Genomic DNA, 121,659 nt, shown 5'->3' on the forward strand with positions numbered 1-121,659 from the left:
GGAGGTGCAGGCACGCATGCGTGTAAGGAAACGGCTATTGGTTGTGATGGCCAAAGGGGGGGAGGGCCATTCTCCCCCTCTCATCCCCTCTAGCCAGCTTTTTTTTTTTTTTTTTTTTTTTGAGGCATCTGGGTGGCTTCTGTTGAAAACAGGATGGTGGAGAGCACAGATTGTGTCTTGGTTTTGCAAGAGATCTTTATGGTTGAACAGTGCAGAATTTGGCAAGAAGATTGATGGAGAGACTACATCTTACTGGGGGTGGGGGAAAATATTCTAATCAAGTGGACTTTATTTTTTTAAAAAGTCACTATTTTCTAAGGATATTTTTGGATGTGTGGACGTTTAGTTTTAGGCTTTGTACCCCGTTTCCCCGAAAATAAGACCCAACCAGAAAATAAGTCCTAGCATGGTTTTTCAGGATGCTCGTAATATAAGCCCTACCACAAAAATAAGCCCCAGTTAAGATCATCAGCAGACAGAGGCGTTTAGTACTGTATTTCCCCCAAAATAAGGTCCAACCAGAAAATAAGTCCTAGCATGGTTTTTCAGGATGCTTGTAATATAAGCCGCACTCCAAAAATAATCCCCACTTAAGATTGTCAGCCAGATGGTGCATTTTGTACCGTATTTTCCCCCAAAATAAGACCTAACCAGAAAATAAGCCCTAATGCGTCTTTTGGAGCAAAAATTAATATAAGACCTGATCTTATTTTCGGGAAAACATGGTATATATCTCGATGAGTGGCCTGAACATTCAGTCAAATGGTGGGTTTTTAATTGTTTGTGCCTGGAGTTTGTGAGCTGCATACCTCATTGTGCTGAGAGGCACTCTTTTTCTGCATGATTAATTTGGGTTGTTACTTTATACAGGTAGTCCTCGACTTGTGACCATAATTGAGCCCAAAAATTATGTTGCTAAGTGAGACAAATGAGTTTTGCCCCATTTTACGACCTTTCTTGCCACAGTTGTTAAGCGAGTCATTTCAGTTGTTAAGTTAGGAACATGGTTGTTAAGTGAATCTGGCTTCACCGTTGACTTTGCTTGTCAAAAGGTCACAAAAGGGGATCACATGGCCCCGGGACACTGCAACCATCATAAATATGAATCATATGCCAAGTACAGGTAGTCCTCAACTTATGACCACAATTGAGCCAAAAGATTTATGTTGTTAAGTGTGAAATTTGTTAAGTGAGTTTTGCCCCATTTTACGACTTTCCTCGCCACATTTGTTAAGTGAATCACTGCAGTCGTTAAATCAGCAACACGGTTGTTAAGTGAATCTGGATCCTCCCATTGACTTTGCTTGTCAGAAGGTCGTAAAAGAGGATCACGTGACCCAGGGACACTGCAACCGTCATAAATGTGAGTCATCAAGCATCTGAATGTAAATCACGTGGCCCTGGGGATGCTGCAATGGTCATAAGTATGAAAAATGGTTATAAGTCGCTCTTTTTCAAAGCCTTTGTAACTTTGAACCAGGGTTGAAATCCAGCAGGTTCTGACAGGTTCTGGAGAACCGGTAGCGGAAATTTTGAGTAGTTCGGAGAACCGGCAAATACCACCTCTGGCTGTCCCCAGAGTGGGGTGGGAATGGAGATTTTGCAATATCCTTCCCCCAGGAGTGGGGTGGGGATGGAGATTTTGCAGTATCCTTCCCCTGCCACGCCCACCAAGCCACACCAAGCCACCATGCCACACCACGCCCACCAAGCCACGTCCACAGAACCGGTAGTAAAAAAATTTGGATTTTACCCCTGCTTTGAACCGTCAGTAAACGGTCAGTAAACTGTTGTAAGGCGAAGACTACCTGGTATCTAAAAAGATGCTGCCTTTTGGGGGAGTGATTCGATCACAACCAAGGTGCTTAGTCAGTGGTTCAGTCCTGCGAATCCATGCAATGAGTTTTATCCGATTTAATCTTTCGATTCTTAACCAGGGATTTATAAAAAAGCATCTCGGGCGAACATAATTTGGCAGAGGCGAAAAGACAAAAGCTGCAAATTATGTCTTGCTCAGCTGAAAATAAAACGGCTAAATTCAGTTTGAGTCTTTGCCGCCGGCCGGCCGTTAAGCCGGTGAACGTGTGAAAGTGGTGGAATCGTAAGTAGCGACGCTAAGATAATTGGGTGAAATGATGGCTTAAACTCTCCCCGGGAAAGTAGAAATTGAAAAGCTGCATAGGGGATTACGATGTTTCCCCCTCTGATCCTTGAAAGTAATATGCTTTATTGCAGTGCTGGGAATTATTCGTGACAAATGTAAGAGCCCCCTTTTCCGACTCCGCCCACCGAAGCCCCCCCCCCAATACACACACACACATATACACACATACACACTGAACAGCGGAGAATTAAAAGGTTTTTCCTGGGAAACACGGAACAGAAAAGCTGGGTTGTTTTACAGCTGTTGGTTTGTTTATTTTTTGCTCTGCCAATCGTTGCCACTCTCCAGCTTCTAAATATGTCACCAATAAAGGTTTACGGCAACAGTAGAGCCCCAAATTTTTGTCCCACATCTGCCTATCCCAGATTTTTGGGGAAACAAGTGGACAAAAATGCCCAAATCCAGTCTAAAACACCTGGGCTGACTGTATGCTGAACCATTAAAAAAAAAAAAAAAGTAAGGAGTGCCATCTGTCAGAAATGGTATAGGGCCGTGATGGCAAACCTATGGCACGCGTGCCACAGGTGGCACGCAGCCCCCTGTATGGGGCACGCCAGCCATCGCCCCAGCCCAGCTCCACGCACATGCGCATACGCCTCCCACAAGCGAACTGGTCTTCGGGTCCCTGCCGCGCATGCACGGGGGGGGCACATGTGCGCGATGTGTATATGCATGCGCAGGAGGGTTGGGGCACATGCATGGGGGTGCAGGAGGCTTTCCAGGCCCAAAATGGGGCGCGGGGGGCCTCACATGGCACCCCCGTGCCCCGTTTTGCCTTTCAGGTTGGTGCAGGAGGCTTTCCAGTCCCAGCTTATTGTCCCCACAATCCGGCTCCTCATTTTACCTACCTCGGAAGGATGGAAGGCTGAGTCAACCTTGAGCCTGGTGAGATTTGAACTCGCAGTAATTGCAGGCAGCTGGTGTTACTTAACAGCACTTTAGTCTGCTGCGCCACCAAGGCAGTTACGACTTTTGCAGCCGTTTCCCCACCATCACGTGATCAAGATTCGGATGCTTGGCAACTGGCTCACGCTTATGACGTTGGCAGTGTCCCGGGTCATGTGATTCCCTTTTGCGACCTTCTGACCAGCAAACTCAACGGGGGGGGGAGCCAGATTCACTTAACAACTGGGTTAGTAACTTATCAACTGTGGTCGTAAAATGGAACACTTAACAGATGTCTCACTTGACAACCGACATTTTGGGATCAATGACGGTCGTAAGTCGAGGACTCCCTGTCATTCCTTCTCCTCCTCCTCCTCCTCCTGTTCTCCTTTGTTATTCAGCCAATGGCATCCGAGGAATGGCGATCAATATATCCAATACGCAGAGCTTAATTTTATAGACGTGAAGCTATTCTCGGGGGATTAAGAGCATCGGAGGAGCAAATGACCAGTTTGCCAGCTAGAACGGGCAGGATGCGGGTTTGAAAAGTTGTCCACTCTTCCACTCTTCTGATCATACAATAGTTGTGTTTGGCGAGCTATTTTTGTAAGTTTTCAGGAAAAAACAAAAAACTCCAACAGGTTCGCTACAATCTTATCTGTAATCACAGCAACAGCTAAGAGAAAAAGGACCAGCGAGGAAGATAGAAAAGAAGGGATTGATTCAGAGAGGCAGAGAAAAGAAAAATACAGTGACCTTATTAAGTGCAGATCAAAAGCCTCCTGGGAAATAAATAATTAAAAGGGGCCGGGTAGGTGATTTCAGCAAAATTAAATTCCTGAAGCTTGTACTTTTTTCCAACAAAGGTAGAAGGAGCATTTATGCTGGGTCCTGGTGAGGTATAAAGCGCTGCTAATAATTAGGCAATTCTGATGGGCCTGTCACGATGTCAGGGGAGATAATAGCATGCAATTAAGATGATTGAGTGGGACGCGGTGGGCCGGTGGCTCAGTGGCTAAGACGCTGAGCTTGTCGATCGAAAGGTCGGCAGTTCAGCGGTTCGAATCCCTAGTGCCGCGTAACGGGGTGAGCTCCCGTTCCTTGTCCCAGCTTCTGCCAACCTAGCAGTTTGAAAGCATGTGAAAAAAATGCAAGTAGAAAAATAGGGACCGCCTTTGGTGGGAAGGGAACAACGTTCCGTGCACCTTTGGCTTTTAGTCATGCCGGCCACATGACCACGGAGACGTCTTCGGACAGCGCTGGCTCTTTGGCTTTGAAACAGAGATGAGCCCCGCCCCCTAGAGTCGGGAACGACCAGCACATAGGCACGAGGGGAACTTTTACCTTTATCTAAATTGATTGAAATAATGTTGATTTCCCCCCCTTTCTCTCTCCCCCCCCTCTCTCTCCCTGACAAACTCTAATACCAGCTAGAACTGGTTTTAGAAAGAATAACAACAGAATAATAGAGTTGGAAGGGACCTTGGAGGTCTTCTAGTCCAACCCCCTGCTCCAGCAGGAGACCCTATACCACGGGTGTCAAACTCAAGGCCCTGGGGCCATATCTGGCTCATGGGGTGTTTAGATCTGGCCCACAGGGCTGCCCTGGAAACAGCGAAGGACCGGCCCACGGTCAACTTTGCCAACAAAAATGGAGCTCAGAAGGGTTGCGGGCTTGGGCCACCACAGGGCCCCCGACACGAGTGATCTTGAGTTAGCCACGCCCACATTGGCCATGGCCACCCCAGCCGCCTGAGGTCATACACAACCCTGATGCAGCCCTCAATAAAATCGAGTATAGGTGTCATAAATTGAGGCCAGGCCACTGAAATTAAGTGGGGCAATGGGAAGGATGCACTGCTCCAAGGAAGCATTTTGTAGGGGCTCTCCTCACCCACCTCTGCCCCAAATCTACTCATAATGCAAATTTCCATCTCAGTCTCTGATAAGTTTTCTCGGCAAACCTTACCTGCAGGTAGCTCTTGTCTTACGACCACAATTGAGCCCAAAATTTCTGTTACTAAGCGTGACAGTTAGTAAGGGAGTTTTTTTTCCCCATTTCACAACTTTTCTTGCCACCCTTGTTTTAAGGGAATCATTGCAATTGTTAAATGAATCTATGGCTTCCCCATGGACTTTGCGAGTTGTAAGGTCGCAAAAGGGGATCGCATGACCGAGGGACACTGCAACCGTCATAAATACGAGTCCTTTGCCAGTGTCTGAATTTTGATCACGTGAATAGAGGGATGCTGAAATGGCTGTGTGAAAAACAGTCAAAAGTCACTTTTTTCAATGCTATTATAACTTTGAACCAGAGGTGGGCTTCAGCAGGTTTTCACCAGTTCTGGAGAACCGGTAGTGGAAATTTTGAGTAGTTCGGAGAACCGGTAAATACCACCTCTGACTGGCCCTGCCCCCATCTATTCTCTGCCTCCCGAGTCCCAGTTGATTGGGAGGAAATGGGGATTTTGCAGTAACCTTCCCCTGGAGTGGGGAGGGAATGGAGATTTTACAGTATCCTTCCCCTGCCACACCCACCAAGCCATGCCATGCCACGCCCACCAAGCCATGTCACACCCACCAAGCCATGCCATGCCATGCCCACCAAGCCATGTCACACCCACCATGCCATGCCACGCCCACCAAGCCATGCCACGCCCACCAAGCCATGCCACGCCCACTAAGCCATGCCATGCCACGCCCACCAAGCCATGCCACGCCCACCAAGCCATGCCACACCCACCAAACCATGCCATGCCACACCCACCAAGCCACGCCCACAGAACCGGTAGTAAATTTTTTAAAATCCCACAACTGCTTTGAAGCAGTGGTGGGTTGCTATGGGTTCACCCCAGGTCAGGCAAACTGGTGGCGGCGGGACACTCCGCCCATGCGCAGAAGCAGTGCACGCATGCCCACAAGCAAACCAGTAGCGACGGATTTTGAAACCTGCCCCTGCTTTGAACAGTCATTAAACAAATGGTTATATGTTGAGTGCTACTTGTATAATTTTTTTTAAGGACAAGACTTTATTTTTGTTTTGGATTTTGTCCTCTGTTCCAGCATTGGGTTTCAGGCAAGTGCTTTCCCCACCCTGACGTAGTTCCAGCCTTGGAATTAAATGGTGTCATTTATATTTAAGTAGGGCCTCACTTTTTAAATTATTCAAAGGTTTTAGCTTTCATTAATTCCTCTGTCTATATAGGCTGAGTTTTGTTTTTTGATGTTGAACGGGATTGCTTTCCTTTAAACTGATGTAATAAGCCATTTTATCCTGCTCGGTTCTTCGTTTTCTTGCTTAAAATACAAGCTGGGTATCGTTTCGCCGATAAAAAAATATATATGTTGACACGATATATGAAATTCAAAACCTGGCTTTCTGCGCAGATTTTAAAAGGGCCAAGATTGGATCCGCTCTCATTTCTAATCTAAACAGCTGAGCAAAGAAGGAGATGGGTTTACTAGGGTGCAAGCAGCTCTTGAGTGAATGCTGAGGAGAAGGTGTCAAGAGTTCAGCCAGTTCTCCAGGATTTTGACCGATTATTTCCACATTCAAGCCCTGGCAGCCTTTGCAGATTCTCCCAGCCCGCCCAGGACTACTGTCTCTGCAGTGAGTTTCTGCAGCCTGCTGCCCTTCAGATAAATAGATAGATGGATGAATGGATGGGTGGATGGATGGATGGATGGATGGATGGATGGATGGATGGACGGACGGACGGATGGATGGATGGACAGATAGATGATAGACAGATGGACCGGACAGACAGACAGACTAGTTGGATAGAGATGGATGGATGGATGGATAGAGAGATAGATAGATTAGATAGATAGATGATAGATAGATAGATAGATAGATAGATAGATAGATAGATAGATGATAGACAGACAGACAGACAGACGGATGATAGATTGGATGGATGGAAGGACGGACAGACAGATAGATAGATGATAGAGAGACGATAGATTTGATGGATGGATGGATAGATAGATAGATAGATAGATAGATAGATAGATAGATGATAGATAGATAGATAGATAGATAGATAGATAGATAGATGATAGATAGACAGATAGATACCATAGATAGATAGATAGATAGATAGATAGATAGATGATAGATAGATAGATAGATAGATAGATAGATAGATAGATAGATAGATAGATAGATGATAGATAGACAGATAGATACGATAGATAGATAGATAGATAGATAGATAGATAGATAGATAGATAGATAGATAGAAAAATAGGATTAGATTTTTCCCCCAACTCTGACCTTTCTATTTGCAAAGGCTTGACCTGAGATTCCAGAAATGGTACAGAAGGAGGTTTTATCATAAGAAAGCTATTTACTGCTACTGTAAAGAGACTGGGATTCCCCTTATCTGACCTATCTACAGTGTGACTTGGGATCTTAAGAGAGCTGAATTTGTATTTTTTAGGCTTTGGCTCAATCTTTCTTATCTTGGCACCATCTGGAGGAGATCCAGCCCAGCTCCCCATCCCTGCCAACCGGGGTCACCGTAAATAACCCAACCTGATGGCTTCTTAAGAGAATTAGCTGACAAGTTAGGGTTGCTTCAGGGTGAACATGAGGACTTGGAGATTCTGCACTTCTGTGCCAGGGCTGGTGGCAGATGTCCAGGTCATAGATAAATCAGCTTGCTTTCTGACTTGCAAGAGTTTAACCAAGAAGAGAGTGAGAAGGATAATTCTTCTCCGAATTATTCTGGTAATTGAAGGAAGAACCTACACAAGGGAGTACAGGTAGTCCTCAGATTTCAACACAATTGAGCCCAAAATAGTTTCTCTCTCTCTCTCTCTCTCTCTCTCCCCACCCCTCTCTTGTATCTATCTATCTATCTGTAGAATACAATAGAGTAGAATAGAATAGAATAGAATAGAGTAGAGTAGAGTAGAGTGGAATGGAATGGAATGGAATGGAATGGAATGGAATGGAGAGGAGAGGAGAGGAGAGGAGAGGAGAGGAGAGGAGAGGAGGAGTGGAGTGGAGTGGAGTGGAGTGGAGTGGAGTGGAATGGAATGGAATGGAATGGAATGGAATGGAATGGAATGGAATGGAATGGAATGGATGGAATGGAATAGAGTAGAGCTAATGCTCCAAAGAATCCATCTTGCTCTTTCTTTCGTGACTTGACCTACTTTAAAGGGCTTACAGATGTTCCAATTTCCCATTTAATTTTATCATTTTATTTATGGCTATGAATGGAGCTGCAGTGCTTTCCGGTTTCCACGCCCTCCTCCTAAGTATCTTAAATATTAAGTGTGTCTCTGTGGTTAGGCTGCAGTATTGCAGGCAAACTCTGCCCCCTGCCAGCAGTTCGATCCTAACCAGCTCAAGGTTGACTCAGCCTTCCAGCCTTCTGAGGTTGGTATTAACATGAGGACCCAGATCGTTGGGGACAAGATGCAAATAATGCTGATGTTGTAAACCACCAAGGGGTCGCAAGGAAGGTAATAAATTGCGGCCAAAAAAAATAATAATCATTAATTACTGTCCTGCTTAGCAATAGGAATTTGGGGCTCAATTGTGGTTGTAAGTGGAGGATTATCTGTACAACAATTCTCTTAACGAAGACCAGTTGGTGATGAGAAAACTTGCACATAACTGGTGGGTGAAGAAATGCCCAAATATTTAAGAAATACTAAGGGCTGCAAGCCTGGCTGAATAATGAACTTGTTTCTGAATAAAATGTGTGTCGACACAACATGTCATCCTTTCAATGTTGCAATGTGTTTTGATTTGAAAGGTACCATCTTTGCCAATCCGAGATGTTTCCCCCACCCCAGGCGGTGGCTTAAGTAATATACAGCCAATAAGTGACTTATTAGGAAAATGAGTGGTGATTCTCAATTAATCATTTCATTGAATTGTTTCCATTTGCTAGAAGAGGAAGTGGAGCCAACTCAATTTCATTTCCTTCCTTCCTTCCTCCCTCCCTCCCTCCCTCCCTCCTTTCTTTCTTTCTTTCTTTCTTTCTTTCTTTCTTTCTTTCTTTCTTTCTTTCTTTCTTTCTTTCTTTCTATTCTAGTGGTTTGACCCGGAGCTGTTTTTCGGTTCTTTGGAGAGAATTTCAAGTCTTTTTTTTTTTTTTTTTAAAGTCAAACAGGGAAAGAATCCGTGTTTCTCATTCTAGCTTGTCTCTTTGTGATGTTTCAGGCTTATTCCGCTGGGTCTGAGTCGGCCTCTAATGCAAACATTCTTCTGACTTTCAAAAGTGGTTTTCCCACCCCACCGGAGGTGAGGTCAAAGGCCAAAGGTCTGCAGGGTTGCCTGCCCAGGAATGCTGTCTCTAACATTCCTCTTCCTATAATTTGGAGTGTCAAACAACCTGAATTGTTAAAGATCTGGAATCCGATAAGGCAGGATAATTGAGCCCAGAGCCATTCTCTTGATGGGTCGGGAGACCCCTTTCTTTTGACTTGCTGCTTAATTTGTTTGTTGGATTGACTTGTTGAATTTCTGGCCCACCCCACAATCAAGAGTTCAGAGGAGTCTTCTTAGCATGTCTTTCTCCAGTTTGTCGTCCTTTTTCCCCAAACAATCCCATGAGGTAGGCTGGATTGAGAGACAGTCACTGGCTCCAAGTCACCAGTTGAATTGTCATTCTGGTGGACTTGAACCTGGATCAGCCTTAGTTGAACACCATCATCGTTCCACCATCTACCTCTCACCGATGTAAGTTACAAAAGTAGGTTCTAGACTGGGGGTTCACAGGGGTTTGTTGTGGCTCCGTTGCCTGAGCCTGGGCTATCGATAGATGCAGACTCTGGAGAGTGAGGGAGAGGAGTTGGCAAGGCCTCCCTCTCCAGGACCCTCCTCTCTGGCAATGCCTCCGGAGGACACCGAAGGCCAAACGATAGGCTCAGAGCCAAGCACGTCCCCGCAGCCACAAGTGGACAGTGACGATGAAGATAAGTGCTGGCTGGACCCTCGGCAGAGGCGCAGGGAGAAGCGTGCGCAGCAGAGGGGAAGGCATGCCAGAGATTAGCTGAGCCACACACTGGACCACACCCCACAGGGTATAAATGTGGGTGTGGTGGCCGGTTCAGTTTGTGACGAGCAAAAACTGGAAATAATCCATGATCTCTGCGTTACTGGACTTTGCCTGCTTTATCGGTCTGCATTTGGATTAATCCTTGTATTGTTGACACTCTGCCTGTTTTATCGGAATGCTTGCAGTCTAATCTTTGTTTTGTGTGAGTAAAGTCTGAATTGGCAGCTAGCCACTGGGTTGCTGCCAGCTTTATCTTCAAAGAGTTTTGTCGTGTGGCTTATTAACTCTGGGCCGTCTGTGGGGGTGCGTGTGTGGTACGGGGACAGAACAGGGTTCTCCTGGTTCCTGTAGTCTGCAATTCTTTTTCCTCTGGAAATCCATTCCTCCTCCCACACCATTCCAAGGGTGTTCACCCCAAATTGTATAGCTAAAATCTGTAGAGATTCTCAGTCATCCAGGTCACGGTTGTCCCAAAGGAGCTTTTTCAGGAGGCAACTGGACTTTCTTGTTTTTTCTTTTGAAGACGTTTTGCCTCTCATCCAAGAAGCTTCTTCAGCTCTGACTGGATGGTGAGGAATGGAAGGATTTACAGTATATTTCTTGCAGACAGCTGGTCATTTGCATCCTTTTCGAGAGTTGTTGAAGCACTTGGGGGTTTATCTGTGTCCTCAGGGTCACCTGAGTGGTGCTCCCGGTTCCTGTAGTCTGCAATTTTTTTCTCTCTCCATGTTTAGTAACACGATTATTAAGTGAATCTGGCTTCCCCGTTGACTTTGCTTATCAGGTGGTCTCCAAAGGGGATCATGTGACCCCAGGACACTGCAACAGTCATGAATACATGCGCCTAACATTTGATCACATGACCAGAGGGATGCCACAATGGTCATACGTGTGAAAAACAATCCTAAACCACATTTTCAATGCTGCTGTCACTTTGAATGGTCACTAAATGAACTGTCGTAACTCGAGGACCACCTGTGTCCTCTTTTCCACACTGGGAAGCCCAGCCAGAGATGGCACTAAATGCTACCAGGCAATGCATATGAACCTCGGGAATCATCTTCGTCCATCACTTTTTAACAAGGAATTCCATCTCATCCTGGGCACCCTTTTTTTGAACTATTACCATCTGGCAGACGGTACAGGATAATAAAAACGAGGACAAATAGGCTGAAAAACAGCTTCTATCCCAGGGCAGTAACTATATTGAATTCTACTGTATAGGTAAGGTAAAGGTTCCCCTCGCACATAAGTGCTAGTCGTTCTCGACTCTAGGGGGCGGTGCTCATCTCCGTTTCAAAGCTGAAGAGCCAGCACTGTCCGAAGACGTCTCCGTGGTCATGTGGCCAGCATGACTCAACGCCAAAGGCGCATGGAACGCTGTTCCCTTCCCACCAAAGGTGGTCCCTGTTTTTCTACCTGCATTTTTTACCTGCTTTCGAACTGCTAGGTTGGTAGAAGCTGGGACAAATAATGGGAGCTCACCCCGTTACACGGCACTTTATCCTTACTGTATAGTGCAATACTAATGCAATATCGGGTTTTCAATTCAATTGTGTAGAATGTGAAAGATGTTTGTTTTCGTTTTATTTTTATAGTTAGATGGCATTTAATTTCATTGTACAAGGTGCAATGACAATAAAGTAAACCAAACCAAACCAAACCAAAATAAAGTAAACTAAACTAAACTCCTTGTTAAAGGAGGGGTCAACTTATTTTTCAAAGTACCTGAAGGCCAGATAAGGAATAATGGATGGGAACAGTGGTGGGTTTCAAATTTTTTTTACTACCGGTTCTGTGGGCATGGCTTGGTGGGCGTGGCAGGGGAAGGTTACTGCAAAATCCCCATTTCCTCCCGATCAGCTGGGACTTGGGAGGCAGAGAATAGATGGGGGCGGGGCCAGTCATAATTTTTACTACCGGTTCTCCGAACTACTCAAAATTTCCGCTACTGGTGCTCCAGAACTGGTCAGAACCTGCTGAAAACCACCTCTGGATGGGAAGTGATCAAAGAGAGATTCAACTTAGAAACAAGGAGGAATTTTCTGACAGTGAGAGCAATCAACCCATGGAAGAGAAGTTGCCTTCGGAAGTTGTGGGAGTTTCATCCCTGGAGGCTTTTAAGAAGAGATTGGACTGCCACCTGTCAGAAATGGTGTGGGGTCTCCTGCTTGGGAGGGGGATTGGACTAGATTATTAAGCTGTTTAAGACCAGCTGCCTGCAATTACTGCAGGGTTCAAATCTTGCCAAGGCTCAAGGTTGACTCAGCCTTCCATCCTTTCTAAGGTAGGTGAAATGAGGACCCAGTTTGTGGGGGCAATAAGCTGACTTTGTATAAATATACAAAAGGATGAAGGCTATTGCTGAGCACATTGTAAGCCGCCCTGAGTCTTCGGAGAAGGGCGGCATATAAATCAAATTTAAAAAAAAAAAAAAAAAGATGACCTACAAGGTCCCTTCCAACTCTGTTGATCTGTAATCCGGGGGGGGGGGGGGGAGAAAGATCCTGATCTTTTGGGCCACGGATCAGCAGGCAGAGCAAATTCGGGTGTTTTCCAGATTCCTCCTCCTCCTCCTTTAGGTGATAACCTAAAGGTTGGATTAGGAGGGGATCAATTTGGAGTGTAACTTGAGATGAGGCAGATGGAGAAACCGAGCAGGAAGGTAGGGATGCTGAGCTGTGGGTCAAAAGTAAAGGCAAAACTTTTCCAAACTCGGAGACTCAGTTTACCTTTCGCAGTCGAGCTGAGAATAAACACACGTCTGCTGCTTTTATTAGCCCATTAATAAGCATTTTGAAACATCGCCTTCCCCCAGCTACGGCAAAGCTCCTGGCCTCTCTTTTTTTTAAAGAGCGAAAGCACTACGAGTAGTTCTTGACTTATGACCACAGCTGAGCTCAACATTTGTGTTGTTAAGTGAGATGGTTGTTAAGTGAATCTTGACCCCGTTTTACAAGCTTTCTTGCCACGGTTGTTAAGGGAATCACTGTGGCAGTTACGTTAGCAACAGGGTTGTTAAGTGAATCTGGCCTCCCCATTGTCTTTGCTTGTCAGATGGTTGTAAAAGGGGATCACATGACCCTGGGACGCTGCAACCGTCATAAATGTGAAACAGTAGTCAAGCATCTGAATGTAAATCATGTGGCCATGGGGATGCTGCGACGGTCGTAAGTGTGAAAAAAATCATCGTGAAGCCAATTTTTTTTCAGTGCCGCTGTAACTTCAAACAGTCACTAAATGAACTGGATTTGTCAAAACTTGTTGCAGGAGGCCATCGCGGCCAAAAACAGAGCTCACAAGCCCTTTCTGCTGGCAGAGCGCTCGGCCACCACAGGTGCCCCAACATGAGTGACGTTGAGGTGGCCATGCCCACTCCAGGGGGCAGAAACAACCCTGGTGTGGCCCTCAATGAAATCGAGTTTGACACCCCTAGATTAGATACTGTAGATATGGTGTTACACAAGTGGCTAGTTTAAACTACTACGTAAAACTAAAAAGTTGTGGATTAATGTGATCACCCTATTCTAGGACACTGAGCTTGTCAATCGAAAGGGTGGCAGTTCAGCGGTTCGAATCCCTAGTGCCGCGTAACGGGGTGAGCTCCCGTTAACTTGTCCCAGCTTCTGCCAACCTAGCAGTTTGAAAGCAGGTAAAAAATGCAAGTAGAAAAAATAGGGACCACCTTTGGTGGGAAGGTCACAGCATTCTGTACGCCTTTGGCGTTGAGTCATGCCGGCCACATGACCATGGAGATGTCTTTGGACAGCGCTGGCTCTTCAGCTTTGAAACGGAGGTGAGCACCGCCCCCTAGAGTCGGGAACGACTAGCACATAAGTGCGAGGGAAACCTTTACCTTTACTGCACCAAAGGGAGTCGGAAATCAATGCCTTTTCTTTCTCTTTTACCCACTTCTCTTCCACACTTTTCTCTTCCCCTTTTCCTTTCCTATCTTGTATTTGGTATTTTTTTTGTGTGTGTATCATCAATTAATAAAATTGTTATAATGCATAAAAGGACTTCTTCTCTTCTCTTTTATTCCAGATTTCAGCTTCTCCACTGAGCTGGCGTTCACCGTAGAGCCCAGCGACCAGATTGCTGTGCAGGAACAGCCGCTGGTCTTGGATTGCCAAGTGGAAGGGCTTCCACCCATTAGCATCACGTGGCGGAAGAACGGGATGTTGGTGGAGGAGGGCGAGGAGCCCTTGACCCTGGTCAACGGCTCCCTCTACTTCTCCCACTTCCGGAAGCTGAAAGAGGACGGCACTTCCGACGAAGGGGAATACGGTTGCATGGCTCAGAACCGCTTCGGTTTGTTGGTGAGCAGAAAAGCCCGGATTCAGGCAGCAAGTAAGTGATCCTTCCTTCTCAACCCGAGGGACATGTCTGTGGAGATTCTCAGTCATCCAGGTTTTCATGGTTGTCCCAAAGGTGCTTTTTTTTCAGGTGCTTTGTTTTTTTTTCTTGAAGACGTTTCGCTTCTCATTTAAGAAGTTTCTTCAGCTTTGATGTGGATGGTGGGGAATGGAAGGATTTATACTTCTTGCAGACAGCTGGTCATGTGCATCCTTTTAGAGGGTTGTTGAGGCCACCTGGAGGTTTATCTGTGTCCTCAGGGTCACCTGAGCGGTGCTCCTGGTTCCTCTAGTCTGCAGTTTTTCCTCTGGAAATCCATTCCTACTCCTACACCATTCCAAGGGAGTTCATCCCAAATTGTATAGCTAAAAATGTGTAGAGATTCTCAGTCATTCAGGTCATGGTTGTCCCACTTGTCAGAAGTGGACATCAGGATACATCCACTGTCCCTTGGGTTGTCCCAGAGGTGCTTTTTCAGGAGGCAACTGAACTTTCTTCTTTCTTCTTCTGAAGACATTTTGCTTCTCATCCAAGAAGCTTCTTCAGCTCTGACTGGATGGTGGGGAATGGAAGGATTTATACTCCTTGCAGACAGCTGGTGATTGAAGGAGGGGTCGAAGTGGCCATCTATGTTGAAATTGAACAGCCCTCTTTCAACAGAGGGTAAAGGATACGACACCATCTATCTCCAGTCTAGAACATGGTCCTTTCATCAGTTCCAAGAAGGCTCCACACCCAAGTGGCCTCAACGACTCTCTAAAAAGGAATGCAAACGACCAGCTGTCCGCAAGGAGTATAAATCCTTCCATTCCCCACCATACACTCAGAGCTGAAGAAGCTTCTTGGATGAGAGGCAAAATGTCTTCAAAGAAAAACCAGAAAGTCCAGTTGCCTCTTGAAAAAGCACCTCTGGGATAACCCAAGGGACAGTGGATGTATCCTGATGTCCACTTCTGACTGACAAGGTTTCCAGGGTTTCCAGACCATATACGATTCTAGACAACTGGCTGTCCAGTCTCTTCTTAAAAGCCTCCAGTGATGTAAGACATTCTACTGGTTAATTGTTCTCTCTGTTAGGAAATTTCTCCTTAGTTCTAAGTTGCTCCTCTCCTTGATTAGTTTCCATCCATTGCTTCTTGTCCTGCCTTCTGGTGCTTTGGAGAATAGCTTGACTCCCTCTTCTTTGGGGCAGCCTCTGAGATATTGGAAGACTGCTCTCATGTCTCCCCTAGTCCTTCTTTTCATTAAACTAGACATATCCAGTTCCTGCAACCGTTCTTCATATGTTTTAGCTTCCAGTCCCCTAATCATCTTTGTTGCTCTTCTCCGTACTCTTTCCAGAGTCCCAATATCTTTTTTTATATCTGAGTCAAACGGTCTGAATTGGGGGGGGAGGGGGGTGTCTTTCTTGCAATCTGAAGGAGATGCAGAAAAATGACCAGCTGCGGAACTCAGTTTTTCTTCTAAATCTATCAACCGGCAAGAATGTACCCTGATTCTGTAATGTAAGAACACCTCGGCTTTTATCAGGATAGCAAAACAAGTGTCTGATCTTTGGAGAGCTGTGTGAACAAGGTCTCTAGCAATCCCAAAACTTGTGTTAGTGTTAAAAGAAGCTTAGCATTTGAAGATAAACGCTGCAATTTCTCAGGTACCTTCTCATGCATGATAAAATAGGCAGAAAGGAAGAGAAATTAGAAAACCCAGAAATGTAACTAGGTCATAGGCTCTGGAGAGAATAAGTATAGCTGTGAATTTATATATATAAATAGGCATGCTTTACTAACATTTCTTTTAATCCATTACCACTCTTACTTCTCTGGAAAGCTTAGAATGACTGAATTAGCTATCAGTCAACTTCCAATCTAATTATGAGTCCGTTGTTAAGTCTGTTCTCTTGTCATTTCTGCATGAATCTGCATTTTTAAAAAAAATCTGCATCAAACGTGCCTCTTAATACACAATATTCTGTCTCTTTTAAATCTCCATTTATAATGTATGGAATATCCATACATTAATGCTGGAATATCCTACCGGAGAAATTTAGTAAAGAAAATATATATCTGATTATTCATATAATAACTGCAGTGAGGATAGTATTTGCACAAAGATGAAAAGCAGAGAAAATTCCTACAGAGGGTGAAGTAATTATGAAAATATTGGATTGTGCAGAAATTTATTTATTTATTTATTTATTTATTTTATTTTATTTTATTATTTTATTATTATTTTATTTATTTTATTTTATTTTATTATTTTATTTTATTATTTTATTTTATTTTATTATTTTATTTTATTTTATTTTATTTTATTTTATTTTATTTTATTATTTTATTTTATTTTATTTTATTTTATTTTATTTTATTTTATTATTTTATTTATTTTATTTATTTTATTTTATTTTATTTATTTTATTTTATTTTATTTTATTATTTTATTTTATTTTATTTTATTTTATTTTATTTTATTATTTTATTTTATTTTATTTTATTTTATTTTATTTTATTTTATTTTATTTTATTATTTTATTTTATTTTATTTTATTTTATTTTATTTTATTATTTTATTTTATTTTATTTTATTTTATTTTATTTTATTTTATTATTTTATTTTATTTTATTTTATTTTATTGAATTTCTATACCGCCCTTCTCCCGAAGGACTCAGGGCGGTGTACAGCCAAAAGTAAAACCATGACAATATAAAAATTAAAAGCAATTTAAAACAATTAAATAAATTGGCCAAAAACTCTAATAAAACAACCCATTAAAATAGTAAAATGTTATTATTATTTAGGCCAGCCCTGCTTGTTGGAATAATAATGTTTTTAGGGCGCAACGAAAGGTACGAAGATCGTGAATCCTACGAATCTCCGGGGACAGCTCATTCCAGAGGGTAGGGGCCCCCACAGAGAATGCTCTCCCCCTGGGGGTCATCAGCTGACATTGCCTAGCCGACGGCACCCGGAGGAGCCCCTCTCTGTGGGAGTGTACCAGTTGATGGGAGGCTATCGGTGGCAGAAGGCGGTCTCGTAAATACCCAGGTCCCAAACCATGAAGCACTTTAAAATTTAAATGAATAGATTGACTTTGACAATCAAAGAGAGGAATCTGAATATTATAAGTTATGGAGACAATTTTACCATTGGTTAGAGAAGAAATATATAGATAGGGTAATGTTGTAATGAAACATGGGAAGAAGAAAGAGGAGAGAGAAGATAAAGTAAGTATAAGCAACCTTGAGCAAAGGCTCAAGGTTGACTCAGCCTTCCATCCTTTCTAAGGTAGGTAAATTGAGGACCCAATTGTGGGGGCAATAAGCTGACTTTGTATAAATATATAAAAGGATGAAGGCTATTGCTGAGCACATTGTAAGCCACCCTGAGTCTCCGGAGAAGAGTGGCATATAAATCAAATTAAAAAACAAAAAAAAGTAAGACATGTGGGAGAAATATTACAATAAATGAAATGATGATATCATGAAATGATTAACATTAGAGAACAAGAAGAAGACACAAAAGATGTACTCAGATGCAGCACTGCACGATTGATTATGTATTGTATGTTTGTTTATAAAATAAAAAAAATTCAAAAAAATATATAATGTATATGCTGACTGGGATTGAGGATGGGGTTGGAACATGGAGAGCGAGTATAAAACCAGGGGCCAACAATATTATAGGGAGATGCCAATTTGCTTGCAATTTGGGGGTCAGACCCACAGGTATTCAATTTGACAGCCTCCGAAATCCGATCCATTGAAGGGTGTCTCTCACCCATCTATTCCCTGCTCCATCTTTGGACAAATGCACCAAAGGTGAGAATCTAGTATGTCAGACCCAGTGAATTGCAAGGAAATCTTCATAGAACAGGATAGAATAGAATTCTTTATTGGCCAAGTGTGATTGGACACACAAGGAATTTGTCCTTGGTGCATAAACTCTCAGTGTACATAAAAGAAAAGATACATTCATCAAGAATCATAAGGTACAACAGTTAATGATAGTCATAGTATACAAATAAGCAATCAAATCGTAATAGGAAACAGTCAATATAAATCGTAAGGATACCAGCAACAAGGTTACAGTTGTAGAGTCATAAGTGGAAGGAGATGGGTGATGGGAACGATGAGAAGATTAATAGTAGTGCAGACTTAGTAAATAGTTTGACAGTGTTGAGGGAATTATTTGTTTAGCAGAGGGATGGCGTTCGGGAAAAAACTGTCCTGGTGTCTAGTTGTTCTGGTGTGCAGTGCTCTATAGCATCATTTTGAGGGTAGGAGTTGAAACAGTTTATGTCCAGGATGCGAGGGGTCTGTAGATACTTTCACAGCCCTCTTTTTGACTCGTGCAGTATACAGGTCCTCAATGGAAGGCAGGTTGGTAGCCATTGTTTTTTCTGCAGTTTTAATTCTCCTCTGAAGTCTGTGTCTGTCTTGTTGGGTTGCAGAACCAAACCAGACAGTTATGGAGGTGCAGATGACAGACTCAATAATTCCTCTGTAGAACTGGATCAGCATGTGGACTCTGTGGTGGTCTCTGGGCTTGTTTGTTTGCAATATTGGTAGGGCAGGGCAAACAACTATTATATATATAAACGAAGAATAAACCCCATGCTTACTATCACCGATGGCATCATTGTTATGCTTTAGTGTTTGGTGAGAACATGTCAGAGGAGAAGTAAACATATATACACAGTCCACGTAATTATAATTTACTCTGCAGAACACTTAATTCCCACAACACTGTTTTAGGCCAAAGAAAATTACCTCATGTTTCTCATCTTCTCATCTTTCCTACTATCTTCGCCTATTGGTATCTTACAATTGATCACTTGTTGTTTATGATTAATGATTGTAACTGTGATTTATGATCTATCATTTTGTTGCTGTATGTCTGTACACTGATGAGTTTATGTACCAAAGACAAATTCCTTGTGTGTCCAATCACGCCTGGCCAATAAAGAATTAATTCTATTCTATTCTATTCTATTCTATTCTATTCTATTCTATTCTATTCTATTCTATTCTATTCTATTCTATTCTATTCTATTCTATTCTTTCCATTCCATTCCATTCGGCGTTCTGTTCTGTTCTGTTCTATTCTGTTCTATTCCATTTTCTATTTCTATTTCTATTTCTATTCTGCATTCTACTCTACTCTACCCTTCCCTACCCTACTCAACTCAACTATTCCACTCCATTCCATTCCATTCGGCATTCTATTCTATTCTATTCTATTCTATTCTATTCTATTCTATTCTATTCTATTCTATTCTATTCTATTCTATTCTATTCTATTCTACTCTACTCTACTCTACTCTACTCTACTCTACTCTATTCTTTCTATTTATATTCTGCACTCTACTCTACTCCACTCCACTCCATTTCATTCCATTCCATTCGGTGTTCTGTGCTGTGCTATTCTGTTCTGTTCTGTTCTATTCTATTCTATTCCATTTTCTATTTCTATTTCTATTATTTCTATTTCTATTTCTATTCTACTCTATTCTACTCTACTCTATTCTTTCTATATCTATTTATATTCTGCATTCTACTCTACTCCACTCCACTCCACTCCACTCCATTACACTCCACTCCACTCCATTCCATTCAATTCCATGAAGACCCAAATTGTTGGGTGCAGTATGCTGACTCTGTAACCACTGTACAGAGGGCTGTAAAGCACTATGAAGCGGTATATAAGTCTAAGTGCTATTAATATTCCATTCCATTCCATAAGTAAAACTTCTATGGGAGTATGACAGTGGCTTCATAACCAGTTGTTCAATTCAGCTATCCAGGCGATCACCTCTGGCGTTGCTTCATTCAGATCTCCTAGGGGTCCAGACAATGCACTGATTATGAACAATTAATCAGTGGGACAACTTGCCTCCAGAAGTTATGAATGCTCCAACACTGGAAGTTTTAAAAAGAGGTTGGACAACCATTTGTCTGAAGTGGTGTAGGGTTTCCTATCTAAGCAGGGGGTTGGACTAGAAGACCTCCAAGGTCCCTTCCAACTCTGTTATTCTATGTCTATCTCTAGTCAAGGAATTCAAGAGGGGTACTTGTGGGTATGTGATGATTCTAGGCTGATGACTCGCTTCACTCCGCCCTTCCAGCTCTGCTTCCTCTTCTCTTACTACATCTATCTATCTATCTATCTATCTATCTATCTATCTATCTATCTATCTATCTATCTATCTTACAGCATCTATCTATCTATCTACTATCTACCTATCTATCTATCTATCTATCTATCTATCTATCTATCTATCTATCTATCTATCCCTCCCTTCCTCCCTCCCTCTCTCTCTCTCTGGAGAACTTAATCAAAATCGCTTCTTTTTGGAAATCAGTTTCCAAGGCAAGCTCTCTTTCACCCAGCCAATTAAAAAGAAGGTTGGGGGGAAAAATGCCAGATAACGTTTTTTTTCGCAGGGCGCGCTCGGATGCCTGTTAGCAGGCTGGGGGACAGGTTCTCTTCCTTTCCATGGCCTGTTTGTCAAAAGAGAGGCAAGTGCTTGAAACTTAATTTTTTAACAGTTGGGTCGCTGTTGCCTGGGAAGGGGAGGGTGTCAGAATCCCTTGCTTAAATAGCCCCGATGAAGCCTGAACTTGGGATCTTCCCTTCGGTTCCTCCCCCCCCCCCCCGCCCCTCTCCCCTGTCTTGGCAGGAGCAGATGGCCTCTTGAATGCAGCTCGGAGACGGGCGCAGTTTCCCCTGTTCCTTTGTTTCCCCCCCATTCTTTGGGGCTGAATAGAGAAAGCTCTGCCAGAGGAAAGGCAGATTCTGCTCGCTGAGCCCCAGCCTGGGAGAGGACAACGCACCAAAGGATGCGGAGGGCTCTCGAGAGGGTTGAGAAAGGGGGCCTCCTTACTCTACAGGGCTCCCATCCTTAAGAGGAGAGGGCAAAATTCCCCAGAACACACACACACACACACACACACACACACACACACACACACACACACACACAACTAGTATGTCCTTTCATTCATTTGTCCCCCTTACCCCCCACCCCACCTCTCTGCCCTTCCTTTTCATTTTTCCTGCTTAGAAAAGGTGTATAGGGCGGGATGGTCTCTCCACTTGCTCTTTCCCATGGCATTGATTGCTTATGTAGCTCAGGGGAGGGGACGGGAATGGGGGGAGGACACAGGAAGGTTGCAATGTAAACCAGATGTAGGTAGTTTTTCTCTCCCATCCTTCTGCTTCTCCCATCACGAGAAGGCGCAAACTGTAGGTTTATTTGTTTATTGTTTCAGGCGATGCCGCCGCCCCCCCCCCCCCCGCCACCAGCTCCCATCAGGCTGCTCCATAAGGGGGACCTGAGTGAACAATAAAAAAATCAGGATAGAAAATGGAAGGGAGGGGAGGAACGGTGGACATCTAGGAATGTTGTTGATTTAGTTCAGAACCCAAGGTGCCTTTCCCCCCCAAAAGACTTTCTTTCTTTCTTTCTTTCTTTCTTTCTTTCTTTCTTTCTTTCTTTCTTTCTTTCTTTCTTTCTTTCTTTCTCTTTCTTTCTTTCTTTCTTTCTTTCTTTCTTTCTTTCTTTCTTTCTCTCTCTCTCTCTCCCTCCCTCCCTCCCTTCCTTCCTTCCTTCCTTCCTTCTCTCTCTCTCCCTACCTCCCTCCCTTCCTTCTTTCTCTCTTTCTCTTTCTCTTTCTTTCTCTCTCTCTCTCTCTCTTTCTCTCTTTCTTTCTGTTTATCGCTGGAAATGTCTCGCTTCTCATCCAAGAAGCTTCTTCAGGACTGAAGATGCTTCTTGGATGAGAAGTGAAAGATTTTCAAAGGGAAAAAAAAACCCCAAGAAAGTACAGTTGCCTTTTTTGGGAGGTTGGGGCGTGGGAAAGCACCTTTGGGACAACCGTGACCTGGATGGTAGAGAATCTCGGTAGAGGTTTAGTTCAGAAAACTGGCTAAAAAGGAAGATCTCAGTCCAGTTCCTGATTGCGGAAAGAGAAAGGGGTACCGTACTTTTTGGAGTAGAAGACACACTTCCCCCCCCCCAAAAAAAGAGGGTGGAAATGTTGGTGTGTCTTATACACGGCATACAGCCAATTTTGGCCTCCCGAAGCCCCACCCTACGCGTCCCGTTTTTGCAAAAAAGGGGCCTGTTTTTCGCAAAAAAGAGGCGCGTGGAGGGTTTGGGAGGCCTGCAGAGTGCTCCTGGGAGCTGGGGAGGGCAATTTTTTTTTTCTTGCTTACCTCTTCGAAATCTTGATGCATCTTATACACCGGTGCATCTTATAGTCCGAAAAATACAATAAATGTCATAATTTGAAAGCAGCGCGGAGAAAAAAAATGTTCTCCAGATCAACCTGAGACAGTAGCAGGGGATTTGTAAAGAATTTCTTCCACTGAATGTAGTGCTTGAAAAGTTTTTTAGGGAGACTTCAGTGCGAATTTTGTGCTGCTGGGAAGTAGAAGTATGCCCATCGATTTCCTGATCCAAAGTCCCTCCGCTGCATTGTTCAGTTCCATTCCGTTGTGTTGTGTTGAATTAAAATAATGAAATAAGATGCTGGGCCAGCAAAGGACCAATCTCTAGCAGGCATGGATTATATAGTAGACCAGGTTGTGTTCAACCAAGTCAAGAAGCTGATCAGACACAAAGATAAAACAGGCAAAACTTCATTAGACTTTTATGGTTGCCCTCCTGATTTATATGCCCAGACTCCAAAGACACCCCTGTGGCAGCTACAGTACTAATGCGAGCCTAATCCCTTCAGTATTCAGTACTTACCAACAGGAAGAACCCATGAAATTTATCATAAAGTCAGAAGTTCCTGGTGAACCATGGTTGAGCGTGGCATTTTGCAGCCACATTTTGGGAGTTAAGGATCCTAACCGTAACTTGAGTGTTTTTGGCAAGACCAGCTAATTTTCCAGCGCTTAAGCCAGATGAGAAAAAGAGCAGTTAAGCAGGGAAAGGACAGCAAATTCGATGTAGTGGTTTAAGCACCAGATTAGAAAGGGGGCCACCCATGAATTCTAGTTGCATCTTAGATCCGAAGTGACTTTCGACCAGTCCATCTCTCTAAGCCCTAGGCAGAAGCAGGGGTGGGCAAATCACTTCCAGAAAAATCTAGTCAAGAAGATTGTATGGATTAGTACAGACAATCACCGGGAAGCAAGATCAAAAATGAAAGGAGGGAGGGAGGGAGGGAGGGAGGGAGGGAGGGAGGGAAGGAAGGAAGGAAGGAAGGAAGGAAGGAAGGAAGGAAGGAAGGAAGGAAGGAAGGAAGGAAGGAGACAGAGTGGAAGGGAGGGAGGGAGGGAGGGAGGGAAGGAAGGAAGGAAGGAAGGAAGGAAGGAAGGAAGGAAGGAAGGAAGGAAGGAGACAGAGTGGAAGGGAGGGAAGGAAGGAAGGAAGGAAGGAAGGAAGGAAGGAAGGAAGGAAGGAGAAGTGTGGAAGAGAGGGAAAGAGGGAGGGAGGAAGGAGGGAGGGAAGGAAGAAAAGAGACAGGTGTGGAAGGGAGGGAGGGAGAAAGGAAGGAGGGAGGGAGGAGGGAGGAACGAAGGAAGGAGACAGGTGTAGGAGGGAGGGAAAGAGGAAGGGAGGGAGGGAGGGAGGAAGGAAGAAAGGGAGACAGTTGTGGAAGGGAAGGAGGGAGGAAGAAACGAGGGAGGGAGGGAAGGAAGGAGACAGATGTGGAAGGGAGGGAGGAAAAAAGGAGGGAGGGAGGGATGGAAGGAAGGAAGGAGACAGGTGAGGGAGGGAGGGAGGGAGGGAGGGAGGAAGGAAGGAAGGAAGGAAGGAAGGAAGGAAGGAAGGAAGGAAGGAAGGAAGGAAGGAAGGAAGGAGACAGGTATGGAAGAGAGGGAGAGAGAGAGAGTGGGAGGGCTAGTTGGGAGTTTTAATTTCTAGAGGTTCTAGTTTCTTTTACTTTTATGTCACCCAGAGTCACTTTCTAGGGGAGAGGGTCAGCATAGTAATTTAATAAATAAAATTAAAAGGTACATCTGACCTAGAATTCACTTCATCTTGAATTCCATTCCTATTTTAAAACTCAAGTCATGCCACATCCCAAATTTGGTCTTCCCTATGTAGAAAGCTTAATATTACTGGGCATTTAAGACAAAACAGCTTCTTAGTAATACGTCTCACCGGGGCTGTCGTGATTGTTTAAGACATCTGGAGGGCATCCGTTTTGTGAGACCCGGCCACGTAGGCCACCGAGAAAACTTTTTCATGGTCCTTCAACCTGAACTGGGAGCTTCCTTTATCTGTTCCTCTGGACCCAGAAGTATGTTAAGACGCCGAAAGGTACACGGCAAATTTAAAAGGGGCAACCGTCAACCTTCAACGGCACATAATTTAAACCAAATCTGGCTTTTCGCCAGCGACAATAAATCCCTTAGTGTTGGAATAACAGACAAAGCACAATTTCCGATGCTCCTTGGCATAATTACCGGAGGCTCTTTTATGGCAGCCCTTTTCTCTTGCAAATGCCACCCCACTTGCCAAAGTCAATCTCTCCCCCCCCCTCGCCCCAACATAATAATTGTGAGGGAGGGGGGAGGGACAGATAAATCGCCTGCGTTTCTTTACAGAAAAACATGAGTGACGTTTTGACAAGCTGATGGGATGGCAGGTACTTTCCTAAAAATGTAAAATCCTTCATTTGAATCCCATTTAGACCAACGGCAGGCTTTTTCAATGGGCCCTAAATAGAGGACCCCCCTTTTTAAGAGTGACTTTTAAAACGGGATTTATCCACCCACCCACTCCCGCAAATGTCCCAGCTATTGAGCAAGGGAGGGGCTTTCGCAGAATAATTCTCAGCCTCCCTCCCGATTCCCAGGACTCTTCCCTCCTCACTGCATCTGGGAATCTCTGAATGCTCCATTGAAAAGCTGCAAGTTTTCGGACTGTTGTGTCTAAAAAAAAGGCAGTTGACGAGATTCCTTGTTAATCCCCGAAGCTTAATTTTAAAAAAGAAAGAAAGAAAAAAAGAAAGTCATCTGAAGTGCCTCCTTCGTTTGGGTCTGAAAGTTACACTGCCTTTCAAAATAAAACATTTTGCAAGATTGCAACGATGGTCTTGTTCCTCATCGCGGCTGCGGTCACGGTTATCATTTTTGCATTTTGCAAAATTCGGCTCAGTTGTACTTTGAGTCCTTTAGGAAATGATCTCTCCATCTTCTTGTCTGTAGGTCATGGTTGTCTCAAAGGTGCCTCTCTTTTTTCCCAGAAGGCAACTGGACTTTCTGGTTTTTTCTTTTGAAGACATTTCACTTCTCATCCAAGAAGCTTCTTCAGCTCTGACTGCCGCCATCCTGTCAGAGCTGAAGAAGCTTCTTGGATGAGAAGCGAAAGGTCTTCAAAAAGGAAAAACAAGGAAGTCCAGTTTGCCATCTTCTTTTATGCAAATGTTTGTTTAGTTATTTATTTATCAAATTTAGATACAGGCAGTCCTGGTCTTACGACCGCAACTGAGCCCACAATTCCTGAAGCTAAGCAAGACATTTGTTAAGTCAATTTTGCTCCATTTTATGACCTTTCTCCCCACAGGTGTTAAGTGAATCACTGCAGTTGTTAAGTTAGTAGCACGGATGTTAAGTGAATTTGGTTTTGCTTGTCAGAAGGTCGCAAAAGGGGGTCACGTGACACTGGGACCCTTGCAACCATCATAAATATGAGTCAGTTGATAGAAAAAACATTTAATCTCTCCCCTGGTATAACCAACAAAGCGAGGAGAACCCATGGCTTAGAGGTTAATACATCTACCTAATATGCAATCAGCCCGGGTTCAAATCCCAGAAGGGTATGTCTAGCTGATGAGAGCTAAATAGCTTGAAATAGATCTATACTAAAGGTAAAGGTTCCCCTCGCACATATGTCCTAGTTGTTCCCAACTCTAGGGGGCGGTGCTCATCTCTGTTTCAAAGCCGAAGAGCCAGCGCTGTCTGACATGACTAAACGCCAAAGTTGCATAGAATGCTGTTATCTTCCCACCAAAGGTGATCCCTATTTTTCTACTTGCATTTTTTATGTGCTTTCAAACTGCTAGGTTGGCAGAAGCTGGGACTAGTAACGGGAGCTCACCCTGGGAGCTCACTAGGGATTTAAACCACTGAACTGTCAATCTTTTGATTGACAAGCTCAGCATCTTAGCCACTGAGCCACCGCACCCCCTACAGATTACTAGTTTAGATTACTTACCAGTCTCCCTTTATTTACGGGACCGCCTACTACCACCAATAGCCTCCCACTGACCAGTACGCTCCCATAAAGAGGGGCTCCTCCGGGTGCTGTCGGCCAAACAATGTCGACTGGCGGCCCCCAGGAGGAGAGCCTTCTCTGTGGGGGCACCTACTATCTGGAACGAGCTCCCCCCGGAGATACGGAGGATCCCGGATCTGTGTACCTTCCGTCGCACGCTCAAGACTTTCTTATTTCATCAAGCTGGCCTGACCTAAGTCTTTCCCCTTTTTAAATGGAAATTTTTAAATTTGGTTTTAAATTATTGGGGTTTTAAATTTGTTCAGCCAAATTATTTAATTTGTTTTAGTTTATTTTAAATTTTGTATCTATATGTTTTATTCTATGGCTGTTCACCGCCCTGAGTCCTTTGGGAGTAGGGTGGTATACAAATTCAATTAAATAAATAAATAAATAAATAAATAAATAAATAAATAAATAAATAAATAAATAAATAAATAAATAAATAAATATTTCTTTGTAGGTAAATATAAATTCAACACAAGAGTTTAGTACATTCCAAGAATTCTTTGACTGTCTGCCTAACTAATTTTTTTTAATTTTGACTGATGAAGTTACTTGGATAAGTAATGAAAGGTTTCAGATTAACAAACTTTGGTCCAGTTGCCATGAGTTCACCCAACAACAAAGCTTCCAGCTTTGATTTTACTTTCCTTTTTTAGGCGGCCAAGCTTGTGTGAACTCGCCTCTCGAGTTGGTTTATGGTTGATAGTAAATAGTCGGTGTCTCTGGAAAAGGAGGTGATTCACTTAACTGAGAAGTGGGTTGTGTGAACTTAGGCAGTGTGTCCGTCTATCCTTCTTGCCAATTATCCTTGTTTCGTCCATCTTCACATATGGCTTCACGCATCTCCTTTTGTTCTTGAAACTTCTCTCCTCTCGCTCTTGCAAGGGTCTCCTCAACCATGATGAAAACCAGCCAACCGTGTCTAAAAAGAGCATCTCCTTTTCTAACCCCCCCCCCTACAAATCCCCTTCTCCTCCTCCTCCTCCTCCTCCCAAAAACCGGTACCCCTGGAAACCTGCTGAAGAGGAGAACTCTTTCAGTTTTATAATGTAGATGAGCCTCATTTTTTAACCCCCCCCCCCCCTTTAAAATCCAAGGCTGGGAAAAGGAAAGCAGCAGATTCACAAAGCTTTGGAGAGCTTTTGGACAAGAGGGGGATTTGCAATTTTAAACCAGGAAAGGCTCAAGACGATCACCGTAATTTTAGGAATGAGGAAAGGAGGGGTGGGGGGGAAAGGGTCCTTTCCTCCCAAATGAGCTGCTTTTGGGGGTGGGGGGTTGGCAAAGGGGGGGGGTCCGGATGTTTCAGACCACCCTGCCCTGTGCAAATAAATGAGCTGGTCCATAAATGGTCCATAATTACAAGGCTGCCTTTTAAGGATTCCTCTAGAGAGTTTCTGAGTAATGGGGTCACGCAAGGTCAGCAGAGAGCACCGGAGAATAAATCTGAAAGCTCTGAGTCTCCCCCTCCCCTTTTAGAGTTCGGCATAAAAGGTTTATTTGTAGAAGGGCAGCTTGGGAATGGCACCTCCGCCGCCACTCCACCCCCTGACACGCAAGTCGGAGAGAATAAATAGCTGGAGATCAGCCATGCATCTTGTTGGAAACTGTCGTCTGAGGATGAGGAGAAAGGACATGGTACAGGGAATCCTCATCTTAGAGCCCAAACTTTCTTTTACTAAGTGAGACATTTGAGACAGTGATGAAATGTAAAATTTGTTACTACCGGTTCTGTGGGCGTGGCTTGGTGGGGGGGCGTAATATGACTGAGTGGGCGTGGCCAACTTTTTTTTTTTTTACTTTTAAAACCATTTTTTCTACAACCTCTTCGGCTGAAGAGGTTGTAGAAAAAATGCTTTTAAAACCTCTGACGATCCCAGCTGACTTGCCTGATCGGCAGAGGCTTTTTTTCCTTTTAAAAACATTTTTTCTATAACCTCTTTGGCTGAAGAGGTTGTAGAAAAAATGCTTTTAAAAGTCTCTGATGATCCCAGCTGAGCCGCGCGATCATCAGAGGCTTTTTTTTTTTTTTAAACTTTTAAAAGCATTTTTTCGGCCAAAGAGGTTGTAGAAAAAATGCTTTTAAAAATAAAAAAAAAAGCCTCTGATGATTGCGTGGCTCAACTGGGCAATGGGGGGAGGGCAGGGATTTTTGCTACCGGTTCTCCAAACCACCCGCCACCCTCGCTAGCGGATCGTATGATCCGGTCTGAACCGGGAGCATTTCACCCCTGATTTGAGAAATGAAACTTTGTCCCGTTTTAGGAGTTTTTTCGTAGTGCGGGTTGTTAAGTCAGCAACGCCATTATGAATGCCTCTCCCATTCATTTGGCTTCTTAGAAGGTCGCAGGAGGGCATCGCCTGAACACTGCAACTGTCATCAATACGAGTCGGTGGCCAAGCGTGTGGCTTTTGGTCACGTGACCCTGGGGAGGCTACAACGGGTTGTACGAAGTGTGAACGACGGTCTTAAGTCACTATTTCCCCAGTGCTGTTGTAATTTTGAACAGTCACTAAACGAACTGTTGAAAGTCAAGGCCTATCTATACATGAAGAATAGGTCTCCCAGCTCAGGAAGAGGCTAGAGAAAGCCTTAGTAAGGCCACACCTAGAGTCCTGCATCCAGTTTTGGTCACCTCAGTATAAAAAAGATGTTGAGACTCTAGAAAGAGTGCAGAGAAGAGCAACCAAGATGATTAAGGGACTGGAAGCTAAAACATAGAAAGAACGGTTGCAGGAACTGGGCATGACTAGTCTAGTGAAGAGAAGGTCCAGGGGAGACAGGATAGCAGTCTTCCAATATTTGAGGGGCTGCCACAAAGAAGAGGGGGTCAAGTTGTTTTCCGAGGCACCCGAAGGCCAGACAAGGAATAATGGGTGGAAACTGATCAAGGAGAGATTCAACCTACAAATAAGGAGAAATTTTCCGACAGTGAGAACAATCAACCCATGGAACAGAAGTTGCCTTCAGAAGTTGTGGGAGCTTCATCACTGGAAGCTTTCAAGAAGAGACCGGACTGCCATCTGTCAGAAATGGTGTAGTCGAGAAGTTGAAGCTGAGTTGTAATTTTTAATGTTAGGATTGATAGTTCATTCAGGGAATATTTCTTTGTATTTATTTTATTTAAGTGCAAAAACGATATAGGGTTTCCTGCTTGAGCAGGGGATTGGATTAGAAGACCTCCAATGTCCCTTCAGGCTCTGTTATTCTATAAATCAGCTTTGTTTTGTCATAATAGAATAGAATGAGCTGGAAGGGGCCTTGGAGGTCTTCTAGTCCAGCCCCCTGCTCACACAGGAGAACCTATACCATTTCAGATAAGTGACTTTCTAGACTCTTCTTAAAAACATCCATGTTGGAGCGCTCACAACTTCTGAAGGCAACTTCTGTTCCACCGGTTAATTGTCCTCGCTGTTAGGAAGTTTCTCCTTAATTCCAGGTTGGTTCTCTCTTTGATTAGTTTCCATCCACTGTTTCTTGTCCTGCCCGCTGGTGCTTTGGAGAATAATATGACCCCCTCTTCTTTGTGGTAGCCCCTCAAATCAGGGTGGATAAAAATCAATGATTTTTTTTAAAAAAATCAAAAAAAATCAGATTTTTTTGATTTAAATCGGATTTTTTTGATTTTTATTGAATTTATTTTAATAAAAACTTTTGGGGTAAAAATCTATCGTAAGATAGTTTTCTATTCAAGATACATAAATAATTTAGTTCATTCAGCATGAAATGGAGCTTAGTTATGTAGCATGAGGCTGTATATTCTGCAACACTGGGACTATCGGTGAGTCAACAGCGGGTCAAAGGAGTAGCAGAGATGACAGTTGCTCTTTAAAAATTATGATTTAAATCGAGTTGATTTAAATCAAGCCTTTTTACTAGTGATTTAAATCATGATTTAAATTGTGATTTAGATCAACTCGATTTAAATCAAATCCACCCTGCCTCAAATACTGGAATACTGCTATTATGTCCCCCCCAACTCTTCTTTTCTTTAGACTAGCCAAGCCCAAATCCTGCAGCCGTTCTTCACAAGTTTTTGTCTCCAGTCCCCTGATCATCCTGGTTGCTCTTCTCTGCACTCTTTCTAGAGTCTCAACATCTTTTTTATAGTGTGGTGACCAAAACTGGGTGCACGGCCCCCGGGCCCCGAGTTTGACACCCCTGGTATAGGATTTCCTGCATGAATAGTGGGTTGGAATAGATGACCTCCAAGGTCCCTCCCAACTCCGTTATTCTGTTAATTTTACAGCAGCATTGGGACAGTCATAAGCCATTACGAAGCTCAGCCAGCCAAACTTCCCACCTCGACAGCGCTCCGGCACCTTCTCTCCCTCTTACATTTGTGGGCTGACAGACGGCTTGTGATTTTTGTCTTTCTCTCCTTTTCCCTTGATATCTGAGGAGGCGAAGCACATCTCCGTTATTGTGGCTTGAACAATACCCCTCGGCAACGAGGCGCCAAGTGAGGCTGTCTAAAAAGGCCCAGGCTGTGAGGTGGGAACAAGATGGCCTGAGAACGGGCCTGCCTTTTGCATTGAGCGAATGGGAGATGGTCAGCTGGAAGGGAAGGAGGACCTTTGCATGCAAGGCAGGGACCTGCCATATTAAGGAGTGAAGAAGAAGCTGTTGAGGAATTTGCAGAGCAACCCTAGAGTAGCAAGAGTGTGCATATGAAAGCGACTGAGAGCAGTTGCAAATAATCACAGCCAACACAGAGATACACTGAGTTGTGTTTACTTTCGGAAATAGTAATAAGGCACAGTCCAATAAACAGTCCAGGTCATATACAGATAAAGCAGTAGATAGTTAAACAATAGTCCAGGGATATTCCAAGAACAAAGTCTTCTTACCAGTCGTTGTAGTCATACACAATAAACAGTTGCAAACAGTAGCAAACACAGCAAAATAGCAGTAATGATCAGCAAAGAGCAGCAAAGAGCAGCAGAGAGAAATAAACCATGTTTCAAGCTCCCTCTTAAGGACATTGGCTACAGAGCTAACCAATCAGGACACAGAGTATGATGCAATACAGCAATACAGTCTTAAAGCCATATTGAGGTTTTATATATTGCCAACACAACAAGTTAGGTAACTATCATTTCCTAACAGAAGCTGCCTCCCCTAATGAAACAGAGAAGGGAAACCAAGCAACTTGGTTTCTTCATTAGGATGAATGGATTAGTAATACATTAAAGATCAGTCATTTTTCATCCTTCCACGTTGCTGTGGGGAAGACTAAAAAAACAGCTGTATTTTGTTTTCCATTCCCAATAAAGAACCCACCACTTCCCCAGTTCATGGAGAGCTAATTAGAAGTCTCCATGGACTTTAGAGTAGAGGGAATCCTCAACTTACAGCAGATTGTTTAGTGACCATTCAAAGTTATAGTACATTATGACCATTTTTCACTCTTACGACCGTTGCAACATCCCCGTGGTCACGTGATCAAAATTCAGAATGCTTGGCAGCCGACTCATAGTTATGACCATGGCAGTGTCTTGGAGTTGTGTGATGCCCTTTGGCGACCTTCTGAGAAGCAAAGTCAATGGAGAAGCCAGTCTTACTAACTTAGCAATTGCCGTGATTCACTTAACAACAAGGCTGTAAAATGGGGCAAACCTCAGTTAACCACTGTATCGCTTAGCAACAGAAATTTTGAGCTCAGTCATGGTCATAGGTCGAGGACCACCTGAGTGTTGATTCCATATAAGAAAGAGTTCGATGGCCGAACCCTCTTCCCTTTTCATATCCACAAATCTTGCTAAAGAAAACTCTGCAAGAATCAGGCTTGGAGAAGAGTTGTGTTTGGTTTAGAGCAGGGGGTGTCAAACCCAAGGCCCAGGGACTGGATCCAGCCCACGGGGGGCTTAGATCTGGTCCACAGGGCTGCCCTGGAAACAGCAAAGGACCGGCTCTCAGTGTCTCTGCCAATGGAAACGGAGCTCGGGAGGGCTGCATGCAGCTCTCTTGAGCTCCATTTTCACTGTCAGAGGGTTGCAGGAGGCTGTCGCAGCCGAAACGGAGCTTGGGAGCCCATTTTCACTGACAGAGCACTCAGGCCAGCGGTGAAATCCAGATCTATCCCGCTCGCGCGAACCGGTAGAACCGGCGGTGGGAGGCTCCGCCCACCCACTGGGACATCATTGTGTCCTGTTTTTGACCCTCTGGGCATGCGCAGAAGGCTCTGGGCATGTGCAGAAGAGGCGCGCGCGCTCACACTCCCGAACTGGTAGCGAAGGTAAGTGCATTTCATCATTGGCTCGGGCCACCACAGTTGCCCCCCGACGTCAAGCTAGCCACGCCCACCCGGCCTCCCAAGGTCAAACACAATCCTGATGCGGCCCTCAATGAAATTGAGTTTGATCCTCCTGGGTCAGAGAGATGCTGCAAAGCCTGATAGGAAATATTTTCTCTCTGGAATCACTGCTAAGCAAGGCCAGGGAGCAAGATCCAGGAATTTTCTATCTTATTTCAGAACCTCTGGAATGGGTAAGTTTTGACTCTTGACCTCTGTCTGCTCCCTCTGGGCTGGAGAGAAAGAAGAGGCTGTCAGGGTAATAAAGGAAAGTCAGAAAAGGAGGGAAGGAGAGAGGGAGGAAGGAAGAGAGGGGGAGAAAGAGAGGGATGGTATTTTTACCAAGTTGAGGCTCTGCTCCCCTATATAACTGCTTTAGCCCAGGGCTTCATGTAACTCATAGCAGATGTCCACTAAAGGAATGCAGCCCTCAATCAGAAAGGTAGTTTATCCCACCCTGAACTAATCAGCACTGAGTTAATTGACCATGACTTCACTTGATATGGGCCCATTTCCTGGATCGGATAGATAGAAAACTCCCAATTCTATTCCAGGTACGCCAACGTGGCAGGGGTGAAATCCAGCAGGTTCTGACAGATCCTGGAGAACCGGTAGTGGAAATTTTGAGTAGTTTGCTGAACCGGCAAATACTACCTCTGGCTAGCCCCAGAGTGGGGAGGGAATGGAGATTTTGCAGTATCCTTCCCCTGGAGTGGGGAGGGAATGGAGATTTTGCAATATCCTTCCCCTGGAGTGGGGTGGGAATGGAGATTTTGCAGTATCCTTCCCCTGGAGCGGGGTGGGAATGGAGATTTTGCAGTATCCTTCCCCTGCCACACCCACCAAGCCAAACCCACCAACCCACACCACGCCCACCAAGGCACGCGTTTTGTGGCTGCTCAAGAAATAGGCATGGGAAGGGTTTTGTGGCTCCCGGTGTTTTCTTTTCTGTGGGAAACAGGGTCCAAATGGCTCTTCGAATGTTTAAGGTTGCAGACCTGTGGTATAGGGTCTCCTGTTTGAGCAAGGGGTTGGACTAGATGACTTTCAAGGTCCCTTCTGGCTCTATTCTGATTGAAATTGATTGGACTTGTGGAGTTTCCTGAGCAGGGGGTTGAACTAGAAGTCCACGAAGATCCCTTCCATCTCTTTGTTATTCTGAAGAAGAAGAAAGGATAGGCGGCAAGTAAATTTATTCCTAACCTTCAGTTGCATCGGGTTGCAATTCCAGCTTCCCAAATTAGGTGTGTGTCTGTTTGCATGCATGTGTGTGTGTGTGTGTGGGGGGGTAATGTTGTACTACTAACTAGAGCATACAAAACCTTTGCTAGACCAATTCTTGAATACAGCTCATCTGTCTGGAACCCGCACTGCATATCGGACATAAATACAATCGAGAGAGTCCAGAGATATTTTACGAGAAGAGTCCTCCATTCCTCTACCCGCAATAAAATACCTTATGCCACCAGAGCCCAAATTTTGGGCTTAGACAATTTAGAACTACGCCGACTTCAGTCTGACCTAAGCATAGTACATAAAATTATCTGCCACAGTGTCCTTCCTGTCAATGACTACTTCGGCTTCAACCGAAACAATACAAGAGCACACAGTAGATACAAACTCAAGGTAAACCGTTCCAAACTCGATTGCAGAAAATATGACTTCAGCAACAGAGTGGTCAATGCCTGGAATGCACTACCTGACTCTATAGTTTCTTCCCCAAACCCCCAAAACTTTAACCTTAAACTGTCTACTGTGGACCTCACCCCATTCCTAAGAGGTCTGTAAGGGGTGTGCATAAGTGCACCAGCATGCCTACCGTCCCTGTCCTAATATTCCTTTTTACTTACTCTTTTCATGTATTCAAATTATCTTTATAATTTTACCTGTTATCTTATATATGCTTGACAAATAAACTTATGATGATGATTATGGGGAACAGACTCGTTGTGGTAGGAGAGAGTTGTGGACTTGGAAAACATGCACTCGGAGACCAGCTAGGCAAGCCAGTAGCCGGAGTGGAATTCTATGAAACAAACACAATCGCAGTCCCGAAGAGAAGGAAGGGCCTCTCTCTGTGCTTTTCAGGGTGCACCACACACATGACTGTTTTCACTTAGCCCTCTCTGGCTGGCCTGTCTCTCCACATCAGGGCTCAGCTTTCATCATGCAACTGTCCCGTCCCTCCCCCTCCCGCCCTCCCCTCTCTTTAGAGGCCCTCGAAGCTAAAGGCTGATGGGCTGTGTGACGGGAGCAGTGACCTCTGCATAAGTAGTCGAGCAGATGGCCACTCCTCCTTCCCCCAGGGCCCCTGGGGGCACCAGCCCCTGACCTCTGCCTTGGCAGAAAGCAACTCGGATATGCACAGGAACCGCTCCGTTTCATGAAAGGCCCCGGCCAGCCAGCGCTGGCTCCTTTCATGCTGAGGGGGTGGGAATTTGTCACAGTGAATCTTCAGGGTGGGGGGCGGGTGGGGGGCACCAGGAACTTGGAAAAACCTTCTGGCACTTAGGAATTCAGTAGGTCCATGCCAGGTCCATGGGCATGGCAGTATTCCAGATGTTGGTTTACTTGTTTTTGAAAAAGCTGTCAACTGTTTTCCCTAAATTTCCATAAATCAAGTACAGACTAAGAATAGCAAAATAACAAGAGTTGGAAGGGACCTTGGAGGTCTTCTAGTCCAACCCCCTAATTAGGCAAGAAACCCTACACCACTTCAGACAAATGGTTATCCAACATCGTCTTAAAAACTTCCAGTTTTGGAGCATTTTCAACTTCTGGAGGCAAGTGGTTCCACTGATTAATTGTTCTAACTGCCAGGAAATTCTAGGTTGCTTCTCTTCTTAGTTTCCCTCCATTGCTTCTTGTTCTACCTTCAGGTGCTTTGGAGAATAGGTTGACCCCCTCTTCTTTGTGACATCCCCTCAAATATTGAGACACTGCTATCTTGTCTCCCCTGGTCCTTCTTTTCATTAGACTTAAGGTAAAGATAAAGGTTCCCCTCGCACATATGTGCTAGTCGTTCCTGACTCTAGGGGTCAGTGCTCATCTCCGTTTCAAAGCCAAAGAGCCAGCGCTGTCCAAAGATGTTTCTGTGGTCATGTGGCTGGCATGACTCAACGCCAAAGGCGCACGGAACGCTGTTCCCTTCCCACCAAAGGTGGTCCCTGTTTTTCTACTTGCATTTTTTACGTGCTTTCGACCTGCTAGGTTGGCAGAAGCTGGGATAAGTAATGGGAGCTCCCCCCATTATTAGACTAGATTAGACCCGTTCATTAGACTAGACATACCCAATTCCTGCCACTCTTCTTAGCAGCCTAATATGCAATTCTCACAACTGTTCTAACCGTTTCTAAGACCACTTTCGCAGATCCCATTTTACTTGGCTACTCATGTAAACCTATTTTCTGGGTTCACCATCTACATTGAGCTAACTCAGTGGGGTTCCCATGATCTGCAAACTCTAAACAGCTCTGCATTTGTTATGGGTTGTGACATCTGCAAGCCAGGGTTTTTATTTGTTTGTTTGTTTTGCTAAGCCTCCTGTCTAAAGAGTAATCAGAAAGGGGCAGATAGAATCCACATTTGCTCATTGTATGATGGGGTTGGTGGGGGGCTCAATTAAAATTTGAGATAATTGGAGTCATCAGGACTCTTAGGTGTATGCCCAAAGGCAAAAATTTTTTTTGGAATTTAATAAAGAGTTGGCTTGAAGAAATTTTATTAATAAATACAGAAGTCAAGCCAGAATTTTTCCTTTTGGGAATGACAGAGGGTAAATATAAGAAAGATATAAACTATCTATTATTGCATATACTCACAGCGGCACAGATAGCCTTCGCTCAAAAGTGAAAAGAGAAAGACACCCCAACTGAAGAGGAAATATTATTAAAAATACTTAACTGTGCAGAAATGGACAGACTTACCTTAGAGCTCAAGGATAAATGTGAAACACAGTACTATATAATCTGGAATTTTTTTTATGAATGGCTAGATAAAAGGAGGATAGCCGAGACAAGGGTGTAGTGTTGGATGAGAAATATATACGTTATGATGGATAAATATGTATGTAAATTGCATAAATAGGTACAGGTATAGATTAATAGACAAGTATGTATAATTGTGTAGAAATATGATATTGTTAGTATGATGTTATGTATAAATAACGTATAAGGTTTAATATAATATAAGAATTATATTATAATTATAATTATATATTATATAATTATATAATATAATTATATTATAATATTAACTTTAACATAATTTGTATTAGTTTGAAGTGTTGGAAGATATTTAGGACCAGTGATGTCATATCTATGTCCGATGTTTTTTAATTTTGAATGATTAATAAAAAACTTTTTAAATTTTTTTTAAAAAGGACTCTAAGGTGTATATGGTTTTTTAGAAGGAAGTGTATGCATACAGTATCTGTGTTATTAGCACAGGTTGTAAAATAGGTTGTGCTTTGAAATACACTCTTAGGAAGATCTTGCCTCAACCGATTGTGTATTTTATAGGAATAGCCATCTGGTTCCTATTAAGGTGTAAAATGTACTCAGCTTGTACTTCCTGAACCTAAAAGTGAGTGGAATGCAATTGTCCTTTGCAATGTGTAGTTCACAACTCTGGGAGGAAAAAAAAAATGCATACAGAAGTATGTTGGTGGAGGCTTGGGCCCCAAATCTGTCTATTTTAGAAATGCATTCTAAAATGTATGCAAATGGTATTGCAGACAGTTTCAACGAACTGGCAAAGATGTGGCAAGGGGATCAGTCAGATTTAAGGCAGGAAAAAAATAACTGAAACTGAACTTGAAATAATTCAGTTTCATAGTTGTGACTGCTAAAATAAATTTAACAGAACATGGATCGGAGAACATATGGGGGAATAGAATATGCAATTAATAGAGATCTATGGAATAGTGTCAGGGTGGATAAAAATCAATGATTTTTTTTAAAAAATCAAAAAAATCAGATTTTTTGATTTAAATCGGATTTTTTTTTATTTAAATCGGATTTTTTTGATTTTTATCGAATTTATTTTAATAAAAAACTTTTGGGGTAAAAATCTATCATAAGATAGTTTTCTATTTAAGATATATAAATAATTTAGTTTATTCAGCATGAAATGGAGCTTAGTTATGTAGCAGGAGGCTGTATATTCTGCAACACTGGGACTATCGGTGAGTCAACAGTGGGCCAAAGGAGTAGCAGACATGACAGTTGCCCTTTAAAAATTATGATTTAAATCGAGTTGATTTAAATCAAGCCTTTTTACTAGTGACTTAAATCATGATTTAAATTGTGATTTAAATCAACTCGATTTAAATCAAATCCACCCTGAATAGTGTACAAAAATGATGTTGAGTATACAACATCTTTGTTTTCAATGTTTTTGTTGAATATACGAAAAAGATGTTGAGATTTTGGGAAAAGTGCAGAGAAGAGCAACTAAGATGATTGAAGGCTTGAAGACTAAAATATATGAAGAATGGTTGCAGGAATTGGGTATGGCTAGTCTAGAGAAAAGAAGGACTGGGGTCCTTCCAGTATTTGAGGGGCTGCCACAAAGATGAGGGGGTCAACTTATTTTCCAAAGCACCTGTCCAAGGCAGGACAAGAAGCAATGAATGGAAACTTATCAAGGAGAGGAGCAATCTAGAAACAAGGAGGAGTTTCCTGATAGTGAGAACAATTAACCAGTGAAACAGCTTCCCTCCAGAAGTTGTGGGTGCTTCATCACTGGAGTTTTTTAAGAAGAGACTGGACAGTCTCAAATTGTAAAGGGTCTTCTGCTTGAGCAGGGGATTGGATTAGAAGACCTCCAAGATCCCTTCCAACTCTGTTGTTCTGTATTTTTTTTTAATTTGATTTATATGCCGCCCTTCTCCGGAGACTCAAGGCGGCTTACAATGCATTAAGCAATAGCCTTCATACTTTTGTGTATTTTATACAAAGTCAGCTTATTGCCCCCACAATCCGTGTCCCCATTTTACCTACCTTAGAAAGGATGGAAGGCTGAGTCAACCTTGAGCCTGGTGAGATTTGAACTTGCAGTAATTGCAGGCAGCTGATGTTAATAATAGTGCTTTAGTCTGCTGCGCCACCAGGGCTTTTCTTTTTCTTTCTTTTTCTTTCTTTCTTTCTTTTTTTTTTTTTGCTTTAATTTTTATGCTGCCCTTCTCCGGAAACTCAGGGCGGCCCACAATGCGTTAAGCAATAGCCTTCATACTTTTGTATATTTATACAAAGTCAGCTTATTGCCCCCACAATCTGGGTCCTCAATTTACCTACCTTTGAAAGGATGGAAGGCTGAGTCAACCTTGAGCCTGGTGGGATTTGAACTTGCAGTAATTGCAAGCAGCAGATGTTAATAACAGTGCATTAGTCCACTGTGCCACCAAGGCTCTTTTGTTACCTTTGCAACTATCCTGGAGCTTCCTTTGGCCTATCTCAGCTTTTCCTTGCAAGATGGCTGGAAGAGAGATTCCTCCGACATAAATACATCCTTTGATGCCCTTAATTATGCAACGCCCTGTTTCCTTCCGCATTTGAAAAAAGGGAGAATTTATAAACCAAGTGGCCCATCAGTTGGTTAATAAGGCCTCCTTATCAAGTCTGTTTATTGGTGTTAGTTATGCCCTATAAAACTCGTGGTGAGCCTCGTGGGAGAAATCATTTAAATTGGAGATCAGAGGGGGGGTGAAGAGCCATGCAGCGTACACATACCCCCGTTTTGTGACACTGCAGGACCTGTGTGTCAGCCAGCGGTTTAAAGAAAATTAAAGAAGAAACGAAGGCTGCAAATCAGATTTGTCTTATGGTAGTTTAACCATTCTGAATTCGGCTTTTCTGGTACTTCTTAGTCATCTCCACTGACCAGTAGACAGTAGTAGACCAAGTCAAAAGTAGACCAAAAAAGGACAAAATGTGCTCATGATAGGCATGGTGGTGTCTGCATATCATTAATGAATCTTTCTGCAATTCTAGAATAGAATAGAATAGAATAGAATAGAATAGAATAGAATAGAATAATGGAATGAAGAATAGAATAGAATAGAATAGAATAGAATAGAATAGAATAGAATAGAATAATGGAATGAAGAATAGAATAGAATAGAATAGAATAGAATAGAATAGAATAGAATAGAATAGAATAGAATAATGGAATGAAGAATAGAATAGAATAGAATGGAATGGAATAGAATAGAATAGAATAGAATAGAATAGAATAGAATAGAATAGAATAGAATAGAATAGAATAGAATAGAATAGAATAATGGAATGAAGAATAGAATAGAATAGAATAGAATAGAATAGAATAGAATAGAATAGAATAGAATAGAATAGAATAGAATAATGGAATGAAGAATAGAATAGAATAGAATAGAATAGAATAGAATAGAATAGAATAGAATAGAATAATGGAATGAAGAATAGAATAGAATAGAATAGAATGGAATGGAATAGAATAGAATAGAATAGAATAGAATAGAATAGAATAGAATAGAATAGAATAGAATAGAATAGAATAGAATAATGGAATGAAGAATAGAATAGAATAGAATAGAATAGAATAGAATAGAATAGAATAGAATAGAATAGAATAGAATAATGGAATGAAGAATAGAATAGAATGGAATGGAATAGAATAGAATAGAATAGAATAGAATAGAATAGAATAGAATAGAATAGAATAGAATAGAATAGAATAATGGAATGAAGAATAGAATAGAATAGAATGGAATGGAATGGAATGGAATAGAATAGAATAGAATAGAATAGAATCGAATAGAATAGAATAGAATAGAATAGAAATAGAAATAGAAATAGAAATAGAAATAGAAATAGAAATAGAAATAGAAATAGAAATAGAAAAATGTATAGTGGGCTCAATACTGCAGTTCAATAGAGGTAGTCGTCAATTTACAACAGTTCGTTTAGTGACCATTCAAAGTTACAACGGGAATGAAAAATGTGACTTATGACCATTTTTCACACTTACAAAGCATTCCCCCCCCCCGATCACATGATCAAAATTCAGATGTTTAGCAACTCATTCCTATTTATGAGGGTTGCAGTGTCCCGGGGGTCATGTGATCCCCTTTTTGTGACCTTTTTGACATGCAAAGTCAACAGGGAAGCCAGATTCACCAAACAAACCTCTTTACTCACTTAGCAACACCAGTGATTCACTTAACAGCTGCGGCAAGAAAGACTGTGAAATAATAAGCCACAGAAATTTTGGTCGCAAAGCGAGTGCTACCTGTCACGGCTGGAGGAAGGTGCTTTTCATTATGTGCACAGAAGCCACCAAGCCACAAAATGTAGCATGCTGCATCCTTAAGCCGACGGGGCTGTTTTTTTCCACCAATTTCTTTTTGTCTTCAGCCTGTGCATTCTCTCTATAGGGGGCTGCATTTGCTTATTAAAAGCCTCTCATCACATAGAATAGAATAGAATTCTTTATTGGCCAAGCGTGATTGGACACACAAGGAATTTGTCTTTGGTGCATACGCTCACAGTACATAAGGAGAATAAAAATACATTCATCAAGAATAAAAAGATACAACACTTAGTGATAGTCAAGGTTACTAATACGCTATCAAATCGTACTAGGAAACAAGTAAAAACAATATAATTGAAAGATACAAGCAAGATGATTATAGTCATAAGTGGAAAGAGATAGAAACTAGTAAGAAAGAGAAGAATAATAGTAATATGGTTTTAGTAAATTATTTGACAATGTTGTGGGAATTAGTTGTTAAGCAGAGTGATGGCATTCGGGAAAAAACTGTCCTTGTGTCTAGTTGTTCTGATGTGCAGTGCCCTATAGCGTCTTTTTGAGGGTAGAAGTTGAAACAATTTATGTCCAGGATGTGAGGGGTCTGTCGATATTATTTTATTATTAAAATAATTTTAATAATACATAATTATATTTAATAATTATATTTAATTATATATATATATATATATATATATAATTAAATTTATATATATTCAATATATTGAATATATATATTCAATTATATATAGTGAATTGTGATTTCACTGAACTAGGGCTGCATAATATCTTGGTTTACACAGGTAGAACCTGGCTAAAGAGACATACACATAAAACCTACGAAAAAGAAAGAAAAACATATATATATGTGTGTGTGTGTGTGTGTGTGTGTGTGTGTGTGTGTGTCTTTGGTTATTCGGGTTTTCTCCCGCGTAAAATTGGAAGTGTCTTGGCAACGTTTCGACGAAGTCTCATTCGTCATCTTCAGGCTGGTGTTTTCGGCTTCGTGCTTCTAGGAGCAATGTGAGATCACAGCTGCACGAAGCACGAAGCCGAAAACACCAGCCTGAAGATGACGAATGAGACTTCATCAAAACGTCGCCAAGACACTTCCAATGTCCTCAGGCTGTGGCTTTCATGACAAACTATTTTGTATCAAATTTATTTCTTTATCAGCAAATATAAATATAATTTATATTTAATAATAAATAATAAAAATTTTAATAGTTTATTAAAAATAAACATTGTATTAGTTTTAATACGGGAAAGATAACATTTGCCTTTGGCTGAGAATGCAAGAATCAGCCCAGGTGGAAGAATTATTCCCTGCACGCGGTCGCCTGTTGAGAGCTTAAAGACGGAGCTAAGCAGCAGCAGTTCCTTAAAGTGAAAAGGGGGTGCCATTTTTAGCCGGCAGGAGGAGGGGAAAAGGGAGGACAAGATGTCATTTTGTCATTAGCTCAGCTTCAAAAGAGGACAGGCACTAGGATGAAGTGGGGGGCAGGATGGAGGGCTGGGAAGCAATCGGAGCCCATCCCCAATGGTAGAGACTCTCTGATTTCTTTCACCTGGTACACAGCTGTTGGGGGTGGGGTGGGGGGGAGGCTGAGAGGAAGCTACCATGAAAAGAGCCTTGGTAGTACAGTGGTCTAAGGCACCCTGTTATTAAGCTGGTTATTAAGACCAGATGCCTGCAATTACTGCAGGTTCGAATCTCGCCAAGGCTCAAGGGTGACTCAGCCTTCCATCCTTTCTAAGGTAGGTAAATTGAGGACCCAGTTTGTGGGGGCAATAAGCTGACTTTGTATAAATATACAAAAGGATGAAGGCTATTGCTTAGCACATTGTAAGCCGCCCTGAGTCTCCGGAGAAGGGCGGCATATAAATCAAATTTAAAAAAAAAAGAGGGCACAAAAAGGGAAAACAATGCCCCCTTTGGGTGAGGGAATCCAGACCTCCATTCCTGGTGTTGTCACTGGTGTGATTAAAAAGCAATCATTGTCCCAGGTCTTCTCATGCGGCAGCACCTGAGACTTCCAACAGAAAAATGTGGGTTTTAATTGCTGTATAAAAGATGAACCTATTGGGGAGGGAAATACTGTGCATATCCTTTCAAAAGACATGATTTCTGATAACTGGATTCTGGTGAGCATCGGGTGGAAGGTCCAGGTACGGTGGTACCTCGGTACTCAACATGAATTGGTTCGGGGAGGCACAATGAGTCTCAAAAACGATGAGCATCAAACACATTTGTCCCATAAAGAGTAATGTAGTGAGTCACAAGGCAGCTGACACTTGACGAGTTCTAGGTTGTGCGTTGAGTACCGAGGCAAACATACTGGGACAAGATTTTCGCATCAAAGTGCATTGAGTATCAAATTCGATGAGTTTCAAAGGACCTCATTAAAAGGCTGATATGAATGTGTGTGGTCGCCGAGGGTGGTGGTGGGTACCAATGTAGCAGTATATACTCCTTGTGACAAATTCCTTGTGTGTCCAATCACACTTGGTTCTGTTCTACTCTACTCTACTCTACTCTACTCTACTCTACTCTACTCTACTTTACTCTACTCTACTCTACTTCCATTCCTATCCTATCCTATCCTATCCTATCCTATCCTATCCTATCCTATCCTATCCTATCCTATCCTATCCTATCCTATTCTTACCCTATCCTATCCTATCCTATCCTATCCTATCCTATCCTATTATTCCATTCCTATCCTATCCTATCATATCCTATCCTATCCTATCCTATCCTCTATCCTATCTTATCCTATCCTATCCTCTATCCTATCCTATCCTATCCTATCCTATCCTATCCTATCCTATCCTATCCTATCCTATCCTATCCTCTATCCTATCCTATCCTATCCTATCCTATCCTATCCTATCCTATCCTATTATTCCATTCCTATCTTATCCTATCCTATCCTATCCTATCCTATCCTATCCTATCCTATCCTATCCTATCCCCTATCCTATCCTATCCTATCCTATCCTATCCTAACCTATTGTATTATTCTATTCCATTCCATTCCATACCATACCATTCCTCTCCTCTCCTCTATGCTATGCTATGCTATCCTATGCTATCCTATCCTATCCTATCCTATCCTATCCTATCCTATTATTCCATTCCATTCCTATCCTGTCCTATCCTATCCTATCCTATTATTCCATTTCATTCCTATCCTATCCTATCCTATCCTATCCTATCCTATCCTATCCTATCCTATCCTATTCTATCCTACTATTCCATTCCATTCCATACCATACCATACCATATACCATATCATTCTACTCTACTCTACTCTACTCTACTCCTACTCCTACTCCTTATTCTCTTCTCTTCTCTATTCGGATTTATGGTCAAAGCTGAAAGATAGGTAAGTTTCAGGTGCATGTGCAAAAAAGGTAAGTTGGAATGGGGTGGGAAAAAAAAAAGGTAAAGATTTCCCCTGTCTGATCGTATATCCGACTCCATGGGGCAGTGCTCATCTCCATTTGCTAGATACGGTTGTTAAGCGAATCTGGCCGCTCCATTGACTTTGCTTGTCAGAAGTTTGCAAAAGGGGATCACATGACCCCAGGACACTGCAACTCTCATAAATACGAGCCAATTGCCAAGCGTCTGAATTTTGATCACGTGACCCTGGGGATGCTGCAAAGGTCATAAGTGCGAAAAACGGCCACAAGTCATTTTTCTCAGTACCACTGTAACTTTAAATGGTCACTAAGTGAACTGTTGTAAGTCAAAGACTACCTGTCAAAGGGAGGTGGGTTGCATGTGGATTTCTCCCCATTTTTTGCAATTTCTCAAGCACTCCCAAGCAGTGGTGAAATGTAAAATTTGTTACTACTACCGGTTCTGTGGGCATGGCTTGGTGGGTGTGTGTGTAATATGACTGAGTGGGCATGGCCAACTTTTTTACTTTTAAAACCATTTTTTCTACAACCTCTTCCGCTGAAGAGGTTGTAAAAAAAATGCTTTTAAAGCCTCTGACGATCCCAGCTGACTTGCCTGATCGGCAGAGGCTTTTTTTCCCCTTTAAAAACATTTTTTCTATAACCTCTTCGGCCGAAGAGGTTGTAGAAAAAATGCTTTTAAAAGCCTCTGATGATCCCAGCTAAGCCGCACGATCATCAGAGGCTTTTTTTTTTTTACTTTTAAGAGCATTTTTTCAGCCAAAGAGGTTGTAGAAAAAATGCTTTTAAAAATTAAAAAAAAAGCCCCTGATGATTGCGCAGCTCAGCTGCGCAATGGGGGGCAGGCAGGGATTTTTGCTACCAGTTCTCCGAATCACCCGCCTCCATCGCTACCGGATCGGGTGATCCGGTCCGAACCGGGAGAATTTCACCCTTGCTCCCAAGATGCCAGAATATACTGGATCTGTTTTTGACCCTACAATTTTCCCTGCTTTTTACTCTTTACCAAAATAGGGAGCATTAAAGTCAGGGTGGATAAAAATCAATGATTTTTTTAAAAAAAATAAAAAAAATCAGATTTTTTTGATTTAAATCGAATTTTTTTGATTTAAATCGGATTTTTTTGATTTTTATCGAATTTATTTTAATAAAAAACTTTTGGAGTAAAAATCTATCGTAAGATAGTTTTCTATTTAAGATACATAAATAATTTAGTTTATTCAGCATGAAATGGAGCTTAGTTATGTAGCATGAGGCTGTATATTCTGCAACACTGGGACTATCGGTGAGTCAACAGTGGGTCAAAGGAGTAGGAGAGATGACACTTGCTCTTTAAAAATTATGATTTAAAGCCTTTTTACTAGTGATTTAAATCATGATTTAAATTGTGATTTAAATCAACTCGATTTAAATCAAATCCACCCTGGTTAAAGTGAATTAAATTCACTTTGGGAGAATGGATATTGTCATTTTTTTACCCTTTTTAGGGGCCCCCATGCTCACAAAAATCCTCATTAGTGGCATCTTCACAGCCCATAAAGAATGAGGAAGGGAGGAAAGGGTGTTTTCACGCATTGCGTGGCCATTAGCATGAAAAAGATGGTGGTTTGTGATAAAAGGAATTTAATGGGGAGAGAGAGCACCGTGATAGGATAGAGGGGGGAAAACTGGTACGGGAGATTTTAGGAAGTTGGGCAGCCTGGCTTTTTCCAGATATAGTGACACTATAATTCCCCGTGTTCCCAGCTAAGAATGATAGGAATGGTGGTCCGAACACATCTGGAGCACAGCTGGTAGGGCTAATCCCTCACCAACAGCTTTTCCTTTTGGGTGAAGAGCCTCGTATGCGTCTGGCTTTTCAAAGCAGCCACCGCTTTTCTTTACAAAACTAAAATGCGTTTGAAAAAGCTGTTGGGGTGGGAGAACCATACATCCTTGGCAGCATGAGTTTAACAATCCCTCTGAGTATTGCTTCAAATACATATAATAAATCCGGGCTAATTCACAAGGATTTTACAAGCCTCTTAGAGATTTTTATAGGACAAAGGAATCTCGCCTGTTGAATTCTTCCTCCACACTGAGCGTATTAAACAGGAGGCTTTCGAAGGAGCTGGCTTGGGCACAGCAAAGTTCCTCCTTCCCAGGGCTGAGAGAAATTGACTGGCTCCAGATCACCCAGCTGACTTCGTAGCTAAGGCGTGTTGGAAGAAATGTCCATCTGGGTTCAGTTCCAAGTTGAGAGAAAGACACTGGAAACATGGAGGCTGCTTGGAAAGATGGTTTTTAATGGTGGACAGGATCACATGCCTTGAAGATCTTGGGGGAAGAAAAAAAAGGGGCAGAGATGCTGAGAGTGCCTGGGTTTTACGCCCTCTCTGGGCATTTGAATTTGAGCTTGTATTCTGATTGGTTGTCAAGACTCCCATGGGGCCATGCAGGGGTGACTTTGTAGGTTGTCTGTGTCCCAGGCTTGGTTGACTCTTGCTGGGTGATGATGTAATGAAAGGGCTTTGGGATTCCTATTATGGCTCTGCCTGAAGGAGGTAGATCTTTGTTATGTTGAATAGACTGGCACAGGCCTTTTTTTTTTTTTTTTAATTTGATTTATATGCCACCCTTCTCCGGAGACTCAGGGCGGCTTACAATGAGTTAAGCAATAGCCTTCATACTTTTGTATATTTATACAAAGTCAGCTTATTGCCCCCACAAACTGGGTCCTCATTTTACCTACCTTAGAAAGGATGGAAGGCTGAGTCAACCTTGAGCCTTGGCGAGATTCGAACCTGCAGTAATTGCAGGCAGCTGGTCTTAATAACCAGCTTAATAACAGGGTGCCTTAGACCACTGTACTACCAAGGCTCTTTTGGCCAATTGACAAAGGTGGGGGGTGGGGCTGAGTTTCTGCCTCCCTTTTAGGGGAAATATTCTGCCCTTTTAATATCTCCTAAAATATTTCATTTTTCTAGGAGAGGGGTGGGTGCTAACTTCCTACAGGCTGGACTAGAACTCACGGTCCCCCAGTTTCTGGCTTGAGGCCTTAATCACAGAATAACAAGAGTTCGAATGGGTCCTTGGAGGTCTTCTAGATTCAACCTGGAAATGAGGAGGAATTTTCTGACAGCGAGAGCATTCAACCCATGGAACAAAAATTGCCTTCAGAAGTTGTGGGGGCTTCATCTCTGGAAACTTTCAAGAAGAGCCATCTGTCAGAAATGGTTTAGGGCAGTGATGGCTAACCTTTTTGCTGTCGCGTGCCAAAAGTGGGGGAAGTGCGGGGGGTCACGCATGTGTGCCCACACCCATAATTCAATTCCCTCTGTGACCCCCCCCCACATCATGTATGACGCACATCCCCTTCGCGATCCCTCCACTTTTGGCACGCGATGGCAAAAAGGTTACTGGTGGGCCCGGTAGACCTGTTTTTCACCCTCCCCAGGCTCCAGAGGCTTTCTTGGAGCCTGGGGAGGGTGAAAACGGCCTTCCCCACCTCCCTGGAGATCCTCTGGAGGCTGGAAACGGCCCGTTTCCTGAGTTCCGGTGGGCCCGGAAGGCCCGAAAATCAGTTGGCCGGCACGCTGGAGCTGAGCTAGGGCAATACTTGTGTGCCCACAGATATGGCTCCGAGTGCCACCTGTGGCACGCGTGCCATAGGTTCGCCATCACGGGTCTAGGGTCTCCTGCTTGGGGAGGTTGGACTAGATGACCTACAAGGTCCCTTCCAACTCTGTTAATCTGTTAACCTCCTGCTCAAGCAGGAGACCTTATAGCATTTCAGACAAATAGCTCCCTAGTCTCTTCTAAAGCACCCACAACTTCTGGAGGTGAGCCTTCCACTGATTAATTGTTCAGTCAGGAAATTTCTTCTTAGTTCTAAGGTGCTTCTCCCCTTGATTTCCATCCGTTGCTTCTTGTCCTGCCCTCAGGGGCTTTGGAGAATAGCTTGACTCCCTCTTCTTTGGGGCAGCCCTTCAAATATTGGAATACTGCTATCATGTCACCCCTAATCCAGTGGTGGTTTCAAAAAATTTTTTACTACCGGTTCTGTGGCCGTGGCATGGCTTGGTGGGCGTGGCATGGGAAGGTTACTGCAAAATAATCTTGGTAGAGCCTTGGTAGTACAGTGGTCTAAAGCACCCTGTTATTAAGACCAGCTGCCTGCAATTACTGCAGGTTCGAATCTCACCAGGCTCAAGGTTGACTCAGCCTTCCATCCTTTCTAAGGTAGGTAAATTGAGGACCCAGTTGTGGGGGCAATAAGCTGACTTTGTAGAAATATACAAAAAGGATGAAGGCTATTGCTTAGCACATTGTAAGCCGCCCTGAGTCTCCGGAGAAGTGCGGCATATAAAATCAAATTAAAAAAAAAAATCCCCACTTCCTCCCGATCAGCTAGGACTTGGGAGGCAGAGAATAGATGGGGGCGGGGCCAGTCAGAGTTTTTACTACTGGTTCTCCGAACTACTCAAAATTTCCACTACCGGTTCTCCAGAACTGGTCAGAACCTGCTGAAACCCACCTCTGCCCTACTCCTTCTTTTCATTAAATTTGACATACCCAATTCCTGCAACGGCTCTTCATATGTTTTAGCCTCCAGTCCCCCAATCATCCTTGTTGCTATTGCTGGCTGGGGAATTCTGGGAGCTGAAGTCTACAAGTCTTTAAAGTTGCCAAGTTTGGAAGTGCCTGCACTGGACCAAAATGTCTCTCATGGTTTTAAATTAAATTAGGATGCTACATGTCAGGGAACTGCAGCTGACATAGTTTGGCAGTATGCTGTCTATCATCCATGGATTAGCCCTGGCTGAGATTTATTGGATTCTTGGAGTAGCTTGTTGTTCAAATCTCAGCTTCAGTTCTGTTTGCTGAAGATGTCAGCACGGAGATGTGAAGAAGGCTCCATTTAGTCTTCTTTTAGCCATCATCAGCAAAGCGTGAAATTGCCCTGGAACCGCTAAATCGTTTTCCCAAACAACAGAACCTCTGTGTTGGCAAAACAGTAATTTGTGGGCTAATTAGGGAGTTAATTGTTCTAGATGTGAGTGAAGTCAAGGATTGCTTTGGACACAAGTGTTTGAGTGATATTTCTGGAGTGGGCAGTTGGAAGATTCACCAAACTTCACCGTTGCTTTCCGTTCCCTGAATTTGACGGTGTCCAACGTCTGAACCAAAAGAAATTTGGTTGACAGATGTGCCTGGAAAAGAACATGTGTTTCTAAATGCTGCATGCAAAAAGCAGGGGGTTTTGGTTTTTTTTTTTTTAATAAACAGAGCATATGCCAGGAAAAAAAGTTGTTTAAAATCTTGCATTAAAATACATACTTAACTAAAGGCAGCGTTGAGAAAATGGGCATTAAAAATGTGTAATGAGGGATTTTATGCTGACAGCTGTATGCATTAGTGAATGTTGGATGCAGAATGAAAACTCCCAAATATTAAGTGTGGATTTTTAATCTTTTAAAACAATCTGTAAAAAAAGACCAACAGCCTGCTATATTTTCTGTTAAATTGCACTACATACCTTGTTTTCCCCAAAATAAGACATCCCCTAATAATAAGCCCAATCGGGCTTTTGAGCGCATGGCAATAAGGCCAAGCGCTTATTTCAGGGCTCAAAAAAATATAAGACAGGGTCTTATTTTGGGGGAAGCACAGTATTATATTCACCCACTCTCTGAAAACCAAGGTCAAACATCTCTCTAATGGGCTTATGCAATACTTACAGATCTAGAAAGTGAAGTCACACAATATATCTTAATCTTTGCTTTGTTTTTACTCCTCTTCTTGAAGCAAAAAGTTATTATTTTCCAAGCACAATCTTGCAAACTGTTTTACTGAGGATCAATAAACAGGATAAACAAACAAGCAAATGTATTGACAATAAATAAGCAGGATTAATTTACAAGACATCTAGCAACTGGACTCGTCCATTTTGAAACAATTTATTCCCATGTCAGTTAGAGCATTGACTTTCTTCTTCTCTTTCTAACCTTTCTAACCTGCAAACTAGGGCATACAAAACTTTTGCTAGACCAATTCTCGAATACAGCTCATCTATCTGGAACCCGCACTGCATATCGGACATTAATACAATCAAACGAGTCCAGAGATATTTCACAAGAAGAGTCCTCCACTCCTCTGCTCGCAACAAAATACCTTATGCCACCAGACTCAAAATTTTGCACTTAGTCAACTTAGAACTTCGCCGTCTTCGGTCTGACCTAAGCATAGTATATAAAATCATCTGCTACAATGTCCTACCTGTCAATGACTACTTCAGCTTCAACCAAAACAATACAAGAGCACACAATAGATACAAACTCATGGTAAACCAATACAAACTAGACTGCAGAAAATACGACTTCAGTAAAAGAGTGGTCAATGCCTGGAATGCACTACCTAACTCTGTGGTTTCTTCCCCAAATCTTTTTTTTTTTTTTTAATTTGATTTATATGCCGCTCTTCTCCGGAGACTCAGGGCGGCTTACAGTGCGTTAAGCAATAGCCTTCATCCTTTTGTATATTTATACAAAGTCAGCTTATTGCCCCCACAAACTGGGTCCTCATTTAACCTACCTTAGAAAGGATGGAAGGCTGAGTCAACCTTGAGCCTTGGAGAGATTCGAACCAGCAGTAAATTGCAGGCAGCTGTGTTAATAACAGGGTGCTTTAAACCACTGTAGTACCAAGGCTCTAAATCTTTAACTTTAGAATACCACTGGCATTGACAAATTCGTCATCAGTCAATTGCAGAAGGCGGCTTTACTTGGAAAAGCTTCCATCCTGCGAGATGATATCTGGAACACCATTAAACATCCAAATCTGCCTATCCCAGGTCCTTGATCCCAGCTGCTTCGTTTACCCCATGGATCTGAATGTCTGAATGCAGAACATAGGTTCACCTTGGATGATGCTTTGAATGTCTGTGCTTTGTTTTCTCATTGACAAAGAGGGAGGAAATGTGTTTTACAATCCCAGCTCCCTTACAGCTAGAGAACTATGTTGATTTAGGACAGATTTACGCTCCCAACGTGTAAGGAATGACCCTCAGTGCCTCTGAAAGCCTGGGAGAGAGAAGGCTGCAGCTTTGTTGACCTTAGCTTGGCTTCTCTGAAGGATGTTGCCAGGGGCCAGCTGGAGGGTAGTTAGACGAGTGTCAAAAGGGCAATAGCTGTGGTCACGAGCATGCTGGAGGTCAGGCAGATGGGATCACAACACCAGACACAAAACAGAAGCGTGAATTCCAGAGCGGCGAAAAAAGAGGAGTCATCTATGAGGCCATGGGTGGAGCAGATGCAGAAATTCTGGGAGTCTCTGCCACGTTTGATAAATTGGGTTGACCGCAAGAATTTACGGAGAAATTTCTTGAGTGAGAATAATAAACCAGTGGAACGCTTTCCTTCAGAAGTTGTAGGTGCTCCATTACTGGAGGGTTTAAGAAGAGATTGGACATCCATTTGTCCGAAACAGTACAGAGCAGGGCGGAGGTGGGTTTCAGCAGGATCTGACCAGTTCTGGAGAACCGGTAGCGGACATTTTGAGTAATTCGGAGAACCGGTAAATACCACCTCTGACTGGCCCCGCCCCCATCTATTCTTGCAGTAACCTTCCCAGGGAGTGAGGAATGTAGGATATGAGAAAATTCAAAAATAAAATAGTATGTAGATATATAGGTTAGAAATGCATATAAGTGAAGATTCAATTTTGCTCAGGCAGAGAGTTGGACTGGATGACCTGCAAGGTCTCTTCCAGCTCTACTACTCTGTTAAATTTGTTAGACATTATTCTGCTTTAAGATAGTTGGAGAAAAGGCATGCTGAAAGCATACCAATATGTAACAATGTTGTGTTAGAATAGATCTTCTTTTGTTTGAGGCCCGTTAGAAAGAGGCCCACTCTTGAATGCCAAGGCAACAGAGATAAGGAAGAGCCATGCTTGCAAAATATTTTATGGGTAGTTATAGGGAGGTGTTGATAAACATGTAATTAGAGGAAGAGATGATGTTCTCTCTAAAAGGCGCTTGGGATTAGCTGTGATCCGTCACTGGATGCGATGTAGGAGGAGCATGGCGGAGGGGCGGAGGGATAGGGAACTATAAAATGTAATTCTTTTGAAATTTTAGGTGTGGCTTCCTGGCTCAAACTCCATGTTGAGATCTGCCGGGATGCCACCCTATTTTGCAAAATTGTTTTTATTATTTTCTTTTAATAAAGTCTCTTTGTTTTCATCGACCCATGCTTGTTGGTTGAATTCATTTCCAACAGGAGAGAATGGAGATTTTACAGTATCCTTCCCCTGCCATGCCCACCAAGCCACACCCACCAAGTCATGCTATACCATGCCCACCAAGCCACGCCCACAGAACTGGTAGTAAAAAAAATTTGAATCCCACCACTGGAGTAGGAGTGTCAAACTCAAGGTCCATGGACCAGATCTGGCCCGTAGAGCTGCCATGGCGAAGGACCGGCTCCGTTTTTGCTGGCAGAGAGTTGCAGGAAGCCATCGTGGGCGAGAACAGAACCTCGATGAGTGACGTTGAGCCGGCCACGCCCCTTGACCTCCCCAAGGTCAAACAAAACCCCGATGCGGCCCTCAATGAAATCGAATTTGACACCCCTGGTGTAGAGCAGGGGTGGGTTCTACTTACCTTTACTACCGGTTTGCAGTGGAATCGCTCATGCTTCGCTCGCCCACGCGCCTTGCTTCTGCGCATGTGCAGATTGCTTCTGATGACGTCAGGGTCAGTGGGTGGAGCCTCCCACCGGTTTTACTACCAGTTCTATAGAACCGGTCCGAACCGGGGGCAACCCACCACTGGTGTAGAGTCTCCTGCTTAAACAGGGGGTTGGACTGTAATATTTCTCAGCTGCTATGTGTATTTAATTTTTCTCCATGTATTGTTTTTTTTCCCCATTCATTTTATGATTGACCGCCTTCCCCCCCACCCCATCCCCAGTGGAAATGATTGGCTTTGCTGTGTAAAGCTACTTCACCTTGCTAGGATTATGCAAAGCCTCAATGTTGCCCAGAGCTTTGGTTTTAGCTAGATTTTATTTCTCTTGGGGCATTGTGGTGCTGGAGGTGACTACAGGTAGTTCTTGATTTACAACTAGAGATGAGAAGGAAAAAAACTAGAAAAAATTGAATTAAAAAAGCCAGGAGTTTTTTCTGGGTTTTTTTCCCCCTGGTTTTCTGCCTCAGAAAAGGTGTGGTCCAAGTTTTAATTGTTCTGTATCTTTTGCCAGAAGGCAACCGTCCAAAAAGATTGTAAGCAGGATGGGAAGAGTCTGTTATGCAACTTTCTCAAACAGCCAGATTCGAAGATGTCGTCCAGGGCTGGTAGCTGGAGTCCGATGATATTCTGGGCAGTTTTAATGATTCACTGTAGAGCATTTTTGTCCGCTACAGAGCTGCTCCCATACCATGCAAGAATGCGGTATGTCAGGACACTCTCAATGGTGCTGCGATAGTAGGGCAGAAGTAGATGCTGAGATAGATTATCAAAAGCACCTTTGGGACAACCATGAGCCTGGATGACTGAGAATCTCCATAGATACTTTGGTTGTTGTAAGTTGCGAAGTTGTGTTCGACCCCATGGACCATGTTCCTCCAGGCCTTCCTGTTCTCTACCATCCTCTGGAATGCATTTAAGCTCACACCGACTGCTTCGGTGACTCGGTCCAGCAACCTCATTCTCTGTCGTCCCCTTCTTCTTTTGCCCTCAATCATTCCCAGCATTAGGCTCTTCTCCAGTGAGTCCTTCCTTCTCATTAGATGGCCAAAGTATTTGAGTTTCATCCTCAGGATCTGGCCTTCTAAAGAGCAGTCAGGGTTGATCTCCTCTAGGACTGACCGGTTTGATGGCCTCGCAGTCCAAGGGACACGCAGGAGTCTTCTCCAGCACCAGAGTTCAAAGGCCTCCATTCTTTGGCGCTCAGCCTTCCTTACAGTCCAACTTTCACAGCCATCCATTGCAACTGGGAAAATCCCGTAGACATTTAGCTTTCACCAAAGAGCTTTGCAGCCCTGGCAGAAAACCAGGCGGGTTGAGTTCAAAAGGCCTATTTTACAGGAGCCAAGAGAGTAGCAAAAACCTCCAAAGCGGAGGCTGAAACAGCCCAGCGTGACTGAGCGATGAATTCCCGCATCTTGGCAGCCCTGGCTTGGCTAGCTGCCAACAGAAGCATAAGGCTGTAGGGAAGCTATTTTCAGTCAACAGGGCTTTCCCAGCACATAAATAGAATGGGGGGAGGAGACACCCACCCACCCATGTGCACAGTCAAGTGACGCCTCACCATATATTCCAAGAGGGAGCTGACTCAACATGCTTTTCCTCACGTCACTCTGAGGCTTTGCCAGCAAAATGCAGAAACTGTTGTAGGTGCCGTAGGGACGACTGAGCGGTTTAGGAAGACATTCGACGTACAAGGTAGCCTTTGACTTATGACCACTTATGAGCCCAGAATTTCTTTTTTTGTTAAGCGAGATGGTTGTTAAGTGAGTTTTGCCCCGTTTTTATTATCTTTGTTTGCCACAGTGGTGAACAGAAGAGAAGAGAAGAGAAGAGAAGAGAAGAGAAGAGAAGAGAAGAGAACAGAACAGAACAGAACAGAACAGAACAGAACAGAACAGAACAGAATAGAATAAATATTGGAATGGAGAAGAGAAGAGAAGAGAAGAGAAGGGAAGGGAAGGGAAGGGAAGGGAAGGGAAGGGAAGGGAAGGGAAGGGAAGGGAAGGGAAGGGAAGGGAAGAAGAGAAGAGAATAAATATTGGAATGAAGAATAGAACAGAACAGAATAGAATAGAATAGAATAGAACAGAATAGAATACATATTGGAATGAAGGACAGGACAGGACAGGACAGGACAGGACAGGACAGGACAGGACAGAACAGAACAGAACAGAACAGAACAGAACAGAATAAATATTGGAATGAAGAATAGAGTAGAGTAGAGTAGAGTAGAGTAGAGGAGAGGAGAGGAGAGGAGAGGAGAGGAGAGGAGAGGAGAGGAGAGGAGAGTAGAGGAGAGGAGTGGAATGGAATGGAATGGAATGGAATGGAATGGAATGGAATGGAATGGAATGGAATAGAATAGAATAGAATAGAATAGAATAGAATAGAATAGAATAGAATAGAATAGAATAGAATAGAATAGAATAGAATAGAATTCTTTATTGGCCAAGTGTGATTGGACACACAAGGAATTTGTCTTGGTGCATAGGCTCTCAGTGTACATAAAAGAAAAGAAACATTCGCCAAGAATCATAAGGTACAACACTTAATGATATCATAGGGTACAAATAAGCAATCAAATCATATTAGGAAGCAGTCAATATAAATCATAAGGATACCAGCAACAAGGTTACAGTCATACAGTCATAAGTGGAAGGAGTTGGGTGGTGGGAACGATGAGAAAATTAATAGTAGTGCAGACTTAGTGAATAGTTTGACAGTGTTGAGGGAATTATTTGTTTAGCAGGGGGATGGCGTTGGGGAAAAAACTGTTCTTGTGTCTTGTTGTTCTGGGGTGCAGTGCTCTATAGCGTCGTTTTGAGGGTAGGAACTGAATTAACGTCGTCGTTAAGCAAGTCTGGCTCCCCCTTGACTTTGTTTGTCACAAGGTCACAAAAGATGAACATATGACATCAGGACGCTGCAACCGTCATAAATATGAGTCAGTTGCCAAGCTCCTGAATGTAAATCACACGACCATGGGGATGCTACACTGGTCATAAGTGTGAAAAATAGTCAGAAGTCCACTTTTTCAGTGCCACTGTAAGGTTGAATGGTCACTAAATGAAATGTTGTAAATCGAGGACTACTGTACTGCAAAAGGACCTGGGCCATCCCTTAACTTGCAGCACAGAATATTTATTGAAAGCTATACACAAGAATCTAATCACTTAAAAGTTCAACACTAAATCAGTGCCAGATCAGCAACAGCAGAATTGAGGAGGGGTTGGATTTGTTAACGTTTGTGGGAACGTAACAACTCTAAGCTAATGATGCACTTAACTCCTTCCCCAGCTCTGCCTGCTCTTTTCCTACAACTACGGGGGGGGGGGAGTGCAAAAATGCATTATTGGGGGGGCATAGACTTATGTGACACTCTCTTTCTCCCATTTTGGTTTGATGAGTTCTGCACAAAAGGCACAACCCTGGAGAATTCCAGATCTTACCCCCCCCTCCCTCCCTCCCTCCACCCACTCTCTGTCTCTCTCCTTCTCTCTCTCCCTCCCCCTCCCCTCTCTCTCTTTCCCTCCCTCTCCTTCTCTCCCTCCCTCCTTCTCTCTCTTTCCTTCCCTCCCTCCCTCCTTCTCTCTCTCTTTCCCTCCCACTCCTTCCTTCCCTCTCCCTCCCTCCCCCTCTTCTCTCTCTCTTTCCCTCCATCTACTTCCCTCCCTCCCCGTCTCCTTCCCTCCTTCTCTCTCTCCCTCCCTCTCTCCCTCCCTCCCTCCTCTCTCTCTCTCCTTCCCTCCTTCCGTCCCTCCCTCTCCCTCTCTCCCTCCCTCCTTCTCTCACTCTCTCTCTCTCCCTCCCTCCCTCTCCTCCCTCTCTCCCTCCTATCTCCCTCTCTCTCCCTCCCTCTCTCCCTCCTTCTATCTCTCTCTCTCTCTCCCTCCCTCCCTCTCTCTCTCTCTCTCTCTCTCTCTCTCACACACACACACACACACACACACACACACACACACACACACCCTGGAGAGGGGTCAGTCACGTGCCCCATCCCATAATTGAGAGCATGCATCTCCTGGGATAGATAGCCAAACTAAGCCTCGGCCTTTACCGGAGGCTGAACAGTTCAAAGATGGCATTTTTTGATTGTCAGGAAAGAAGGAGGTAATTATCTATAGCGGAGCCATTGGCTGCTCCTTTAATGAAAACGACACCTTGGCCGGGCGTTCTATAAATCACAGCTTTCTAGTTGGAAAGAGGCTTTCCGCAGTAATTAATGAAGCACTATAAAGACATTAAAAGCAGAGTGTGCATTGATAGACTGCCCCGGTGTCATTCATCTACCGTGTCATCTTCCGCTTAGGTGGATACCTGCTCCAACAAAGGGGGGAGGAATTTCTTGTAGCTCAGAGCTGGCTGTTTCTCTCTTGAGAGAGGGGTGTGTGTTTCTGAGTGTGAAGTAACACTAGAAAAAGAACTGACAAGACATTCAACCATTTTGGTGGAGAGAATGCTGGCCAACATACATTCTCAGACTTTTGCTTGCATCTATTGCATCCACACTATAAAAAAGATGTGGAGACTCTGGAAAGAGTGGAAAGAAGAGCAACCAGGATGATTAGGGGACTGGAGATAAAACATATGAAGAACGGTTGCAGGAACTGGGCACGGCTAGTCTAGTGAAGAGAAGGACCAGAAGAGACAGGATAGCAGTCTTCCAATATTTGAGGGGCTGCCACAGAGAGGAGGGGGTCAAGCTATTCTCCAAAGCACCTGAAGGCCAGACAAGGAATAATGGATGGAAACTGATCAAGGAGAGATTCAATCCAGAAATAAGGAGAAGTTTTCTGACAGTGGGAACAATCAACCCATGGAACGGAAGTTGCCTTCGGAAGTTGTGGGAGCTTCATCACATTGGATGGCAGATTGGACTGCCATCTGTCAGAAATGGTGTAGGATCTCCTGCTTGGGTGGGGGTTGGACTAGATGACCTACAAGCTCCCTTTCAACTTCCAGCGTTCATCTAATCTATTGGAAAATAAAGTTTTACGAGATGCATAGATGCCTGTGAATAGATCGTTTTTTTTTTTAAACGGCTTTTATTTTACATTGATTTGAGAATCAAGGAGGGGCTGATGGGGTGCTAATAAGCCAGCCCTGGTGAAATCTTACACTGCTTCTGGATGATTCAAATTTTTTGCCATCTGTCTCATGGTGAAATCTTTGGAACCGGAGCTTGTCCAGAGGGACACAGTTGGCAGATTATCTTACTACCCCCATGTAGGTAGTGAGGTTTAATGATTGCTGTCTTTGTTATTTAATTTTACATTTCACTTTTTTGTCGTTTCGATTTTCGACAGTGTTCAAGGGCTGCAATAAATGGTTTTCATGTTGCATGTTTGTGTGGATGGCAGGCAGCCCTGCCTAGTATTTTACCCTGTGATTTTGTGGTTCTCTTTCATTAGCTGTGGTTTGTTTTGGTATGAATCTGAGTTATGCGAGGGCATAATTGTAACCTAGTCACAGTTGGTTGTGATTGGAGCAGCCCTGTAAGCTTTACTAATAAACAAACCAATCATGGATGCTAGCTATATAAACTTTGTGTAAGAACTTGTTCTCACTCTCGTCATCTTTGCTCTCTCGTATTTTTACATTTCCAGTGGAACTTAAATCGGATGAAAATCCAGTGCTGCTTTTGATCTTCTTTCCTTCCAGCGTATTTCTACAAAAGCTTTGAAACCAGGTTCATGCACAGGGGGCAGAATCAAAATTTGCAAAATGTGTGCCGACATCGTCCTCTTTAAGTGCACATGCGTGAACCTTGTTCTGTCCCCGTACCACACACGCACCCCCACGGACGGCCCGGAGTTAATAAGCCACACGGCAAAATTCTTTGAAGATAAAGCTGGCAGCAACCCGGTGGCTAGCTGCCAATTCAGACTTTACTCACACAAAACAAAGATTAGACTGCAAGCATTCCGATGAAGCAGGCAGAGTTTCAACAATACAAGGATTAATCCAAATGCAGTCCAATAAAGCAGGCAAAGTCCAGTAACGCAGAGATCATGGATTATTTCTAGTTTTTGCTCATCACAAACTGAACTGGTCACCACACCCACATTTATACCCTGTGGGGTGTGGTCCAGTGACTCAGCTAATCTCTGGCACGCCTTCCCCTCTGATGTGCACGCTTCTCCCTGTGCCTCTGCCGTGGGTCCAGCCAGCACTTATCTCCTTCGTCGCTGTCCACCTGTGGCTGCGGGGACGTGCTTGGCTCTGAGCCTAACTTTTGGTCTTCTGTGTCCTCCGGAGGCATTACCAGAGAGGAGGGTCCTGGAGAGAGAGGCCTTGCCAACTCCTCTCCCTCACTCTCAGAGTCTGCGTCTGTCGATAGCCCAGGCTCAGGCAACGGAGCCACAACAAACGTGAAGAACGGTTGCAGGAATTGGCTGTGTCTAGTTGAGTGAAAGGAAGGACTGGGGATGATGTGATAGCAGTGTTCCAACATTTGAGGGGCTGCCACAAAGAAGAGGGGGTCAACCTATTTTCCAAAGCAGCATAAGGCAGGACAAGAAACAATGGATGGAATCTAATCAAGGCGAGAAGCAATCTAGAACTAAGGAGAGAAATTTCCTGGCATTGAGAACAATTAAACAGTGGAACAACTTGCCTCCAGAAATTGTGGGTGCTCCATCACTGGAGGCTTTTAAGAAGAGACTGGACAGCCACTTGTCTGGAATGGTATAGGGCCATTATGGCGAACCTATGGCACACGTGCCACAGGTGACATGTGTAGCCATATCGGTGGGCACGCAAGCCCAGCTCCGGTACGCGCAACTGATTTTAGGGCCTTCTGGGCCCACCAGAAGTAGGAAAACAAGTTGTTTCCTGTCTTCGGAGGACTGGTGGGGATGGCCCATTTTTTTCTCTCCCCAGCCTCCAGAGCCTTTCTAGAAGGAACAGAAATGGTGGGACCGGAAGTTGGCAAACGGGCCATTTTTGGCCTCCGGAGGGCCTCCGGGGTGTGTGAGGAAGGTTGTTTTTGCCCTCCCCAGACTCCTAGAAATGCTCTGGAGGCTGGGGAGAGCACAAAAAGGGCCTACTGTGTCATTGCGTGCCAGGAGCATGGGGAGCGTGAAAGGGGGGGGTCGCATGTGCAGCGGCAGGGCGCATAAACTTATAGGTGTGGGCACCTGTGCGTGCAAACCCCTCCCCCCCCCCGCTCCTGGCACGCGATGGCAAAAAGGTTAGCCATCACTGCTTGACCAAGGGGTTGGACTAGAAGAACTCCAAGGTCTCTTCCAACTCTATTATTCTGTTATTCCAAACAAAAATGATGGACTTTGGAATGTGACATCTTGCCTGCCATTACATATACATTTATATGCATGCGATAGATGCCTCTTGATGGCTACATTTGGTAGCCATAGCAGAGCCTCAGAACACCTCGGAAACGAGGTGAGAAGAATTTAGCTTTCCTTCCTTTTTGCTTCTCCATCACTTGGTCAAAGGGATGCTCAAGTCGTTTTTTTCTTTCTCACTCTTCCTCTGCATCCTTTTGCTGATGGGAGTAAACCTGAAGATCAGGTGGTCTGTTTATTATTTCAAAAGTCCCTGCTCAGTTTTGAAAGGAGTCTAGATCTTTCAGTCTAGATCAGTGTTGGCGAACCTTTTTGGCACCAGAGTTTCAAAACGGGAGCGCATGCGTGCTCGGGGGAGCACCGGAAACCGGAAGAGCAGCTCGCCGGGAAGCTGAACTTCTGGTGTCCATGCGCACCAGCCACCTGGACTTCCGGTTTCTGGAACGCATGCATGCACAAAGACCAGCTGGCCGGCGCACATGTGCACACCGGAAACCGGAAGCTCAGCTGCTCTTCCGGTTTCCGGTGCTCCCATGCACACGAAGACCAGCATATGCACGGGAACCCTGAAGATCAACGGGCGACAGCTGGCGTGCCCGGAGAGATGGGTCTGCATGCCACTTTTGACATGCCTGCCATATATTCAACGTCCTGGGTCCAGATTGATCCACTGTCCTCAAGCCTTCACAAGGTTGTACAGTGAGATGCCCAGTGTCATTCTTTTCTTAAAAAAAAGCCAAAAGCAAGAGATAGTGGTGAGGATGAAGACAAGACGTCTGTCTGAGAGACTTTGAGATCTTTTGTTCAGATCTGGGGCTTGGAGAAAGAAAAGTTGACTTCCTGACCCACCACTTGGAAGAGAGAGAGAAAAAGGACCTTTTAGTCTCTTTCACATTTTTCCTGCACTTTTTGTTATTTTTGGTCTGCTATCTCCTCCTCATCCCGGGAAGATTCACGAGGCCCTGTGCCTTCCCTTCCTCCCCCATCTTATTTCCCCCGATGCTCCTGGAGAATCTGGAGGGCAGGGCTGCTGTTCACACTTGGCTACTCACAAAGAAGCCTCCATTCAAAGCGAGGCCTCCAGGGCCTGTCCGTAGCAGCTTTGGACAATAGCGACATTAGACACGGTGTCCGAAGCTCCAGTTTATGGCGAGGTGGCCTGAATAACCAGTGGTCTTCTTCTGAGCGGCCTTTGCTGGGGGAGGGGAGAAAGGCCTTGTTCAAAGGAAGTCACAGTGTCAAGATTTCAAAAGCCTTATAAAACCCTTAGGATATCTAAAAGCGAAGAGGGTTGGACGGGATGGGAAAGGAAGGAAGGAAGGATGGGCGCCTAAGGGCGCCTAAGACCCTCCCATCCAACTTTCTGCCCCTTTCATTTCACCTCCTTTTGTACCCTCTGCCTCGCCCCTCCCAAAGGGGCCCTTTCTCCAGTTGAGAAATCTCTGCAGATGTGTTGATTGGCAGCAGCCGTGTGAAGATTACTTATCAATAAAACATAAACGAAAGTGTGAGTCGCCACGGAAATGAGATGTTGGAGAAAACAATCGGAAGAGATGAAATCCGAAATGAGATCATAAGACAAAGAACTGGCATAGGACCAGTGATGGGATTCAAATTTTTTTACTACCGGTTCTGTGGGCGTGGCTTGGTGGGCATGGCACGGCTTGGTGGGCGTGACAAGGAAAGGATACTGTAAAATCTCCATTCCCTCCCCACTCCAGGGGAAGGTTACTGCAAAATCCCCATTTCCTCCCAATCAGCTGGGACTCGGGAGGCAGAGAATAGAGGGGGGCAAGATCAGTCAGAGGTGGTATTTACTCAGGATATCACAACACTAGAACTCAGGATGTTAACACACAGCCCATTACCCGGATCGTTAAAACACAAAAGACTAATGGGCACACATCAAGGACCTCACCCACACAGGATGCTACGAAACAGCTGACTAATCTGCAAACATTAACTCCATCAACTAATCAAGATGTAACAACACAGGCAACCAACCCGCTCACAGCAAAAAAGCCAGCACCCCACACTTCCCCACCAGTATTTATAGAGAGATGGCAGCTCCGATCACGCTTTCCTCGCACAAGCACGAAGCCGAAGACACCAGCCTGAAGATGACGAGTGGGACCTCGTCGAAACGTCACCAAGATACTCTCAATCTGAGTCAATCAATCAAGATAATAATTTTAATTAGCAATTTTATGATGTTTGTGTATTTATATTTTTCTTGACTGTACACCGCCTTGAGTCCTACGGGAGAAAGGCGGTATAGAAATAAAATAAATAAATAAATAAATAAATAAATAAATAAATAAATAAATAAATAAGATACTCTCAATCTGAGTCAAGTTTGACTCAGCCTTCCATCCTTTCTAAGGTAGGTGAAATGAGGACCCAGTTTGGGGGGGGCATAAGCTGACTTTGTATAAATATACAAAAGTATGAAGGCTATTGCTTAATACATTGTAAGCCGCCCTGAGTCTCCGGAGAAGGGCGGCATATAAATCAAATCAAAAAAAAAAAAAAACTCTTACACGGGAAAACAAAGTATTTAATATGGCTATTTCATTCATTCAGATCTCGGATGTCTTCTGCTTGTGTTCCCTTTATTTTTTTGAGCAGTGTACATACATACATACATACATACATACATACATACATACACACACACACATGGGTGTGGGTGTGTATAGTGTGTGTGGGGGTGTGTGGAGATTGAGAAATAGAGAGATAGATAGGTAGATAGATATAGTAGGTAGATAGAAAAGATGATGGATGGATGGATGGATGGATGGATGGATGGATGGATGGATGGATGGATGGATATAAATATTCTGATATTCTGACCAAATTCTGATGGTGTGACTGTGGGAATGATGAAACAGCCATAACTGCGAGGACTGGTTGTAAATCATTCTCTTTTTAGCTGTGTTGTAATGGTATTAAGTCAAGGACTATTTACATAGATCCAGCTGATTTCTTGCATTTTCTGGTTGACGTTTGGCACTGCAAATTCATCGTTTTGTTGTGGCTGCAGTTGTCAAACCACTGGATGACTGTTGGACGCTCTCTCTCCCCCCCCCGATAAACATTTGCAGCTGGACCACAGCTGGCTCGTTTGCACTCAAATCACTTGGAACTGCTGGCACTGCAGCAGTAAATAAAACGTATGCAGCGTCTGTCTCTCTCTCTCTCTATATATATATATATATATATATCAGTATTTTATAACACAAGACATGAATGTTTAATGCTTTGCCAACAGAGGTGGTTTTTCCCAGGCGCTGTTCAGAAGGGTGCAGAGAGGCATACTTAACATCCTCATCGCTGAATTATTTATGCTCTGCCTTGTTTTATTCATGATAAATATTAATACCGGTGTCTTTAAGAGGTGTGAGTCTTGCAAGCGTTTTTACCTGGGAGAATGAGAATATTGAAATGAAGCCACGGGCTATTTATTTATTTATTTATTTATTTATTTATTTATTTATTTATTTTTATATATGCCACCCTTCTCCGGAGACTCAGGGCGGCTTACAATGCATTAAGCAATAGCCTTCATATTTTTGTATATTTATACAAAGTCAGCTTATTGCCCCTACAAACTGGGTCCTCATTTCACCTACCTTAGAAAGGATGGAAGGCTGAGTCAACCTTGAGCCTTGGAGAGATTCGAACCAGCAGTAAATTGCAGGCAGCTGTGTTAATAACAGGGTGCTTAGACCACTGTACTATCAAGGCTATTTATTTATTTATTTATTTATTTATTTATTTATTTATTTATTTATTTATTTATTTATTTATTTATTTATTAGTTCGATTTATATGCCGCCCTTTCTCCGGAGACTCAGGGCGGCTTACAATGCGTTAAGCAATAGCCTTCACACTTTTGTATATACCTGCTTAGTAGGGCTTTCGCCCCCCCCTAAACGGTGTTCTTTTTTATACAAAGTCAGCTTATTGCCCCCACAATCCAGGTCCTTATTTTACCTACCTCGAAAGGATGGAAGGTTGACTCAACCTTGAGCCTGGTGAGATTTGAACTTGCAGTAATTGCAGGCAGCTGGCAGCTAAGTACTACTTTGTGTAGTTAGTACTACTAAGTACTATGTTGTGTTGTTTGTTACTTGTGATGTCGCTGGTTGTGGCCAAATAAAAGCTCCACTCCAGGAGTTCTCAGGAAACGGCGGTATATTCTCCTCTCCACAATCTTTTCTAGCAAACTTGCTAGAATCTAGCAGATTTGGGACAATTTATGTTCATGGATGCCAGAAAAAAACCAGAAAGTCCAGAAAAAGCACCTTTGGGACAACCATGACCTGGATGACTGAGAATCTCTACAGACCTTTTACCTGTTGAAGAGGAAAAGGGACCGGAAGTGCTTAGCCCCAAAATCCTGTCAAAGGCAGCGCTGAACATACGTTCAAAGCAGGGGTGGGTTCTAAATTTTTTTACTACCGGTTCTGTGGGCGTGGCTTATTTTGTGGGCGTGGCTTGATAGTCATGTGACAAACAATTCTTTAGGATTTAGCAGAGGTACTGGTCTACCAGGCTTTTAACTGCTTGCAAAGCCGTACCAGTCTACCCATTTGTTTTTCGAGTGCACTGGTCTACCACCACACTGCCTTTTACTGCTGATCAGCTGTAGGGCGGCCCTTAAGCAAGAGTTTAAACAGGTTTTTTCCTTCTAGCCGATCAGCTGGGAGGCAGCGAATAGATTGGGGGCGGGGCCAGGCAGAGGTGGTATTACCGGTTCTCCGAACTACTCAAAATTTCCACTACCGGTTCGCAAGAACCGGGGAGAACTGGTAGCAACCCACCACTGGTTCAAAGGTGCCAGAAGGAAATTAGAATAGAATAGAATAGAATAGAATAGAATAGAATAGAATAGAATAGAATAGAATAGAATAGAACAGAACAGAACAGAACAGAACAGAACAGAACAGAACAGAACAGAACAGAATTCTTTATTGGCCAAGTGTGATTGGACACACGAATTTGTCTTGGTGCATACGCTCTCAGTGTACATATAAAGACAAGATACATTTGTTAAGAATCATAAGGTACAACACTTAATGATAGCCATTGGTTACAAATAAGCAATCAGGAAACAATATCAATATAAATCGTAAGGATACCAGCAACAAGGTTACAGTCATACAGTCATAAGTGGGAGGAGATGGGTGATGGGAACGATGAGAAGATTAATAGTAATGCAGACTTAGTAACTAGTTTGACAGCGTTGAGGGAATTATTTGTTTAGCAGAGTGATTTTGAATTTTGATCACGTGACCCCAGGAATGTTGCAGCGGTGGTAAGTGTGAAAAAAAAACGGTTCATCAGTCGCTATTTTTAGTGCGGTTGTAACTCTGAACAGTCACTGAATGAACTGTTGTAAGACAAGGACTACCTGTAGCACAATTAACCACAACACTTATAGGTGTGGTGGTTATTATTGTTGTTATGTCACACTTTTTCCAGAGAATTCAGATTGGTGTGTATGGAGTTCTCTACTCTTTTTAATGGGCCATGTTGGCACTATATGGGTAGTCCTTGACTTACAACACTTCGTTTAGTGACCATTCAAAGTTAAAACGACATTGAAAAAAGTGACAGGACTGTTTTTCACCCTTACAGCCTCTGCAGCATTCTCCGTGGTCATGCGAGTCTCTCTTCTTCAGACTCTTGGCAACTGTCTCATATTTATGATGTTGACCGTGTCTTGCTATCCCATAATCCCCTTTTGCAACGGTCAGACAAGCAAGGTCAATGGGGAAGCCAGATTCGCTTAACAACCATGCTACTAACTTCACTGCAGTGACTCACTTAACAACCATAGCAAGAATAGTCATAAAGGTAAAGGTTCCCCTCGCACATACGTGCTAGTCGTTCCTGACTCTAGGGGATGGTGCTCATCTCCTTTTCAAAGCCGAAGAGCCAGTGCTGTCCAAAGACGTCTCCATGGTTATGTGGCCACCATGACTCAACGCCAAAGGCACACAGAATGCTGTTCCCTTCCCACCAAAGGTGGTCCCTATTTTTCTACTTGCGTTTTTTACGTGCTTTCGAACTGCTAGGTTGGCAGAAGCTGGGACAAGTAACGGGAGCTCACCCTGTTACGTGGCATTAGGGGTTCGAACCACTGAACTGCCGACCTTTCGACCGACAAGCTCAGCGTCTTAGCCACCGAGCCACCGCGTCCCAAGTTTGAATAGTCATAAAGTGGGTTCAAACTTCACTTAACAAATGTTTCGCTTAGCGAAACATTTGGGGCTCCACTGTGGCCCTAAGCAGAGGACTACCTGTAGTCCCAAGTCGGATCTGGTTCCCCCAATCCAACATGTTAATGTTTGCAGTCGACAATCCTTAAAATCTTAGCATGTTGAACCTCACAAGAGCACAGCAAGGGACGGGGATGTGTGTGTGGCATAAAATCACGCGACAATAATTCTATTGTGCTTCCACCTCCGTCGGTTGATGCTCGGCGCTCTTTTCTTAACGCAATAAAATGCCATTAGTGTTGAAGGGGCTTCTCTAATTTAATAAACCGTTTCCCCAAATTGCATTAAAACCGGGTTTGGGTTGGGTTTTCCTTCGGGATGAGAAAGGAGGCAAGAGAAAAGAGCTAAGGCTGAATCAGCATGCAGGAAGGGCTTCTCCTGAAAACGCAGAAGGGATCTGGCACTCAGAGCTAGGGAGGTGGCGGGGGTGGGTAAGTGGGTGGGGGCAGCCCATCTTTAATGTATGAACCTGACACGAGAAGCCTCCCATCTGTTGGAGCCCAATGGGACTCTGAAGATGAGTGATGAATCTTGTCTGACATCTTGGTCCGCTCCCTTTCAAGAGACAGGCACTCGTGTTTTCTTTGATGTACGTTGAGGAGGAAAAGATGGAGGTGCCCACGTGTTAACTCTGCTGCCTGGAGGCATCTTGCAGGGGACAATGGAGGGGAGGCAGAACCAAAAGACATCCTTTTGTCGGGAGTGAGGTGGAGGGGGTGGAGGGTGGGGGGTGGACAGCCGGCAGCCAGGAGTAAGGGATTTTTTTCCCTCCCCCAACCCAAGGTTGGGTTGAAACTCGGGGAAGAGTTGAATGAGAAGAAGCTCTTCCTTCCTTCCTTCCAGGCTTCTGCTTCATTTCATTTGTAAAGGAATTTAGAGATGACCTTGAGAAAGGTGTGAAAAAGGGAAGGAAGGGAGGGAAGGAGGGAGGAAAGGAAGGATGGAAGGAGGTGTAGAAGGGAAGAGCAAGAGAGGAAAGGAAGGAAGGAAGGAAGGAAGGAAGGAAGGGAAGAGAAGAGTTGTAGAAGGGAAGAGAGAGGGAGAAAAGGAAGGAAGGAAGGAAGGAACAGAAGAGATGTAGAAGGGAAGAGCAAGAGAGAGGGAAGGGAGGGAGGGAGGGAGGGAAGGAAGAGGTGTAGAAGGGAACAGGAAAGAAGGAAGGAAGGAGCTGTTAAGAGGGGACTTGGGGAAGAGATTCCATAGTCCTAGATTAATGTCAGCCTTTTGAGGTAGGCCAGGTCAACAGAAAGGACAGAGCTCCCATAAATGTTCCTTATGGTCATAAGTAGAATAACAGAACCTTGAATGCCTGCCCAAGTTCCCCTCTGATCCATCACATCCTAAACATAATCTCTCCTCTCCCCTCTCACTTCACAGCACAGTGTCTTGGAAGTAAAATATATATTTATATATATATATATCTGGTTTTAAAATGTATTATAATTTTTCTTTGCTTTTTATACTTTTAATTCCAGCATCCTATGTGCGTTTTTTCCCCAAGAAATCAGTAATCTGTTTCATTGCTTCCTAAAACAACAGGTTCTGGCAAGATGCTAAAGCACAACAACTTTTTTAAAATCACCCTCTAGTATGTTGCATGGACCTACCTGGTATTTCCAGTTTGTTTATTGATTATTTATTTATTTATTTATAAAATTAAGACAGCTGTCCTCGTCAAATACATAACTCTGGGCCACTAACAATGGATAAAAGCAACGGTTCCACCATATCAGGGGATCCCTTTTCAAACAGATCCTTAATCCCTAACATGTTGAGACTCTAGAAAAAGTGCAGAGAAGAGCCACAAAGATGATTAGGGGACTGGAGCCTAAAACAGATGAAGAACGGTTGCAGGAACTGGACATGTCTAGTCTGATGAAAGGAAGGACGAGGGGAGACATGATAGCAGTCTTCCAATATCTCAGGGGTTGCCACAAAGAAGAGGGAGTCAAGCAGGGGTGAAATGCTCCCGGATTGGACAGGATTGCCCGGTCTGGTAGCAATCTTGGCCGGTGGTTCGGCGATCCGGTAGCAATGACGGAACGAAGTTCCACCCACCTGTCCGGGTGTCATTACTTTCTGGTTTTAACCAGGAAGTAATGTGTTTTTTACCTTCTGCGCATGCACAGAAGGTTTTGCGCATATGCAGAAGGTCTGCACACACACGTGGCGTGCAGCGCGTGCGCTTCCAAACCGGTAAGGAAGGTAAGTAGATTTCACCACTGGAGTCAAGCTATTCTCCAAAGCACCTGAGGGCAGAACAAGAAGCAATGGATGGAAACTAATCAAGGAGAGAAGCAACTTAGAACTAAGGAGAAATTTCCTGACAGTGAGAACAATTAATCCGTGGAACAACTTGCCTCCAGAAGTTGTGAATGCTCCAACACTGGAAGTTTTAAAGAAGAGGTTGGATACCCATTTGTTTGAAGTGGTGTAAGGTTTCCTGCCTAAGCAGGGGGTTGGACTAGGAGACCTCCAAGGTCCCTTCCAACTCTGTTGTTCTATTCTAACCTGTCTTGTGTCTCTTCTCTTTTAGCGATGTCTGACTTCCATGTACACCCCCAGAGTGCAGTGGTGGAAGAAGGAGGCGTTGCCCGCTTTCAGTGCCAGATCCATGGCTTGCCAGAGCCCATGATTATGTGGCAGAAGAATCATCTCCCTATCAACACAGATAATGACAGGTAACCATGCCCGAATAACCAGAACTGGGTTGGAGAGTAAGGTATGTTCCCTTCCCAGAAATCTGCTGATTCTGGGAAGGGAAAGTCTGTAAAAGTAAAGGTAAATGTTCCCCTCGCATATATGTGCTAGTTGTTCCCGACTCTAGGGGGCGAGGCTCATCTCCGTTTCAAAGCCGAAGAGCCAGCACTGTCCGAAGACGTCTCTGTGGTCATGTGGCCGGCATGACTCAACGCCAAAGGCGCACATAATGCTGTCACCTTCCCACCAAAGGTGGTCCCTATTTTTCTACTTGCATTTTTTTTACGTGCTTTTGAACTATTAGGTTGGCAGAAGCTGGGACAAGTCACGGGAGCTCACCCCGTTATGCGGCACGGGGGATTTGAAACGCTGAACAGCCGACCTTTTGATCAACAAGCTCAGCGTCTTAGCCACTGAGCCACCACGTCCCTTATTTTGTTCATGTTTGTACGGTGGACTAAATGCCTGCCAATCATTTTATCTCTTAAAATCTCAAAATGTCACCCTGGCATCTTGTAGCCACATTGCAACCTGATTGAAGCGGGGAAGCCGACATCCTTCCTGCTCTTCCTCTTCCTGCAAATGTTGTCTCTGTCATTCAAAAAGGGAGGAAGGACAAACCTAGATCTGTCAATTTGACCTCTATACAGGTAGTCCTCGACATACAACTACCACGAAGCCCAAAATTTCTGTGGCTAAGCGAAACATCGGTTAAGTGAGTTTTGCCCCATTTTATGACCCTTTCTTGCCACAGTTGTTAAGTGAATCGCTGCAGCTGTTAAGTTAGTAAACCCAGTTGTTAAGCGAATCCGGCTTCCCCGTTGACTTTGCTTGTCAGAAGGTCGCAAAACGGGGATCGCGTGACCACAGGGACACTGCAAACGTCCTGAATATGAAGCTGTGGAATTGGGATCGTAGAAACACCCAGGAGCATAGAAGAGTTCAGAGGCAGATGCATAAATAAATGTCTTAAACGTATTTATTCATATGATAAATCATATTAACTATCTACAACAGAGATCAAGTCTCATGAGGAGCAAACATGAAAAGAGAGAGATGGAGAGAGCGATGGAGAGAGCGAGGTGGAAAAGGTTGGAGGGGGTTTTATGCTCAGGGCAAGCCCCTCCTTTCCACACACTCTCTGCCTCCACTGGTGTCTATATGACACATGTGCCAATGGCTTGCAAATACTTGACAGAAGCATTTGCCAAGTGTCTGAATTTTGACCACTTTTGACCATGGGGATGGTGCAATGGTCATAAGTCTGAAAAAGAGTCGTAAGTCACATTTTTCAGTGCTGAAGTCTCTTCGAACGGTCACTAAAGAAACTGTTGTAAATGGAGTTCCAAGCATCTATCCAAAATAAGTATGTTTTTTTGAATCCTTCAGGTATACACTGCTTCCCAAGGGGGTTTTGCAAATAACAGGACTCCGAGCCGAAGATGCTGGGATCTTCCACTGCGTTGCCAGCAACATTGCGAATGTGAAATTTAGCAGAGGAGCCAGGCTCACTGTATCAGGTTGGTTGGAGAGAGGAGGGTGAGATGCGAAGTTGGATGGGACGGAGGTAGAGATTAAAGGTAGTCCTCGAATTACGACCACAATTGAGCCCAAAATTTACGTTGCTAAGCGAGACATTTGTTAAGGAAGCTTTGCCCCATTTTACGACCTTTTTTGTCGTAAGTTGTTAAGTGAATCTGTCTTCCCCATCGGACTTTGCTTGTCAGAAGGTCGCAAAAGCGGATCACATGACCCCGGGACACTGCAACCGTCATAAATATGAGTCAGTTGCCAAGCGCCTCGATTTTGATCACATGAGCATGGGGATGCTAGAATGGTCGTAAATGTGCCGTTCATTCATTGCAACTTTGAATGGTTACTAAATGAACTGTTGTATGTCAAGGACTATCACTAAGGTGCTTCATCTGTCTAGGGTTTTGCTTTGGTATCTGCTTAGCATATTTTTTTATTATTATTTATATTTCACATTTCTGAACCGCCCGTCTCCCTCCAGGAGGGACTCTGGTTGGTGTACAATAAAACATCAAAATAAAAAAGCAGTATAAAAAAAAGACTTAGAGTTAAAATTTTAGAATTATTTTTTTTTTAATTATAAAAAATGATCTAAGGAGGCAAGAATTTAATAATCTTAATTATTTTTAAATTTTGTCTGTCTTTGTGCTTTTAATCAGGCTGTACACCGCGCTGAGTCCTTCGGGAGAAGGGCGGTATAGAAATAAAATAAAATAATAAAATAAAATAAAATAAAATAAAATAAAATTTAATTTAATTTAATTTAATTTAATTTAATTTCCAATTTATATACCGCCCTTCTCCCTGAGGACTCAGGGCGGTGTACAGCCAAGATAAGAAACATAGAATACAAATATTAAAACATTTAAAAATATATATAAATTTTGGCCCGAAAGTTAAGAATCACAGACTAATTAAAAGAATTTTAAAATTTTAAAAATTTCTTCTTAAGCCAACCCGGCTTGCTGAAAAAGATAGGTTTTCAGGGAACGACGGAAGGCATTGAGGTCCTGGATTCTCCTTATCTCTGGAGGCAACTGATTCCAGAGGGTGGGAGCCCCCACAGAGAAGGCCCTCCCCCTGGGGGCCACCAGCCTACATTGTTTGGCTGATGGCACCCTGAGGAGGCCCTCTCTGTGGGAGCACACGGGTCGATGGGAGGTCATCGGTGGCAGCAGGCGGTCTCGGAGATAAAAAATAAAATAAAATAAAATAAAATAAAATAAAATAAAATAAAATAAAATAAAATAAAATAATAAAATAAAATAAAATAAAATAAAATAAAATAAAATAAAATAAAATAAAATAAAATAAAATAAATAAAATAAATAAGAATAATTAAACCCTGTTTAAAAATCAGTTGATAAAGGTGAAGGGATAGCTTTCTTGGCACCAACCAGCCCCATAACGGTGTTTTCCTTTGGCCTCCCCAGGCAATGTCACAAAACCATATGAAACAGGGATGAAATGCTCCCGGTTCGGACCGGATTGCCCGATCGGGTAGTGATGGCGGCGGGTGGTTCGGAGAACCGGTAGCAAAAATCCCCAACCACCCCCCCCCCAATGCCCAGCTGAGCCGCACAATCATTAGAGGCTTTTTTTTTTTTTTTACTTTTAAAAGCATTTTTTCTTCAGCCGAAAAAATGTTTTTAAAAGTAAAAAAAAAAAAAAAACAACCTCTGATGATGGCGCGGCTCAGCTGGGATCGTCAGAGCCTTTTAAAAGCATTTTTTTTTTTACAACCTCTTCGGCCGAAGAGGTTGTAGAAAAAATGCTTTTAGAAGTTTTTTTTTTTTTTTTAAAAGGTTGGCCACGCCCACCCAGTCACATTACCCACCACCACCAAGCCACGCCCACAGAACCGGTAGTAACAAATTTTACATTTCACCACTGATATGAACCCCTTTTTTTGGAATGACAGTTTACACTTGCTGATTGGTGTCATCATTTATAATCTAGATGTCAGTCTCTTTCATGGGACGATACCCAATCTTCATCAGAATAACAGAGTTGGAAGGGACCTTGGAAGTCTTCTTGTCCACCCCTCTGGTCAAGTAGGAGACCCACTTACATTCTGGACAAATGGTTGTTCCAGTCTGTTCACCAACACCTCCAGTGATGAAGCACCCACAACATCTGGAGTCAAGCCATTCCACTAATTAATTGTTCGCTCTATCCGGAATTTTTTCCTTATTTCTAGATTGGTTCTGTCGTTCATTAGTTTCCATCCATTGCTTCTCGTTCTGCTTTCAGGTGCTTTGGAGAAGACCTCCTCTTCTTTGTGGCAGCCCCTCAAATATTGGAACACTGCTATCGTGTTGCCCCTAGTTGGGGGTGGGATTCAGCCGGTTCGGACCAGTTCGGATGAACTTGATGCTAATTTTACATCTGGTTCGTCGAATCGGTAGTTGCAAGGACTGGCTGGCCGCACCCATCCCACTCCACCCACCCCTCCCAGGAGTCTCCATGAGGCTCGTTTTGGATGCAAGTGCAGGGGCCACATGGAGGCTCTGGGAGGGTGAAAAATGGGCCTTCCGGTGCCTGGGGGAAGGCTGTTTTCACCCTCCCGGAGGCTCGAGGAAAGCCTCCGGAGCCTGGGGAGGGCGAAAACACCCCCACCCCCACTGTGGTGCAGGAGGCCGAGTAGGCCATGCCCCATGGCCACGCCCAGCCAGCAACCGGGCAGAGAACCGGTTGCTAAAAATTTTCAAACCCACTCCTACCCCTAGTCCTTTTCATTAGACATTTCGCTTACTGAAAATCTCTCCTGACTGATAGGATAAAGGTCAGTGGTGAAATGTAAAATTTGTTACTACCAGTTCTGTGGGCATGGCTTGGGGGGGGGTAATGTGACTGAGTGGATGTGGCCAACTTTGTTTTTTTAACTTTTAAAACCATTTTTTCTACAACCTCTTCGGCCGAAAAATGCTTTTAAAAGCCTCTGATGATCGTGCGGCTCAGCTGGGCATGGGGGGCGGGACGCAGGTATTTTTGTTACCAGTTCTCTGAACCACCCACCGCCATCGCTACCAGATCAGGCGATCCGGTCCGAATTGGGAGCATTTCACCCCTGATAAAGGTGTATGATTTTTCTGGTCTTGGTACGAAAGTTACTTCTTGTCCCTTCTGTTCTTGGTCTGTTATGGTCAACAGAGCAGAACGTTTCCAATCGATCAGCTTTTTTACAATCACAAACCAGGTCAAAGCTTCAGTGCATGGCTTCAGATAGTAATTAAAAGCAAAAGATACGAGCTACAATAATATTCAGTAAAATCGATATAACGTACAGTAATATATCATCAGAAAGAAGGTGGACACAGATGCCTATCTTCCTACGTTCCAAAATCCCCTTTGTTACGTACAGTTTATTAAGAATGTTTACGTGGGTAAAGATAAATACAAAGAAAAAGAGAGAAAGCAATGGGGAAAGCCCGAAATAAGCACTTGGCCTTATTTTTAGGGAGGTCTTATTATTTTGGAGTGCGTGGAGGAAACCAGAGGAAATGGCGGGGACCAGCTACGCATGTGTTTAAATATTTTCAGGGAGGGCTTATTTTCAGGGGAACTTATTTTAGTTCATGCGCTCAAAGGCCCAATTGGGCTTATTATCAGGGGATGTCTTATTTTAGGGGAAACCGGGTAGCCTGCTATGTTTCCACCTGGAAGTCCCCCTGCATCTTGAAATTCCTTTCCTTAGAACCTCGGCTCCTGTACATTTCTAATATAAAATACTTGCAGAAAGGAAATACGAAAGGTTTTGGTGTCTGCTCTTTACTGCACAGGTTCTCCTTCTGCTGTTTACAAAGACCCTATGATCCTTGTGGGACCTGAGAACTTGACTCTGACGGTGCACCAGACGGCCATCTTGGAATGCATCGCAACTGGGAATCCCAGGCCTATCGTCTCCTGGAGTCGACTTGGTAAGGTATCCAAACTTTCTAGCCTGTTCTCTTGGCAGGAGAGCTTGGTTGTCACTTTGGTTCGAGTAGAGGATCTCCTGGCATCTTATTCTTTCATTGGGCAAAGAGTTTGCCTCGTGTTCATACTTGCAATATTGAAAGCAGCTGCGTGTAAACATCTGGATTTAAGATGCATAGGGAATGTTTTGTAATTATTGTTAGATTCATATCTCATCTTTACAATGCATCCTCCTCTTGTTTCTTCCACTGCAATAACTCTGTGAAATTGGTTGAGCTAGGAAAGAGGGAATATAAAGTTACCAAATCAGCTTTCATACCCGAGAGAGAACTCATGGTATTAATCCAGTGTCTTAACCATTACAGCAGTGGTGGGTTGCTCCCGGTTCTGTCCGGTTCTATAGAACCGGTAGTAAAATCGGCGGGAGGCTCCGCCCCCCCCCAATCCGGACATCATAAATGATGAACTATGCGTGCGCAGAAGCATGCGTGCATGCGCACTCCCCATTGCAAATCAATAGTAAAGATAAGTAGAACCCATCCTGCACTACATCAAACCGGATCTCTGTATTTATGTTAGAATTGCTTTATTTTCTGTGTATTAAACTTGCTTGAAAGTGTTTTGAGGCCAAATAATGAAGCTGTTCATCAGCTTCTAGTTTATTTCTCCAGCATGTCTTTTCAATGTGGTTGGTCTCTTTTTTTTCTTCTATGTCTTATGGGAATGACCCATCACCTTGTAGGGTGATGTATATGGATAATGAAGGTGGTTCAAAACTGCCTCCACATCCCTGACCAGGGGTGAAATCCAGCAGGTTCTGACAGGTTCTGGAGAACCGGTAGTGGAAATTTTGAGTAGTTCGGAGAACCGGCAAATACCACCTCTGGCTGGTCCCAGAGTGGGGTGGGAATGGAGATTTTGCAATATCCTTCCCCCAGGAGTAGGGTGAAAATGGAGATTTTGCAGTATCCTTCCCCTGCCACACCCACCAGAACCGATAGTAAAAAAATTTGAATTTCACCACTGCAACATGGGTGCATGGGGAAAATGGTAGCTGCAGCCACACCACACACATGGAAAGGGACGGGGCTTGGATTGCACAGTCTACTCCTCATCCTGCCTTTATTTACCCCTCCCCATAGTGGTCCCACATCCCAGGTTGCCCCCCCAGAAAGCTACCTCTTCTTCAGGGGTGTCAAACTCAAGGCCTGGGGGCTGGATCCGGGTCGCTGGGTGCTTAGATCTGCCCCGCGGGGCCACCCTGGAAACTGTGAAGGACTGGCCCGCAGTGTCTCTGCCAGTGAAAATGGAGTTCAGGAGGGCCACGCACAGCCCTCCCAAGCTCCGTTTTTGCTGGCAGAGGGTTGCAGGTGGCCGTCGCAGTCGAAAAAGGAGCTCGGGAGCCCATTTTTGCTGGGAGACAGCTTGAGCTACCACAGATGCCCCCCAACACGAGTGATGTCATGCTAGCCACGCCCACCCTGGCCACTCCCACCCCCGAGGTCAAACACAACCCTGATGTGGTCCTCAATGAAATCGAGTTTGACACCCCTGTTGTAGTGCATCGGATCTGGATTAGGATGGGAGAAACTGTCCTAGAAGATCAATGAGCATTAAGACCCTTGCTATAAATGATGTTATTTGTGTAGATTACCTTCCAAAGCATAAGAATTTCCAGGTGCCAGAGTTCAGATGCCAGAATTCCGCAACCAGCATGGCTATACTGTAGATGAGAATTCTTGGACTTGAGGTCTATATACCTACCTGGATAATACCAAGGATGGCAATCTAGATTTAATACAAAATGCAAAGAAGAGCCAAGCATTGTGTCCAAAGCCTTCAAGGCCCATAAGGTAAAGGTAAAGGTTCCCCTCGCACATACGTGCTAGTCGTTCCCGACTCTAGGGGGCGGTGCTCATCTCCGTTTCTAAGCCGAAGAGCCAGCGCCGTTCAAAGACGTCTCTGTGGTCATATGGCTGGCATGACTAAATACCGAAGGCGCACGGAACGCTGTTACCTTCCCCTATTTTTCTACTTGCATTTTTTATGTGCTTTCAAACTCCTAGGTTGGCAGAAGCTGGGACAAGTAATGGGAGCTCACCCCGTTACGCTGCACTAGGGATTCGAACCGCTGAACTGCCGACCTTTCTGATCGGCAAGCTCAGCATCTTAGCCACTGAGCCACCATGTCTCATAGCCTATAGAGACCTCAAAAAAGTACCCTTAGAAAATGAAATGGAAGAGGAGCTTGCTTTGCCTCTTGGAACACAAGTATCTTGCAAGTATCACATCTACTACGGCAGCCATTTTGTGAAAGTGCCCATAACATGGTCTCAAAATGATCTCTGGTTCCCAAAAGCTGAAGTATCCTGTCCTAGATGAATTTCAGAAGAAAATGGATTTGATTTATATAAGAGGTTGAGCAACATAGAAACTTGTTCAGTTGCTAAGTTTTAGTTGATATTTTTTAAATCATTGTAGGAGGAAAGCCAAGTTAATTTTGTCATGGTAAAAATACAGAAGGATTAGGTTAATCTTTTCCAACTAATAAACCTCGCTAAAAGATCTAGCTAGTTGCTCATGAAAATTTATGCCTTTTAAGAAAAAAAAATGCTTAGTTAGAAAAGGCGCTATCGAATTCTTCTGATTTAATACTTTTGAACTGAACAAAGTCTTCCTTAACAATTTACTCAGAGGGCAAAAACAAAAGCAAACGTACAATTACAAAGGGAAGGGGGTTTTTTTTTGTTCCAGAGAGGAATGGTGAGTTCAGTTTGTCCCCGAAAAAGCTCTTTGCTACTCATGTTCAAATTGCATATTCATCGTTCTAACACCTTCTTCCCTTCAACAGATGTACACACACCCAGGTGCCTCTCTCAAAATGCACGGCAATTATTTGCGCTTCTTTTCTTTGAAAAGCTTTGCAGATAAACGTTTCTCTTACAGGTTTCTTGGGGGTTTGACATCCGTGAAAGGATCACAGACTTAACAAGTCTGGTTTTTTTAGACCATTGGAAATGCTAGCAAAAAGAGAAAAAAAAAGACTCAGATTATTGGAACACTGTCAGACTGGGGGATATAGTGAGAAGTAAATAACTAAGCATTACCCTCTTCTTCTGACCCCCCTCCATATGACAGCAGCAGAGCCCAATTAATTGGATAATATATTGGCACAGGACTCTGCCATTTTCCCCTCCTTCTGGCTGACAATGCTCTCAGTTCCCCCTGAATATTTTAGAAACAACAGCATCCATTTCAGCTTTGCTTTCCTCCAGCATTTCAACCCTTTTAATCACCTCCACGGGCAAAGAGAGAGGAGAGTTTAGGTGTGGAGTGTAAATAATTTGTCCAAGGTTTTCCGTTGAAAGGTGCGATTGAGCTGAATCTGAATTTTAAGGCAGACCTTTTCGTCAGATGCGCCGGCAAACCGATTCCGCTTCTTAAACCTTGGGTGGATTTTGCTTTGTTAACTTTTCTTTTTACTACGAGGGGCAGTCAGCCAACGGTTTAAATGGCAGAAATTCTTGGACCATGCTTGTCCCGCCTTTCGCAGCAGCTAGAAAACTTAAAGGGCCTTCCCCAGTTTTGCTGAATCCACTTACCCACCCACCCACCGCCAAAATAGCTTTGAAATGGAAATCGTTTGAGGTGGGAGCAGGGGTAAAATGCACTTACCTTTGCTACCGGATCGGAAATGTGAGCGTGCGTGCCTCTTCTGCGCGGATGTGCAGAGGGTCAAAAACAGGACGTGATGACGTCTCGATGGGTGGGCGGAACCTCCCACTGCCGGCCATACCGGATCGTGCGAGCCGGATAGATCCAGCTGGATTCCACCGCTGGGTGGGAGATGGGTTCGGGTTTGCCCTACCATTAAACCGAGCTGACAGATGTTTGATTCCTGAATTAATAAATGTTTTCTGAAATTTGCCGAAAACACTGAAATGTGAAGTAACTCAATAATTTTAGGTTTGTGTAGTCTTTGGAGGGACATACGTGTGTGTATGTGGGGGGCTTTCAGCTGATTTCCACTAAGAAGACATTCCATTTATGGGTAGTTCTTGAGTTATGACCATAATGAAGCCTGCTCCTCCTGGTCATAACTTGTGAGGTTCGTAAATCAAGTCACCCAAGAGACCAACCTGATTTTACAACCTTTTTTGTAGGGGATCATCATGAAAATTAAAACCAGCTAAGGGCTGGTTTTGCCAAAATGTGCATTTTTGGCAAAACCCTTGTAAAATTCAATCGCATGACCACAGGATGCTACAATGGGCTGTAAATGGGACCCAGTTGCTGAGCCCTTGGAGTGCAGTCATGTGACTAGTGCGGCAATGATTGGAACAGCAAATTTGGGTCATAAGTACCCTGTTTCCCCCAAAATAAGACATCCCCTGATAATAAATCCAATCGGGCTTTTGAGCGTATGGCAATAAGGCCAAGCGCTTATTTCAGTGTTCAAAAAATATAAGACAGAGTCTTATTTTCGGGGAAACACAGTATCTATCTATCTATCTATCTATCTATCTATCTATCTATCTATCTTCTACCCTGTTTCCCCCAAAATAAGACATCTCCTGATAATAAGCCCAATTGGGCTTTTTGAGCGCATGGCAATAAGGCCAAGCGCTTATTTCAGTGTTCAAAAAAATATAAGACAGGGTCTTATTTTCGGGGAAACATGGTACCCCCCTGGTCATAACTTCAAACGGTCACTAAGCAACTGGTCATAAGCCAAGGACTACCTGTATAATGCTCATTATGTACCTATTTTCTACCAGTGATTGTTTCCTAACCAGTAGGAACTCATATTTGCTGGAGCAAAAGAGAATGGGTTCATGAACCATAAAAATATAGCATCAATTTAATCTAGAGGTTAAGGTACCGATCTAGAAAATGGGAGGCTGGGAGTTCTAGTCCTGCTTGAGCCATGAAAGTTGGCTCGGTGACCCTGGACCAGTCCCTCTCTCAGCCCAAGTCACCTCCAAGGGTTATTGTTGTGGGATAAAGTAGGTGGAGAAAGGAGAATTAGACAGGTTCACCTCCTTGAGTTATTGAAAAAAATAATAAAAGTGGGATAAAAAAATCTTTTAAAAAATGGGTCAGGAGTACCCCCATTTTCTGGTCGAAGAAAATTAAGTCTGGTTGCTAACATAGTGCAATCAGAACTTGAATTCCACTGTTGCAGCCGCCATCTTGACTTGTTTGACAGAGTTGCATGGGAAACGCATGTTTCACAATTCTACTGTCAAGCCTGGAAGCCATCTTTTTCATTGGATCTTCAGGCCTGCCACATTTACTACTGTAGGAAACTGGGAGATGGGAATTGTGTGGAGCCAGGGTGATATACTGTATAGTCAAAATAACATTCCTTTCTCAGAGAGTCAAGGACATCTTGCCCTGCACTTAGAAGGCTGGAACCGGGAGGCATCTCCAGTTGGGACGGTGCTTTGATTGGACCATGTGATGGACTTGTGGGTGTTGGGCAGGGACTTGAATTTTCCTTTGGCTGGGGAAAACCTGGAAGCTTTCAGATTTGGATTTCCCCAGATGTGCCAATATGACATCTCTAATAAAATGGAACTTTGAAGAACTTCAAGCCTTGGAGTGTTATTTCGTTGGAGGTGTTACTTGGAACTCTGACATCAGGAATGTAGGCTTGGTCAGTCTATAAGTAGGACAGAGGAAATAATCTTACTTCATCCTTTTCCTATTCCAGATGGACGCCCAATTGGTGTAGAAGGAATTCAGGTTCTTGGAACCGGCAATCTGATGATTTCGGATCTCACCGTCCAGCACTCTGGAATATACGTGTGTGCAGCCAATAAGCCCGGCACAAGGGTGAGGAGGACAGCCCAAGGAAGACTCGTGGTACAAGGTAAGAACTTTCCCACTGCATCATTCCTTATCGGAAAAATTTGTCTGGTACTCATCATTTTTAGTACTTATTGTGCCTCCCAGAACCAATTAACGATGAGTACCAAGGTACTCAGGGGTGGGTTCTACTTACCTTTACTACTGGTTCACAATGGGATCGTGTGCACACCCTCACTTCGCTCTCATGCACACCTTGATTCTGTGCATGCGCAGATCACTGATGATGACATCTGGGGCGGTGGGCCGGGACCTCCCGCCGGTTTTACTACGCGTTCTTGCGAACCGGTCTGAACCAGGGGCAACCCACCACTGAAGGTACTGCTGTAAACGGTTGACCCAGTCAAATGCCAATTCTTTTCTTCCTATTTATGTAGCAATAGCAATAGCACTTAGACTTATATACCACTTCACAGTGCTTTACAACCCCTCTCTAAGCGGTTTACAGAATCAGCCTCTTGCCCCCAACAATCTGGGTCCTAATATAATTACATTTTGGCCTCAATAGACGTAAGTTTCATTCTATGGAATAAGACCCTGTAGGAGAAGAGCTATGTTCTTCTGTAGTAGCAAACATTTTAAAAAATGTGATAATATTTTTTGTCAACTGCCAAAAAAATCCAACACAGTTCTAGGCTGCAATAAACAGAGGGATAGAATCGAGATCACATGAAGTGTTAATACTACTTTATAAGCCTTGGTAAGGCCACACTTGGAATTCTGCATCCAGTTTGGTTGCCACGATGTAAAAAAGATGTTGAGGCTCTAGAAAGAGTGCAGAGAGAAGCAACCAAGATGATTAGGGGACTGGAGGCTAAAACATATATGAAGAACGGTTGCAGGAACTGGGTATGTCTAGTTTAATGAAAAGAAGGACTAGGGGAGACATGATAGCAGTCTTCCAATATCTCAGAGGCTGCCACAAAGAAGGAATCAAGCTGTTCTCCAAAGCACCTGAAGGCAGGACAAGAAGCAATGGATGGAAACTAATCAAGGAGAGAAGTTTTATTAAATTTAATAAAATAAATAAAATAAAAAATAAATAAAAAGCAACTTAGAACTAAGGAAAAATTTCCTGGCAGAACAATTAATCTGTGGGACAACTTCCCTCCAGAAGTTGTGAATGCTCCAACACTGGAAGTCTTTAAGAAGATGTTGGATAACCATTTGCCTGAAGTGGTGTAGGGTTTCCTGCCTAAGCAGGGGGTTGGATTAGAAGACCTCCAAGGTCCCTTCCAACTCTGTTACTCTAATTCTAATTCTGACATGTTTGATTCAAAGCTTTCCAGAGCATGAGACGTAGAGCCAGCCCCTCAATGCATCCGATGAAGTGAGCTTCACTCACCAAAGTTAATGCTCTTTTCATAAAATCCGTCCACAGAATTTTTCGAGTTGTGCTGAGAGCAACCAGGCGAAATACTGCCTGTGCAGGCGTATTTCTTAACCACTATTAAAGGTACTAAAGAACAGTTGGTTGGTTGGTTTATTCTTCTGGTTGTGTTCCGAAAAGAAGGAGAAGGAGAAGGAGAAGGAGAAGGACAAGGACAAGGACAAGGACAAGGACAAGGACAAGGACAAGGACAAGGACAAGGACAAGAAGAAGAAGAAGAAGAAGAAGAAGAAGAAGAAGAAGAAGAAGAAGAAGAAGAAGAAGAAGAAGAAGAAGAAGAAGAAGAAGAAGAAGAAGAAGAAGAAGAAGAGGAGGAGGAGGAGGAGGAGGAGGAGGAGGAGGAGGAGGAGGAGGAGGAGGAGGAGGAGGAGGAGGAGGAGGAGGAGGAGGAGGAGGAGGAGGAGGAGAGGTGATTCCTGCGCTGCCTCTCCCCCTTTTTCACTGCATGATTGGGGCTCTACCCCTAATCTGGGAGTCGGTGGAAATCTTTTGAAATCATGTGTGTGTTGTTGTGCACAGGAAAATCTGCCCCCCTCCCCGCCACTGCCAGCTCCTAACGACGATTCCGAAAAGCCACTTTTAATGACCATGGCCAGCAAAGGGGGTTTCTTGAATGTTTGCTGAGTCTTCAGTCTCCATGGTGAAGTTTTTTTTGCAGAGAACGCCTTTTTACAAAAAAAAGCGGGGGGAATAGAGGAGGTAGATAAAACAACCCAGCTGGCAACCCAGCCGTTGAATGGTGCCTTAATCCTTTCCTGATTACGAGCCCTCATTTTGTCTTTGAAGTCGGCCGCTTCCCCCCTTTCTCATCAGCTTTTCTTGGGAACCGTTTGAGCTTGACGAGTTTCGGATTGTAAAATTATATATATTTTCCCACCCGAGCTCCCTAATTGGACATTTTCACAAGAGTTGGAAAAAAATGCAAAGATTCAATATTGCCCTAGGCCTGGAAGTTGCTTCTTTCTGTCAGGTGGGCTCAAAATGATTTCCCCTTCTCGGAAACCGCAAGATTTTGGCAGGATTTAATCTGGCTCGGTCACCGGGACCAGTGGTGGGTTGCCCCCGGTTTACACCGGTTCTATAGAAATGGTAGTAAAACCGGCCGGAGGCTCCACCCACCGACCCCAACATCATCAGAACGCTTCTGCGCATGTGCAGAAGAGTGCGCAGCCCCACTGGGAACTGGTAGTAAAGGTAAGTAGAACCCATCCGTTACCGGGACCCAGAGGTTTAGTCTTCCGAGCTCTCGGACTCGTGATGGGGCCGATCTTTGGGGAAACTTCTCTCTAGTGCAGGGGTGTTAAACTCAAGGCCCGGGGAGCAGATCCGGCCTGTGGGGTGCTTAGATCTGGCCCACAGGGCTGCCCTGGAAATCACGAAGGACTGGCCCACAATGCCCCTGCCAATGAAAGCAGAGCTCGTGAGGGCCACGTGCGGCCCTCCCGAGCTCCGTTTTCACTGGAAGAGGTTTACAGGAGGCCATCCCAGCCAAGGGGGGCCTTGGGGGCCAGGGTGGGGTGTGGCCAACATGCCGTCACTTGAGTTGGGGGGTTGCCTGTGGTGGCCCAAGCGCTCTACCAGTGAAAATGGGCTCCTGAACTCTGTTTTCGCTGGCAGAGGACATCCCAGCTGAAAACAGAGCCCGGGAGCCTGTTTTTGCTGGCAGAGTGCTTGAGCCGCCACAGGCACCAACTAACACAAGTGATGTCATGTTGGCCACACCCACCCCAGCCACGCCCACTCCGGCCCCCTGAGATCAAACACAACCCTAATATGGCCCTCAATGAAATCGAGTTTGACACCCCTGCTCTAGTGGATCCAACATTCAGACGTCCCGCTCCATTCTTCTTCTTCCCCAAACCCTCGAAATAATTTATCCTTTTAGCCATGTGCTGATGTCCAGCCATCAGCGGTAGCATTGAGGAATGGCTCTTCTCAGCTCGCAAGCTGTCAGGTGGCTGCAGATGGCATCTCGGAAAGGTGTTGGGTGAAGCATTGCCTACTACATCATTTCAAAAGCAGGCAGCTGGAAGGGGCGTAGCAGTAAGTCACAGGAAGGGATTGGAATGGACTGTTTGGAAAACAGGCAAGGAAAACCTGGTGGAGCCACCAACAGGTTCTTCTTTTCCTCTTTTAATTACAGTCAAACAGGCCTCCTTTGAGGGATGCGGGGGCTCAGTGGCTAAGAAGCTGAGCTTGTCAATCGAAAGGTCGGCAGTTCAGTGGTTCGAATCCCTAGTGCCGCGTAACGGGGTGAGCTCCCGTTACTTGTCCCAGCTTCTGCCAATTTAGCAGTTTGAAAGCATGTAAAAAATGCAAGTAGAAAAATAGGGACCCACCTTTGGTGGGAAGGTAACAGCATTCCGGATTTTGGGGTTGAGTCATGCCGGCCACATGACCACGGAGACGTCTTCGGACTGCACTGGCTTTTCAGCTTTGAAACAAAAGTCGTTCCTAGAGTCAGGAACGACTAGCACATATGTGAGGGGAACCTTTACCTATGCCTCCTTTGCCTCATTTAAATTTGTATGTTGCTAAATTTTCTAGGCTGGCCTTCCATCTTCTTTCCCTCTTTCCTTCCTTCTTTCTTTCTTTCTTTCTTTCTTTCTTTCTTTCTTTCTTTCTTTCTTTTCTTTCTTTCTGTCTTTCTTTCTTTCTTTCTTTCTTTCTTTCTTTCTTTCTTTCTTTCTTTCTTTCTTTCTAGCAGATAGAAAAAGTAAAGAAAAATAAACAATATATAAAGAAGCGGCTTACAGTCTTTCTTTTTTACTGCAGTTCCAAATAAATATATTATCTAGCCCCCCTCTTTAAACTTCCATTGTAATTCCCTCCTCTCCGTGTTTCACTCTTTCTAATTATCAAATCCATTCATCATCCATTCATTATTTTTCTGTTTCTGCAAGGAGCCATACAGCTTCAGCGTAAACAGTTTCCAGTCACCGACAAATGTACTTTGTTTTTCTTTTCCTTAATCAAACAAGTCAGTTTTGCCTCTTTATTTCTGAGCCTCACTTGATGGCGAATTCCATCCATCTGTTCCCTCCTATGGAAAATCAAATTGTGGCTTGTTTCATTCAACTTGTGTCTCCAACCTTTTCCTGAACTTCAGTTCTCTTTTCTTCCCCGGAAAAGCACATGTTGCTTTCTCTGCTGTAAACACAATGATCTTCCTACTCCATATTAAAAAGTCCACCCGATTAGTTAACCCTCAGAGCAGGGGTGGGATTAAAATTTTTTAGCAACCAGTTCTCTGCCTGGTTGCTGGGTGGGCGTGGCCTACTCGGCTTCCTACACCACAGCAGGGGGCGTGTTTTTGCCCTCCCCAAGCTCTGGAGGCTTTTCTCGAGCCTCCGGGAGGGCGAAAATGGCCTTCCCCGGGCTCTGGAGGCCCTCTGGAGGCTGGAAACGGGTCCGTTTCCAGACTTCCAGAAATTCTAGGAGGCCGGTTTTTCGCCCAGATTTTCACCCTCTTTGTGGGAAGAAAAAGGTGCATCTTATACTCCGAAAAATAGGGTAGTGTTGAGACCCAAAGGGGAAAAGGGGGGGCCATCAGAACTTCAAATCTGAGCCATAAGTTGCTTTGGGGGTGTGTGTGTCTTTGAATGGTTGCTAAGCAGCTATTTGCAAGTTGAGGACTTCTATGCAGAAGGCAGCAAAGAAGACCAGATCCAATAGTTCAATGCAAGGCAATCTATTTGCCTCCTTCTCTCTTCCCCGCTGGCTGTCAAAAGCCTTGGAACCATGATGGATGAACTGATTTCAAATGCCTCTGAAGAAACGTTCCTGCCCTTCAGTGTTGAATAGGCTGCTCTTCGCAGTCCTTCACTCTGTTGTCTTCTTCAGCATAAAAGACCTCCCTGCCCCAGCGAGTATTAGAAGCTCCTCGGCTGTCCCAGAGTTGCCTGGGAGCTGCTGGGCTCTGAAGGCCCTTCTGTTTACCTTCCTTCCATTGTTTGCCCATCTTTGCTTTTCCATATGGAGCTCCGTGCCACGGTATCAGGGCGCTGTGGTTGCATTTACAGTGGCCTCATACACACACAACAAAAAATGATAACCGGACTGGGAAAAAACCCAAGCCACTGAAAGTGCACAATTTGCTGACCTTGGTCAGGGTCAACCATGGCTGGATTTTTGTGGGTTTGGCCATTGCACAAACAGAGTCTCTTTGGTTAGTTTATGGTTCAGTTTATTATATAAATCCTGGATCTAAGATTTTTTTTTTTAGCAGGCCAATTAAAAAGCGTAAGCAACGTGTGATGGTTAACTGAGTTGAGCTATTCTCCAAAGCACCTGAGGGCAGGACAAGAAGCAATGGGTGGAAACTAATCGAGGAGAGAAGCAACCTAGAACTAAGGAGAAATTTCCTGACAGTCAGAACAATTAAACAGTGGAACAACTTGTCTGCAGAAGTTGTGAATGCTCCAGCACTGGAAGTTTTTAAGAAGATGTTGGATAACCATTTGTTTGAAGTGGTGTAGCGTTTCCTGCCTAAGCAAGGGGTTGGACTAGGAGACCTCCAAGTTCCCTTCCAATTCTGTTATTCTATTCTGTTCTGTCCTGTCCTGTCCTGTCCTGTCCTGTCCTGTCCTGCTCTGCTCTACTCTACTCTACTCTACTCTTCTATCCTATATTCTATTCTATTCCATTCCATTCCATTCCATTCCATTCCATTCCATTCCATTCCATTCCATTCCATTCCACTCCACTCCACTCCACTCCACTCCACTCCACTCTACTCTACTCTACTCTACTCTACTCTACTCTACTCCATTCCACTCCACTCCACTCCACTCCACTCCACTCCACTCCACTCTACTCTACTCTACTCTACTCTACTCTACTCTACTCCATTCCATTCCATTCCACTCCACTCCACTCCACTCCACTCCACTCCACTCCACTCCACTCCACTCCACTCCACTCCACTCCACTCAATTCTATTCTATTCTATTCTATTCTATTCTATTCTATTCTATTCTATTCTATTCTATTCTATTCTATTCTATTCATTTAGATAAAAAATCCTCTTTTGAAGATGGAATATGATTTGTAGGGAGTCACTTTATTCACACCGTAGATGTTTTGCAAATCCAGTGGCTGCAGGCACACATGCTAAGCCTGGTTACGGTTCATCTAGCTTGGCTTTATGGACTTAGCACATTGGCCCCCAACCTTTATGGCTTGGCGACCTGCTGATGGAGAGAGAGGGGACCTGGCTCGTGCGCATAGTGGGCCAGTGTGTGGGCATGCACTGGCCACGGCTCACACTAGTCAAGCAGCATGTATGTGCCAGCCAGCCATTCACACAGCCCACTCCTGAACCAGCCACGGCCTGGGGATTGGGGACCCCTGGCTTAGAATATAGTGTGAATCTGAGCTACTTGGGTTCTTTATAGCTGAACGTGATATCAAGAGCCTTGGTAGTACAAGGGTTTGAGGCACCCTGTTATTAAGCTGCTTAAGACCAGCTGCCTGCAATTACTGCAGGGTTCGAATCTCGCCAAGGCTCAAGGTTGACTCAGCCTTCCATCCTTTCTAAGGTAGGTGAAATGAGGACCCAGTTTGTGGGGGCAATAAGCTGACTTTGTATTAATATACAAAAGGATGAAGGCTATTGCTTAGCGCATTGTAAGCCGCCCTGAGTCTCCGGAGAAGGGTGGCATATAAATCAAAATTAAAAAAAAAAAAAAAACGTATTGTGCACAAATTAACTAAATAGGTTTACCCAGCCTCTGGAGGATGTAACTCCCTAAGTAGGAATAACAGTGTTGGAAGGGATCTTGAAGGTCTTCTTATCCACCCCCCTGCTCAAGTAGGAAACCCAACACCATTTCAGACAAGTGGCTCTCCAGTCTCCTCTTAAAAACCTCCAGTGTTGGAGCACCCAAAACTTCTGAAGACAAGCTGTTCCACTGATTAATTGTTCTCCCTGTTAGGAAATTTCTCCTTAGTTCGTTCTCTCCTTGATGAATTTCCACCCATTGCTTCTCGTCCTGCCTTCAGGTGCTTTGGAGAACAGCTTGACTCCCTCTTCTTTGTGGCAGCCCCTGAGATATTGGAAGACTGCTATCATGTCTCCCCTGGTCTTTCTTTTCACTAGACTAGATATACCAAATTCCTGCAACCGTTCTTCCTATGTTTTAGCCTCCAGTCTCCTAACCAGCTCAGTTGCTCTTCTCTGCACTCTTTCCAGAGTCTAAATATCTTTTTTATAATAGTTAGCAAAGTATCTCCAGCAGTAGTGAAATCCTCCATGGGTTGCCACCGGTTAACTGCCCACGCACATGCAGTGTGTGCCAGACACACACTATGCGTGCATGCTCAGTGCGCATCAAACACACACTTTGTGTGGAAAAAGGAGCCGTTTGAAGGTAAGTAGAACAGCGGGAGCAGGGAATAACTGTGCCACACAATTTAGATTTGCTAGAAAGCAGGATTCTAGCGAATATAAATTGCGCAGCACAGCTGATCATCGGAAATATCGGTTCAGATGAACCTGTAGCTTTTTTTTTACTACCGATTCGCCCAAACCGGTGCGAACCGGTAGCATTTCAACCCTGATCTCCAGAGAGTTTACCAATGGTGTTTTTCTTGTGGTAGGAAGTTCCACAGTTTAAGCAAACCTTGGAGAAGACTCTTGTCTTGTCCCTTGTCTTGTTTCTTGACCTTATTGTGACCAGAAGAAAACATCCATTTGAGTATTTATTTTAGTGAGCCTAGACTAGAAGCTCTTATTCATTTATTCCCTGTGTAGGAAAACCTGGATTACATTTCTTTCAATTTCCAAAGTCAAGCAAGCAAGGTGCCTTTCACTTTTCTTTTCCAGCTCCTGCAGAATTTGTCCAACATCCTCAGTCAATTGCCAGACCTGTGGGGACCACCGCCATTTTTACCTGCTTGGCCCAAGGAGAGCCTTCCCCACAGATCACATGGTTGAAGAATGGGCAGATTTTGGAGCCAAGCGAGCACATTAAACTGAAGAACAACAATAGGTAAGATTCGAGTTCAGCAGAGTTCAGTAGGCATAATGGGTATTTGAGCCTGGATCTACCAGATGTCAAGGTAAAGTCAGGGTCAGGTCCTACAAACTTCTTGGGCACATCTTATGGCTCAAATGTTGGACCAAAGGACTCTTAATGAACGGTGGAATAATGAAAAAAAAAAGAAAAGAAAATATATATTAGTATTTATTTGTTAGAGTTGAAACCCAACTCTTTGTTCAGGGGCTGAAGACTTGTATCTAGTGTTCCCTCTTTCCATTTTTCCCCTGGGAACAACCTTGTGAGATAGATGGGGCTAAGTAAGGCTGACCCACAGAGAATCCATGAAGCTTCTGGTCCTGATGGAGGAGTTGGTGTATGGGGCGCCCCGAGTGGTGGGATTCAGCCAGTTCGCACCTATTCGGGAGAACCGGTTGTTAACCTTCTAAGCAGTTCAGGGAACCGGTTGTTGGAAGAAATCTTATTTTGTTTTATTCTACTTTACAGGGCTAATCCTGTAAGGAAGGCAGGAAGGAAACATTCTGGTGGTGTTTCTAGCCTAATCTTTATTGCCCTGTTTACAGAAACTGCCTCTCTGGTTAATCCTTATTTCATTGTAACAGCTAAGGTGAAGCGCCCATCAACATGAGTGATGTTGAGTTGGCCACACCCACACGGTCACATGACCATCAAGCCATGCTTACCCAGCTGGTCGTTAGGGCTGAGAACCAGTTGAGAACCGCCCCACTCCCACCCCACCACCTTCATCACGGCACTATACTGGGTCTCATGCTAGTTGATGAAATAAGATGAATCTTGGTTTAAATTGCTTGTGTAGTGATGTGTCTGAGCTGTAAATGTGACTTGATACGTGAAGTGCGGTCTTCTTCTCAACGATGGAGTTAGATTCTGTTTGCCTCCAGAAACTAAAGACTTCTTCCTACCCCCTCCCCTCAAAAAAACCACCTGGGAGAAAGGTTACATTGAGGGAGAGGGAGAGGTCTGAATTCCCTCCATTGTTTTCCAAGTTCTGTGTCTTCATCCAAGTCACTAACAAATATATCATACAGGCCAGGGGTGAAATCTACTTACCTTCCTTACCGGTTCGGAAGTGCACGTGCTGCTTAAAACCAGGAAGTAATGACATCCGGGCGGCAATCGCTACCGGATCGCCAAACCACAGGGAAAAATCGTTACTGGATCGGCTGATCCGGTCCAATCTGGGAGCCTTTCACCCCTGATACAGGCCCTAGAACAGTGATGGCTAACCTCCCTGCAGCCTTCTGCCCCCTCTCCCCACACATATGCGCGTGTGTCTCCCGCTTGTGCCCTGTGCATCCCAAAACTCAGCTGGGCTGGCGGGAGGCGTGCAATACGCAGTGGAGCTGAGCTGGGCGATGCCTCACATGCCCGCAGAGAGGGCTCTGTGTGCCAGCTGTGGCACGCGTGCCATAAGTTCACCATCACGGCCCTAGAACGACTTCCTAGTGATATTCAGGAATTCTGTAGATCACATTGAAGGAATGTCTCCCTATTTATCATCTAAATAAACATAATCCTGAGTCTCAAAGCAACATCCAAAGCTGAAGCATTGAATTCCTCATCACAGAAGTTGAAAATAAAGATTTCCCAAAATTAGAAAGTTTGAACAGCAGGATGCCCTGGTATCTTAAAACTTGCTGCCAGAGTTAACCAAAGCTTCAACCAGACTTCTCCAAACTGGTCCTTTCTGGAAATGTGGCAATACAACTCCAGAATTCCCTGTGCCTCAGTTTTCAAGAACCTTATATTAAGCCACGGTGGCACAGTGGTTAGAGTGAGGTACTGCAGGCTACTTCTGCTGACTGCAATTTGGCAGTTCGAATCTCACCAGGCTCAAGGTTGACTCAGCCTCCCATCCTTCCGAGGTGGGTAAAATGAGGACCCAAAATTGTTGGGGGCAATAGACTGACCCTGTAAACTGCTTAGAGAGGGCTGTAAAGCCCTGCCAAGCGGTATATAAGTCTAAGTGCTATGGCTAAATGATCCAGAAATAGAATTGGGGGCAGGCATGCCTTTGATTTCAGGTGGTCTTCCAGAACAGATTCATTATTTAGCTTGCCACCTGTCTTTCTGACCAAGGGTGTCCAACACTCCGTGTTCTTGGAGATCATTCTACTCTTGTGGGCCGAACGTGATTCTCTTATCTCACCAGCACAATCTTGATTCTTAGCAAAGCTTAGGCAACCCTATTTTTTCTGTGTTAGAAGGACGCAATGTTTGTATCATGGAAATAGCGGGGTAGATTGAGCCTAGTGCGAAAATTGCCACTCAGGGGGCTTGGTTTCTATGGAAATAATACAGAAGAATGCAGGGGAAATAACAGAGGCCAAGCTATAAATCTCTAGGTTATAGAAACCCCTAATGAAAGATAACAGGGTTAAGTAATATGACTGGAAGTCTGTGAGCACCAGCAAAAAGTTTAAAAAAGGAGTGACAAAGATGCAGAATTCTTTGAAATTTCTCAGAGGCAAACTGGGGTGTCCCCAAGAGATGGTTTCCCCCCCCCCAAAGAAATCAAGGTGGTGGCCAGAAGGGTGTTATTGAAACCACACTGTTGTTGTTGTTGTGTTGTTGAAGTTGTAAAGCTTCAGGTGCAACCACCAACATTTCCCTACCATATGGATTGTTAATCAGGTGCCACGGTGGAAGGAGATATTAGGAACTGCAGTCCTGTCTGGAAAACATCTGGTTGGAAAAGGTCTCACGTCCATCTTGTCTTGACTCCCAACATGGTATAAGATCTCCTGCCTGAGCAGGAGGTTGGACTAGAAGACCTCCAAAGTCCCTTCCAATCCCCTTATTCTATGTTCTATGAGACTAGTAATCTCGGTATAATTTATGGCAGGAAGGCAGACCTTTATTAACTGCGGGTCCTCGAAATTCAATTTTCAAGAGGCATAATAGGAGCAAACCAGGGGTGAAATGCTCCCGGTTCGGACTGGATCACCAAATCCGGTAGCAATGGCAGCGGGTGGTTCGGAGAAACAGTAGCAAAAATCCCTGCGCGCCCACCCCCCCCATGCCCAGCTGAGCTGCGCGAGCATCAGACGCTTTTTTTTTTTACTTTTAAAAGCATTTTTTCTACAACCTCTTTCGACGAAAAAATGCTTTTAAAAGTAAAAAAAAAGCCTCTGATGATGGCGCGGCTCAGCTGGGATCATCAGAGGCTTTTAAAAGTATTTTTTTCTGCAACCTCTTTGGCCGAAGAGGTTGTAGAAAAAATGCTTTTAAAAGCCTCTGACAATCCCAGCTGAGTTCCCTGATCATCAGAGACTTTTAAAAGCATTTTTTTTCTGCAACCTCTTTGGCCAAAGAGGCTATAGAAAAAATGTTTTTAAAAGTTAAAAAAAAAAAGTTGACCACGCCCACCCAGTCACATTACCCCCACCACCACCAAGCCATACCCACAGAACCGGTAGTAACAAATTTTACATTTCACCACTGGAGCAAACCCATTAAAAGTGGGCGGGGATGAAGCCGGAGTGGGAGTGGCCAGGATAAAAAGTAGATGAAGACAATAGACAATCTATTATTGAAATTTCTGTGGAGATTCTCAACCATCCAGGTCATTGGTGATTTTTTTTTTTTTGAAAAAAAACCATCTTTTTCTAGTTGTGTTTTGTTTTGTGTTTTGAAAAAAAGCCCCTTTGAGTCTATGAAGGTAAAGGTAAAGGTTCCCCTCGCACATATGTGCTAGTTGTTCCTGACTCTAGGGGGCAGTGCTCATCTCCGTTTCAAAGCCGAAGAGCCAGTGCTGTCCAAAGACATCTCCGTGGTATGTGGCTGGCATGACTCAATGCCAAAGGCGCACGGAACGCTGTTCCCTTCCCACCAAAGGTGGTCCCTATTTTTCTACTTGTATTTTTTACGTGCTTTCGAACTGCTAGGTTGGCAGAAGCTGGGACAAGTCACGGGAGCTCACCCTGTTACGCGACACTCGGGATTCAAACCGCTGAACTGCCGACCTTTCAATCGACAAGCTCAGTGTCTTAGCCACTGAGCCACTGTGTCCCTTTACTGTATCTACAGTAGATACAGTTGTGCATCCCTTTTGAGACTATTAGAGAAATACAAATTTAAAAATCCCACTTTGGCTTCATTTAAAAGTGGCATCAATCTGGCGTCGGCTTCTTGGAGGAGCTCAGGGGGGCCAGTCCCAAAATTTTCGGACAGGCTCGTAAAGCTGGTTGTAACTTGCGCGATCCCTTCCTCGCACGGATAGGTCCCCAAACGAAACATTGCAATCATCTCAGCTCCCCAAGCTTGCAAAGGCTGGCAGATTAACGCCTGCTTCCTTTTCACCCTCTCTGCTTTTTCCTCTCCTGCCAGCCTGTTCTCAGTTTTCTGCTTTTGACTGGCCTGTCAGGAGCATCATGCCAACAAATGGAGGCTGGGAAGGCAGGGAAAGAGAACAAAAGAGGAGACGGAGACGGATGGGGTGGGGTGGGGGGAAGCTAATTTTTTATTTAAATTACATTTACAATTAATTGCATCATCCGAATGGAAGCCGTTTAATGAAAGAGTTGGTGCGGTTGCTTCTAAATATTTGAACTCCTTTTTTTCACTACCACCCCCCCTTCGGTCACATTAAAAAAAAAAGTCACAATCCAGCAACACATTTTTGTTGTGGTGGGGAAGAGGTGAGGGGGGGAAGGTCTAGGGGTGGGAAGGCTGCTTGTGATCTTGCAGTGTCCTGCCCAGAGGGGGTAAGCTGCTAGTGTAACACACTCAGAGCAGGCGTGAAAAAGAATAAGGAGAAAAAAATGTAAAGCTGTCACCAATGAAGGCTCCTTGTTTCTCTGCTGCCGGGCTCAGTTCTGTGCATCAGGGCCGTGTGTGTGTATGTGTGTACATGTGCATATGCTGGGGGACGTGATGTGCAAACTCGGAATATAAATTGCATGAAAGGGTCTGCGGTTACTGGAATGCGTTTATCGCAACAGCAGGTAGCAAAAGCCAAGCATGTACACGCAAAGGCAAGCTCCGAATATCGATTTTTCATTCCTTGCTGGGAGATTGTATTTACAAAATGGTAATTAAGTGGGTTTCATTCATTAATCCTGCCAAAAAACAATTCAGAGCCTCGGCCGAGGGCTCAGGTGTCATTTGCTCTGCTTCATAAATTTGCATCTTACGAGCCCACCCACCCCCCCTCTTCGCTCCCCGGAGACCCACAAATCCTAAATCCTCTTTTCTAAGTTGGCAGTGGGTGGGTGGGTGGGAGGCTGATTTCTCTTTGAATGGATTGGGTTAAGAAGATGTTGCACCAGAAGCAATATTCCAGTTTGTGATGTATTTCTGAGACAACTTTGCTCCTAAACCATTGATAACTCACCTCAGAGGTGGGTTTCAGCAGGTTCTGACCAGTTCTGGAGAACCGGTAGTGGAAATTTTGAGTAGTTCAGAGAATCGGTAAATACCTCCTCTGACTGGTTCTGCCCCCATCTATTCTCTGCCTCCTGAGTCCCAGCTGATGGGGAGGAAATGGGGATTTTGCAGTATTCTTCCCCCTGCCATGCCCACCAAGCCACGCCTACCAAACCACACCCACAGAACCGGTAGTAAAAAAATTTGAAACCCACCACTCACTCACTTATGACTTTCAGCATGTGCATAATGGGCTTCTGATGCCATGCGCTTAGTAATAAAACCACAACCTCTATTTGCACCAGTTAAAACTTCCAGAAAAACCCTTCAGGAACAACTTTGAAAAATAGTCCAGCTGTAGTATTTATTTATTGATTTAAGAAAATTTGTAGCGCCGCCCACTTGCTCTCGATGACTCTGGGTGGCTTACAAAAATAAAAAAAGACCACCAACATAAAGACAATAAAAAGAATAATAACTGAGATGTGTTGCCAATTTCAGCTCTCTCAGGAACAGGTGTAGCTGGCACACTACAGGAGATAAAAGGTAAAGGTAAAGGTTCTCCTTGCCTAGATGCTAGTCGTTCCCGAATCTAAGTATCAGTGCTCATCTCTGTTTCAAAGCCAAAGAGCCAGCGCTGCCCGAAGACGTCTCCATGGTCATGTGGCCGGCATGACTCAACGCCAAAGGCGCACGGAATGCTGTTACCTTCCCACCAAAGGTGGTCCCTACTTTTCTACTTGCATTTTTTACGTGCTTTCGAACTGCTAGGTTGGCAGAAGCTGGGACAAGTAACGGGAGCTCATCCAGTTACGCGGCACTAGGGATTCGAACCTCTGAACTGCCGACCTTTCGATCGAGAAGCTCAGCGTCTTAGCCACTGAGACACCGTGTCCCTTCACTGCATCTACAGTAGATACAGTCGTGCAAATTGTATGATGGTTCTGTGTTCTAAGTGTAGAGTAAAAGGGGAAAAACCCATTTGACTTCTGATTCTTTTTAGCGCAGTGCAGCCTCAACTTTATACTTTTATCTATTAGCCATTTCTATAACAACAACATTATCTAAACAGCACAATCCAAAGTCAAAGTTCTGTTTTGTTTTGTTTTCCATTTCAAGCATGTCTCAGTGCTTTTCAAAAGGCAACTGATTTGTTTTTTTCCTTGAGGAGGAAGAAGAAAACATTTCACTTCTCCTCCAAGAAGCTTTATCAGTTCTGATGGTGGGGGTCATGGACAGATAGGTTCTGATAGGATGGGGTGGGGAATGGAAGGATCACATTTCTTTGCAGTCATCTGGACATTAGTACTCTCTCTGAGAGCTCTTGAGGCCACTTGGGGGTTTATCTGTGCCCTCAGGGTCATCTGAATCAGGATGCAGTTGGTTGTGGAATCAACCAATCAGGTGGAACCAGCTGCCTTTTTTTGGGGGGGGGAACACCTTTGAGACAATTATGACCTGGATGACTGAGAGTCTCCACAGACATCTCAAGCATGAAATCTAGAAGTCCTCTTAGTTTTCTTCTTGTAGCCTTGCAGGAGGAACTATCATTGCTAAAAACAGATGCCAGCATTTCTTCACCAGGTTCCCTCACCCTGAAGTGTAGTTATCCATGGAGCATAAGAATGCAAGGTGCACCGACAGAGGAGAATGTTTGTAGTTCAGGGTCTAAACAAGAGGTCCTCGATGCTCCCTGAGCTTGGTGCTTTTCTTGCAGATGTCTCATTCCCAAGCCAGGTGACATCATTAATGCTAGTAGGATTTGGGGAGTGGTACATCCCACTCCCTACTAACACTGATGATATTACCTAGCTTGGTAATGAAATGTCTGCAAGGAAAGAACCAAGCTTGGGGAGCACCAAGGACCCCTGAATGCCAGATGTGCTTTTTTGGAGCAAGCTGATAGTCTTTCTCCCCGTCTACTGTGCCATGTTCGGTTGCTCACTCACTTCCCCGTAGGAAGCCATTCACAAGCCCGTTTGTTCCGGTGTGATTTGCTGGACTTATCCAAAGCTGCTTGCAACGTTTTCCAAACCTTTGGGGTTTCCACACTGGGATACGGTGCAGTGGTGGGTTGCTACCAGTTCGGGCGAATCGGTAGCAGTGGCGACAGGAGGCTCTGCCCACCCGCCCGGACGTCATCAAATACAATCTGCACATGCGCAGAACAGGGGTGGGTTCTACTTACCTTTATTACCGGTTCGCAACGGGGCCGCGCATGCTTCTGCTGATGACGTCAGGGTGGGTGGGCGGAGCCTCCCTCCAGTTTTACTACCGGTTCTATAGAACCGGTCCGAACCGGGGGCAACCCACCACTGGCACAGAAGCTTCTGCGCATGCATAGACAAGGCACGCGCACGAACGAACCGGTAGCAAAGGTAAGTGAAACCCACCCCTGATACGGTGTGAAAAGGTGTGACATTTCCCTTTTCTCTGCTGGTGCTCGCCTGGCTGGTACGCCAGGTTTGCGTACCAGCCAGATCTTCTTGGTTGGGGGACAGTGGGGGACGGGGAGGCAACAGCTGACATCCACCACCCCCTTCCCTTTCACAGCCACATGCGTCGGCTTCATGGCTCTGTCATGTTTTATCACCCCTGCCCCCCTCCATTCACCCCCCCACACCCGCTCTGCTCTCTACGAGGCTGAGCCTCTCTTTACATAGAAACTGTTTCACACGTGTGCCAGATGGAGCCTGCACATAAATTAGATCCTGGCTGATTGCAAAAAGCTTGACATGAGGGCTGCAATTCTCTGCCTTCCCTGGGGTGTTTTGCTGCGACCCACGAAAGGGAATTAATGTTTGCTGTTGCGAAGGGGGAGGGCACACCGTTGACGCTCCCCCCTCCCCCTTTTCAGCATGCGTGTCTGTGTGTGTGTGTGTGTGTGTGTGTGTGTGTATTTCCATGCTAAAGGCTACCTTTGCTCTTCGAAAAAAGACAAGGGAGAGGCCACAATGAAAAGCACCTTTGATTTTATGTCCTTTGCCATACACGAAAACAATTGTTCGCTAGCGATAGGATAAGCGTACCTGACAGTTTTCCTTTTTTGCATCTCGTGAAAAGAGGTTGGGAACAAGTTTTTGGAAATCTGAACACGAGAATAACAAGAGTTGGAAGGGACCTTGGAGGTCTTCTAGTCCAACCCCCTGCTTAGGCAGGAAATCCTATACCAGTGATGGCTAACCTTTCTGCCGTCGTGTGCCAAAAGTGGGGGCTGCACAGGGGGAGGTCATGCATGTGTGTGCCCACACCCATAATTCAATGTGCCCCATACATGTGTGCATGACCCCCCCCCACGCTCCCCCTGCTTTTGGCACGCAGTGGGATCAGTAGGCCCATTTTTCGCCCTCCCCAGGCTCCAGGGCCTTTCTAGGCTCCCATCCCCCGGAGACCCTCCAGAGGCCAGAAACGGCTCATTTCCCAACTTCTGGAAGTCAGCAAACAGGACATTTCCGGCCTCCGGAGGACGTCTGGTGGGGTGGGGAAGGTCGTTTTCACCCTCCCCAGACCCCTAGAAAGCCTCTGGAGCCTGGGGAGAGCAAAAAATGGGCCTCCCCCCCACACACACACCGGAGGCCCTCCGGAGGCCGGAAACAGCCTGTTTCCCGAATTCCAGTGGGACTGGAAGGCCCGAAAATCACCGGAACTGAGCTGGGGCCATAGGTTCGCCATCACTGTCCTATACCATTTCAGACAAACGGTTATCCAATCTCTTCTTAAAAACTTCCAGTGTTGGGAGCATTCACAACTTCTATTTGTAAATTGTATTGCACACTTCGGGAAGAGGCCTATGGCTTGCAAGCCTCAACCCTGCGCTTCATTTCGGTGAAGATCCTGGCTTACCCTCCCTCCGGCACGGTGGCAAATTTTTCTCCATTTTGCAAAAGTTTGTATAAAGTCAGGGATGAGAATGGAGCTTTGGGATGCTCAGCCTCCAGAGTAACAATTTATTCTCGGGATTAGCACATCAGGCAGGATGTTCAGCGTTGAGCAGAAAAGGCCCGTCATGTTCTGTGGCATCTACTTCCAAGTCAGTGGCTTAACTGCCTTCCCTAAACCTATTGCCTTCCCGATATGCTTGACTTCGAACCAGGGGTGCTATTCAGCAGGTTCTGGCGAACCGGTAGCGGAAATTTTGAGTAGTTCAGAGAACTGGCAAATACCATCTCTAGTTGGCCCCAGAGCAGGGTGGGAATGGAGATTTTGCAATATCCTTTCCCCTGGAGTGGGCTGGGAATGGAGATTTTGCAATATCCTTCCCCCAGGAGTGGAGAGGAAATGGGGATTTTGCAGTATCTTTCCTCTGGAGTGGGGAGGGAATGGGGATTTTGCAGTATCCTTCCCCTGGAGTGGGATGGGAATGGAGATTTTGCAGTATCCTTCCCCTGCCATGCCCACCAAGCCACACCACGCCCACCAAGCCACGCCCCCAGAACCAGTAATAAAAAAATTTGAATTCCACCACTGCTTCCAACCCTCAAAAACCCCTGAGCAGCAGTAGGTCAAGATGGCTGTCTCCTTGGCTGCAGAAAACCTGATGCAACAATGACTTGGGCCTTGCCTGCTCCAGTGGGCGTTCTTCTTCCAAAGGTGCTACTATAATCTTAACAGAATAACAGACTTGGAAGAGACTTGGAGGTCTTCCAGTCCAATGTCCCAAATAGAAAACCTTATACCATATCAGACAAATGGCTGTCCAATCTCTTCTTGAAAATCTCCAGTGATGGAGCACCTACAACTTCTGGAGGCAAGTTGTTCCACTGATTAATTGTCCTCGCTGTCAGGAAATCTCTCCATAGTTCGAGGTTGCTCCTCTCCTTGATTAGTTTCCATCCGTTGCTTCTTGTCCTGCTTTTAGAGAATAGGTGGATTCCCCTCTCTTCTTTGTGGCAACCCCTGAGATATTGGAACACCTCAATTCCTGCCATAGTTCTTTGTATGTTTTAGCTCCAGTCTCCTCAAAGGTCACATAGAACCAAAAGAACAGCTTCTGAAAAATAGCGTTTAGCCACCTTTGCATCCTCTGTTTTGGGGGTCCCCAGTGTTGCACTCACCTGGATTAAGAAATTGTCCCCATCCCTAACATCACCCGGCTTCGGATTTTTTTGGAAGAGAGGGAAGTTTCATCAGATGTACCAAATCTGGGCCATCACAGAGAGGCCTTTCGGCCACTTTGCTAAAATCATCTCAGCAGCCAAATTTAATCCGGATGCATCCCGTACCCTCTACGGTTCTGGACATTTGCAGAGGAGGAACGGATGATGTTGAACAAGACAGATGTGATTATATGGAACTGGGAACATCCTAGGACAGGGATGGCTAACCTTTTTGCCGTCGCGTGCCAAAAGCGGGGGGAGCGCGGGGGGTTGCATGCGTGCGGGCCCACACCCACAGATCAATATGCCCCGCCCCCCTGTGCACGCACTTGTGACCCCCCCTGTGCTCCCCCACTTTTGGCATGCGATGGCATGGTGGCCATTTTTCACCTTCCCCAGGCTCCAGAGGCTTTCTAGGAGCCTGGGGAGGGCAAAAACTGCCTTCCCCTCCCCTCTGGAGGCCCTCCAGTGGGCCCGGAAGGCCCGAAAATCAGTTGGCGTGCGCGCGCATGTGCGCTACAGCTGAGCTAGGGCAATGCTCGCGTGCCCACCGATATGGCTCCCTGTGCCACCCGTGGCACGCGTGCCATAGGTTCGCCATCATGGTCCTAGGAAGAATTTGTGCTGATCTGGTAGTTTGTTGATAGCCTGTATTGCTCAGTTATTTATATTCTCCTTACACGGAGCAATGGGAATTCCTCATTGTATTTACTTTATTGATTAGCCTTTCAACCGTATCATCAAACAATAAATATTAACTTGACTGCTTTTGTTCCACAATTGCTGGCAGGGTTCAGATAACTTGCTTAACCCCCTAAGCCTGTGCGAACCAAACAGTGGTGCTTTGCTCGCTTAGCATGTTCTGTCCAACAAATAAACCAGATAACGGTTTAAAATTATAGCCTGGTTCGCACCACACATCGAAATACAAATTGTTCAACGCCGTTTAGCCAAGTCTTGTTTGTTATGTGAATCCAGCCAAACTGGCCGTCAGTCCTTCGAGGTAAACCGGACTAGGAATCCAAAGTCATGCAGGCTAATACTACATTTTTAGAAAACTATTGTAGCAGACACTTGCAAATCTGAATGCATGCCTCTCTCTTTCTCCCTCTCCCTCTCTCTCTCGCTTTCTTTCTCTCTCTCTCTCTCCTTCTCTTTTTCTCTCTCTCTTTCTCTCTTTCTCTCTCTCTCCCTCCCTCTCTCTCTCTTCTCTCTCTTTCTCTTTCTCTTTCTCTCTCCCTCTCTCTCCCCCTCTCTCTTTCCTTCTCTTTCTTTCTCTCTTTCTCTCTCTCCCTCTTTCTCTCTCTTCTCTCTCTCTCTCTCTCTCTTTTCCTCTCTCCCCCTCTCTCTTTCCTTCTCTCTCTCTCTTTCTTTCTTTCTCTCCCTCTCCCTGTCTATTTCTCTCTCTTTTCTCTCTCGCCCTCTCTTTCTCTCTCTCTTCTCTCTCTCTCTTTCGCTCTCCCTCTCTCTCTCCCCCTCTCTCTTTCCTTCTCTCTTTCTCCCTCTCCCACTTTCTCTCATTCTCTCTCTCTCTCTCTCTCTCTCTCTCTTTCCTTCTCTCTCTTTCTCTCTCTCCTCCCTCTCCCTCTCTTTCTCTCTCCCCCTCCCTCCCTCCCATTATCTTAATGAGAGCTAGATATGGTCTTGTCTGAAATAGCAATAGCATTTAGGCTTTACAGCACTCTCTGGCCAGTTTACAATGTGCAAGCATTATTTGCACGTTGCCCCCAACAATCTGGGTCCTCATTTTATCAACAGGATAGAAGGCTGAGTCAACCTTGAGCTGGTCAGGATTGAATTCCAAGCTGTGGCCAAAGCTTGCCTGTAATACTACACTTTAACTACTGCATCACCAGGGCTCACACATGTTTTCTTAGATTACAGTTCTGGCCCTGACTCAGATTAATTTTTTTAAATCTGACTCTTTCCTTGGGAATTGCTGTTTCTTCAGTTCTTCAAGGCTTTTCCCTCTGTCCACTAGGTTGGCAAAGTAATGTTCATAGCAAGACCTAATAGTACCAGATAGTTTGGGATCAATTATGCAAAAAAATTCCCTCCTGGTCTTTTAAAATATCGGTTTGCATTCACACACCGGTGCATTCACACATGAAAAAGCATGTCTTTCTATTTGTCCTGAACCCAAAACCAGCCGTTTCTAATTGGGAGAGTAAATGGACATGTTAAAAGAGAGAAGAAAGAGAGGAAGGATTATATGTTCACACTACATCATTCTTTACTTTCTAACTTTCTGCAAAATTTGCTTCTGGGTGCAATTCAAGGGGTTGGTAAACACCTTTAGAGCCCTTCAGGACATAAATCCAGGTTACTTAAGGGAGCATCTCATCCAGGGGTGAAATCCAGCAGGTTCCGACAGGTTCTGGAGAACCGGTAGCGGAAGTTTTGAGTAGTTTGGAGAACTGGCAAATACCATCTCTGGCTGGCCCCAGAGTGGGGTGGGAATGGAGATTTTGCAATATCCTTCCCCCAAGAGTGGGGAGAGAATGGGGATTTTGCAGTATCCTTCCCCTGCCACGGCCACCAAGCCACACCACGCCCACCAAGCCATGCCCACAGAACCAGTGGTAAAAAAAATTGGATTTCACCACTGATCTCATCCCATTGGGATTGGCCCACCCCACCCGTGCTGACAGAGGAGGCATACCGCGAATCCCCTCGGCCAGGGAATTCCAGTTGGTGAGGTCCAGGAGAAGAGCCTTCTCTGCCATTGCATCTGCCCTCTGGAACAGGGGTCTCCAACCTTGGCAACTTTAAGACTTATGGACTTATGGACTTCAAATCCCAGAGTTCCCCAGCCAGTTGAGGGACTCTGGGAGTTGAAGTCCACAAGTCTTAAAGTTGCCAAAATTGGAGACCCCTGCTCTGGAACATTGTGTGCCCCCCCCACCTGAGTGAAGTCCATTCCATCCCTCCTGACCTTCCATACTAGCCTAAAGACCTGACTGCCAGTTGGCTTGGTGCTCCAATGGAGGGTTTTTTGTTTTTGTTTTAATTTGATTTATATGCCGCCCTTCTCCGGAGTCTCAGGGCGGCTTACAATGCGCTAAGCAATAGCCTTCATCCTTTTGTATATTTTTATACAAAGTCAGCTTATTGCCCCCACAAACTGGGTCCTCAATTTACCTACCTTAGAAAGGATGGAAGGCTGAGTCAACCTTGAGCCTTGGCAAGATTCGAACCTGCAGTAATTGCAGGCAGCTGGTCTTAATAACAGGGTGCTTTAAACCACTGTACTACCAAGGCTCCTTGGTAGTTTAACAAGGGTTTAACAAGGGGTGGTGGTTTATAGATTAATAACAGATCCCCCCCCCATCATCCTATTCTTCCCCCCTCCCCCCCCCATCCTATTTCCTTCCTTCCCATCTTTTAGCTGAGATGTAGCATTTGGGTCTTTATAATATTTTACTTATGACTTTTAGGTTTGGTATATAGTTCATGCAATCTTGAGATTGTAAGCCACTCAGACTTACCCTGTGGCAAGAAGGACAGCCAATAAATTTTACCAAATAAATGAATAAAAAGTTCTCTTCCCACCCCCACCTCCATTTTTTTCATTCCAGCCAAATTTGAAGAGATCTCGCCATCACTTAACAAAGATATTATATGTAGCCATTGCTAAGCATTTAAACTTACATTACTGTAAATGCGCAGCAACTTTAATAAATTGACTATTAAAGCAGCCGTGTCTATCTTCAGGTTCTCATTTTTCAGGAGCCTGGGGGAGGAATATGGCTGTTTTAAAGAGGTGCTGTAATGGAATACCGCTTTTGAATCATTCTGAATAGCCTGGTTTATTTTATTTCTTTATATATTCAGATTAATGCTACTCCCTGCCACCTCCCAGCACTCAGCAACAATTATGCTACAACAGGGTGTAAGGCTTGCAAATTACATTATGCATTTTTCACTGAACAGCTGCGAAGGAGCTGGAGTGAGCCCAACCCATTTTAATTCTAACTTCTAAATTGCTCAACTCTTACAGTCTGAAAGCTGGGGGGAAAACAGGGTTGGGATAATGGATCGTACAATGGCTGGCAATCTTCGGCAAAATGTTTGCTCATGGCCACTGAGATCATTTCATGATACACTGAACCTACGAGCCGTTTGTTGAGCTGGCGGCTATCGAAATCTAATAAATCAACCTGCAGAGTTTTGGGGGTGTCCCCAGAATCTGGCCCAAAAAAGTCAGGAGAGCCACAATGGGGAAGTCTGTCCATTTTTGTGTAATGACACACACACAAAAAGTCAAAGCAGGGGCTTCGACTACATCATCTCAACTTTTGCATGTTGCAAATGTTCCTACGTAACTTAAAAGTTGTCCTAATAGAGAGATTTTCTCTGCTCTGCTTTTCCTGTGCTTGAAAGTTGGACGTGGCTAAAAATAAAAAGTCATCTGGGATACTGATGACTGCTATGAAGAATATTGGAAGGCATTGCTTTACATCATCTTTTCTTCCTTTTTTCTTTTTCTTTTTGAACTTGTTTTCTTTTCTTGAACTCTTTACTTTCTTTTTATTTATTCTTCCTTACTTTATATTGGCTTGCATTAGTTTTTATCTTTTTTAAAAAAAGTTTTAATGATGATAGACAAACAGATGGGAGAGAAAGAGAGAGAGAGAGAGAGAGAGAGAGAGATCTGGGATACTGATGATTGTTATGAAAAATATTGGAAGGCATTGCTTTACATCATCTTTTCTTCCTTTTTTCTTTTTTCTTTTCAGCTTGTTTTCTTTTCTTGAACTCTTTGCTTTCTTTTTATTTATTCTTCTTTACTTTATATTGGCTTGCATTAGTTTTTATCTTTTTGTTTAAAAGTTTTAATTATGATAGACAGACAGATGGAAGAGAGAGAGAGAGAGAGAGAGAGGGAGAGAGAGAGAGAGATCTGGGATACTGATGATTGCTATGAAGAATATTGGAAGGCATTGCTTTACATCATCTTTTCTTCCTTTTTCCTTTTTTTCTTTTCAGCTTGTTTTCTTTTCTTGAACTCTTTGCTTTCTTTCTTTTTATTTATTCTTCCTTACTTTATATTGGCTTGCATTAGTTTTTATCTTTTTGTTTAAAAGTTTTAATGATGATAGACACAGATGAAATAGATAGATAGATGATAGATAGATAGAGATAGATAGATAGATAGATAGATAGATAGATAGATAGATAGATAGATGATTGATAGATAGATAGATAGATAGATAGATAGATAGATAGATAGATAGAAAGATAGATGATGGATGGATGTTGGCTGGCAAAAGACAACTTCACTTCATCATAAGTATCAATTACCATGAGTGTCAGTTTCACAAAGCTTGCTGGTAATTTTCTGAGGGGTCCTTGGGGCTCTTTGAGCTTGGTTGTTTCCTTGCAGATGTTTCATCACCCAAACTAGATAACATCATCAGTCCTAGCCATTGCTAGCACAGTGCTAGTTACTAGCATTGATGATATTACCAGGTTTGGGTAGTAAAACATCTGCAAGAAAACAACGACATTCAGATAGCACCAATATCTGAGCTACAAATATTCTTCTTTATTAGTAATTTTCTGTCCACTGGAAATGTAGAAAGTCTTTTTTTTTTGGTGGTGTTTGCAAAGGTTTTTTTTTTTTTTTTTTTTGCCTCTGCTGAAATGTGGGCCAATTACAAGAGCCAATTAATTCCATCATCTCCTTCTTCTACTCCTGCTCATTTCCTCTCTTTCCTTCAACATAATCCACTTACTTTTGGGGGATCCAAGTTTTCACACATAGCAAGTGTCCACTTTGCTTTCTCCCACCCTACTGTTGTGGCCCGCCAGCGGCCTGCACGGATCGTGGCTGATCCCGACAACGAGGAGGCTGGTGTGGTGTTGCGTCAGCAGCCGGCGCAGCCGGTGCTCGCTTCAGATAGCGAGGAGGCTGAAGAGGATGTGGTGCCAGAGGCAGAGACTCAGCCAGGGCCTTCAGAACCTCCAGAGGCTCCTTCAAGTGGAGAAAGCGAAGTGGAGGAGCCTCTCCTCAATGCTCGAGCACGCAGGGCTGCCAAAAGGCAGGAGTGGCTACTCAGGAGGAGGAGGTCTCCTTGAGAGTAAGGTTTGAGGATAATTGGCCACTCGCTTAGCTTATTTAAGTCGCACGCAGTTAGTAATTTCTTGCTGGAAACAACGTGTAATTACAGAGCATTTTGGAGAGTGAGTGTCTTATCGTATCTTGTTTTCTGGGCTGGTTGCCAACCTTTGCCGGACTTTGTTTATTCTTGGTATTTTATAACTTTGATAAGGACCGTTGGTGTGTGTCACAATCCTTGGGAATCCGGAGCTGGGGCAGAACACCTACACAAGACAAAGCATGCAGGGAAGTCTCACCTGGGCAATCTAGACTTCCGTTACACCCTTTTCAAACACTGAAGGATTAACCTGGTCTGCCTGGGGCTGTGTGAACGGGGTCAGAGGAAGGCTGAGTCCTTAGGGGGCTTGCTAGAAAATGCTAATCATGCCTGGTTTGATTGTTTTCCATCCAGCACGCTCACTATCTCCAACATTGGCCAGACAGATGAGGCCATCTACCAGTGCATCGCTGAGAACAGCGCGGGCTCCACCCAAGCCAGCGCCCGCTTGACGGTGCTGTGGGCCGACCGACTTCCAGGTCCTCCCCAAGAAGTCAAAGCAGCTTCCGTCTCGGCTACCACCGTCCAACTGCTGTGGAGCGAGCCGTTGCAAAACACCAAGGAGATTATCGGCTACGTCCTGCACATAAGAAAAGCAGCAGGTAGGAGTGGCTGAGAAGGGCTGAAGACTGCTAATATTCGCGCTATACAGAGAATCTCTTTTCTTATGCTTCTGACTAGCGGTTCTCAAGCAGAGGGTTGGCAGTTAATTGGAGATGGGGTTATGGGAGACCTGCTCGAGGGTGGAGGGACATTGATGGAATGATGAGGGACTCAAGGAAGATGCAACTGTCCTATTTTGCATTGCACCATCTAGCAGTCAGCATGCCCCTGCATTTCCGTAGGGTAGGGTAGCGTACAGAATAGAATGGAATGGAATGGAACAGAATGGAATGGAACAGAACGGAATGGAACAGAGTAGCATATAGTAGAATATAGTAAAGAATGGAATGGAATGGAATGGAATGGAATGGAATGGAATGGAATGGAATGGAATGGAATAAAAATAGAATAGAACAGAACAGAACAGAACAGAATAGAATAGAATATGGAATAGAGTAGAGTAGAGTTGAGTTGAGTTGAGTAGAATACGGAATGGAATGGAACAGAACGGGACAGGACAGGACAGAATAGAATATGGAATAGAGTAGAGTTGAGTAGAGTAGAATATGGAATGGGACGGGACGGAACGGAACAGAACAGAACAGAATAGAATAGAATAAAATATGGAATAGAGTAGAGTTGAGTAGAGTAGAATATGGAACGGAACGGAACAGAACAGAACAAAACAGAGAATAGAATGCAGAACAAAATAGAATACAACATGGAATAGAGTAGAGTAGAATACAGAATGGAATGGAATGGAACAAAACGGAACGGAACAGAACAGAACTCTTTACTGGCCAAATGTGATTAATTCATGCCAAGATGCTAGGTTTCCCCATTGACTTTGTTTGTCAGAAGGTTGCAAAAGGGGATCACATGACCTTGGGACACAGCAACCGTCGTAAATACGGGTCAGTTGTCAAACACCTGAATTTTGATCACATGACCATGGGGATGCTGTCGTAAGTGCGAAAAACAGTCATGTCAGTTTTTCCAATGCCGTTACCAACTTTGAATGGTCACTGAACGAGCTGTTGTAAATCAAGGACTTCCTGTATCGTTATAGATTGGGGGGGAAAAAAACCTTTGGTAAACTGCGTGGATTAATATACAGGCGTTGGAAAAAGTAGCTAGAGAACTGATCGGTTTATTTGCCATGTTTCCTTCTATTTTTTTTTTCCTTTAAGGGCATGGCTTTCTCCCCGATTTTATCCTTCCTTAGGGAGGATAATGAAGGCAAATAGTCTCAAAGGCATCCCATTTTGTTTAGGAATAGGATTAGGAATTTGAACTCTCTTTGCCCGGTCTTAAATTTAGCACTTTCTCTGCCATGTAAGCTGCTTTGAGAATCTAAATGAAGTGTGGGTGTGTATGTGTGTGTGAGAGAGAGAGAGAGAGAAGAGAGAGAGAGAGAGACGGAGGGAGGAGAGACAAGAGAAAGAGAAGACAACACAAGAGAAAGGGGGAGGGAGGGAGAGAGAGAAAAAAAGAGAAAGAGAGAAGGAAATATATAAAAGTTTTGGCATGCCTGACATCTAGTGGCAAAATACAACAATACCAGCCTCCCTTAAGAAGGAAGCTGGCAGGCAGGCAGGAGATCAAATGGAGAGATTCCACCTCCAATAAATAGAAATTAACCATTAGCTCTTGATTTCTAAGCAGTGCTCTGGCCTGAATTCTCAAAATGCCTTTCCAGGTGGCAGAGGACGTAAGGCATCTGAGGCAGATCTGTAGGGCTCCTCGGTGGAAATCCTCCTCCTCGGAGGATCTGCAGCACATTTCTTCCAAATGCTGGCTCCCTGGACCCCTTCCTTCCTTCCTTCCTTCCTTCCTTCCTTCCTTCCTTCCTTCCTTCCTTCCTTCCTTCCTTCCTTCCATCTGTCCTTCCTTCCTTCCTCCCCTTCCTCTCTCCCTCCCTCCCTTTCTCCCTCCCTTCCTTCCATCCTCTCTCCCTTCCCCTTTCTTCCTTCCTTCCTTCCTTCCTTCCTTCCTTCCCTTCCCCTCCCCTTCTCTTCCCTTCCTCTCTTGTCCTTCCTTCTTTCCTCTCTCCCCTTCCTTCCTTCCTTCCTTCCTTCCTTCCTCTCTCCCCTCCCTCCCTCCCTCCCTCCCTCCCTTTCTCTCTCTCCTTCCTTCCTTCCTTCTTCTCTCCCCTTCCTTCCTTCCTTCCTTCCTTCCATCTGTCCTTCCTTCCTTCCTCCCCTTCCTCTCTCCCTCCCTCCCTTTCTCCCTCCCTTCCTTCCATCCTCTCTCCCTTCCCCTTTCTTCCTTCCTTCCTTCCTTCCTTCCTTCCTTCCCTTCCCCTCCCCTTCTCTTCCCTTCCTCTCTTGTCCTTCCTTCTTTCCTCTCTCCCCTTCCTTCCTTCCTTCCTTCCTTCCTCTCTCCCCTCCCTCCCTCCCTCCCTCCCTCCCTTTCTCTCTCTCCTTCCTTCCTTCCTTCTTCTCTCCCCTTCCTTCCTTCCTTCCTCCCCTTCCTCCCTCCCTTCCTTCCATCCTCTCTCCCTTCCCCTTCCTTCCTTCCTTCCTTCCCTTCCCCTCCCCTTCTCTTCCCTTCCTCTCTTGTCCTTCCTTCCTTCCTCTCTCCCCTTCCTTCCTTCCTTCCTTCCTTCCTTCCTCTCTCCCCTCCCTCCCTCCCTCCCTTCCTTTCTCTCTCTCCTTCCTTCCTTCCTTCCTTCCTTCCTTCCTTCCTCTCTCCCCTCCCTCCCTCCCTCCCTCCCCTTCCTTCCTTCCTTCCTCCCTCTCTCCCTCCCTCCCTCCCTCCCTTCCTTTCTCTCTCTCCTTCCTTCCTTCCTTCCTTCCTTCCTCTCTCCGCTCCCTCCCTCCCTCCCTCCCTCCCCTTCCTTCCTTCCTTCCTCCCTCTCTCCCTCCCTCCCTCCCTCCCTCCCTTCCTTTCTCTCTCTCCTTCCTTCCTGATTCCTTCCTCTTGTATTTCAGACCCGGTGGAAATGGAATATCAAGAGGCCGTCAGTAAAAGCACCTTCCAGCAGCTTGTGACCGACCTGGAGCCTTCCACAACTTACAGTTTCTACATCAAAGCCTACACCTCTCGCGGGGCCAGTAAGGCCTCTGACATTGTGCTGGTGAGCACCTTGGGAGAAGGTGAGAAGGCTCAGCTTCAGGTTTAGATGTTCTGCCAGAGGGAATATTGCAAGGTGCTGGAGATCAATCCACCTTGGCTTTGTGAATAATGTCCCCATTTCAGTTCTAGATGGGTGAGGGAACAGTTTGATCAAAGCCTTCAAGTAGTCCTTGACTTATGACTACAGCTGAGCCCATGATTTCCATTGTTAAGTGAGTTTGGTCCAGTGTTGGGATTCAGCCGGTTCGCACCACTTCGGGAGAACCGGTTGTTAACTTTCTGAGCAGTTTGGCAAACTGGTTGTTGGAAGAAATGATTAGGGCAGAGAACCGGTTGTTAAATTACTTGAATCCCAACACTGGTTTGGTCCCATTTATGACCTTTCTTGCCACGGCGGGTAAGTGAATCACTGCGGTTGTTGAGTTGGTAACACGGTTGTTAAGTAAAGCTGGCTTTGCCTTTTTTTTTTTTTTAATTTGATTTATATGCCGCCCTTCTCCGGAGACTCAGGGCGGCTTACAATGCGCTAAGCAATAGCCTTCATCCTTTTGTATATTTATACAAAGTCAGCTTATTGCCCCCACAAACTGGGTCCTCAATTTACCTACCTTAGAAAGGATGGAAGGCTGAGTCAACCTTGAGCCTGGCGAGATTCGAACCTGCAGTAATTGCAGGCAGCTGGTCTTAATAACCAGCTTAATAACAGGGTGCCTTAGATCACTATACTACCAAGGCCTTTGCTTGTCAGAAGGTCGCAACAACGATCCCACGATCCGGGGATACTGCAACCATCATTCACATAAGCGTGGGGAAAAAAATGATCATCAATCGCTTGTTTTTCAGTGCCGTTGCAACTTTGGACCGTCACTAAGCAAACTGTTGTAAATCGAGGACTTGTGTAATTTTGAGATGGCCAATCTGTACTTCTGTGAAAGTTTCTGGTTTCTCTGAGAGAATGCACGACTTTTAAAATCCTTCAAATCGTTGACCCATAGCCTGGGAGTTCAGGACATTAGCTTGCAGCCTCATAAAGTCTGGAGTTTCTCCTTTTGTCATTGTTTTCTTTTAAAATACACATTTTTTTTTTCAACTCCTTCAATGCTACTGTTATGGATCTGGTAACAGGTTCATAAATTACAGAGGCCTCTGATGCTCCAAGCCAACCCTTCCTCTCCCTCCTGCCACAAGCTCTGGCCTTTTTAAAAAAAAAAAAATCAGCTTTTTTTAAAAAAAAGTTTTTTATTTTTTACAAGCATAGCAGTGTGTGAAAACTGTGGTACCCCAGTATCATACATTTCATACAAGACAATTAGTATTAATCATATTTGTTTCATTTAACAAGCTTATATAATACTGATAATAATAATAATACACATCTTTATATTAAATTATAATCTTTCATTGTTTGGTTATTCAATATTTCAATATGCTGTTTTTATACCACTCCCCCATTTTAATTAACATACCTGTTAACATGAACGAAATATTATCAATCGTATTTATTAACATTTAACAAACCTCTATAACTAATATTAATATCAATGTTTATATTACATTAAAATCTTCCATTATTGCTCATTCAACTTGTTATTTGGTTATTCATTATTTCAACATATTGTTTTTATGTCAATCACCATATTCTACATAATACAACTAAGATATTATTAATCATATTTGTTACATTTAGCATACATATGCATATTCAGCTTTGCACTGGTGAAATAGAGTTAAGCGTTAGTTTCGTAATGGATGAGCAAACCCAGTTAATCATTAGCTCAGCACCCCCATCCTAGCTTGATTTATGATTTGTGGTTCCACCTCTGGGCTTCCTTCAGATCAAGAGTATATCCAGAGTAGCATCTGGAGGCTGTTCCTGATGTTTTGAGGTGTCAGGGGTCCAAATAACAATCCCATAGTAAGAACAACTCTGAGGCAGGTGAATTCCTCAAAGAATAGCTTTATTGGAAATATATTGGCACAGATCTGGGGGAAACTGACTCTAAAGACTCCCGCGGGTTTTCACCTAATTAAAAGTAAAAGTTTTGTCTCTTTTTGTCTCTTTCTCAAAACAATCAGTCACATAGTCCAGGTGCGGTCTGACAACCGGATAGCGTCTCTCCGCCTTCCTCCGATCAGTGTGAGAATGTCCTTGGTTCCCAAGAGAAAGTATTTTGTTTTGGCTACAGAATCCTCTCTATCTCAAATCCCCCCTCCCTATCCCTCAGCCCCAGTGTGGCGACATTGAAGCTGTCAAAATGGCTTTGGTCAGATCAGCTTCAGGGTTGACATGAGGGTTGACAGTTCCACATAAGCAATCACTGGCTGAAGGCGAGGGCTCGCGGCGAAATAAATTTGATAAAATCTAATGGACCGTCTCTTGCCGGTCACATCTACCTGAACCCACTCAAACGGGGAGGCGTGTTGCAGATCCCATCCCCTGAGGAGGTACATCTGGAGGGACCCAGAAGAAAGGCCTTCTCCGTGGTGGCTTCCTCCTTTTGGAACATCGTCATCCTTGCAGAAATTAGACTGGCCCTCCATTTTGGCAATCTTTCGGAAGGCCCTGAAAATGTGGTTTTGCCAGAGGGCCTGGGGAATCCAGAGCGGGTTGGAGCCATGAAATGGCTTGTTTAACCGTGTCCTGTCACCAGGATGGGTGGATGGTGATGGGGGGGGAGGTGTTACTGTTTTGTATCTTTTTTTAATTTTTATTTATTTTTTCCTGTTTGGTGTGTTTACTCTTTGTAAGCCGCCTAGAGTCGCTGCGAGCGAGTGGGCGGCTATATAAATAGCACTTGCACTTAGACTTATATACCGCTTCCCATGGCTTTGCAGCCCTCTCTAAGCGGTTTACAGAGTCAGCCTATTACTCCCCCCACAAAAATCTGAGTCCTCATTTGACCGACCTCAGAAGGATGGAAGGCCGAGTCAACCTTGAGCCTGGTGAGATTCAAACTGCCAAATTGCAGGCAGCAGAAGTAGCCTCCAGCACTGGATTCTAACCACTGCGCCACCGTGGCTCTTGTCTAAATATACATTTATATAAATGTTCTAAAATAAATAAATACGTTTATGATTTCATGGTTCTCTGTCCAAAGCAGGGGTCTCCAACCTTGGCAACTTTTAAGCCTGGCAGACTTCAACTCCCAGAATTCTCCAGCCAGCTGGAGAACCTGGTCCAAAGTACCTTTGAGGTACACTGGCATGGGCTTTAAGTTCGGAAGGAGAAAGAAGACCTCACCCAACCCTTCTCTGCCTTCTGCTTCCTTTCAGTACCAGCAGTGCCTTCCCTCTTCATTAAAGTCCTCAACAGCACCGCCGTTCAAGCCACGTGGGAACCTTCCATCAAACTGGGCCAACATGAAGGGTTCAAACTCTTCTACCGCAAAGTCCATCTTCCGCACTTCACGGGGCCCATGCTTCTGCCCAGCAATGTCACCTCTTGCAACCTTACTCATCTTGGTGAGTAGAGAAGAAGGATGTGGTAGAGAAAGAGGGAGGGCTACGGACTACCCATCAAGCATCACGCTCTTGGGTAGATTGATTGATGATTGATTATGTACCATCAAGGCATTGTCTTCTCTTAGGGACCTCGCAGATACGTTTTCTCCATGATGATCTGTCTCCAAGCTGATTTTTTATGGAGATTCTCAGTCATCCAGGTCATGGTTGTCCCAAAGGTGTTTTTCAGGAGGCAACTGGACTTTCTTAATTCAGTTGCCTCCTGAAAAAGCACCTTTGGGACTCCAAGCTGATCCGTCAGGTCTTCCATTGTTGCTTTCATTACATCTGTAACTGAGTCCATCAACCTTGTAGTTGATTGTCCTCTTCTTTTTCCTTCCACCTTTCCCAACATTAGAGCCTTCTCCAGAGAGCTGGGATTTTGCATTATGGGTCCGAAGTAGGATAATTCGAGCCCTGGTCATTTGTGCCTCAACTATGGGTTGATTTGTTCAGATGCCTCAAGCCAAATATAAACCTTTTGCAATGGAGAAGAATGTATGAATGTATCTACTCAGGGTTGGAGTTTTGGGTTGGGTTGGCTTTCCATTGGCAGAGGTTTCCTGTGTGGCTGACATCTGCAGAGCTACAAGTGGATAGTCAAACATCTGGCAAATGACAAGCCAGACATGGAGAATTCCTATAAGCCAACGGACATCCACAAGTCACACAGAGTGAAAGAAACAGCTACTGGGCTATTTCCTCGTTTTGTGAGATTTGAATTTTGTGGTTAAATTTGGACATCATAATCTTATGGAGGGGAATATCTATGGAGATTCTCAGTCATTCAGGTCATGGTTGTGCCAAAGGTCCTTTTCCAAAAAGCAACTGGACTTCATTGTTTTTCCTTGAAGACATCACATTGAAGTCCACATTCTGGATGGAGAGGACCACGGCTTTGAAGGTGGGGTCAAATAGGCCATCTATGTTAAGACTGAACAGCCTTCTCTCAAAAGAGGTGGGGGGATACAGCACCACTGATCTCCTGTCTACAGCCCAGTCCTTTCAACAGTTCCAAGAAGGCTCCACACCCATTTGCACAACGTTGAGCTCAATGTTCACAGATAAACCTTCAAGCAGCCTCAAATGACTCTTAGAAAGAGAACTAATGACCAGATGACTGCAAACAATATACCGTATTTTTTGGACTATAAGACGCACTGGAGTAATAAGACACACCAAGATTTTGAAGAAAAAAAAATAGTTTTTGGCTTCCATGCGTCCAGTTTTTGCCCTCCTGGCCCCCAGGAGCACTCTGCAGACCTCTCAAACTCTCTGTGCATCCCGTTTTTGTGAAAAACAGGCCCGTTTTTGGCCTCCCAAACCCCCCGCGCATTGTGTTTTTGCCCTCCCCAGGCCCCAGGAGCACTCTGCAGGCCTCCCAAACCCTCTGCGCATCCTGTTTTTGCGAAAAACAGGCCTGTTTTTGATGAAAACTGGACGTGCAGGGCAGGGTTTCAGGAGGCCAAAAACGGCTGTATTTGGTGTATAAGATCCACCAACTTTTCCACCCTCTTCAGGATGGGGGAGTGTGTCTTATACTCTGAAAAGTATGGTAAATCCTTCTGTTCTCCACCATTCAGTCAGAACTGAAGAAGCTTCTCGGATGAGAGGCAAAACGTCTTCAAGGAAAAACAAGGAAGTCCAGTTGCTTTTTGAAAAAGCACTTTTGAGACTTGGCGAGGGGAGTTCCTAAGACACCGCCCCCCCCGTCCAAAAAAAGGGGGATATTCAAGGCTGATATCTTCCCACTTCTGATACAAATGCCAGAGATCAGAGTTATGGAGAGAAAGCAGCAGTGGGTTTGCCTTGCTCAGTGAACACATCCTCATTGTTGATTGACCTAACGTATCACCTCCATTTCCCATGTTCTCTCAGATCCATCCGTTGTGTACGAAGTCAAACTGCTTGCTTACAACCAACATGGCGATGGGAACTCCACCGTCCGTTTTGTGTCCCTCCGAGAAACTGTTGAAAAAACAGGTGAGAAGCTCAACTCACCCTGAGGAGCCTTGAGATGTTTGGGTTGATGAATGCAAAGTGGGAAGAGCTGGGTGGGAAATGGAGAAAGGACCCAAACACAACTGAGAAAATTATGTATATCTTGTATATAATATTTATTGAAAAAGAATTCACGCAGAATTTTAAAAATCTACAGGCACTTAAAAGAAAAGAGTAGAGAAAAGGGGAAAAAAATACTAAAAGTTAAAAGAAAAAGAAAAGGAGAAAAAAAGGACCTTAAAAAATGACTTATTTTCTGCTTTATAGCAGCTACAGGTATTCCTATCTCCCAAATGTCATATCTTGATTTCTTCCTTCTTTTTTTTATATTAAGTTTTTTATTTTTCCAATATAAACATACATGTTTTGTGGAAAGTACATTGCTTGGGTCAGGTCTTTTTTATACATTAACAATAATTGTTATTATTATTAATAAGTATGTAATAAGTATGTATTTCTTCATGCATGCAACATAGAAGTTTCTTAAATATTGAGATATTGGAATAATAGAAATATACTTTTTATAAGCTGTATTAAATCACTACAAAATGGATCTAGAGATGTACGATTTCCTTCTTCTTATAAGCAAGCCTTTTTAATCAGCAAATCCCAAGATCATTGATTTGATCATATTTGTCCATTTTCACCCAAAAAAAAAATTAAAAAAATCCAGAAAATGTTTCCAGTCTTTTATAATGCTTTTTCCATGTGTATCTTTTATATTGAAGTTATCCGCTTGGGGGGGCCGAAAGCCCTACTAAGCAGCTATATACAAAAAGTATGAAGGCTATTGCTTAACACATTGTAAGCCGCCCTGAGTCTCTGGAGAAGGGCGACATATAAATCGAACCAATAAATAAATATCCAATAGAAGATAATGTCTGTAGCTCCGGGCTGAATTGTGGAGTCCTTAGTGCTGAGTTTGGTTGTTTGAAGATGTTCTATCACCCAAATAATGAAACCCAACCATTATCAGTTAGATCGGGTGTCAGCAACCTGCAGCTCCGGAGCTGCATGTGGCTCTTTGGGCCCCCTGATGTAGCTCCCTGTTGGGTGATCCCATTACTGGCTGGCCCCACCCCTAGCCCTCCCCTCCCGGTCACTCCTCGCCTGGCCTGAGAAGGTATGGGTGGCGCCGAGGGATGGAGAAGCGACCGGGGCAGAGACAGAGAGATACAGAGAGGTAGAGAGAGAGAGACATAGAGAGATGCAGAAAGAGAGGGGGGGACGGAGGGAGGGAGGGATAGAGAGAGAGATGTCAAAAGGGTTTTGTGGTTCCCGGTGTTTTTTAACAACCGGTTCTCTGCCCTAATAACCGGCTGGGTAGGCGTGGCTAGGGGGGGTCATGTGACTGGTGAAATGAGTGACATTGAGTTGGCCACACCCACCCAGGTTTTGTGGCTCCTGGTGTTTCCTTTTCTGTGGGAAACGGGTCCAAATGGCTCTTTGAGTGTTTAAGGTTGCAGACCCCTGAGTTAGAATGATTTAGGGCACGGGTCCCCAGACCTTGGTCCATGGACCAGCTCTCGTCTACACCAAGCCAGAAACCAGGCGACATAAACAAGTGAAGCCTCATCTGTGGGATGCAGGCAGCACATGAAACCATGCCCACGGAAAAACTTCTCTCTATGGAACCAGTCCCTGGTGTCCAAAAGGCTGGGGGAGGGGGCTGATTTAGGGCTTTATAAATAGGCAGCAAGCCCCACACTTACTCACACTGATGACATGACCTAGTTGGCTAATGAAACATTAATTAAACATTGCCTAGTTGAGTAACAGCTGCAAACAACCAAGCTCAGAAGCACCAAGGATTTCCCAATTCAAAGCATCTCCTAAAAGGCCTTGCTTCTTTTGTGATATTAAGCTTCCCTTAATTGCTTTAAAAACAAGAGACACGGTGACTCAGTGGCTAAGACGCTGAGCTAGTCGATTGAAAGATCGGCAATTCTGCAGTTCGAATCCCTACTGCCACGTAATGGGGTGAGCTCCCGTTACTTGTCCCAGTTTCTGCCAACCTAGCAGTTCGAAAGCACATAAAAAATGCAAGTAGACAAATAGGGACCTAAAGGAACTGTTGTAAGTCAAGGAATACCTGTACTCCACTTACCTGTACGAGTTATGCGAGAGGGTGTTTGTTTTCCTGTCCTACGATTCATGTCAGAGGTTCTCAGAAATGTAAGGGGTTTTCCCTTTGTCTTTCTCACCCACCTTAGATCTCAACCCGCCATGCAACTGCATGAAGGATGAGTCAACCAACAAGACCTCAGCTACTGGGATCATCATTGGAATTCACATTGGGGTCACCTGCATCATCTTCTGTGTCCTTTTCCTCATGTTTGGCTACAGAGGACGGTAGGTTCTCTTTCTGCCCAATTTCTTCTCAAGCTACGTCACTGGGCACTTTTGACAGACACGAGAGTTCCATCAACCATGTGTATGGACCATGGGTGACATCTAAAATTTGTTACTACTGGTTCTGTGGGCATGGCTTGGTGGTGGTGAGGGGTATTGTGACTGGGTGGGTGTGGCCAACTTTTTTTTTTATACTTTTAAAAGCATTTTTTCTACAACCTTAAGAGGTTGCAGAAAAAAATGCTTTTAGAAGCCTCTGACGATCAGGCACTCAGCTGGGATCGCCAGAGGCTTTTAAAGGCATTTTTTTTCCTACAACCTCTTCAGCCGAAGGGGTTGCAAAAAAAAAAAAATGCTTTGAAAAACCTCTGACGATCCCAGCTGAGCCGCGCAATCATCAGAGGCTTTTTTTAAAAACTTTTAAAAGCATTTAAAAACCCCAACTTTGCTCATGAAAGTGACTCTCCTTCTGGCAGCCATTGGTCTACAGAAAAGCTAAGAGTCATTCAAGAGATGACCCCTTCCCCTGGTTTATACTGTCCAGGGATGGCTTCCCATGGTCTTAGATGAGCTTCCTATCTCAACGAACCCAGGACTAGGGGTGAAATGCTACTGGTTCGCTCTCATTCAGGCGAACCGGTAGTGATAAAAACTACCGGTTCAGGGAAACCAGTAGTAAAAAAAAAAGCTACTGGTTCCTCCGAACTGGTATTTCTGACAATCAGCTGTGCCGCGCGGTTTAGCTTTGCTAGAAAGCAGGATTTCCTACTTTCTAGCAAAGCTAAACCGCGCAGTACAGCTGATCCCTCCCCTCATTGTTCTACTTACCTTCCCAAGCCTTGTTTTGGTGCGTGCTGCACGGCCAGCAAACCGGTAGCAAGCCGATTCAGATTTCACCACTGCCCAGGACCCCTTGCAAGTAAAGCCTGTCCTGATCCCCTTCCCCCAGACCTTCCGACAGTGGGGTCTTCTTTCATGTTTGGGAAAGGGACCCCACCATGTTTGTCTCCTTTTCATTTTTAGCAGACTGCTGATGTGCAAAAATGTGCAAGAGCAGCTGTCAACCCCGCAGATCTCTAGAGGACCGAGAAATGTCCCTGGCCAGGCTCTCAACGGGTCGACGAAAAGGGAAGATCCAGATGTCAATGGGAAACAACTGGATATGAATGAACTGGAGAGGCTGTTCCCAGCTTTGCGTTCCCAACCCAGCCCCCACACGAAGGGAATCGCGGTAAGGAAAAGCAAGGTGGAACTGGAATGTTGTTCAGAAAACCTTTTGTTGTACATTGTAAGCCAGGGGTGTCAAACTCAATTTCATTGAGGGCCGCATCAGGGTTGTGTTTGACCTTGGGGGGCCAGGGTGGGTGTGGCCAGCTCGACCTCACTCATGTCAGGGGTGCCTATGGTGGCCCAAGCGCTCTGCCAGCAAAAACAGACTCCCACTCCTCAGCCCCGTTTTGGGCTGCGACAGCTTCCTGCAACCCTCTGCCAGTGAAAATGGAGCTCAGGGGGATGCTCGTGGCCCTCCTGAGCTCCTTTTGTACTGGCAGAGGCAATGCGAGCCAGTCCTTTGCTGTTTCCAGGTCCACACACAGAGTCAAGAATCAAACAGAGCTTCAGACTTTAAACTGAACAGACTTAACAACATTGCTTCCTGCAAAGGCCCATCTGCCTTTGCTCCTTTTTTAAGTCTTATGGGAGGGGCTAATCATCTCCAAGCCCTACTCCCGAGTCGTCCCTTTTGTTTTAAATGTTCTTGCCTCTTGCATGCGTGCACTGATAACAGGCTTCACCTGTTCCTCTGCCTCACTGAGGTCCAACTCTGGAGGCTCTGGAGGCAGCATGTACCTCCCAGATGGCCCTTTCTCTGCCTTTAATGCAGAACCCTCGTCCGAGCCTTCCCCAGACTCCAGGACTGGCCCATGTTCCTCCCCAACCTTTGCTGACTGAGGAAGTCTGGGAGTTGAAGTCCACAAGTCTTAAAGTTGCCAAGGTTGGAGACCCCTGCTCTAGGATACAATCTGGGTCGGTCAACAGGACCAGTGTGGCCACAAACACCACACGACACACTCTGCTAGAGAGAAGTTCCCTGAAGATGGGCTCCAGCACGAGTCCAAAAGCTCAGAAGACAAAAACTCTGATCCCGTTGACCGACCCAGTTAGGATCGTAGAACGTTATCCTGGGACGCATAGATTTCACCTTCATTCGTCTTCGTGTTCTCCTTGTATTTTGTGACAAATATCATTGCGCAGGCTTTGTGGGTTCCAATCGCAATTTTTCCCTTGCTTTCTCAGCTGGATCACATTCCAAATGCTTCACCCATTGAAATCCAGATATCTACTCTTCCTCCAGAAGAATTTAGCATCCTTGAGGAAGAGAACAATACCTTATTTCCAAACGTACCTTCTGGCCCCCGCGGCCAGCCTCTGCTCACCATCAGCCAAGAAGAACCAGCTTTGAAGCAAGCTCCAACCAATGAAGGATAAATTGCCAAGATAGCTCAGACTCCTTACAGGACATCCCAGCCACTCTTATGTTTTTTGTGCCTGGTTGATGTCTCTTAAGATGACACATAAATCTCAGGTCGATGTCAAAAGTTCTGATTTCTGCATAAATCTGTATGCAGCCTTTGTTGGAATCTGTTATGAAGTTGATCTTTCTGACCTGCCTCAGGCTTGGAAGCCGATATCTACCCATCTGGATCTCCGTCTTCATTCTACAGCTGTCAAGCCAGTGACTTCTCTCAAGAGAAGCTCGCGCGCCACTTCGTAAACCTTGACACCACGTGGGATCAATACCCTTGCCCATCTTGGGGGTTCACCCATGTGTCCCTTCACTGGCAGCTTTAGAATGATCGTTTCTGGATCCGTCTTGGCGATCTCGTTGAACGAACCCACAATGAAGGACCTCCCCACTTGGATCCACAATGCGGAAGTTTCAATGGAGCCACAGATCCTTTTTGTTGTTGTTGTTGTCGTGTCCATTCATAATTCTCAGGATATATGTGTGTGTGTTTTTTTTCATGGATGAACTGCTTCAAAGACAAAGTGAGCATGGCAAAAAAATGAGAAAAAAAAAACAAAAAACAAAAAAAGAACCACCCAGGCCCTGGAAAAGGGCTCTTGAAAGAAAGAAAGAAAGAAAGAAAAAAAAAAGACTTGGATGAACCCCCGAAGTAAATTCAGAACCTACCTCAACCGGAATTGAATGTCTTTTGGGAAGAGGCAAACGTATCTTGTGTCTTCCTTTTTTTGTCTTCAACGCAAGTAGTGTAGCACTTGGTCAGTACGTGTTTTGGTACTACCTCAGAAGTCACACTCCCATGTCCACCATGTTGGTCATTGGTTAATATTTCCTTCCAACCCCCTCCCCCCACCCTTTAAACTCACCCCTTGTTGTCATCCTTGTTCCAATGTAAAGCACTTCCAAAATCTTGAAAGCAATGTTCTACCTCAAGACATTTTGTTTTTTAAAATAGAAGTATCGTTCCAGCCAATCTCCTCATCTCTTCCCTCCCCTCTTCCTGCTCACTTCCAATATCCCAAGAAGACAGAAGAGCATTGTGAACTCATGTCGGATGTGATCACTGAGGACGAGCCCCCCCCACCTTAGTGTGATAAGCTTTACTTTTAGGCAAGTTGCTAGTTAACTTGTTGTAGAGTTTTACTGGGTCAAGAATTGTTTTATATCATGTCTTCTTTTCTTTTTTTTCTTTTTGTCCAAACAAAGGAAACTCTAATGATTGTTAGGATTGTAGTAAAAGGCAGGCTGTCAATCACCTAAAAACAACTTCCACTATAAACGGGTTACTATGGAGGAACGGTTGGATGTTCAAGGTACATTGTTCAAAGCTGGTTTGCCACATGTACGTTTATGGGGTGCTTGCTGAATCAAGGAAAGTTTTTTTTATATATAATGGAGGAGCTGAACTTTCATTTTTGCTTTGCACAGAGAAACCCTTGGATTTTCTGCAAAAAAACCCAACCCTGAGCTAGGATCATCTTAAACAGTTAGGCTGGGTTGAAACAAAATGTTTAGCTTGGCTTTGGATAAGTGTCCGGCTA

General features: G+C 44.4%; 1 protein-coding gene across 1 annotated transcript; it reads left to right on the forward strand.

The window, feature by feature from the left end:
• The first annotated feature begins 9,900 nt into the window (after window positions 1-9,900).
• On the forward strand, window positions 9,901-120,081 carry IGDCC3 (immunoglobulin superfamily DCC subclass member 3). Its single transcript, XM_070953810.1, has 14 exons — window positions 9,901-10,027; window positions 14,113-14,418; window positions 69,538-69,682; window positions 71,091-71,221; window positions 75,017-75,154; window positions 80,869-81,027; window positions 89,240-89,405; window positions 106,414-106,661; window positions 109,596-109,760; window positions 113,014-113,202; window positions 115,120-115,224; window positions 117,456-117,594; window positions 118,621-118,825; window positions 119,890-120,081. Exons 1-14 carry the CDS (start codon window positions 9,901-9,903, stop codon window positions 120,079-120,081), a joined length of 2,415 nt encoding a protein of 804 aa, XP_070809911.1.
• Window positions 120,082-121,659: the final 1,578 nt, after the last annotated feature.

This window comes from Pituophis catenifer, unplaced genomic scaffold (assembly GCF_029215685.1).
Source record: "Pituophis catenifer annectens isolate HBS135680 unplaced genomic scaffold, rPitCat1.0.hap2 SCAF_14, whole genome shotgun sequence".
NCBI lineage: Eukaryota > Metazoa > Chordata > Lepidosauria > Squamata > Colubridae > Pituophis > Pituophis catenifer.

Coding starts and splice junctions, on each gene's coding strand:
- IGDCC3 (XM_070953810.1), top strand. CDS start 9,901: ATGCCTCCGGAGGACACCGAAGGCCAAACGATAGGCTCAGAGCCAAGC. Junction 10,028..14,112: donor GCAGAGGCGCAGGGAGAAGC/GTGCGCAGCAGA, acceptor CTTTTATTCCAG/ATTTCAGCTTCTCCACTGAG. Junction 81,028..89,239: donor AGGAAGACTCGTGGTACAAG/GTAAGAACTTTC, acceptor TTTCTTTTCCAG/CTCCTGCAGAATTTGTCCAA.